The following is a 143071-nucleotide window of genomic DNA, read 5'->3' as shown; positions in this document are numbered from 1 at the left end:
GTGACAAATAGCTCTTGTCTCTGTCACTGTTTTAATAATAAAATCCATTTTTAGCATAGTCAAAAGATCTTTTTAATTTGATAAATATTAATATATGTAAATTAAAATTATTATTTCCACATTATAAAGGGCAAAATTTGCATACTTAATATAGTTTTATCCAATCAAATTAATACATATAAATTTTAATAGGAAGAAACTCACTTAAGACTCGCGGAGCACAAAATTTTACATTTAAGACCCAATATAACAAAAAAAACTCTCTACAAGTCTAAGGATTTTAAGTGAAAATATATTTTAACAGAAAAAGATGCACTTGTCCTTAGACAATTTGTTACCAATTACAAGACATTGTATTAAGAATTTTTGAATATTGTACTATACATTTATGGATATTTTGTTCTTTCATCACACGCAGCTTGTACATTTCAAGTTAAACCAATTGTACATTAAAAAATATTATGTTGAGAATTTATAAATATTGCGTTGAGCATTTATGAAAAAGGGAGGGCAAATACATGTTTTTTTATTAAAATATATTTCCACTTAAGGCCTTGAGCCTGCAGAGAATTTTCACATTGTAATGAGCTCTAAATTCAAATTTCTTTACTCTGCGGCCATAAGTGACATTCTTTAATATTAATGATACAAATTTATCATTAATTAAATAATTTATAAAAGATATACGTGTTTTGATTTACCTTAATATTTATGCATTTTTCAATCAATAAATTTTTATCTTAACAGGATATATAGAGACCCGTGATAACATTGACAAATAAACATTTTTACTTTGGATCAATTCAAATAAAAGCATGCATTAGTCCCAACAAAAAAAGCATTCAAATTATAATTTTTCTTTTTCCTTTCTTCCCCTCTCGAATTACTGTGCCTAGCACGTGGTCACGTGACTACTGTGTGACCGCAAATTGATTCAAGGAACATCACTCATCAGCCATCACATATGAAAAGGAAAAACACCAAAACATCATGCACACGGCAAACAATTCTCTCCTTTAACGTTTTGCAAAACATCTTTTGCAATGCGGGCTACGTGTTTGCAAAAATGTCAGAAACAGGGTATATATGCCATCACAAGACATCATTCATCACATATTGAATTCAATGGAGGAGTTAATTAGTTATTCTAAAGTATCCTAAGAATCAAACTTGGAGGCAGTAAAAGATCATAAGATAAGTGTCTGATGAAGAAAGGATTCCTACACATAGTAATTCCGGACAAGTTAAGGATCATTAAGGCTTTGCAACTAGTGTCTGATCTAAGTTATCCCAGAAAAACAAACATTACCTTCCGGATTAAGGAAAGGTTTCTGACAACTTAGCAGAGTATCACCGTTTGCCTGCTGTTTTCAGTTTTGTTCATATGTTGGCCTTGGGTGTACTATAAGAGTTAAGACAATGGAGGGTTGATTGAAGATTTAATCCTAATTGCTAAACTCATTCTCCATAATCCCTCCATTATTCTCCCTTATGTTTCATCTTTAATTCCCATGGCCGCCTTAACAGCTAGCTGTTTCTTAACCCCAGCTGATTCATATATAGTAGAAAATTGATCAGGTATTACACCCTAATCACTTTACTTGCATTTTTCCTTTCATTCTCGTTTTGCTATGTCTGCAATGAAAAAAAACTCATTATTGAGCATGTGAAAATGCTAACTTTTGTGGCTTTGCCTCATTTCTGCAGTATTTAACCGCTGGATATACAGAAACATGCACGTATCTCTAGTCCCAGGAGAACTAAAAAACCTGTGGGATAAAGGGGGCTTAGAAACACTTGTGCTTTTCAGCTTCATTTTGCAGCTTATTCTCACAGTCTATGGCAACCGAAGAAAGGATATTCCAGGTATCTGGATTAGATTAACTGTTTGGTCCTCCTATTTACTTTCTGCTTCCCTTGCAAGAATCATCCTAGGCAAGCTCACTGTAATACCTGAAAGTGACCCAGATGAAAGGAATATCAGAAGGGAACTCAAGGCGTTATACGCTCCATTACTTCTGGTGCAAATAGGAAACCCGGATGCCATAACTGCATACTCCATTGAAGATAATAGATTGGGAGTGAGACAACTTATTGGCCTTGTTTTTCAAGTTGCTATAGTGACATGGATTATTATCAAGAGCTGGACACATTCTTGGCTCTCGTATCTTTACTTGCCATTGTTTGTGTCTGGTCTAATCAAGTATGGGGAAGTCGTGTGGGCTTTGAAGTCAGCTATCAGTAAGAGATCTGGTATAATTACCGTTGAAGAAATTGACAGAGAAACAAGTATGCCTGCATTGTTTCGAATGCTTCCTCACAATATCCCCTACATAGAACTGATCTTAATGGCTTATTACCGCTTTTTCTCATTGAAGCCTCACCGTGAGAACTGGCTCTACCTGCCTCTATATGAGTCTCTTCCTCATATGTCCATTGAGGCTTATGAACCGGAGGAGATTTTCCAAATCACAGATGCTGAACTGAGTTTCATGTATGATGTGCTGTACACTAAAGCACCTATAATCTACACCAGAGAAGGTTGTATTCTTCGTGCTGTGAGTTCCTTCAACTTAGTTCTAACTTTGTGTGGATTCTGTATCAAATTCGAACATGATTTTAACCATCATTGGAAAGCCTGGTTTATAGTTGGGATGCTAGCAGGAGCTGTGCTTCTTGAGGCTTACCAGATTGCACAATTACCTTTCTCAGACTGGGCAATAATTCAAATGATAAAGTACCGAAACCTTCCACTTGTAACACCATGCTTGAGGATTCTAGGCCACCGAGCAGCCGGTTGGAAGAGATGGTCAAATACATTACCACAGTTCAACTTGCTGAGCTTCTGCCTCCATGAAAAGCAACTCAAATGCAGCAAGATTCTCAAGTTTCGTAGCTTTGACAAGGCGTTTAAAAAACACAGACACAGGACTCGTTTAAAGGTGCCCCAAGAATTGAAAGTTTTGATGGTTCAAGAAATGAAACTCATAGATGCAGAAAGAGGACAAAAGCCGTTCAACCAGAGAGGAGAATGGTCACTTGGGAGGCATGGCTGCCTCGGTGACTTCAAATGGAGTGTCAAAAGAGACTTTGACAAGAGCATCGCTATATGGCACATTGCAACAGATATCTGCTATTGCTCAGATGATCAATGCAAGTCAGCCACAGATTCCAAAAGCCAAATGGGAAAATTGTTGTCAAATTACATGATGTACCTTCTAGCAATGCGTCCTCAAATGCTATCCATGGCAACAGCAACCATAATATTTCGGCATGCCTATGACAAACTCAAGGACTTCATGCAGAAAGAGCAGCTTATAAAAGATGAAGGTGAAGTGTGCAGGATTCTGAGGATGGAAAGTCTTTATTCAGTCTCTGAAAGAAGCTCAGAAACAGTGGTTACTTTGAAATGGAATATGTTAAGGGATGCTCAGAGACTGGCTAGGAATCTGATGAAGAGGGAAAATAGATGGCATATTATATGCAGCGTGTGGGTGGAGATGTTGTGTTATGCTGCTGCTAATTGCTCTGCAGATGAACATTCTGAGCAAATAAGGAGAGGTGGGGGTCTGATTACTCATGTCTGGATTCTTTTGTTACACAAGACTGATAAATATCACATCAGTGACTAACATACTTTGATGGTTTGTGAAGTGCTAGCAGCCATATGCTCTAGAGTCTATCATTGTGTGTTCTAAAGATTTTTTGTGCTTCTGTTGCTCTGGTGCTTTCTCAGTCCTTGATTTGTACTCTTTCGATACTCTTGTGATGTGTTTTCGTCTCCTTCTTAATTTTACTGTTTCATAACACTGATGAAAGATAAGGATAGATTCTTCGTTTTTGAAACCAAATCTATCAGCACCAGAAATGTGATAGCAATAGGACTCATCATTTTTCAAATTTCAATCAATGCCTGTAAAAGTGGCTGGAAACGATCATACCATCATACCACTATTTAAAATAAATAAACTAAATGCAATTCTGTTGAACTATGTATTATGTGTGAATGAACTTTAACCAGTAAAATTTAATAAGAAGACTGATCTAACACACTCACAAACACTAGCACAGCTCTGAACAGAGGGAGAGAGCAGAGATAAACCAGAAACAGGGAGGGAGAAGTGAAGAAGATGAAGACAAAACAATGGGGGAGCAAGAGGGGGAGGCAGAATGCAGATACAGGGAGAAACTCTCACAATACTCAAACATAATTTTCATTCATCAAGTCTGCCTTACAAGAGCAAATCCTGGTTTATCTAAACTAAATTTTCCTATCTATTGAGAAAATCTTAATCATTCATCCACACAAAGCTGAGGTTCAAATTTCCCTCGTTACAAAAGTACTAAAAAAACACCAAAAAAAAAAAAAAAAAAACTACAACCGGTGGATTTCTCACAAGCCAAAGCAAAATACAATAATAATAATAATAATAACAACAACAAACTACTATTTTAAGGTTGTTCAAAATATGTTATTCTTATATTTCATCAAAGACTTTTTGAACTTTTTAAGTCTATACAAATGACACCATTGTTATCAATTTGTTTATTGCTTCACTGGTAGAGGGATTGCATTTTTGAAATGTTTATTTATGGATTTACATTAATTAATAAGCTTAAACAAATTAATTTTTATAATCTTGTGTATACCTGATTATATCTCTATTGAAATGTAAAAATGTTTGGGTGAAGAAGGAGTGCGATGGTTAACTAAGTTATTTAATAAGATTTTACAATCCAAAAGAATGTCGAACGATTGGAGGAGAAACACCTTAATTCCTATTTATAAAAATAAATGAGATATTTAGAATTGTGCTAACTATAGAGAGATTAAACTTATGAGTTGTACTATTAAATTATAGGAAAGAGTGATTGAGCATAGGTTGAGATTGAAAATTGATATTTCTGAGAATCAATTCAGTTTCATGCCAGGGAGGGCGACTATAGAAGTGATTTATCTACTAAGGGGATTAATGAAAAAATATCAATGCAAAGATAAAAATTTATATATGGTTTTCATTAATTTAGAAAAAGCTTATGATCATGTATCGAGAAAAGTACTTTAGAAGACATTGAAAAAGAAGGGTGTCCGGGTTGCCTATATTCAAACTATACAAGACATGTATGAGGGGGTAACAACTAATATAAGAATACTTGCTAGCAAAACAAAAGATTTTCTTATAAAGATTGGACTGCATCAAGGATAATCTTTGAGTCCTTATTTGTTTGATCTAGTCTTAGATGTTTTAACTGAACATATTCAAGAGAAATTCCCAAATGTATACTTTTTAGGGATGATATAGTTCTTATTACAGAGACAAGAGAAAAGATTAATTGTAAACTTGAGTTATGGAAGAAGACATTCGAGTCAAAAGGTTTCTACTTGAGTATGACTAAAATAGAATATTTACATTGTAATTTTGACAAGGGGTTAATGAGTAGTAACTTGAAAATGAAATTAGATGATCAAACCATACCTCAAGTGAAAAAGTTTAAATATTTGGGAGCAATTATTCAACAAATGAGGAAATTGATAGAAATATTGCACATAGGATACAAGCGGGGTGCTTTAATTGAAAAAAAAGCTAAAGGAGTTATTGGCGATTGTAAGGTACATGATAAACTTAAAGGAAAATTTTATCAAATTTTTATAAGACTGGAAATTTTATATAGTAGTGAATGTTGGGCTTTAATGGGATAGCAACAACATAAAATTGGAGTAATAAAGATGAGAATGTTGAAATAGATGCGTGAATATACAAGTAAAGAAAAAATTCAAAATGAGTGAATATAGGAAAAAGGGGGCATGGTACCTATTAAGAAAAAAATAATAGAAAATCGTTTGAGGCGGTTCAGATATGTTCAAAGAAGACCACAAGAGGCACCTGTGAAGAGTGAAACAGATGACTTTGAACCCTGTCAAAAAGAGTAGAGAAAGACCGAAGAAAATACTTTTAAAGGTTATTGAATATGACCTTTTAATTAATAATATTTCTAATAGCTTGATAAATAATATAGCACAATAATATCATATAATCCATGTAGTCAACCTTATCTAGTGGGATAAGGCTTGTTGTTGTTGTTGTTGTTGATCTTGTGTGGGCCATGATAGGTAAACCACACAAGTGAACCTACAACCCTGCAGCTGTTAGTTATTCCCTATCTTTTAATTAACTAAGTTTGAGATAATGAAATATAATTAATCAATTTATATATTATAGCAATTTTTAATCTGGTCTATATAAGTTAATTAGTCGATAACCACAAACACACGATAGTTTTTACTTACTCTATTATCTCTAAACTCTTTGTAAACTACAAAAGTTTAGTGGGTTGTATATTTGTCAATACTTGAGGTAGTTGAGTTATCTTAAGTGATCATGGATTCTTTAGAAACCATGGAGTATGATCCTCAAATATTTTGTGTATATTAATTTGTTTTTTTTTGTGAATTTCTTCTTTTTTTTACCTTCCTGACCTCATCACCATCGAAGTTCACCAAAAACAAGTTCTGAATGAACTTTCACCTTCTTTGTTGTGAGTTGTTGCCGCTGCAAGACCTTTGTTGTGGTCGATAATGACCGAGTTCGCCACTATCAATCGCTAAAAATTACCACCAAAGATTATGGTTTGCAACGCCACTCTCTTAGCCTCACAAGTTGCACAGTTGCATTTGGCTCGCGTCACCGAAAAATGTTGCAGATTCATCAAAGATGGCTACCAATAGAGAGAGCAGCAGGACCATCGAAGATGGCTGTTAGTATGTTGACGGCGATATCCATCCATTAGCGTCCATTCCCTCTTGCTTATAGTTTGGGGCTTAGAGAGGATATGGAACAAAGTCATAGGGATCTAGTTTCATAGTGCCTGATTTAAAAAGTTTTCATAATTTGCTTTTTATGCACCAGATTAAAACTACCTTATTGGCCCAAGATTTATGGAATTTACTTTGTGACCTACGGAAAATTCTAAAAATTAAAATTTAGTCCCTTAACTTCCAAAATTTCCAATTTACCCTATAATACCTTTTAAAATTTCATTAAAGTTCCAGATTTGTTCTCTAATTCTTAAAAGACCCAAAGGACTTTTCAAAATTATTTTTTATTTTGTCCTAAAGTCATAAAACTTGTAATTTTGTGACACTTAAGATCTTGTAGCATTAGTAATTGACAAACCTCATGAGTGTGACATTATTAATGTAATTTGATAGTTGGCTTTAAGAATAGGCAAATAACACTTTTTAATGTATTAGATATTTGTTATACCCCATAAATATGAAAATATTTAATATATATTTTTTGTATGGACTTTTATATGAGCTAAATCTATATGGTGTGAGAGCCTTCTTGGTGTATGATGATAGTTGTATGATTGAAATTCTCTTATTGGGAACTATATACTATAATTATGTTATGCACACATACTTATTATTTCCCATATTTTATTTTACGACTTTAGTTTTTGTGTTTTTTAAGCAACTATCTTTGTTAAGACCCTTTATGGTACATGGTAATAGTTGCATAACTGAAATTCACTTGTTACAAATTTTGTACTATAATTATGTTATGCACGCATAATTATCATTTTTCATATTTTGTTTTGTGATTTTAGTTTTTTCATTTTTTTAGCAACTATCTTTGGTTAAAACCCCTTATGAGACTTCTTGCTGCATGATAATAGTTGCATAACTAAAATTCACTTGTTGAAAATTCTGTACTATAGTTATGTTATGCTTGCATAATTATTATTTTTCATATTTTATTTTGCAATTTTAATCTTTGTTTTGAGCTACTATTTTTTATAAAGACTCATCATGGGACTCATTATGATAATTTGTGAAAGTCCTTAAGAATGTATCTTACCAGTTTGAGAATGAATTGCTTCTAAAAGAATCCAAACCAGAGGATCTCTCTTTAGAATCCAATGCTTCTAACAAGGCCTATAATAAATATTGGTATAAGTCCAACCAGATCTCCTTGGCAGTGATTGAATTCACTATTAAAGAAAGGAATTAGGGACAACATTTTTTAGAGATATATTATGTGATGCTTGATAGCACTCAATCATAATGGGATATTTGGTATTAAAAGAGGTGTGTCTTGAACTTGTATAGAGTTGATCTTAAAGTATTTCTTAGTTTATAGAACTATTACAACCTAATTATGAATTCTTGACATCTTCTTACTTCACGTAAGAAAGAGGAGAGATCGAAGGATCACACAATATTAATAGTGGCCCATAATAACTTCTAATCTAAGGGGTGAAATGTTTTAAGTTTGTAACAACTTTAGAAGCTAAGGCTAATTTAAGTGGAGTTTCCAGACTATTGTCCTTTTTATTTGGAATTTCCACTGCCATCCACATGCTGAGGGCATTTACGAATATTAGTGAAATATTTCTATGATATTGCACGAGTCATTCCCACTTAGTGATTATGTGCTCACCTATAGTGGATCAAATCATGGTAGTACATTATTTAAAATTATATTTTAAGATATTATGTTAACAATGAATTTTAGCCCATAGATGTGTCATTGTTAATGCAATTTATGTTTAAAAATTTTGAATTTATTTCTAAATACCATATTGTTAAGGGATGATGTTGGTAAATCAAAGATTACCATTGTTGGTAATTAGGCATTTATTTTAGCAAATTTTGCAAATAAGGGTTTTAACGCTTTGATATTTCTTATACCCTATAGGTATAGTAACATTAAATACATTTTGTTACAATCTTTTTGATAAAGTCTTTAATTCATATTTGAATTGGATGTTTGATAATTTAGTGTCCAAAGTAATATAATGTAAATTATTTGCATTAAGCTAAAAATCATAAGTGAGATATTCAATTGTATGAGTTTAATCTCAAAATTTATTAAGGAATTCATTGTTTAGTGTCATATAAAATCAAGAAAGGTGCCAATTTTTTTACTTACTGTCTAGTTAATCAAATTTAAATCTTACTTTCAAATGAACAGTGAGAGTTATAGGCCTAGACCACTGGCTTACTTGTTAAGAACATCACCTTTACCTAAACATGTTTATTGATCAACTTTATTTGATGAGGATAAGGCTATTAGGAATCCACTTATTAAAATAAAACAACCTATAATATATACTAAGTAGTTGATTTTATTCAAGCATTCCCATATAATTGATATACCTGCAATACCTAATTGAAAGTAATCATTTATAATTATATCAAATGAATAGAGAATTAAGTAAAGGAATTGAAACACCTTAATAAGATGGTTTTATAAAATTTAATTAAGAACATTTAATATGCAACTATCTAAAATCATCTCTGAAAATAAGCAAGTCTCTAAATAATGATATTTAAAGTTTGATGAGGCTATTAGCTCCATATAATTTTACTTGAAATACTTAAAATTTTTGTATTTGTTAAATGTTTGAGAAGAGCACTCTTTTACCTCTTATGCTCCATGCTAATAGCTAGTTATTAGCTAGTGATTAAATTAGTGAGACAAAGTATCCATGGTTATACCACCTTGACATAAAAAAAATATTATGTTTGACATATTTTTTTCAAGGATTATTATCCATTTTAATATATATTGACATTATTGATTTGTCTCAGGTAACTTATTTTAATCGAGTATTTAGAAATATAATGCACGCTCCTAGTTTGACACTTGTTTAAGGGGTGTAAGGTTGCTTAAGTTTTCACATTCTCAAAATTAATATTGAGGAAGACCATTTTAAAATTTGCAGATAAAGAATTTCATACGCTTTCGCTATGAATGACTTTGAGGATGCTAAAATATGCATTGGTCTTTGATCAAAATTTTACTTCAAATACACCTTAGTAAATACTTGTGAAATCATTGCAAGAAATTTATTGAATAATCCTTTTGAAAAATTCTTTTACATCGAAAGGTACACGACATCTAATGTTAGTTGTTAAAAATTTGATCCTCTTTTAAATTTGTGATTATAAAGATTTAGAATATGCATCCTATTATTCCATAATACAGAGAGGAGCTATCTTGTAAAAATGACTGTATTATAGACACTTGTAGCTACCTCAATTTAAAATATGGAACATACATACATACATACATTGCTTGTTGTAGAGCCTTTCACTAGATTATATAGTTGAGGAAATTATTATTAGACATGTATTTTGTTGTTTCCTCCAACTATGAATGTGATATTTTATCTATCTTCAGCTTCTCTTAAAAACTTGTTGAAAAATATTATAGACACTTAGACTTATTTGGTTCACTTCTGTGATGAATGTATGTTTATGCATTTATGTGACTAAATGTTTACCCATGCGAGTTTTATTGATCCTTTTGAGATAGCCTTGGTTTAGTGGAAGTTTAAGTTGTGTCCTTTTAAGGACATTTGATGGTTTAAGGCCATTTTGCTATCATGCTCAATTTTTTGTTTCAAAAACAATATGATGCTTTATATCATTTGTTTCCCTATAAAATTTAATGATTCACATTTATGCATCTTGTATTACTTATTTTTTCTTAGGATTCAGTGATGTTATATTGTTTCTCTATTGAGTTTCAGTTTCGGTTCAGAGTTATTATGGTGCTTTATATCAGTTGTTTCCTATATAATTCAATGATTTGTGATAATACACCTTATGTTACTAGTTTCTTTATAGGATTCAATGACTTTGGGTAGTCTCTTTACCGAGGTATGGTTAGAAGACCCATTTTTATGTTTAGTTCAATTATATGCATTTATATCATTTGTATTCTCATAAGATTCAGTGATTGTATTGTGATACACTATACATGTTACTTGTTTCCTTATAGGAATTGGTGATTTATGTTGCTATCTTACTGAAATGTGTTTGAAATAAAAATTTTATGTTCTATTCAGATTATGAGATATTATATCACTTATTTTCTCATAGGATTTAGTGATTTTGTGAAAATTTATTTTTCTAAATTTTGTTTGTGGTTTATTTATACAACTTGCTTAATTAATGCAATCCAAGTGAGAGATTGTTAAAATATTTATTTATAAATTTACATTAATTAATAAGCCTAAAGAAATTGGTTTTTATAATTTTGTGTGAATCGTGATAGATAGACTATACAAATAAGTCCAACGGGCATATACTTAATTTACAAGCTTGTAGCCGTCAGTTATTTCCTATCTCTTAACTGACTGAGTAAGAGATAATAAAATATAATTTATTTATTTATTTATTTATTTATTAATTATCTATACTCGAGGTATCTTAAGCAATCATAGACTCTTCAAGTATGCAAACATCATTTTACTCAATCTTATTTATTACATGAATTGAGATATAAAGTTAACAAGATTGCTACCACGAGGGAACACCTATACCTATGCAATAAAAAAAATACTAATGTTTCATACAATGCTTGGTTCAATAAAAGAGAGAAAGTAGATTTTAATGTTTCTTTCAAAACTTAAGGCTATCATTTGGCTGTTAAGAAAAGATGAGAATACAATAGATTGCATAAAAATTAAAATAAAAATGAATTAAATCATTCTTTCTTGTTACGATAAACATGATAAAACTTAATATTATATATCACAAATGTAGGAATCATCACGCTTTTTACAAACCTCATAAACCGCGACTCCCGATTCCATAAATTAAATTACTCTTTATTCTTTTTACCAAAAAAAAATTACCACCGATCCTTATGAATACATTTTACCCATGTCTTTTACATATTTTAATCATTTTATTCTTACCTTTATTTTTGTAATATACTTTATTCCATAACTTTATAATAATCAACCAGGCCCATTAGTTTTTGGCAAAGTTGAAAAACATGAATTGAGTTAAATAAGTTGTCACAACCAACAATTGTTAATTTAGTTAGTAATTATTTGACCTATAACTTGCAAGATCATTGTCTCAAATTCTATTTCTAATATGAGGACCTTATTAATAGATAATTTATAATACATATTCAAGTGCTCTTGAAGTATGGATGTATGTTTTAATTTTGATAAGTTTTCAAAATTCAAATCATTTAAACTTTTTTTGTGTTAAAAAAATTAGTTGTCATGAAAAAATATGTTTAGGTTGGGCAAAACAAACAAATCAAATAAAATTGAGCTTCTTTAATCTAAATTATTTAACCCACTGATTAAATGAGCCAATCCATAAGTTACGGGTTAGTTAATAACTTTAACCCATACAGAGGTATACATACATATGCGCACTCGTGTATTAGCACACACACACACACACACATATATATATATATATATTTATATACTCTCTTCGCTTCAAATTATAAAGCACTTTTAAAAGAATTTTTTTATTTTAAAACATAAGACATTTTGAGTATATTAAAATTTCATTAATTATATCAATTTCAATATTACCCTTCTTCCTTCTATAATTAATTTTTATTTCAAAATATAAGACATTTTAAATAGATTAAATTTTCATTAAATATATTAATTTTAATATTACCTTTTTTCTTTCTATATTTAATCCTTATCTCTTTTTTTTAATATATTTAATTATGAATATTTTTAAAAGTTTATATTTTTTATTTTAAAAAGATAATGTTATTAAGTATATTTAATAAAATTTATTAATATATAAAATTTTATTTAAAAATATTTTATAATTTAAAGCAAAGAGAATATAAATTACACGTGAGCGAGGTTAACTTTGTTAAGCTATGATTTTCCAACGTTTTTTTTTTTTTGGGGGGGCAATTTTAGCTAACTCAACGACGTGGCGCCCCAAAATTCAAATTCCGCGCCCCAATAATTTCAGCGTAATTTAGCAAATGGCGCCCAGGGACCCTTAAGTAATTTCATGGGCACACCCGTCTTCAATTGTAAAAAGTCATGCTTTCCCGCTTATTTCTTCTTCCCTCATCCTCAAATCCCAATCTTTGTCTCCATGTCTGAATATCCTTGTTCCTGCAAGATTCTAGGGTTCTTGATCTTCTCATAATGCCAGATTTAGGAAACTTATCGCTCTCAGAAGCTCTTGAGCTCCCTCACTGCCCTAATCTGAATGTCCCTGCGGAGCCATCTGATCTCACCAGTTCACTGTTCACAGTCCCAGTTAAAACCCTTGGTAATTGTTACATTTCCAACCACACTCTTCTATTCCCGGTTCTTCTGCAGGACGAGGCCCAGAGTGGAAATGAATTCAGGGTTTCAAAGCGGAGCCGTAGTTATTTGGATCGGGGCAATAAGGCAGCCATTGACAAAGGTTCAGAAGATCACGTGAAAGATTGGTCTGAGAAGAAAATAGATTCCGGGTTTTGCAGACTCAGCTGCACTCTTCCGTTTCTTGTCGGTGCTCCGAAGATGGTATTGCTTGTTTTATTTAATTCTATTTTTCTTTGGCCTCTTCTCTTGTTTTGGTGCTGGGAAGAATATGGAATAAAAAAAATGTTGCATTGTGGAAATTGTCTTTTTAATGCGATACACTTTCTTGCTAATTAGTGCTGAAAAACTGAAGTTGATTGATGGAGACTCAAAAGTCTACGGTGTAGCATTAGGAAATCGCGTATTAAATTGCGAATTTACTACCTAATATCTTATTTGATGATCGATCTGGATAACCTGGCTGGCTAATACTCTTAATGAGCCATGCATCTATGAGCGGCATATGTAGCATGTTGGCATAATTGTATTTATGCACCTCAAAACGAAGCTTTAACTCAATTCCTTTCATGATTCCAGAAGTAGTCTAGTATATGTTATGTGCCATCAAATAGCTGCTTCACACTGATGTTTTTTTAGATGCATTTGGATTCAGGCTGAATGTTTTTATTGCCATTATTTTGTCTACCCCGGGAAGGAGGTTATATGTTCTGTCCGAGGCTGTGAAAGAGTTTACCATGTGGAATGTGCAAAAGAAGCTGGTGGAATCTCAAATCCCAAAAAATTCAAGTGCCCACATCATGTAAGATTTTGGTTAATTTAACATAATCTCTTTTGTTATAGGCAGCGATGTCCATTTCCATGATACACTGCTCTAATGGGAGACTATTATGGGCACATGAAGTCACTTTTTGGTACCTCTAAAATGCTTCACATTAGGACTGCGTTTCATGAGCAATTAGGAATTAAATGAACTCAGCCCAAGATCTATATGCATTAATTGGGAGTCTCAAGCAAGGGTAAATGTTATAAAAAAATTGTAAAACATAGATTTGTTTTATTATTTAAGTACTTGATGCGATGATTTATGGATGATTTTAATGTCATTATGGTTATTTTTAACGTGAATTAGGTTTTCTACGTAAATTAGTCATCAGCAATGATATTTTTTAAGTTTTTTTAGTTGCAGGCTAGATTTTCATATAGCTTGTCAAGCGCTAAATGCTTGCCATTTTGGCGCCCTCCGTGCTACGAGTGCATCACATGCTATTAATTATTAACTATGCCCACTCTTCTCCCTTAGTTTGTGGCGTCTGATGATCTTGAGTAAAATGGAGCCGTCTCATTCTTCAGGAATGCAGGCAATGAATGAGATCGCAAAGGAGCTTACTTGGAAAACCAATTCCTTATAAATGGCTTCCGAGTTATACACAATTATATGTGTATTTGGGTGGGTTGAGGGGTTGCGACATCGCAGGCGAATGCATCCAACTGCTAGAGTTGTAACTCATCATAACGATTCAATTAAATTTATCCACATCTATAAATTTTATATTGGAAATACTGTTCTTTTGTTGCTTTTTTGTTCTATTATGTGCTCATGTAATATCATTCAACGGACAGGCTTGCTTTATTTGCAAACAAAAATTACACTTGCGGTGTGAGCGGTGCACAATGGCGTTTCATGCTAAATGCGCACCGTGGCCAGATGCTGTAATGCTGTCAAAGGATCATCCTGGACGAGCTGTTTGTTGGAGGCATCCTACTGATTGGCGGTTGGATAGAAAGGTCAATTTTTTCTTTTCACCAGAACCTTTTTTTTCCACTTACTAGTTATTCCCTGATACATGCGCCCATGGCTCCATTGTATGGTTTTCGTGGTAGCTTTTTAGCACTCTATATTGCTTGAAGATATTTTCACAGTTATGGATGTCTTATTATTTTGAGAAATAATAGTGATTAAACACCTCGATTTGTTAGACTAATGATGTGTTTAAACTCAGAGATTGTCACTTCTGGTAAATACTTAATTACATGGGGGGTTGAGTGTAACCGTATTGGTTGACAGATTTTCGGCTATATCTCCCTAGGTTTTTTTCCCTTTCTAAGTTGTTTTTTTATTGGTATTTTCAATTTTCATTGATTAGGCTGGCTCACAGGGCTGTTGTATTTGTTGGATGAGCAGCATGAAGCTTCAACAAGTGACATGGAGGTCAGGTTTACGTATAATATAAATGCTGTTCTATATTTATATTTTGATCAATGTATTGACTTTTCCAGTGACGATGATATTCCAAGACATCTTTGGCATTTTGGAATGTCTAGTATCAGATGACAACAACTGCTATGTTTTAGAAAAGAAGGGATTATATCATTAACCTCCCACAAATTTTAGAGCCTTCGTTATATAATAAATTTTTGTTACCCGTGAATATTTGCCTCCTAGAAATCGATAGAATAAAAACGAAGACATTGGGTTTAATATGTTTGGCTAACTTGTTCATCCTGTCTTTATCCAGGAAGTGTTTTGCCGTTTGCCTCTTCCTTATGTCAATGAGGAGTTCAAGATTGATTTCACGTGGAAAGACATGGAGAGTAAACTTGAACCCCCTCCATATGTACACATAAGACGCAGTATCCTATATCTCTCCTTTTGTTAGTTTTGGTGAAGACAGTAACATAAGAGTATTAGTGAAGATTAAACAAGCTCGTCTCTGCATTCGGCTATAATGTTAGTAATTCGATAATTTGATTTTCGTTCTTAGGGGGATTATCAGGCGTTCCAACTACTCTGGTGTTATCATATTCGATGACATTTATGACCATCCTGTTATTTGTTAGCCTTAACGTTGATATCAGATATATACCTCGTCAAGAAGAAGCGCAGTGATTGTGTCAAAAAAAAGAAGAAGCGCAGTGATTCAGATGATGGCGCAGGGTGCACCAGTTGCACTTCTAATTCTACGTGTTCTGATGATTGCGTTTGCAGGTGAATGCAACTCGTCTTCTAGTATTATTTTTCTTTAGAAGTTACAGATATAGATCAACGAATGCATGCCTTCTAATTATGCTCGACAATTGCAATAGTGGTGATCCCGAAGCATGAAGAGTATGGATAACGACATTCTGTACTCTACTTGAGTTAATGACGTTTTATTAAGAAATATTGTTTGTCTGGACTGCAAGAATATATCTGCTATCTTGTTACTTAACAGTTCCTAAGCGGTTTCATCTACTTCTAGCTTTTCTGCTGGCGTTTATATTAAGAAACTAATTCATCCTTTTTCAGAGTTCAATGCATAAGCTGCTCTAAGGCTTGCCGCTGCTCAGAAAATTGCAATAATCGGCCATTTCGCAAGGAGAAAAAGATCAAGATTGTCAAGGTGAGAAATTTTCCGGATGTAGCATGTTAGGACTATATTGCTTCCTCTAATCTAATATTTGTATACTCGTGGTTTGCTTTCATATGTGCTTTCTTTTTCTTTCCCAGACTGAACTTTGTGGCTGGGGAGTAGAGGCCGCTGAAATCATCAATAAAGGCGAATTTATAATTGAATATATTGGAGAAGGTAGCTCATACTTTTGAAGAGCCAATATCGTGAAAAGTCTATGTTATCTCCACTTTTTGTTCCGTAATTTACATTCATTTTCTCATGGAAGGCTAAAAGTGCCAATTCTCTAAACGCTGCTGTTAAGCCATGTAATATACAAGCTTATATTATACTGTAGTTGGCTTGAATCTTTAAATATCTTTCCCTAACTCCGCTCTTTCTTCTGCAGTAATAGATGATGCTTTATGTGAAAAAAGGCTGTGGGACATGAAACATAAAGGTGAACAAAATTTTTATATGTGTGAGATCCGGAAAGATTTCACAATAGATGCAACTTTCAAAGGAAATACATCACGCTTCTTAAACCATAGTTGTGATCCCAACTGTGTTTTGGAGAAGTGGTAAATTTCGCAAACTTCCTCCCTTAATGTTTTTCTCTGTTCGGGGATTGTCTAACATGTAGGTTCTTTGATGTCAGAATTTAACTTCTGTTGGGAACTGGAATATTATAAAACCTTGTATATTTTTGGCCGAGTAACTTTCTCCTTCATTTAATCAAACAGTAAACATATCATGTGCATGTTTAACAACCATCTGATCTTGCTACCTTCGCTGTTTCTTAAAATATGTAACTATAACTTCAGTTTCAATGTCCATGCTCTGTTTCTCTCTAAATTCTTGTGGTTTATTCCAGGCAAGTTGATGGTGAAACACGCGTCGGTGTCTTTGCTGCTCGCTCAATCGAAGTCGGAGAACCGTTAACATACGATTACAGGTCCTTTTCTTGGGGAGTTTTTGCTGCTTGGTACTTAGTAATATACTTGAATAGCTGCAAGGACGTGCCTTATATCAATATTCCCATAACCAAAATTGGCAAGAATGAAAATTTACATTCTTCTCTGTATTTTTATAGTTGGATAAATGTGTATCTTCAGATAGAAAGTGGCCTTTACTGTCCGTCGTTTCATCCATAAAATTCGTATTCCGAGTTTTAGAGAGTCCTAAATTTAAGAGTAGGATCCATCACATCGCCTACTTTTGAAAGTAATTTCTGAATTCTGAATCTATGGAACATGTAAATTTTAACGTATGATTTTTCACTCCACAGCGCGATCTATTGCCAGTGAAGCCATAGTAATAATATATGATTTGGTCTTTTTTCTGCTGCATAGATTTGTGCAATTTGGACCAGAGGTAAAGTGCCACTGTGGTGCCCCAAACTGTCAAGGCTTTCTAGGGACCAAAAAGAAGATTGACAAGGTGAACCTTTGCTGTGGCTGGGGCTCAAAACGGAAGAGAACTTATATTACAATGGGGACCAAAAAGGGAACTTCACCTGCTTGCATTGCTATAATAACAGCCGTATGATTTGCCTCAACATTATTTGGTTTGTTAGTTCATGACCATTTGGTAAAACAAAGTCACAAAAGTCAGTTCATGAGCATTGACATCATTCACTGTTGTATTATATGTAGCCAAAGTGAAATTCCACTTTTTCCTTGGGGCAATGATGAGCCTTTCAAGCAGAAGATGACTATTTTTTGATATGATTGTGAGGAAGCTGTTACTCGGCATGAACTTCTGAGATATGTTGTATCATTGTTACTGTATTGGTTATTACTAAATAGTATCAGAAAATTTTGTTGATGGTATGCATTCAGGTTGATTTCTGTTTTAAAGAACAGCTTATTGCAGCCTTGGCCTTCCAAATAAGAATAAGATGTTGATGAATTTTTGTTCTGAGTATGTGAAAGAAGCAGCACGAATAATAAATAAGACAATGAAATTCATCAGCACATATCATTCATAAGGAAAGAGAAACTTGTGCGGGTTGATCTCAATATGCAATGCTCAATTTCTCACAATTTGTTATCACACTTATTTTGCTATTTTAACATTGCTACACATCATTTTATCAATGATTGTGTCACTTGAATATTCCGGCTAAATATTTTTATTTCAAGGAGACTGATCAGAATTCTGCTGGATAGCTGTTAAAGTGATCGTAATTCATGACCACTTATCTGTTGCGTGACTTCACTTCCATTTGAGGGTTAACAAAATCTAATATTGATATTTTGAAAACGTTTCTATGATATTTTACTTAAATGTAAAACTTATATAATAATGATAATAATAATTAAAAACTTGTCTAGTTTCGTGTGGATCAAAATAATCTGACGTGGCCACGACTTGATGATGGGCACTTTGAAGACTCATAATAGCAGACAAATGAAATAAAGATAAGAGATGGTGAAGAAGAAAAATAGGAGAATTATATTTATATTCAACCCGACACTCAAACGTATTATAAAGTTCATTGATAAATTTAATATAATAAATTAACAATATTCAAATTATGAATACTCAAGCTGCCAATACTCAATTTTAACAAATTTTATGATATTTTAAGACGCATGGAATCTAAATGTAATTCTATTAAAAAACACACACACAAACCCGCAGCAGAAGGCAGGGATGCAAAAAACATCCATGCAACGAGGTCTCATCATAACAAAATCACCCTTTTAATTTTTAATTTTGGTTTATATTTATCCAAAGAAAAAGAAAAGGGGTAAAAGGGGAAAAAAGAGGGGTTTAAAATAATGATAATGATAATGATAAGAATAGAAAAGTGTGTATCTGGAGGCATGCTTTAACGCCGCATGCTCGCTGCCCTAGAGAAAAAGGAGCCCTCACTTCTCAGTTGTTGGAATTTGGTATTGACTTTTGGGTCCTCATGTTCCCACCCTCCAACGTCTGCATTTATTTATATTTATTTTTTATCAATATTTTTATTAATCTTATCAACATTAATATAAAAAATATAAAAATATAAAATTTTAAATTTACTTTTATTTAATTTTAAATGACATAAATATAAAAGATAGGATTAATTTAAAAGTAGGTAATTATTTTATTAAAAAATAAAATTTAATTAAAAATATCTTAAATTTTTAAATAAAGTGACTAACTTTGAGTTATTTATTTATTTATATAATTACCTGACTGTGTTATATTTGAGCATTATAATCCAACTACAATTGTTGATATTAAAATAGGGGACAGCCAATGCCAACTAGTCTACTTCAAAGGCTATTAGGAATAACCCTCAATATAAAAAAAAAATACTATTTTCATCTTAAATTATAAAATATTTTTAATAAGACCTTAATGTCATAAAATATAAATATTTTAATAAAAATAAAATTTTATTAATGATATTGTTAAATATTAATTTTTTTTATATTCTCTCTTTAATATTTTTTATAAATAAAGTATTAAATAAAAATATTTTTAACAATTTGTATTTTTATTTTTTTAAAATAAAATTATAAAATATATTTAATAAATTTTATTAATATATATATAATTTTATTTAAAAACATATTATAATTTGAGATTGGGAGGGAGTTACTATAAACAGAGCCATTGTCTTCTTCTCACATTGACACCAAGTCCACAAAATCCCACGGACAATTATTTTCGAAGCAGTACTGGCAAAGTAAAGGCCTTTTTATAATACAAAAGGCAAATCATGAGGATGCTTCATATAAAAGCCTTTTTTATTTGGGGGCATATTTTATATACATACAAACATATATATATATATATATATATAGAAGGTTTTTGCTTATTTGTCCTTTTCTTGTACAAGGAAATAAGAAGCTCAGAAAGCTTTTTCATCATGTTAACATAGAGAGGAACCGACAAAGGGAACGGCCACTTTTGCTTTTTCCTTCACATTTTTATTTAAAAACAATTTAATTGAAGCATTTTGAAAAATTTTAAAACTTAAAAGCGTCTTATTTATAAATATTTTTTTATCTTATTTATAAATAATTCATTAAATTTTTAATTCAAATTTCTCATTTCATCCTCTATTAAATATTGGTAAGAGATAGTATATTATTAAAATGGTTTTATTTAACATGACTAAAGTTAAAAAATTATTAAATTTATAGGTGAAGTTAATGAATTTTAATTTTTTTTAAATTTTTTATAAAAAATGATAAAAATAATTTATAAATAAGATTAAAGAAATAAAAGTTTTTTTTTTTTTTTTTAAGATTGAAGGTGGATCATCCTCCTCCATCTTGGTGTTTGGGCTTTGGCGCTTGAGGAAGATGAAAAAGATGCTTTTAGGATGAGATTGAAAATGAGACGAGCCTCTATAAAATGCATAGGAAAATGATACTACGAACTTATTCAAAGTTACAACTATCTCAAAATCTATTCAGTAGTAATTTTAAAAAATAATAATTTTGATTTTTAAGGGAAAAAGATTATTATTAAAATTATATCATGACACCTAGAAAAATAAACAAAAAATAAGAGTGTTAAATCGCAAATCAAGTTCATTCACTTATTATTGATTAAAACCCAGAACCACGTGCAGACATACGATACATGAAATTAGATTTTTGTTTTTTTTCTACGTTACAAAGGGCAAGCTTCAAAGCTTGAGAATGAGTGAGTCCATAACCTCCCGTGCAAACAAATGAGTTGCAGCTCCGAGATAATAGGTCACAAGATCACTGGCCTATATTAATTATTTTTTAAAAAATGTTAAATAAAAGAAAAGGATTTAAGGAAGTGGAAGAGCAATATAGAGGAAGAGAGGAACCAATGACCTTCAAATCTAATGGAACCAAGTTATACCTGTGGCACTAAGTTCCAGCCTTTCAGGTTCGATCCCGTATCCATGCCTGCCCTTAAAATTTGAAAAAAAAAAAAAAAACAAAACAAACAAAGAGGAAAACAAAGTTGGAATTTGTGAAGAAACAGAGGGAAAGTGGTAGAGAGTAAATTTGTGAGTTCTCTTTGTGTTAATGTGAGATCTGATCTCAGCTCAGCTGTGTTGCTTCTGCTGAACCATTTCCTACTACGGCTTTCTACTTTCTCTGCCTTTTGTTTCAACCTCACACTTGCAATCTCTCCCCGTCTTCTGTTCAACACATCGCTATCTCTCTCTACAACTTTCTTGCGCCCTTCAATAACAGTCTTGCGCGGTGTGTGCTTTAATACTTATTAGCATTATTTCGTCCTGCTGTGTACCAGTTGAAATTTTCACAACTTGTTTAATGCACTCAATGTTTTGTACATGCCCCGCGTCAAGGTGAGCGGGTTTTTTTGGCTTATTTATATGCATTATTTTATTGAAGATAATTTTATTCAAAGCATCGTGTAATACTAGGTGTAAAGATTCAAATTGGTTCATCATTTTATAAAGTACAGTTCTTTTTCACCAAATCCAACATCCATTAGTAATTAAGGAGGTTTTATGGGAGCCAGAGTAAACATTGTTGCATTCCTATAACTCCAATTCAAAACATTTAATTAAGTCGGTAAATATTTCTTATCAGTTGCACCAATATTTGGTAATACTTTACAACTAATATTATAGTTGGAAAAGGAGGTTGCATGGTCCAAATTTTGTAGATAGGAAAGAATTGTGTTGGGAGAGCTTCAACTAATTAGGAAGTGTTTTGACTTGAATCTAAATTAAATTGGTAATATGAAATATCATATTGATTGTTTTTTTTTTTTTGAAGGAACAATTGGTGTCATTAAGTCATGGGAGATTTTCAACTCCATATTTTGTTATTCTTTTGTGGGAAGTATAAATAAAAATCAAGTTATCCAAACATAGTAGAGTTCTAAGATAATAATAGAAAACAAAAATAATGTTGATTTTATGAAAGCCAGTCAAAAGGGGAAAAACCATTGGCAGGTGTAAGAGCTGCCCTACTTTGTGTTGGCGTTATTGCTCTGCCTATTTCTTTCTCTATCTCTTTTTACTTCTCATGCATTAAAGATACAACACACACACGCACACATTCTGTCTCTTGTTATTCTTTATCATGTTCCTGTCTTCACTCCCAACCCCAAAAAATTTTAAAAAAAAAATAACAGAGGGAGAGAGAGAAACACAAAGCTCAACTAAACTCATTGAAATCTCAAGAATAACCATGTGATCTGTTTTTTTTTTTCAAACGAACACGTGCTCAAAATTATTAACTCTAACTTGTTGGGATGTTAAGTATAAGTTGATTTTTTTCAGTATAAAGAAAAGTCTAATGTAAAAAAGGAGTATGCAAGTCAAAGAAAAAAATCATAATGATATTTTGAATTAAGATATGATGTAATGGTCACTTATATGTGAAGTTTGATTTGATTCTGTTAAGGGACCCAATGTGAAGATGATTAAAAAAATGTAGATAATGTGAGTGAAACAAAGGCACAATGTTATGGACAATTTATTCGGAAGGGTGGGGATGAAGGAAAGAAGGAAGTAATGGAAGGAAACTAAAAGAGGAGACAAGAGAAAAAGGGAAAAGAGAGTCACATGTCTGTTTGGCTTTCAAACAAACTTTTCTCTTTCTGTTATTATCATTACCTTCCCATACGGGAAATCCGGGGTACCTTTCCTCCTTCCCCACTGCACCTCTCTATTTACCCCTTTGCCCTTCCTTTTCCACTTTCCCAAACACTTCCAATTAATTACGTTCTTACAAAAAATAATTGTTTATTCTGCCAAAAAATAACTATCTAAGTTTGCTCTGGAGGATTCAACATCATTAAAAAGCAGGATTCGAGAGTAAGAGCACAAAAATACTAGCTAATAAAAATAAGCTATTTTCTCCTTCAAATATTATAAAATATTTTTAACTACATTACACATTTTAATTAGTTAATGATTTTTAAAATTACACACCATTGCCATGCTTACTTTTAAGTATTTAATAAAACATTATTAATGATACCTCTAATTAAAATTATTTTTTAAAATTTATTAATTACACTTTAAAAAATTAAAAATGTCTTATATCTTTTAACATGTTGTTTTAAAAAATGCCTTATAATATTAAATAGAAGGAATATAAGATCAAGCTATTATAAAAATATAACTTATAGTTGAAAGAATGAATTGATAATTCAAAAAACAGTTGACAAAAAACAGTTTTGATCACACCTAATCTTTTACATTAACTTTAAAAATTTATAAAAATATAAAGTTGTGTTAAATAATTGTTCAGCCTGTGAATTTTTCTGTGATTAGTTTTCTATTAGTTTCAAAGTATACGTGTAAGTATAATTTTAAGCGTTTTATTGTCATCACTTTTGAGAAATTAACCGAAGAAAATGAAAGGAGTGAATACTTTTTTATGACAATTGATGATGGGGTAATCAATTGAAAATAATTACAGTTGAAAGCCTCGGCTTAAGAGCTTCTAGACTTTAAACTCATTTTTTTATATAATATTTTTATTTAATTTTTAAAAATGTTGTAATTTGATTTATGCGTTAACCTCAATAGTTAGTTAACAAAAAAATTACCTAATAAATTATAGAGAATGTCAAAGACTTATAATAAAAGATTTAAAAATTACATATAAGAAAAAAAAATAAAAATGATTAAGAAAATTTTATTGGTCATTTTTTATAAATTTTAAGATCATTTTTTATCATTTCTTAATTAATTAACATTTAAAGGTGACTTTTATTAATGGTATAGATTAAATTACATTGTTTTTAAACGTTAAAGGAAAATAATGCATGAAAATATGAGTTTAGGATCAAGATGCTCTTAATTTATAATTTACGAGCCAATTTGCTCTTTTTACCTCACTTTTAATAAATATTTCATTTATGTAAAGTATAAACTTAAGGTTTGATTAATCCTTTAATTCGTTACTTACACTTCCCACAATCAAGGCTGTTCACCATATTAGCACCCAACTTAGTGTTGAAAGAAACTAAGCCTGTTTAATCAACCAAAGCACACAACTTAATTTTGACAAGAGACCCTTAAAAACAAAAAACAAAAACAAACATCATTAAAACTCAAATTTAATTATCTAGAGTCAAATATCACTTTTTAAATTAAAGTAAAAGAAGCAAGGCTAGGTTTTTTTTTTTTAAGGAATCAATTTAAGCACACAACTCACACGCTCAGGCAATGTGTTGAAACTCAGATTGAACATCGAATCGGAAAGAGCAATGGTTCGTGGTTTTTATAGTCCAACCGGTTAGACTGGAGGTTGAACCGGCGACATAAAAATTAAATAAAAAATAAAATTTATATGCACAATTATATAAATAAAACATTAATTTGTCAACGGTGCTTGGAATCTCGACCCTAAAAGCTAGATGCTTGGATCATTGGAGCTAGAGGTAAAGGCATGTCAGTACAAGCTTGTGATCTCAAGGAAAATGTTGGAGTTAGAGGCATGCCATCATGTCATGATTCACAAGCTTTTAATCTTAATGCTAAATGTTGAATCTTTAGAGCTGGAAGCAGATATTGGAGGAGAAGTTAGAGATTGAGTTTGGGCCATGAAGGAGAAATTAGAGATTATAGAAGAGAATAAAAGAGAGAATTAGTAATTAGAGAAGAAAAATTGTGAATCTAAGCAACTCAATTTAAATATCTTTTTTTAAAATTTTTTGGCTTTGAACCGAGTTTGACCCGGGTCCGATTCCGGGGTCAAAGTCGGTTCTCTCAAAATCGGCCGGTTCAATTCAGGTCTACCCGAGTCAAACACCAGATTAGTTCAATTGATTTAATCAGATCGTTTTGTTCAGCGGGTGACGGTTGGACCGCCTAGTCCGATTCGATTTTGACAACATTACACCTAGGTGTCAAAATAGGATTTGAACCTTGAACTTTAAGCTTGTGGGAAGGTGACATTGTCACTTAAGCAACTTGCTGCTGGCGCAAAAAAAAAAAATCTATTCAAAATTGAATTATATAAAAGGATATTTCTTTATATTAAAAGATAATATAATTTTTATTACTAAACTTTTTTTAATTGTAAATTTAATTCTTAAACTTTCATTCAATACAATTAAATCCTCATAGCTTCATAAGTTAAAAGATTACAACCAATGATAATTGGGTGTAATGAAAGGAAATAGTTTCTTATGTAACGAATTAAATTTTAAATTTTTACCAAAAAAAAAGAATACACTTCAAATAAAATTATTTTTAATGGAAACATATCTGTAAATAATAAAAAATTATCATAAAAACAAAGTTGTAGTGAGTTAAAAAATTTAAAAGAATTGAATTATTCAGTATCATGAAACTAAAAAAAACTGAGTTATTTAATTTAAAATTTAGAGATTAAAGTGATAATAAAAAAAAGTTCGGGCCGAAGGTTATATTTTTATAAAAAATCCTACAATTCTTTTATTAAAGATAAAGAGGGGTATTCAGTGCAGCCGGGTCCAGCGGGCTCCGCCTACTGGTTTCACCATCCCTAGAGGCTAGGGATGAATCCCCAAAGGAATGTTAGAAAGAGAAGCACTTTTTTTTTTTTTTTTCCAATTATAATTCTCTTTCTAGGGTTTGGTGGTTGTCTCGATGAAATTTAACCTCGGCACTGCTGCGTGTTTCGTCGAGTAGAAAATACGTACGCCCTTCTTCAATTTCGAAGGGGTCTGGACATGGGAAAAAGAAAAGAGGCTCTTGTGTCCTAATGAGTATAAAAATCCAAACTTTTTTCTCACCAGGGGCATGAGTGGGATTATGGCAATTGACGAAGGATAGGCAGGGCAAGCAAGAACAAGAGGACAGACAGAGAGGTTGCTTGCGCAAATCTAGCTAATCTGCTCCTCTGGGGCAACCCAATATGCAGCAAAAGATTGGATTTTAATGGTGTGCTTAAGCCAAATTCAAAGCAACACCGAACCATCCACCGTACATACACGCACCACCAACTACTCATTCTTCCCTCCCTTCTTTCTTCTTCCTCACATTATGCTTCGTCTTCTTCCTCCATTCTCAGACCCACAGAAATACCCTCTTCCGACATCCTCAATTCCCTTCGATTTCTTTATCATAGGACTCGGCTACTCGTCCTAGAATAAAGAACACGTCCACCCCACTCCCCGTTTCTCTTTGACTCATGCTGTGAAATCTCGTGAGTGCTGTCGCATTCTTCTGTGGGTGATTGTGATGATGGTGATTATGTGTTCGTGGGATAGCAGTGTTAGTTTGCAGCGGCCGAAGCAGAGGTGAACACAGAGGTAGTTGAGAATGTCGAGGACAGTTATGGCTTATAGAGCTTGTGGGATCGAGGAATGGTGGGTCTTTGGCTTGAGAATGCTTGTGAGGAAAATGGGTTTCTCTAGCTCATGTGAACAAGAATGGCCTCATTCTGTTCCTAAAGTTCAATTAATGACCATGTCCTTTTTCTTCATCCTCTTCCTGTTGCTGTTCTTCCTCTGCTGCTTTAACTGTTGATTATGGTGCCGGTGATGGTGGTGATATTGGCTAGACGGCTCAATCTGGTGTTAGCTTAGTGATTAGATTTTTATTAAATCATTTTTAAACTTTTGCTTGATCTGTGGATATTCAAAAGCAAAATGTTGCTCTATCACAGGTTTGATTCCTTCTTCTGGTATCAATTTATCTGATGACGGTGATGAAGATGAAGGATGTGTTCTTGAATTTTAGTGAATTTAGTGACTTTGTGCACTATTTTTGACTGGGGAGAGCAAGAAATTATTGTTTTTGAGGCTTGGGTTTGTGCAGTAAATGAGGGTGCACCTAACCTAATCCTGTAGGATTTTGGGTCAGTGATGCTTTGAAGTTTGGCGGTCCCCAGTGCGCAGACCCTTCAACATCCTAACACTGTTTTATTACCGTTTGAAAATTTAATGTCAGTGTTTCCTTCTGTCTCTTCTACAAAATTTTTTTTTTTCTTGTTTTTTTCTTGGGAAACGTGGACGGCTTCATGATCTTAGCCATTGCTCAGATCTTAAAATCGCCAGAGGACCCATCATCCTCTTGTGCTTCCCTTTGATGCTAGCAATATTGTAATCTGAATTCCTTCTTTGAATCTCATTTCCTTCCTTACATTCAGAATCTCATGATCATTACAGCTTGAGAGGTTTGTGTTTAGTGATAACATTTCAAGCTTGAGAGTCTCATGATATTGATATAGTTTCAGTTACAAATGTTTTGTGCTGGGATGACGTGTTTAAATTTTAACTGTATATCTTAAGAATTAATTTGATAGTCGAATAATTTTTTTATGAAAAAAATAGTTGTAGAAGAGAATACAATGACTACATTTCTATTTTATATCATTTGTGATATGTGATTGGTGTCAAGGAGCGAGTGAACGAATTGACAATGTAGCAGCATGAGTAGGACCTTGTGCTGAGCAAAACGATAGAGATTTTTGTTCTTGTATGGCAAAGTGTTGCAGCAAGAAATACAATGCAGAGACAAAATATACGAACTTTCCTTGTTTTGGGATTATTATGTCGAGTTTGATCTTTCTAAGAGATGAAATTTCCTCACAGATATTACCGAACATGTTCATGGTCATGTTTATTAAAAAGATTTGTTTTGTCTTTTGGGTTGAAGAGAGATCCATGTCTCAAAGAACTCACTGGTAAAAGTACGTCCAGAAGTCATAAATGCGCACAAGAATTACTGTTTATTAATTTATTGTTATTTGGAAGTTTTTCACCCATCTACAACTGCAAGAATTGAGAATAATGAATGAGTTCTTTTGATTGCAAGCAAAGGAGGGGATAAGGTCCCATCAATTATAAATGTACTTTGTACCAACAATGAGCTCTTCCTATACTCCTCTTATTGTTTCTGCTAAAGCCTGTTATGCAGATTTATTTCTTCTGGCAAAAAATAAAAATAAAAAATCTTTCTATATATTATCTTTTGTATTTTGTCTTTATTTTTTCATGATATTTGTAAACGCAAGAATAATTTTATATATCAAAAAGTTGATTAGACTAACAATAACTGTCCTTTCAAGTTTCAACTCAGAAGCCAGTTTGGACTTCGATGCAGATGAGGTCACATGACTTCAAAGAAAATCAACCAAGTGTTCAAACATAGCGTCCTATATGGGAAGTGAAATTTATTGCGAATTTGTAACTAATTCAGCAACTAGAGCTCCCTAGTTGGTGTACATATATGTATAAAACCAGACTCGGATTTCTTACCATTGCCACCAAAGTGTTGGTTTTCTCAGGGATATGAATGAGGTTATACTTGAACTAACGAAACAATTCTGTTCTCTCGTTGATATGCCTTTTCTGATCAGTCTCTTGAATTCCTTTCCGTAAGGCCTTAACTATTACAGGAGTAAAACCCAAGGGCCATTTAACATGAATGGCCCAATAACTGAGCAAATCTAGTAACAGTGTAACAGCATGTCCATAAGAGTTATGTTACAACCGGAAACAGTCAAGACACGTGCAATCATGCATAAGTTGATAAAAACTAAATGGTAGAATGTCAAAACTTCTTAACCTGTGTTCTGCCTTCATCTAAATCAGCTAAAGAAGATACTGGGAGAGAAACAGCTAAAGAAAATTTAAACGCTCTGCAATTGTTAAAGCAGCAGAGGTGGAGCACGCTAAAGCCTATAACAATTTGCCTAAAGTCTGAAAGAATGAGCAAGGAATAAGTCCTACTTTTCGTTGCAACCTTTGATTTAAACTACCTCAGGATCAATTTGCTCAACCAAAAAAAAAAAAAAAAACTACCTCGGGATCAATGTCCACGCAGCTATTGGCAAATGCTGTTTTCATGCCCTTGACATTCACATTCAGGTACTTTCCTTCCAGTACAACAGAATCGGTAAGCCAATAAAATTCCATAGTACTAGGACAGAGTAAAATGAAATTTCCTTCCAGCATTAGTTTGTAGCCGAGATGTCATTAGATTAAACCACCCTAGCCAGCCCTAAATTTCTTAATTCACCTGATCATACATGTCAAAGCTGACAGACATACAATCAACTCATTGGGCAAATAGGAGCACGCTAAGATGAAGGATTGAACAAATTATCCCATATTGGTTTGCTGAAAGATGGGAAAGAAGCAGGAAGACCACCCAATTCAATTACTAGAAGGTCTAATGACCTGATGAAGCTGGGTCCAGCGAAGACACCAAGACTAAAACCAAGGCACAGCGGAGGGGAAAGACAGTTAAGAGACAGAATACATTTGTCCCATTCTCGATCACGGAAAACAGTTTATGAGAAACCTTCGGGATCTAAAACTTTGTGCCACACCAGTGCAATGTATCTGTCTTGAGAGAAATTATGGATCCTAATAAGGGGACTCAAAATACCATATTACAGAATATGTGCCTCCAATAAAACCACTTCAACCTATCAAGAGAGAAACAAGTCATCCCATCCTGTCCTACCTGAGGAATCTCTACGGGCCAAGCAAGACATATTGGTATAAGCAAGTCACCAATTTAGATACTCGGGCTTTGTGTAATGAAGTTGGCTGCAGCTACTCTATAACATCTGATATGCTTCGCAGTGAAGTCTTGATCATGCTATTCAAAGGATCTATCCAAATCTTTCAGAAAATGAAAGGGAGAAACTAACATCAATCTAAACTAGCCCAAACAAAGCAATTAACTGTGACCGCAAATATTCATCCTTTTACACCGTACAATGAAACAGATCCCCGCTATTACCAAGGGCCAGGACAAGCTTACTAGAGAAGAGAAAGAGAATAAGTGTCAGCCTACTTTCAGCAGTGTGCATTGTCCAATACAACGTCAAGAAACAAATTTAGTAGTATGATGATAGACTGTTGAACTTGTTCCCACAGACAAAACGGAAGTAAAAAAGATTCCTAAAACCTCTACTGGGACTGCATAAAAATTTTGCATGGATGGCTTCTATCATCCCCAAGAAGAGGACATAGCACTCGATGCTAAATTATCAACGTGAACTCGTAACGAAGTTTCGACATATGTTCAACCACACACATTACAAATGAAAATAAAATAATAGAATTAACAAGGAAACTGGATTGACAGGAGAACCATTTATCTTCCTACGGGAAAGTTAAGCTTAAAACAAAGCAACTGTTTGTTAACAGCAAGCGAAATATAAGATTCAATGTAGAGCTTTTAGCGATAGCTCAGTTGATTGTCACAATATCACGAGATACAACAAGCTAGCATTAAGATATTGATTCCTCATAAAATGATACAGAATCACTGGTCATATTGTGCCCAATATGAATAAAACTAAAATAAGATCATGATGGAAAAACAGGTACCTATAATTTTTGTATGGCACATTCCCATTAACAAACTACATTATAGCATGACATTCTCCAAGTACCATTTGTAGGTATCAACAAGCCCATCCTTGAGCGAAATTTTTGGCGTCCAGCCCAGTCCTGCAAGTTTCGAGCGATCCATCAGCTTCCTAGGAGTCCCATCAGGCTTCGTGGTATCCCAAACAAGATCACCCTCAAATCCCACCACTTCCTTCATCAACTCAGCTAACTCCTTGATAGTTACCTCCTTCCCACTCCCTACATTAACATGCTCCAATCCACTGTACTTGTCCATCAAAAACACAACAGCATCCGCCAGATCATCGACGTGCAAGAATTCCCTCAATGGACTTCCTGTTCCCCATACGACAACCTCTTTGGCACCTTTCACCTTAGCTTCATGAAACCTTCGCATCAAAGCAGGTAAAACATGCGAATTCTCGGGATGGAAATTGTCGTAGGGACCATACAAGTTCGTCGGCATACCCGAAATCGCATCCCAGTTATACTGAATCCTGTAAGCCTGGCACATTTTGATCCCAGCAATCTTAGCGATGGCGTACCATTCGTTCGTGGGCTCTAAGGGGCCAGTAAGCAAAGAATTTTCCGGGATCGGTTGTGGTGCGAATTTGGGGTAAATACAAGAGGATCCCAGAAACAAGAGTTTCTTCACGCCATTGCGATAAGCAGAATCAATCACATTCGTCTGGATTTGGAGATTGATGGCAATGAAATCGGCGGGGTAAGTGTTGTTGGCATGAATGCCACCGACTTTAGCCGCAGCAACAATAACAAATTGAGGCTTTTCGGAGGCAAAGAAAGCTTCAACGTCAGACTGGCGAGTGAGATCAAGCTCGCTATGGGAGCGTAGAACGAGATTAGTGAAGCCAAGTTGGGTTAGCTTGCGAACGATGGCTGAGCCGACGAGACCCCTGTGACCAGCAACGAACACCTTGGCAGATTTGTCGGGAAGGAATGATGCTGTTGCTGATGCAAACACAGAAAAGAAAAATCAAATAAGTATTAGGGGATTGCGAAACTAAATGAGAGTGATGGATGAAAAGAAAAGAGGCATGAAATTTTCTGGGCAACCAAACAAATAGGAGAGAGTGAACCATTGTCTTGGCCTCCCATCTCCGGTGAAGAAAAAGATCTGATGAAGCTTATAGTTTCAGTTGCCCAACGCTGACCTCAAAACTTAAACCCACCTCGATGCACATTTTAAGGCTTACAAATTGGGCCGCAAATGCTCGCCGACAGGCCCTCTACTCTGAAACGTTTACGAAAAGAAAATCTGGAATTTAATTATTATTTGGTAGAAATCAATGACGTTGATGTGAATATAAATATTATATTTTGTCCAAAAATATGTAAATACTACTACTACTAATATCAATATTAAATGTAAAATTTATGGCGAGAATCATGATGAGCGCATGTCATTCAGTCTGAATTAGGCCCCAATAATACTCGAGTATTATTGTTATTGTTCTTGTTCTTGTTGTTGTTATTATTATTATTATAAGACAAGAATTATAGTGGAATTCATTTACTATGTAGGTTATTCGTTCAAAAACAATAAAAATACCCAAAAAAACGTATACCAGCCTGATCCAGAAATCCACTGAGAGAGAGAGGATTTATGAAGTGGGAAGCTTCGTAAACTTGATGACAAAACAGGGTGTTTCGGGCCTCATAATGCGAAGGAAACTTCGTTTTCCATGACTGCAGAAAATGACAACTTTGTATGAATATATAAAAATATAATTCGTGTTGGGATGTTAATATAAATTTGATGTTGTAACTAGAGTTGGAATTTACAATCAAACCACGATCAAGGTAAGTCATGATATCAGTGTTTTATGAACAACATGGCGCTTTACTCTATCTTTTATATGTATATGTCAGTTTACAATTTTTTTGATATATCAAAAGGGTTTAAACCCTTAACCTCTAATCACATTCTAACCCACTTTTGTCATTTTTTTTATTAAAAAAAAGATTTATATGAATTGAATTCTGGTAACTTATCATGATTAAGATACACTTATAAGAACACTTATAAGAGTATTTATATATCGTCCACCAACAAAGTACTCACACTGATAATAAAATTTAAACCCACGGCCTTGTCATTTGAACTAGTTTCATGTGACTATTCTATTTTATATTTCGTGTAGGTGATATACCATAAAACTTGATATACTCTGTTGAAACTATCTATGACTCTACAAATACCCTATAATACTAACTAACAAGTACTTGTTTCAATTAATAAGGGTGCTGTATCTGCTTAATCAAAACTCTGGAGCTAGAGTCCTGTGAGTGTAGCAGCATTGGGTGGCAGAGTTTTTGTCCAGAAAGTCCAAACTCAGCTTAATCTGAATTGGTCAGTGTGTTGGTTCCGGACAGTGGATGTTTTCTACCAAAAATACCCTCACATACCCAAAAAAAAAAAACCCCCCATATTGTTTTAAATCCAAGGCCCGTGGATATTTCCTCGTCCGAGATTAGTCAACTTCACCCACCAAACAGCCCAACAATATTTCCCATAAGGCCCTATGTGTGAAGTCCAGCAAATGCAGCCCGTATCAGGAAGGATATTTGTCTATTTATCAATATAATTAGAAATGTGATATTCAGCCTTTTTTTTTAAGAAAAATATCATAATTTGTCATAGTCTTCTAAATCCTAACGCATATGCCTAAATATCTATATGTAAGATAAAATTTACAAAGAACCTACTTACCATTTAAAGAATGAGGTCATTTTTAAATTTAATAATAACACGTGGAGACATTAATGTATATGATAAAATCAAAAACACAAGTTATGAATACCTTATTTAAAATGTGAAGGCAATGTACATATGGCGGGGACAAATAAAAAAAGTGATGAAGATAGAGTGATTCATGATGATTTAATATTGTAATTGGTGGTCATGCATGCACATATGATCTAGGACGAGACAAGCATTGAGAGGGATCACCACTTGGAGGAGATATTGATGGTACATGTGAAAAGAATTACTATGTGGGTTCTTTTATGCTCTAATGATTGAAACTAGAGGTAAGAATGTGATCAAGAACATGCATGTGTATATGTATATATATAAATGTCAATCAAATTTGACAGCCATAAATTTGCATCATTATAATGCATGCCAGTGTTGTGTTGCGCCCATTGGAATCATAAAAGATGATAAATCACATCTAACCAAATTGTATTTCTTTTTATTTTTTAGGAAAGAATACAAAGAGAGAAGAAGTTCTGGTCCTTGAGAAATGTCATGATTTGAAGATCTTTGATTTTTCACATGATGCTTTTGCATTTCTATTTGTGAGTAAATTGGTTGAGTGAACCTATGAATGATTTCCTTGTTTTTTTTAAAAAAAAAAGAGTTTGAGACATGATGTTGATATAATTATGGGAGCTTGGACCAAGCTTTATTGTTGTTTTACTAGATTTACCGGTCGGAACTGAGTTATTACACTCAAGTTATCAATCAACACTGAATGATTGCATCTACTGTTAGCCATGGGTATAATCAATTGCCCCGTCCTCCTGAAACACTACATTTGTCCTCCTTTACAAGTCAAGATTGAAAGGTTGCCCCCACCGTTATCTATAAAGCATGTTATTAATTTTTGAGTTAAATAATAAATTGATCTTTGAGTTAAAAGTCCATGAACATACATTTAAGATTTTAAATTCGTTTTTAATTAAATATTTTTAACTTTTTAAAATAATATAATGTCACTCTCATTATTAATAAAAATTAATTTTGACCATTAATTAATAAAAATGATAGCAAATTACTTAAAAAGAATAAAAATCATAGAAAATGACAAAGTTTATATAATTTTTTATTTTATTTTTTGATTAACTAATGGTCATAATCAATTTTCATTAAAGATAAGGCCATAGGGGCAACATTGTATTGTTTCTAAAATTGAAGGGAGATATTGCATAAAAAATGAGTTTAGAATTTCAAATGCTCTTCGACTTATAGTTTAAAAGTCAATTCATCATTCATCTTTTAATTTTTTTCATAACAATTTTTTCCTTTATGCCTAGATTAAATATTGATGGGATAAAATATGTCATTAAAGCGCATGTATTTAACATGAGCAAACTTGAAAAGTTATCAGCTTTTTAGAAAGAATTAATAAGTTTTAATAATTTTTTTCTTTATTGTAATGAAATACATTGGAAATTATTTATAGTTAGGATCTAATCGGCTATTCCTTCTAGTAGCAGATATAATTATGCAGAAATTGGTTCAGGTCTAAATTCTGTCTCTTTTTAAATCCACTATCAGGAGTTGGAAAAAAATCATTGATTAAGCGTACCTCCATTCACAAATATAGCTTATCAAAATTTCTTCATCCCGGTTGGCTCTTTTCTATAATAAGTTGTTCTTTTATTTTTAATTTAACCACATCTTAGAAAAGGATGATACTTGATTTAATTACAAATATACCATATACTGATATACAGATCAGGGCATGAAAACGTAGTAAATTAAAAAAAAAGCTAACGGGAGGGAAGCACGAGTGGGGGAGCTTTTGGTGTTCCCAAGTAGGTTTTTGCTTTAATACACAGACGTTGTTTGTTGATTCAAGGAATAAAACGCTCTCCAATGAAGATTTTGATGATTAAAAAAGTATTTTTTACAGTATTGTTTATAAATTACTTTTTAAGATGAATTTTTGATCATTTCTTCAAGTCATCTTACATTAAAAAAGATGGATTATTACTCACCCTATATGCATTTTACCTTTTCACAATTTTCACTGGATAGAGAATAAAAAGTTACATAAAAGATAAAATATTTTAAAAAAAGATGCATTTAATACGGATAAAATAAAATTTGTTACTTTTTTCAACAACATCAATAATTTAACTATCTCTATTTAATTTTAATAAAATGATTACAAGTGACTTATAAATATTTTTTTTAATTTTTATTATATGACAATTTCAATCATTTCACGTATATTAAAAAAATTAATTTTTTCTTGATGCCATAAAAAATGAGAGGTAATTTTGTTTTTATCGTTGACTTTAAGTAACAATACAATTATATTAAATATCTTTATGCTAATAAAAAAGGATAAAATTAAAAAAAAGTAATTTAATTATTATAAAATATCATGTATTTTAATAAAAAATTACTTTTAAATAATGTCTTATAAATAATACCGAAGTGAGGAAGATTGAAGGAGCATCACTGAGAATAAAAGCACTGCAGAATATTGTGAATGCAAGGATGAGAATGGGGTAAGACATTAGCACCTATAACAAAATTCTCCCCAATCTCGTAAAGGTACTATATTTTATATATTTTTTATATTAATAACAACCGCTAATTTTAAGATAAAATTTGAAATTGATTGTAAAAATGAGAAAAAAAATCTAACAATTCAAATATTAAGATTGCTCTAAATAAATTAGGATTGTTAGGGTCAGGTTGACCATGAGTTGTTTCTTATATTTGAACTTGTTTGGGTTAATCCAAATTGATTGATTCCATACTCTTCTGATTTCATTTATAAGTTATTTTTAACATATTTTATTAGTATTAAAGAAAACTTTAAAATTCATTAACTCTGTTTTAAAACATAATAGATTTTTACCTTTGCTCATATTAAATATACATATTTTAGCAACATATTTTTTTCTTCAATATTTAATGGAGGGTAAAAGAAAAAATTTACGATAAAAATTTAATACGTAACTTATAAGTAGAATTAAAAAAATTTTATTTTTTTATTTTATAAATAAAATTAGAGGGAGTATGACTTGCTGCATATTATTGATTTTATCTGTGAGCCAACGCCACGGACTACAGCAAGCCATGCAAAAAAACATAGAGATCACAAGGGTATTTATGTCCTTTTACACACATGCACCCACACCTATGAATACATAAATTATGTCACGCTGAGAGGCAAGAGAAAAGAAATTTAGTGACAGCAATTTACTTAAAGCAGATAGCTCACGTTGTTTGTCTGTGGGAACAAAGTAGCATTAGGACAGCTGGCAATGCCTCCACAAATACTGAAATTAAATCACATTCCACTTGTGTGCCCAAATGGTCACGTCTCTAACTAATTTTTCTTTGCTTTATTATTCCTTTTCCCGACAAAGTAGTCAAATTTCTTCTCTTTTGAACTCGTCTTTGCATTATCTCATCACCCTTTTAGTCTTTCGTATCGTTCCTCTTTCATGGCTATGAGATTTTACGGTCGGATTCTCTCTCGTACTCATGTTTCGCTATTTAGCCCGTGTCCATGTTGTAATCGTAACATCTCTGAATTTGTATGTTTCGAAAAACGGTACGTAAGGTTTTAGGCGCGCGCAAACCTCTTGTGACTCAATGACTGATATATCAAATCTAACCAGCTGATGAAGCTGAAGTCGAATCCTTTCGGGCCATGGTGTGTTGTCAGAAATCTCAGAATATAAAATATGCAAGAGGCAATAAAATAAGTATTCAATGTGTTTTGGTATTATTTTCTTTATTTTTTCCTATTATTTCAAGTTTCATTTTTCTACGACACTAGTTGTTATAATTATTATAACCGTCGTTGTATCAGTAAAATTATGAATATAAAATAAGGATAAATTTATCGATATGAACGTAACTTTGCTAATTCTATTATTGGCCTGACCAAATAATGATGAGTCAATGAGTAAAATGACTAGTAATACACACACACACATATATTTTACTTATTTGCTCTAGCTTTTGTGTTTTCTTTTCCATTGAATCTTTATTTATTGTGAATTTAAGAATTTTAATTCAATGTTCTACTTGTTTTTTAATGTTTTGCTCATTTTTAATAACTACTATTATTTTAATAAGTCAGCATAAAAAGTAATATAATTTATATGCTTGTACGTTTTATATTTAATTCTTTATTATTATTATCATGATTCATGAAGCTTAAGGGATTTAGGAAAAAAATAAAGGGACAAATTTTTTTTTAAAAAGCTAAATGTACATTGATCAAAGGTTGTATTTTTTTTTAATAATAATAAAACTGAAGAAGAATGAAGTGCGCTATTTTTATTTTTTTCTGGAGAAAAAATTTTAATATAATAATTTAGGACTGTTTAAAATTATTTTTATTTTATTATTTTAAAATTAGGTTCTATAGAACATGTTCTAAGAATAAAAAAAAATAAAAATAGATATTTTTTTCATTCTTCCTTATTCTTCAGAACAATAATCACATAACACCTAAAAGTTATTTTGATTTTTCTGTCATGCAGAATAATATTTTATTTTTATTTTTAAAATACTTTTTAAAAATATATTACTAAACAAAATTTTTTATTATCTTATTTTAAATTTCAGAAAACTGTTTCTAAAACAAATTTTTAAACAAGCCCTTAGTAACCGAGACGGACCAAGGTGGCCTGGAAAAAGGACCATGATGATGAGAACGCAGAATTTCTCTACCATTACAGGGACCCTCTGTTGCTATTGTGCTTTCAGATGTAACAGTTGGCTCTTGGCTGATCAAATCTGACGATACAGTCTCAAACGATTTACAGAATAAAAATATGGAAAGGAAAAAGCTTCACTACAATACAATCCAATGCAATATAAATGACACCTCATACAAATCAATTCTTGAATAGACGGTAACGAAGTCCCTTAACAAAAGTTTTGAATTTTGTTGTGGTTGAAGTAAGCTGGGGAGAGAGAGTGTGAGAAAGGGAGAGGTTGTGTTTTATTTTTTCTTATTCTATTTATAAATTACATTTTAAAAAATTTATTTAATTTTTTTTTAAGTTAAGACACAACTTTTTAAATAATATTTAAAATATATTTTTAAAATTATCCTCCATAAAAATAAAAATAATATGACATTATTTTTTATATTTATTATGTAGAGATATATTTAAAATTTTATATATTTTTATTTTATATATTTTTTTATTTTAATATTGATGGGTTTAATAAAAATAATTTACAAAGATAACTAGCAGCGTGTTTAAAATCAGAGAGCAAGTCCAGGTAGTACGACCACAGTAACCACATTTCCCTCTCAATTTCTGGGCGCAACACATTCACTCCTACAAACTTCTGACAATTCGTATCATACCTATCTGATTCTCCCTTGCCTTTCTCTCTCTCCCAAGTTTTCTTTTTTCTTTTTAATTCATTTCTTTTGTGGAATTTGTTGTAAAGCTATATGGAAGGGAGTGATGGAAGGAAAAGGGAGAGAAAAAACACAGACCAGGCCAGGACCCCAAGGACAACGAGGGGACATAAGTATTTTTTTTTTTAAAAGGAGAAAACTCGGCTTTGTAACTTTGTTTGTGCATTATGAGGATTGCTTTTAGCATATTTCATGTTCCTTGGTGAAATACGATCATTACCACCATTGTTCCATAATTATGGCTTCTCCTTGGTTTTATCTTCTCTTCTTTTTCTCTTGTTCTGGACTCTGTTTCTCTTACGAGCCTCGCAACCACGAAGGTAAGGAATAAGGAGTGTAGACTCCTTACATTAACGAGTTTTACCTACGGTTAATTTTCTCAGTTTCTCTTATTGTGTGTATATTCATGCTGCAGTGGAAGCATTGATAAGCATAAGAGCATCTCTGAGTGATCCACATGGGGTATTAAGCAACTGGGATGAATACTCAGTAGACCCTTGTAGTTGGGCTATGATCACTTGCTCTTCTGATTCCCTTGTTGTAGGCTTGTGAGTTCTTCTTCTTCACTATGTTCTGCTCTTTGGAAGACTAATACATTTGGCGAGTTCATGGTTTTTCTTCTGGTTTTTGCAGTGGAGCTCCAAGTCAATCTCTTTCTGGAACCTTATCTTCTGCCATAGGAAATCTGACAAATCTTCGACAAGTGTGAGGGAACCTTGCCATTTTTCCTAGCTTCTGCTCCAGTTTTCTTTTTCTTATGCTTCTCTTTCTTTTGGGGTTTTGGGGATAGAGCATGGCTTTGAAACATTGTTGTCATCACGCCATTCTGTAACATATTTGACCTCTGATCTTTGTATTTTTGTATTTTAGTCTCTTTTCCATGCCTGTGAATAGTTTATACAGCCAAGACTCGTGGCTATCAAACCCCGAGAAAGTTGATCACAGCACTAATTGCAGACTGATTATTTGAACTTTGAACCCATCTCGTTAATTGTTTCCTTTGTCATTGAAATTTCTAATCTCAATTTGTTGATTGATTAATGTAGGTTACTGCAGAACAACAATGTATCCGGCCAAATCCCGCCGGAACTTGGTACCCTTTCTAAGCTACAGACTTTAGATCTTTCCAATAATCGATTCTCTGGTGTGATTCCCGGTTCTTTAAGTCACTTGGATAATCTTCAGTATTTGTGAGTAAACTCTCATCTTCTTTCTTATTGCCCCTAATTTGCCAAGAAAGTGTGGGAAAATGGTTTTGAAATTATCTTTGTAAGATTCGGAGGAAAGTCTAGTAACCAACAATTAACCGCTCTTTGCATTTTGGTTGCTGACTTATGAGACCATTTCTAGTACTGTTTATCATTCTAGTTTTTCATTACTTTGCTTGCATAGAGTTTAATGTTGTGTTCTTTTTCCATCCTGAGTAGGAGGCTGAACAACAACACCTTATCTGGGCCCTTTCCTGTGTCACTAGCCAGCATCCCTCAACTTGCTTTCCTGTGAGTATGAGTTTTCTCAGCTCCAAAGTATTTCTTTATCTGCTTTTGCAAGACTAATGTCTTGAAAAATGGAACAAAAGCTACTTAATGAGTCCTTATTTCTGCTGATATGGTAACTCTAAACATTCAGAGACTTGTCTTATAACAATCTCAGTGGACCCGTACCGAAGTTTCCAGCTAGATCACTCAAGTACGGGCTCTTCTTTCATTCTGTGTGTCTCTGTGTGTGTAGACGTATACTTTCTCTTGAACGTATCTTTTGTATCGATTCACGGTTACTTCTGTAGTGTTGTGGGGAACCCATTGATTTGTGGAAGAAGCTCTACTGAAGGTTGCTCAGGAACTACAACCCTCTTGCCTGTTTCATTTTCTCTTCCATCCTCACAAGGTAGCCTCCTTATAAACTGGCACGATCTTCAGACTCTACTTTAGTCATTTACAGACTGGTGAACTTTAAATTTGGTCCTCTATTGATCATTTTCAATTTAGTCCCTCAATGATTAGTGCCAAAGTTAACCAATCAACAGACTTTAACTATTGAATGGTAAATCTTACCCAAAGTATTGGGCAGTAAATAACGTGAAAGTAAGATTACTCTTATGCTTGATGCTAAATATCGGATTAAAAAATAAGATGAAACAGCAACGTTGTTAGTTTTTTGTTTAATGATGATTGAATGACTGAATTAAAAGAAATGATCTTGGGAGGATTAAACTAAAGTTCTACCACCTATGACCAATATAAGGATTTCCCTTTTACTTTTGCAACTTATAATTGGTTTCAAATTTGCAGGGAAGCACAAGTCCAAGAAAATAGCAATTGCACTTGGGATCAGCCTTAGCTTTGCTTTTCTCATACTGCTGTCTCTAGGGTTCTTCTGGCATATAAAGAAAAGACAGCACCGGGCGCTTCTGTATGTCAGTGGTAGGTAACAATGAAACAAATTCTTTAATCACACAATCAATGACTCTCAATTGTTTTTTTCCTTTCTTGTTTCGTGGTAGATTATCAAGAAGATGGGCTTGTTCACTTGGGGAATCTCAACATTTTCACTTTCAGAGAGCTTCAACATGCAACAGATAATTTCAGCTCCAAGAACATTCTTGGTGCTGGAGGTTTTGGCAATGTTTATAGGGGAAAGCTTGGAGATGGGACACTGGTTGCTGTGAAGAGGCTGAAAGATATCACTGGAAGTGCTGGGGAATCGCAGTTTCGAACTGAATTAGAGATGATCAGTTTGGCAGTTCACCGCAATTTACTTCGCTTAGTTGGATTTTGTGCTACTTCTAATGAGAAGCTTCTGGTTTATCCTTTCATGTCTAATGGAAGTGTGGCATCCAGACTTAGAGGTTGGTACTTCTCTTCCCTTGTGAATTGTGATCTTGTGATATCCGCTTTTGCTGTCAGATCTTTTTGAATGAAAGAATCACCTTGCTGTTAGTTCTAACTTACATCCTAAAATCCGTGATGTGCACCTTCCTGTTTTAGCCTTTCCGCGTTTCATGATTGAAGGACCTAGGTACTAGTTCTAATTTCCATTAAGAGACATGGGACAAAGTTGAATACTTCTTTTACATGTGTGTTTGAAGGTTAGTTTTGGATCCAAGCTCAACGTGCTGTAAATTTGTGAGGCTTGCTTTTTTAATATTAAACATTTAGAAATGGTTTGCTAAATTGAGGCATTCCAATGATTAATAAGTGGCATACTAGGCGTATGTTATAGATTTGATGTATTCTCCTCTTAGTGGAAACAAACAATAGTTGGAAACCAATTCGTCTTCTGATGTCTGAGGAGAAATTCTACATATAATTACCCAATCATGAATAGTATAATAGTATGTGAGATGTGAGTTCCGCTAAAAACTGTATTTGCCATGCTTTTTCTGTAATGGATTCCATTAACCAAATGTTACCTTCAATTTCTTGTGTGAATACATACTTTGGCTGTCAAGTTCAAACGCTCAACTTGTTTTCTGAGATCCTAAAGCATTTATTTATGATATAGGCAAACCTGCTCTAGATTGGAACACAAGAAAGAGGATAGCGATCGGAGCTGCCAGAGGTCTTCTGTATCTGCATGAGCAATGTGATCCAAAGATAATACATAGAGATGTTAAGGCTGCTAATGTGCTTCTGGATGAGTACTATGAAGCTGTTGTTGGTGATTTTGGCCTTGCAAAGCTCCTTGATCATGCTGACTCTCATGTTACTACTGCTGTTCGTGGCACGGTAGGCCACATTGCACCAGAGTACCTCTCCACCGGCCAATCATCTGAGAAAACTGATGTATATGGATTTGGCATTCTCTTATTGGAGCTCATAACTGGAATGACGGCTCTTGAGTTTGGAAAAACAGTGAATCAGAAAGGTGCAATGCTAGAGTGGGTAAGTTCTTCATTATGTCTTACATAGTAGTTTACTGTTCTCCCGCCCAAAAAAAAAGAAAGAAAGAAAGAAAGAAAATCAGCCTATGTAAGATGAGTAGGTCGAGCTAATCAAGGAGACATAATAGAGTTTGAACTTTTCAAAAGCTGTGCTTAACATCTATCTTTTCATGATTGAGTTATTCTATCTATTTTTTGTAGACGGTTTTGCCTTAGTTTTTTCCCCCAGGAATCATGAACTTGAATTCATCTATCTAGTCATGACTTATGAGAGTGAGCAAATATGTTGTGATGGGCTTTCTGGTCTCAATCTTACTTGTTAGAGAGCAGAGATCAATATTGTTTTTTTTTTTTTTGAGACAGGTGAAGAAAATACAGCAAGAAAAGAAGGTGGAAGTGTTGGTGGACAAGGAGTTAGGAAGAAACTATGACAGGATAGATGTGGGAGAGATGTTGCAAGTAGCTTTACTTTGCACTCAGAGTCTACCGGTCCACCGCCCCAAAATGTCAGAAGTGGTCAGAATGCTCGAAGGTGATGGCCTTGCCGACAAGTGGGCAGCTTCACAAAATCATGACAACCTCAACATGAACACCACCTTTCACAGCCACAGTAACAATAGTTCATCTTCTCGCCCAAGCACCACTCTTTCTTCAAAATTTGATGATGATGATGATGATGATGATGCTCATGATCGTCGTCCCAGCATGTTTGGCATGGGACTGGATGCTGATGATGATGATGAACACTCTTTGGATTCCTATGCCATGGAACTCTCTGGTCCTAGGTAAACAGATAATGGAGAGAAATTAGAGAAAGAACCAAAAGAAAGGGGGAAAAAAGAAGAAAAAGGAAGGAGGGAGGATTATTTTTTTTTTTTCCATAATCACAATTCTTTAATTAAAGCAAGGTACATCAGCTTCTTTTTCTTGGACATCATTATGTACATACTTATCATACTATTTTATGGTTTTGGGATTGTCTAATGATATAGAGTCTGGTCATATCTTAGTGTCTGACAAGTGTTGGACCCATGAAACTTCTCTTTTCAAGTGTTTTACTGGTTGTACAGTCGTACATCTCCATGAAGCAGGAGGGAAAGAATATCATGAGATTCTTTGCTCTCAAGAACATAATCATCATCATTATCAGAGGGTGTCTCTCTTGCAGTTCCAGGGTTTGGTATTGACTGGTTTGAGAGAAGAAAGCAATGGACTTTACTATGTCTGGACTCTGGTCTTGTGGGATGTTGTTGAAGTTGATGTTGAAAGCAAGGAGAGGATTGAAGAAGGTTGCTGTGAAAGAGGTCATTTTCTATCTGATGCTTTTGCAGGTCACGCGCACTGCTTTTTCCTCAGTGAGCTTCTTTTCACAGTTTACTTTTGTATGGTGATTTCTCACAACATTTTCTTTTTTAACCTCAAAATTGTCTTGTACTGTTTTGCTACGCTGCTATTATTGCCTTCTATTATCTGCAATCTGATATAATCCAAAATGCAAACCACGAAATCAGAAGTACAAGTGTAGCAAAAGCAAACTATTCGCACGATTGATTTGAAAATGTTGATTTAATGGAAACAAATTTGTAGAAAGGAAACAAAAGCAAATCTATAAAATAACAGTGAACCTGCAGATTGACAAGGATTCCTGAATCCTGACTCATCTCAACCTAAAGCAAGTTTGTCGCCAAGTGATCCAATAATTTCTTTCTCAAGCCGTCAGGACTCAGGAATTTGCACTTTCATATCCGCATACACACATATTGCTCTCAGAAGATGCAGCTCTCCTTATATATATATATATATATATATATATTCTCCATTTGAATGTTACGTGCCGCCGCCGTCGTCATTTGGCCGGAACGTTAAATGCCAAGTACCAACATTAACTTCTGAATTTGTCAACTTACGGGACTTGGGGTTTCATAGATAATGCTTGATCCTTTGATATTATATAAAAGTCATTTCTAATTACCTCGGAGGAATCAATGCAAGATAATTAAGAGATCGGGTGTGTCATTTGTAGTTAATTCAATAAAAACATGACATTTTATGACATTAAATATAAATTAATTCTGAGATTAATGATGATATAAAAGGTAAAATATAAGAAATTAAATGTACATTCTATTATAAAAATAAAATTAATTTAAAAATATTACATAAAATTTTATTTAAATTACTTGGAATACTTTAATTGAATAGGTCATAAATAATGTAATGCACACAGTCTATTTAAGTATTTATCAAATAGTTAAATATATTAATGTTATTTGAAAAAGGGAAAAAATTTAATTTACTCTTACTATTGGCCTATTTTTGAAAATATTCTCTCTCTCTTACACAACATAAATAATTGTGAAATGATAAAATTAAAAAAGTGAGTAATGATCCACAAAGTGATTTATTATAAAGATTATCGATTCTTTTCAAGGTGACTTGTATTAGATCAGGATAGTATTTTTGTAAATTTTATATTATATACTAATAATATATTATAGTTGCTAAAGTGTGTGACAAGGACAAGCTCAAAGAAAAAGTTCATCTCAAAATACTAGTCATTGGGTGGGAAAGTCTCTTGAATTTATAAATTTCACACCACTTGTAAAGTCTTTTGATGTGGGACTCGTGATAATGGCATTCTATCAAGAGCTGACGTCTTAACATCTTCACTCCACAGCACTTCACTCGACCTTTTGTTAGTCAGAATCCGACACCAGTCTCTCAATAAAAGTATCAATGTGATAAGTACAAGTCTAAAAGAAGAGCCTATTTAAAAGATTAGCCTTGTTTGGTGAGAGAACCTTAAATTTATAAATCCTATATCACTTGTGAGTTTCTTCAATGTGAGAGTTGTGACAAAGTGTAAATGATATATGTGTATATATATATATAGGGAGAGCAAAAAAACAGCATCAACAACATCAAACATATCACCTCTTTGGCAAAAAAAAAAAAAAAGAAAAAAACTGTCGATCATATCATCTCATTTTTCAAGGCCAAAAATCATTTCATTTTTCTATTTCTGATATCAAGCACAATATAATATTTGAAAGAGCTAAAGATAAAATGTTTGTTTGGGAAACCCTCAAAAGCACATTGAAATTATGTTTGAAATGAGTGTTTGTCAAATTTAATAAATAGTTGGATCTCTTAAATTTATTTTTATTAAATATAAATTGAAAATCAAATACACACAATATATGCATTTTTAACCTTAAAAAAGAAATAAATGTTAAAATATTATATTGTGTGGATATTCATAAACTTTCCTAACTCTTAACCTTTCATATCCCACATTCTATAACCTCTCCAATGAATGGCTTTAAGAATTTTTTTCTTGTTTAATACTCATAAATTTTAAAGGTTACATATTATATATTGATGTGAATTAAACTTATTATTCAAATAATTATAAATTTTGAGTGAGATTTAAGCCTATAAATAATGGTCATGTACTATACATTAGAGTCTGAAGATACCTATAAAAAATGAATATTATTATTCCTTTCTTTCCAATCTTATTTTATTTTACTAATTTTATTTTTTTCATTTTAGATCTCTCATATATTTTTTCTAGCTCCATAATAATAATAAAATTTTTAGAATGTAGATCTTAGAAAACTACATATAATGACACGTTGGCGGGTTTCAGAGTCCTTGATAGGTTGGTGGACCTGACTCTACAAATTTCCGAAAAATCGAAACTTTCACGGCGACAGCCATCTGCCGCCACCAATTCTGAGAAGCCAAGTACTATGTGAATTCTAAATTTCTAATGGCTACTCAGTCATCTTCCTCGCCTATCCTTTGCGCCTCTTTTAATCAGGATTATAGGTAAATTCCACTATTAATCAATTCCTTTCGTTTCTGTTGGTTTACTGGAAATTCTGTCCTGGGAAATTCGGTCTGTCTTTGAACATTTCTATGCTTATCCCGTTTTGAAGTTATTTTAACGATTAAAGGGGGGGCTCATGTTGTCCAACTTTTAAAGTTTAATTTTTTTAATCACTTTTCTCGAGTTATTGTGAGGAGAAGCATTTGAGTTCTCTCTCTTTGAATTATGTTGTTCTGGTTTGAGTTTTCAGTTGCTTTACCATTGGCACGAAGGATGGTTTCAGAATATTCGATACGAATACAGGAAGACTCTGTTATGAAAGAGGTAAGTTCGATCATGCGTTACCCTCTAGTATTCTCGTGATTTTATATATATGTTTTTTTGAGAATAATGGGGCCCAAACCAGTATCACAGCAAGAACAGCAATAAAATACAGTAAAGGCAATAAATAAGAGGGGAAAATGCTGAGGTTTTGATATTAATGAATTGAGAAAACCGAATCGGAGTTACAAAGACATTCTCTGATTCTAGCCAAAACCCTATCTCCCCTGAATGATCAAAATAGTACCAGCAACACAGATTACAAACATCAAAATAAGAGGTTCCACTCCTTCTAGCGTTTGAGAGGCTAGTCTCTCCTCAATTCTCCCACAAAAGACATACCCCCTCAACACAAGCAAAAGACTAATAAAACTCACAGCATGGCTTTCCCCACAGCCCATACTACCTAGAAGATCTTAATCATGGCAAAAGATCACAAGTTACTGTTCCTCACGGTTAGGGACCAAAGGATAAGCCTCTGGACCAGTCAACATAGTTCTACTAGAGTCATTCTTCCCCTTTGACTTCCTCTGATATGTCTTAGGAAAATAACAGGGCTTTGTCAGAGAACTAACAAGCTGTGGTCTAGTAAATGACCGTAATCTTTTACCAATTGATTGTGGATATTTCAATTATTTGGATTGATAACAAGCTAATTACAATAAGGAACAAAGCGGGTAACACCCCATAAATAGAAAGAGAAGGCTGCTGAAGAGCAGTCTATATAATGCAACAAATCGCTAAGCTTACAGAAACTAACACAAATGGCAAGAGGATGCATAAGACAGTGCTTTTGTGTGTGTGTGTGTGTGTTTTTTTTTTTTTTTTTTGCAATATCAAATGGTTGAGATCTTTAGCATTTTTGTCAATAACTGGTGTGGGTCTCAAGTTACACCGAGTCTGAAAAATGAAACATTTTGTTCATAGCTTATGAATAGTGCGGTTTGTTAGAATTTTTATGTTATGTATAAATTAGTTTTCAATTTCCTTTTTCTCGTTTTCATCATCATGTTTCTAAATTTTATTTGCCTCAGTCTCATTCCCTTTTTTATTTTTCCCTTAGTTCTTGGAGCTTTCAGTATTGTTGAAATGTTATTTAGCTCAAGTCTTCTTGCAATTGTTGGTGCTGGTGAACAGGTGTGAGCAATTTTTTTACATTTCTCAGCTGGCATTGGACTTTGTTAAGGCTGTCTCTTTTGGATTATTATCTGACTATTTATTTGACTCATACAGCCATCTTTGTCCCCACGCCGACTCTGTTTATTCAACACTAAGACAGGAACTGCTCTTAGAGATTTGAACTTTCTGACCTCAATACTTGCTGTTCGCATGAACAAAAAAATGTCAGTTAAAGATGTATATTTATTTTTTGTTTTATGAGTTCATCATTGATTAGTTTTGCTGCTGTTTTTTCTTGTTTAGAGACAAAGAACTGGTACCTTAGGGATATTTTAGGGCATCAATGCCATTGGTTTAAGACAAATGGTTAGGGCTTGTATGTTTTGTCATTTTTATAACTATTTTCTGTCAACATTTTTTGAGGGGCTTGCATTATCCTGTTTGCCTTGAAATTTCTTCTGTAAGAAAAGATCCATGAAGTAGGAATAAGTTAAGATGCCTTATGAGACTTAGTATTATCATTTGAAAGATGATTTTGTTGACTGCTCAGGAAATTTAAAGAATATTTCTTTTGGCCTATTTGCTTATTTGATAATTTATTGTTTCCTCTCTCTAGATGGTCAAACACACTTGTGAAATTTAAAATCAAAGTACTAGGCAACTGGACTTGTAATTTACATGCTAGATAATGCCTGTTTGATTCATGGAAGTTTCCTTGTTGACAATATTTTTAAGGAAATATCCAGAATCTGGTACTGTTGGCATAATTATTTTATCATTAAAATAACCTCCCTCTCTGATCTTATATGCAAATGTGTAATGCAGACTCATTGTCGTTTTACAAGACAAAGCATATATATATGACTTAAATAGTCTCACGATCTTGGACACTATTGTCTCTGTGCCAAATATTAAAGGTGAGGTTGGAACTGGTACATATCATCGTATTTTATTCAATGAGGAGAATTTGTGATAGTCATGAGATTTAAGATATGAGCAATTACATTTTCTATTTTTTGCTTACGTGAACAATAACATTTCCTGCATGAGTTTCTATATTCAGCATCTGCCGATCTGCTATTCTGATACATTTTTCTCCACAGGGCTATGTGCTTTTTCCCCTTGTTTAGAAGCTTGCTACTTGGCCCTTCCTGCTAGCACTACCAAGGGATCTGCATTGTTATATAATGTCATGGATCGTCACTTACACTGTGAGGTTATGAATTAAATTTTTCTTTCTTAATTGTGTAGTACAATTTTTTATTACTACAATAAGAGTCAGTTTTCTTAATCTTTGAGCTTATGTGTCTTGTAGCCACAAAATAATTATAATGTATATCTTACTTTGTGAAGTCTTTATCGTATTTCCATCACTGTATTTAATTGTGCAATATTAAATCAATTCTATTTCTTTAATATTTATCTGCTGCCTTCTTGAAATCAGTTTGGTTTTATTTAAAAAAAGAGCTTTGTTTCTGTTAAAATTTCAGATATTGATTTTTAGTCGGTCAAATGGTAGGGTGCCTCAAAATTCCTGCTTGATGCATGGGATTCCCTTGTTTCAGGGGCCAATAGAATGATAGAGGAGAGAAAAGAATTTGAAGTTCAGATCAATGAGTGTAATTTTTCATTATTTTATCCCTTGGTGATAGTACACAAGGATTTGGTTGCCTCCACTTGTCTTAGTACTACAAATGAAGTAATGTGCCTTTGTTTGTACTTTATTTTCTTTCAGATACATTATTATTGAACCTGTGTTGCAGATTGAGGCTCATCGTGCACCACTGGCTGCAATGGTCCTTTCTTCTAATGGAGTGTATATAGCTACAGCATCTGAGCAAGGAACCATGGTCAGAGTTCATTTGGTGTCAGATGCAACAAAGGTGGAGAATGAATCTCCTTGTGTTAAAATTATAGGAGGGTGTTTATTCTATTAGCTAGCATTTCCTGTATGTCAAATGAAGTTGCAAATTCTGTCACTTTCATGACCAAATTGTGCAGTCAGATAATTGTCCTTGAGTCCATCCCAAATATGTTGGTTCAACTATTACAATGCTCATCCACTTACTGGTTGGGATCCCTCTCAAGAAATGTCTTTTCCCGTCAACTTATCTATTGGGATGTATTCCAATACATTTCATGAGCTGAATAGTCTTCAGTCTCATTTTTCGTCTTTTACTAGGTTCAAAATACTGTTGATGCAAAGCAAAGAGAACTTTTAAGAACTTATAATACATTTGGATTTGATTTTGGTAAACGTCATGATATTCTTACTGATTTCTTGATCTATTTTAAATCTTCCTTTACAAAACTTTATTCCTTAATGAGAAGTTTCCAGCATTTGATAGACAATGAACCAAGCAGTTGTAGAATCTGACTATTGTCTCTGCAGTCATATAGCTTTCGAAGGGGAACATATCCGTCTACTATATTTTCTCTGTCATTTGGGCCATCAAAGCACCTTCCAGATATTCTTGCAGCTTCAAGTTCTTCTGGTTCCGTTCATCTTTTCACTCTTGGATTTTCTGCACATCAAAGGTCAGAATAGAAATTAAATATTTTTTGATCTTTTATTTCCTTCTGGATCTTTTTGTACAAGCCCCTAGGAAAGTGATTTTAGCTTTATTTATGACATGAATAAAACCCAACTTTGTTCTTTCATAAAGCTTGTTTCACCAAATCTTTGACACTCACAAGGAATCTAATGTTCTTTTGAACATTTTCTCTAAATTGGATTTGGAGGTATCTGATAGGTACCTGAGTAGGATGGAGAACCCTACCTCAAAAGCTAGCTATTGAAGTGGGAGAACCAACTCACTTATATACCCCATTTAGCCTCCCATACTACTCAGTGTGGGACTTAATATCCCATACTGCCAAGTCTCCATCAATTGGCCCCTCATGGAAAGTCGACATCCCGACGGTTACACTCCATAGCACTTAACTCGGTCTCCTTCTGGTCAGAACCCTCTGTAGGTAGCCCTTTTCGGAACTACCGACAATGAGGCTCTGATACCAATTGATAGGTGCCTAAGTAGGATGGGAACCCTACCTCAAAAGCTAGCTGTTGAAATGGGAGAACCAACCCACTTATATACCCCATTGAGCATCCCATACTACTCAATGTGGGACTTGGTATCCCATACTACCAAGTCTCCATCAGTATCTGATACATATTTGGTGCTTTCTGCAGAACCAGGAGATCAAGTGGTTTCCTTGGATCAATTATTCCTGGTGCAGTAACGGATGCTTTGGATCCTGCTGATCATCACATACTTCATAATGCTGTTCCTGCTGGGGTCAGAAGGTGAATTATTTTGTGGCTAAGTTGTTGGCTTATTAGAAATTCTTAAACTTGGGTTATTTAAATTTGGCAACTCCACATGTTGAAGTAGTGTATGCCTTAATTGACCATTATGGAAATATTTTAATATTTTAAATGATGGCATTGTCCTCATGGGGATCTTGCCCTTCGTGGTAGTTGATTCCTTAATGTTTTTATTTCCCGTTTTAATGATGGCCTCTCACCTTTTGCAAATTTTGCATGAATGGCCACCTTTTTTGTACCGTTAGTTTTAATTCAATATATTGATCATTGCCCAAAAAAATTGCTTTGTTGTAAGATGGTGTGAGAGTAAAGTAAAGAGTCGCAAAGAAAGAACTGGGGCGGAAGAATGAGCATGATAGGGGAAACTAAATTGTATATTCTTATTTTTATTATCTCGAAAGCTTACATTACATTCTGGAGGTGTTTATTAGTCTACATTTGGATGAGGGTTTCTTAGATTACAACTGTATGGATGAAAATGTGCTTATTTTTTAAATTATGGTTTTTGCTCTGCAGCTATGCAATAATTCGCAAGGTTGAAAATGTCACTGACACCTCAACATCTGGAGTTCTAGCTTGTAGGTGAGTGTTTCCTTCAGCTTCGTCGTCTTTAATTCAGCGAGTCCATGGTGATGAAGCTTTAAACTGATTGCTAGTAGCTGTAACCTAATAAGTCTCGTTTATTATAATAAGAACTAAAATACCATTGCAGGAACTTGGCATGCAGTTTATTAAAAGATATGCAGCACTTTTTTTTTTTCCTATGTATGAGAACACCGCATTAAGAATCTATGGAATACCCTTTCAGAATGCTCTGTTTACTTTTTGCCATGTCAAAAGTCCACTAATTTTCTGATATCTGTTTGCTAAAGTTGTCTCTGTCTTTGAAATTTTCCAGGGCCATTGTGTCTATAATAACTTACAACGGCTACTTCCAGGAATACAACGTAAGCATTGACGCTCAGAATGAATTGTCTTGGACTTTAGGACGTGAATTCAATCTATTGACAGTGACCTTGGATAAGGACAAGTCCTGAAGCTCATGACTGAACTGCTTATCCAGTTGAATGCTACAGCTACACTAAAACTTTAAGCTTCGTCGTCTCCAAACATGAATCTGTAGTGTGAAGGAAAATCTGAAGTACACGGGGAAATGTATGTAACTAGATGTGGACTCAGATCAAGTTTATTTATTGTCAAGAAACAATATATTTGATTATATGAATTTTCATGTTTTAGTGATTCTAACATCCCTCGAAGTTTCATGTTCAACAGCATTTAACGTCCACAACGTTTCAAGTCATTTGATCGACTTGGTTGACAGTTGTTCCCGCAGCTTACACGTTGGCCTCTTAAGATTAGGCTGTCCATCTACTTTCCAAGCCATGCAAACAAACTATCTAGTTCTTGTCTTGACAAACTTGGCTCTGGACGCCTTCTTCTCTATCTTTTCTCTCTTCTTACGGGTCTTTTCATCTTCAAATGATTCCTGACTCAAAAAATGCACGCGATTGAAGTAAATTTGATTTGGTGGTCTTAAAAGTGGAACTCAATTAAGGAAGAACACTTACCCCTGAACCTGATGACAGAAATCCTTTAATCAAGCCAAAGGATTGATATATTCCAAAAGCAGGTATCTACAAGATTCAATATACGAATACGTATGTTACTGACTACACCTCACCTTTCAATATGCTCATTACAGATAGTAGCTTCACTGAAATGCACTTGCAGTAGTTTTATCAAGTGATATATGGGTCCCAATTTGGTTGCTAGAAAAGATAGAAATGGAATCTATTTAAAAAAAAAATAAAGGCAAAAATACAATAATCAAAATGTGGAGGGAGAGAGAAATCAATTATATTTATAAGGAAGAAAAGTAATTTAATTCATAAAGTTGGGAGTTATAATTCATGATTTTTCATGATTTTGATGAGAGTGGTGACTCCCACACTTACAATATGTAGTATTTAGTTTTATTACGCTCACTGTGAGAAGGTAATTCAGCTCATTTTTGATTTAATTTTTTTAATTCATTTCATTCTCATGCTTTCTAACAACCAAACAAGCCCATAGCTCCTTAAAATTGGAGTGAATTGTGGATCACGGAAAAATGAAGATTTCCCCATCAGACATCAAACATCAAGTTATAATTCATATATCAAATAAACATGCTTAACCTTAAGTTGATTTCACTTTTATGGTGTCAAATGTATTCTTTCATTGAAGCTGTTACTTCTAGAAGTAAACGACATAGATTTGGGCCCTAAAAAATTTTTCAAAATTCAATAGTTTCCTAAGACCTCTGATTAATACCGCAAGACATAGAATCTGCACAGAACACAAGAATAATACAATTTTGGGACAGTGCTTTGGTGTCACCTTAGTTCAATGACTGGATTAGTAAATAAATCTGGCACTATTCTGTTAACCCCTCCCTTTAGTGATCCCGACCAACTTTAAGCTAGCTTCCCTCTGGTATACCGACTTTAGAATTGAATTTAGAATGTATTTATAATAGTTAAACCCTTATCTCACTACAACGTGACTATCAATTTCAGATGCAGCTATCTTCTACTTAACATAGACACGATGGTCATGTTTGATGAGGTTTGCAGTTAAAATTATAACGGCCCTACATTGCCATCAGGATGCTTAAAGTACCAATATAGCCGATCAATGGCTTATGAGCAAATTAAGGATCTTACCACAAGATATGTGTACCAGAATTTTCCAGAGATGATGGACATGACTTGCACAAAGCATGTAATATAGATCACATCATGTAAATAGCTGCAAAGGATTGATCAAAAGTAAGGCTCCAACATGAAACTAAGAGAGCAAAAATAAGAGGAATTCTCTAGGCCTATGATATCAACTGAATTTGAAAAGAAGATGGTAATCGGAACATTTATTACTTGAGGTTGAAACCTGATGACACAGACTCAGTGGTTGCAACAAAAGGACCATCAAACAATGAAGAACTAATAAAATACTGACAAGGTTATGAGTGGAAATCGTCATTGATGAGAGATGCTGACAATGTTATTCATCCAATGATCGGCACACAACTAATAAAATACTCAAAAAATCATAATAATATAAACAAGACAAAGACATACCCACAAACTCCACCAGTACTCATATCAAACCCACCATCTAAAAGCTCACCATCATCAGCATATGAAGGCTTTGCCATTTTAGCAAGTTGTTGATAGGGAATGAAATATGCTAGAGATGTCACAACCAGGCCAATCCAATGCTTCCAGGTGAAAGACGAATGGAAGACCAACATCCTTATCAAGACATAGATAGCCTACTTAAAAGCAAAGTAGAGAATGGAAGGAACGATTTAAGTCAGCAAATAAAAAAGGCTAGATTGTCAAGTATTAATATACTAGTACTCGTAACTAAATTTGGGGAGAAAGGAACTCGTTCGCGTTCATTTGAGATGCTCATAATTCTATACTAAGTATGAATCAACATGTCTAGGCCCCTTGTAAGACACGTTAAATTTATCACTCAGCTCGTCAATATGGGTTATTAAAACTCAGTAGGAAGCATATATCTCAGAAACCATACATACATTACCCCCAAAGGTCTTCAGTGGATAACAACCCCACGAAAGGGCTCAGAAGTTCACCACCTGTCTTCGAAAACACTGAATACAGAGCTGACAGTTGGCAGAATAAACTCGTAGAGTTATTTTCAGACATACATGCATACATGCTTTTTCCTTGGTGGAATCAAAATATGTTTTAGATAAATTATTGATAAAATAAAAGGATAAGCTTGGTAAGCTTCACAAATGAGTAGAGGGTGGTAAAAAAAGCCTGGAGAACACAAGTTTTTCGCAGTGTACACCACCCTTAACCTGAAGTTATACAAGCAAATTATCAGGATGCTCTTCTGGGTTGCGAAAGTAGTAATCAGGGGGGAAGGATAATTAAAGGAGAAAAAAAATCTTTGATCCAACAGAATACAGAAATATCACATCCAAGAAGAACCCTAGCAAGGGGCAAAAACAACTACCTACAGCGCAAGGGAATAAATTCCAATTTGTCGCCAAAAGGGAAAAAAAAATCCAATTTCCCCGCTCTACCGGATGGCTAAACATAGATACTGATTGAGAAAGAGGAAATGAGGCATGTGAAACCATCAGGAAGCATACATTGCAGGCAATAATGATGAAGCGAAGCCTAGCCATGTGGCGAGCGTTCTCTTCCTTGCGTTTCTTGGCCCCCTGATTCGCCATATCTGCCTCTGTATCAACGAAGCCCCGCCTGAATTTGAACAAACCACGAATCTCAGCTACCTCAACAATGGGGACTTCCCAGTCAGAGACGCAGGAGACCATGCTCCTTCTAAGTTCTAATTTAATCGATTGATGGCAAAGGAAAAAAAAAAAAAACGGATTTCATTTTGGGCCGACAGGACTAGACTAAGGTATTGGGCTTCACAGAAAACTAAGAAACTAGGGAACCAAGTTTACAATGGGCTTTTCGGCCATCGTCAACCTTATCGTGGCTTCAAGTTTTGTATTTTTTTTTGTTTTTTGTTTAAAGCAAACAGTAAGTTTAACTGACAGGGTTGGGTTGGGTATTCCAAAAGGCAGCAGGTACTCAAAATGAATCCAAATTTAAATTTTTATCAAAAGAAATAGTTTTCAATAAAAGAATGCTTATGAATCATTAAAAAAAATAAATTTAAATATGGTTAACTATCTTGGTTAAAGCTTGAAATTTATTGAATTTTTAAATAAAATTAATAAATTTAATTTTTTTAAATTTTGATGGAACATATTAAAAGTTACTTATATTAAACATGGTGGAAATTGGAAAAACAACTATATTCAAAATATTGCCAAAAGTATTAAATACTCATCATTAAAAATTAATCATTTCCAAATTTTCTCCAGTGAATAGAAAGGGAGAGAGTAACAAGTATCCAACTCGTCTTTTTAGAAACTAAATGATGATTCACATATAATGTGTGCTTAGATAGTCATATTAATCAATTTTTTTTCTAAAAAAATTGATTTTGACTTCAATTACTCAAACACCAGTTTTTTTGGCTAATCGATTTGTGGGGTGAAAATTAATTTTTTTCTGAAGCTGCCAATCCAAGTTTTTGCTGAAAAGTTTATAAAAAAACATAAAAAATAATTATAAAGAAAGGCTCATGAAAAAATTATAAAAAAGTACATAATTTAATAAAATCAAACTCTTTTCTCTTTTCTCTCTTCTCTCTCTTTTTTTAATAAAATTTAAATTTTATATCCTCAAATTTAATATTTAGTATTTAAAAATTAAATTATATAGTAATTTATATAGTTAAAATTAATCTTGATTAAATTATCCAAACATCTTTAATTTTGTTAAAATTAATTTTTAAAAAAAAGTATCCAAATAAATTATGTTATAACATAATTAATTATAATTAAAATTTACTACATAATTAATTATTTTTATAATTTATTATATTCAATTAAAATTCAAATGGCATTTAAACAACAAAACATTGAGACTAGTATTTTTTGAAAAAAAATGTAGGCAGGAAAAAAAAATGCATGTTCAAGTTTGCGCCAAATAATATATAAAGTAAAACTGAAAACAAGACGAGCATCACATGGGGACAAAATATTACTCGGGAATCTCCCCTAGTACGAAATTGCTTCTGTAGTAGATTACCACATTATATGCACATTTTTCCAAATAAAAAATCCGTTTGTTTAATCAAATTTCCTCCTCTTTATTTGTACAAAATGCCGGAAATAAATTAATTAAAAATTGAGTGATAAAATGCATTAACAAATAGAGTAAAATAATGATTGAGAAAATGTCCTATGTAATTTTTATATTTTTATTATTAAATTTTGTAATTCAAATATGATATTAAATTGTAATTAACATGATTTAGTTTGTAAAATATATGGTGATGATGCACTACTTTCGTCCCGAACTATAAAACTATTTTAGAAATATTTTATTATCTTAAAATACAAGACAATTTAATCAAAAGAAGATTTTATTAGTGATGTTTTTTCAATGATATAAGAAAAGAGAACTAAATTATTGTAATGTAATGATTAAGTATATGTGAATTTAAAATTATATTAAGTGAATGGAATTTATGAAAGTGATATTTTTTTAAAAAAAATAAGTTCATAAAAGGTCATTATTGAGTTTTATTATTATGCACAATTTCATCTCAAATTATCTTATTATTTATAATGAATGGAGTATTAATTTAAAAATATTATGATAAATACATAATATATCAAAAGTCTAGTTAATAAACACATTAATTTTTTTTATTGTGCATTGGTGTATATTTATTGAAGATAATTCTATTTAAGACATGATGAGATACTAAAATATGAATATTTATCCAAACAAAAATTTAAATACTGCTTCACCATGTTGAGAACATCTTTTCCTACACCCAAACCATTTTGATAACTTCTGGCAAAAAAAAAAAAACCATTTTGATAACAAACACATTAATTCGTTCATAGGAACAAACACGTTACTGTTTAATGCATCAATATTCAATGTAAATGTAATTCACTATAAACAAAATGCAGAATCTATAATAAATCTCACTATATATAAACTATAATTTTTACTATTACTCGTCTAAAAACATTCAAACTAAAAAAAAACACTGGAAAATACATATAGTTTTGGTCCTAAAATTAAGTCAATACATAATAAGAGTTTTGTAGAAAAATACCAAGCACTGCAAGAAATCAGTCTTGTCATCGTTAAACTCAAGTGGTGTTATAGAAGCATGAAATTTTAATCACATCATAACGCTTTAGGCTATGTTTGGTTTGAGGGGAGGGAAGGGGATGGAAGGGAGGGATTTTAAGATACCTTATTTGGTTTGATTAGAAAGGAGGGGAGGGGAGGGGTTTTTAATGATCCTTTGTTTGGTTTAGGAGGGGAGGAGAGGGGAGGTAATAATTAAATTACCATTATACCCTTGTACAATAATATATTTTTTTAACATTTTATCACACAAATCTATTTTACATATAAACTCAAATTATATAATTTTTTTTAAATTACCCTAATCTTGTTAATTTTTTTTTACTTCATCACCCCAAATAAGTAAATTAAATAATACTATTAAATAATCTTATTAGTAAATTAATCTAAATATTAAACAATATTTTGCGAAAAAATCAATGAAACTAATGATTATATACCCTCAATAATTGCACAAGACAATGCTAGTCCTTAATAATAATTGAGCAACAATCGTCATCATTAATAACAAAATATATTGGGCAATAGCATCTAATATATTGATCATGCTTAAGAACCATATTTTGACATCTAGCTAACAAAATATACAAAAATTATCAATAAAAGTCATCATTTAATTAGAACTATAAAACATCCTCATTATCACATCCTTCCGTACTGGTGCTGGACATTGAGTTGCTGCTCTAAGCCTATCATTATCAGCCATAAGAAACCAATATATGTCAGGTAATCTTGCAGCATCAATCCCACACTCTTCAAGCATTTTTCAAAATTCTTCACCTGACAATTGTGGCACCTTCTTGAAACTTTGTCCTATCATCACATTTTCTTGTTGAATTGCCTCAGCCACGGCTAACACCGCTCTTGTCAACTCATTTAGACTAGGCTCCTTCTCCTTAGACACCCTCTTTGTCTTCTTACTACATGCACTATTCATAGTGGGTGAGTGCTTTTAGTTAGGTGAGTTTTCTTGTCCTGGTGAGATTTCTTGTCCATCAAGCTCAACATTAATTGTGGCTCTATTTTGTGAAACAATATTATTAATGTCATTGACGGTTTCAGTGACTTCTTCCTGAGAACGATGCTTCTTTCTCCACTCACGGGCTGTCTCACTCTCATCTCCATTAGCTCTATCTACTCCATATAATATCATCATTTTTTCATAGTTTGGAAAAAGGAGTAGTTCTCCACAATGCTGCTTTAGGTTTAGCCTGAAACAAGTGAAATTACAAAAGCAATTCAATTGCAAATGCACACTTTTTCATTTTCAAATAATAATATAATCAATGCATATGTAAGAAATTTACCTCAATTAATGCATCCAAAACTTCAGGCTCAGCATCCCATACTTGAGTTATTGGATTCCAAGCAAACCCACTCAAACTTTTGAAAATATCATAAACATCTGAAAAGTTTCTCTTTAAAGTCTTCCATCGATTTTTCACCTTTTCCTTGTCAATTTGTTTACCGAATAAAGCACTCAAATATTTACATATATTATCATAAGCTGTAGTTGTAAAAGTGCCATTAACTTTGTGACCATCATTATATTCATTCATGAAAGCATCAACAAGGGCATCATCCATTAATCTTGTCCAGTTCACAATCTCCTTATTATTGTTTGGTGCCATCCTATCACATAACAATATAATCACATAATACCAATCCCAATATGAAAAGCTAATCAAATTTCAATAGCAAACTGAACCTCAATTAAAGTCAATATAAGTCAATGTAATAATACAACATATTTAAATGTCTATAATGATATAATGGAGTCTAACTTATTGAGAAAATCAAAATTCAATCATTAAGTTCATTCTCAAGAGTAGCCAGATGTTCCTGATAATCTGCCCACATCTGATTGGCTATATTTTCTCTAAGAAGTTCACCTCGAGCAGCCTCATTATTGTCCCCTCTTTGAGCACGGTTATTATCATTTGAATGGTTTTCTCTTGTAAGAACAGCATCAACTTCCTCTAAAAGATCTTTAATAGGGTCCATACTCACAAGGAAGTTATGAAGAATGCAACATACATATATTATCATGTTTTGTGCTTTAATTCCATATGTAGGTTCAGTTGCATTGGATAGAATGGAAAATCTTTTTTTCAAAACACCAAAAGCACGTTCAATGGCATTGCGTAATTTTGCATGTCGAAGGTTAAATAACTCTCTATAATTTAGGGGGGGATTCCGTTTTGAATATTCTTTCAAATGATAACGGACTCCTCGGTAAGGTGTTACAAGTCCTCTTGTTAACATGAATCCAGCATCGACAAGGTAATATTTACCTATCATAAAGGAAAATAATTACTATAATAATTTTACATTCACAAATAAAAACTTTATCAAATTGGTAAAATATTTACCTTCAGGAATTATAAGCTTATCTTCTCGTGTTAATGCATTTTTAATGATTCTTGAGTCAGATGCAGTACCTTCCCATCCAGGGAGCACATAAGTGAACTTTAGATCAAAGGTACATGTTGCTAAGACGTTCTGTGTCGGAAATTCCTTCCTACCACGGTATCTAGGAGCATCTAAAGAAGGCACCTTGACTCGTATATGTGTTCCATCAATAGCACCAACACAATCCTTAAAATATGGGAAGAATTTCTTATCTTTTTTAATTTCAGGAAGGATGGTTGAGCCATTAGGTTGAACAAGAAATTTTTCTTCTAAGTCAATGATAGCTGTCAAAACTTGATGAAAATGACGACTAATTGTCTCACCAGAACGCCTAAACTAAAAATTCACTTCATGATTTTTTGCATTGTACGTCAATATATATAGAGTTTTTGCAACCATTTCTTCCACACTTGACCATCACGTAGGTTGCAGGCCAGCCTCTCTTTCTAACATACCACATAATTCTAAAAAAGTTCTAGGAGTCATTCTAATGATATTTCGACTAGAGGGACAATCACTAATTCGGTTCATTATTTCATCACGTACCATTTCTCTCTTGCCACTCAAACTATAACTTATTTTTTTCGAACATATGTCACTTGCACATGCTTTTACAAGGACACAAGCAAGAAGAGCTGGTGTTCTTCGACGCAATTCAAACCAATGTTGCACCAGTAAAAGATTTTCAAATTTCTTGCTCATCTAACAAAGCAATCAAGAAGAATAATGGAAATCAATAAACAAGCCACAACATCATAAATAAGAGCAAAAGATTCAGTTTCATCAGCAAAAAACAATGATCATATATAGTACGAGCGGAAAACAAGATTTATGTGACTCTATAGATTCCAAACTTAGCAATCTCAAGACAAAAGCAAAAGAACTAGCAATATTCAATGCAATATCACATCTAAAACATAAATAGTAAAGACCCTTCTTAATTTGAAAGACACTAGAGTCTCACAGCTCTATCTAGTTAATAATATATGCGTCAAAATATAATATGACATTGGATTTCTTCAAGACCAAATTGAAGGGCGATGACCAGATAAAAGTAAAGCATTCAACTGGATCATCCCCAATTGACCCTCCACCCCTCCCCAGCCCAATACATGCTAAAACAAAGTTAAATAACCACACCTTCTAACATGCAAAGCTTGCAACTTTTGAGTTTCAAAGATCAGTATAATTTACAGCGTCTGGGAAATCGATTCTGGTGAAAAGAAAACAAAAAATATGATCACCGAGTTCGAAGAAAGATATCATCAATTGAAATTGGCTACAGTGAATGCCACCATAAACCAGGAATGCAAGTTCTTCGCTTTCATTCGATGATCAAAACATCAATTTTATAGCCCTAAATAGACAAAAAAAGCACGAAATTTTACAGGGAAAAATGAATGGGCATGGACCAAATTACCGTAGAAGGAAACCGAAAGGTAGAGATGATCACAATCTGTGATCAAAGAAGCCAAGAAGACAAATTTCCCTGTAAATCTCTATCTATCATTGCCCCATACCAGACCCAACTTTTACAAAACAACCAGAACAAAGATCAAAGCCACGCATCTGACGGGACAAAGAAAACAGAGCAATCACAAATCTCAGAACAGGGTCCGAATGGAAAGAAAAGAATGAAAAACGAAGAAGAAAACCAGGACGAAGCTCAAATCAAACATAAATCAAGCAGATCGATTCAAAGAAAAGATAGACCGAGCAAATGTGAGGAAGAATCTGACCTGGGAATGCATGGTGAGAGCTTCAAAGAGGACGACCTGATGGGACGACGCACGACGGGGCTTCGAGCACGGCAGACCAGAAGAACGGCGAGAGCTTCGACAGACCGAGAGCTCCGACAGACCGAGAAAAAGACCTGGAGGACGAGACAGACCGAGCTTGTGGAAGAAAAAGAAAGCCAGCGAGCTTCTGCGAGTCAAACATTTTTATTGGGTTTCAAGGGCAATATCGTAATTTTATAAAAATAAGGAGGGCAAATTAGTCAACAAATTTAACTCTACCTCCAAAAAACCCCAATTTGGAGGGAGCCAAAATGAGGGGAGGGGAGGGGAGCCAAAATTTTGGCTCCCCTCCCCTCCAAAAATTTTAAACCAAATGAAAGATATGGAACCCCTCCCCTCCATTTACCTCCAACCAAACAGGCCCTTAATAGGATTGCGCATGATTAAGCTAAAAACAGCTGATAATAATTTTACATTTCTATTCTAATCATGACTACAATTACAATATTAATTACATATAATTAAAAAATGGGGAAAGTTTAAGCGAGGGCCCTTGACCAAGCATAACAAAAAAGATAACATCTGAACTTTTAAAATTTCCTTGAATGATCTGTGTGAATTTTTGTTTGAATTTGTGATAAAAATAATAAAATTGCTCTCATTTAAATGAATAACAAAAACAACTTGTTCGTTCACATACTGTATGCTGTTTATTTAGTTAGGCATCTTGTTCGTTTTTCTACTTTGTCTGTTTATACTTTATAGTCATACTTTTATTTAATTTCATTCTCGGGCCATAAACAAGTGAAGTAGGTAAACAAACAACATTTCATAAGTAAATGAGCACCACACAATATGGAACAAATAAAGCGTCTTATCATAAAACCAACGTTTGGAATGAAATCGAGTGAAATTAAAGTTATAAACAAGTGAAGTAAGAAAATAAATAACATTTTATAAGTCGATGAATAACATATAATATGGAAATGAACAAATTGTTTATGTTGTTCATTTAAATGAGGGCAATTTTATCACTTTCATCACAAATTCAAATGAAAATTCATATGAATTTTTTAGTGAAATTTTAAAAATTCAAGAGCTCTCTTTTTTATTATATTTAATCAAGGGTCTCTCACTAAATTTTTTCCTAAAAAATAAGTTTAATATAATCAAAACATATTTTTTTCTACCTTTCCTGTGCTATCATTGTAACTTTAAAAAGATCAAAGATAGACTAACGGGATTTTTTTCGCTTAAAGATCTAATATATATATATATATATATATTTCGAGACTATAAAAGATAGGCTAAAATATATTTTTAGTCATCTAATTTAATTTTATATAAATTTTTAATTTAATCATTTAATGCTATAAATTATTTTTTTAATTATTTAATCCCAACATCATTAGTTTTAAATTATTTTTTATATCATTTATTGTTATTTTTAAAAAATTAAATTTAATATGTTAATATTTAAAAATATTTTGTTAATATTTTAAAATTTAATATAAAAATTTATTGGCATACAACTAACAGTATCAAGATTAAAAGATTAAAAATATATTTTATAAAATTAATGAATTAAAATAAAATGTTTTATAAAAATAAAGAATTAAATACATACTTAAATAAACGTGACATTAATATACGAAGCATTTGAGTGGATTAGAAGGCATCGTACAATGTCACCACCCACCAGATAAAAGAAGTTGTACCATATATTTTAATAAACTGGGTATATTATTTCAATATTTTCTTAAATTTGATTGAATTATCTTAAGAACATTTTTAAATCTTTAAAGAATATTAAAATGATGTAATTTATATTATAAATTCATATTATTATTTATTTTTCTAATAGGCACTTTTTAATAAAAGTTAAAGGGATTTAAAAGTCATACTCAGTTTGACCAAATTATTATTGCTGGCATTACTGTGAGTATATTTCTTATAAGACGATAGAACAGGATTTAACATTATTCCCTCCATATCAAATCTGGGTACCATAAAAAAGAAGCGATGGTGACCCGATCCTAAAACAATGAACAAAAATTCTGAATTGGTCCAAAAGTGTCAAACCAGTGATAGCCTGTCCTGTCTCTCCGTGAAAATAATAATAATAATAATAATAATAATAATAAAACAAGTAAAAAGCCGTTGACAATTCCTTCAATTCAGTCTTAGAGGTGGCTAGGTCAGCTGATTGCCTCTTGGTTCAAAGTGCATCCATGATTCCCAAAACTTGCGAGACTTCTGAGTCATACACGACACCCAAAAACCCCAAAACGCAGGCATGCTGGGATATTTTTAACCATTTTTAGCCAAATCTCTTTCTCTCTCTTCCCCCATTCTTTCGAGGCGTTCCTGAATCCTTGGTGAGTCTTGTTCTGGCGATGAACTAGAGATAGATATGCTATAGCACTTTTGTTGTTGTTATTATTACTACTACTAGTAGTAGTACTATTATTTATCAATCTCCTTCTACGGTATTGGCTCTTTATCCATGCACGAATGAATTCCCAGTTGTGGCGGAGGTATTTTTCTTCATTCCGGATCATTACGTTTTTTTTTTAAACTTTTCTTTTTGTTAATAATGATGTCTGTTCCCCCTGTCCTTCTTTTTTCTTGTTTTCTTCAATTTTTTCTTTTGATAAAAATTTCCCTCTTTTTGATATTTTCCTAATATCTCGGATTGTATTTGAGGTTCCCGAATATTTGGAATGAATTGACGGTACTCGGGCTTTTGTTTTCCTGGGTTCGATGAATTTGTGAATTAATTTTCTTCCTTTCCTTGTTTTTTCCCCTGGTCTCGCCCGATGTAGTCTAATAACATACAGCGAATGAATGCGGAAACATGGTTTCGTCGCGATCAATTCTGCGGGCTGTCTATGCGTCTCAATAGTTACATATTCTGATTCCTTCCATTTTTAGTTACAATGAAAAGCTTTTTTCCCGAATGCAGTCAAATCAATTATTAAGTTATTCCTTCCACGGATTCTTCATCCCTGACTTAATGTAATTGAGAGTTTGTTATAATACAGAATCTTTTTTATCTGTCTTTCGTTGCAGTGATTTTGAATAGTTCAGGGCGGACCACTCCTAACACTCTTGCTTTTGGGAGCTCGGAGTGGTAGGCTGCGACCTCCTTGTGGTAAATTGGTATCAAGGTGCGATTGAAGATGAGGACCGTAGCTCGATCTGTCCGCCAATTACGACAAGCTGTTCAGAGGCAAAAATGTGTTATGATCAATAGTAGAGCAGAAGCACCTTGTTATCTTAGAAAAGCATATCATAGTTCAGCTTATAGAGTTGTTAATCATGCTGAAACCAAGTTACTGGGATATAAAGCATGTACAACCTCAAGAGCTGTTTCAGCTGATGCCGTAAAACTCACAGATGGAGGTTATTCTCTAATCTCTATGATTATTTTGTTTTTTCCATTTTTTTAAGAAAAAAACTCTCATGTAGATCAAACCAAAGATACATACAAATATCCCGGGCACATTGTTAAATGGGGTTCACTTCTGATTTCTCACATACTATGTGTCCTTTTTCCTTTATGATGATCGCCTTGGTTTACAACTCTACATACTTTTTTGTATCTAAGAATGGATTTGAAACTTTTCTCTCGTTTCACGAGTATTGGAACTTGCTGTTTCAGTTACAGAAGTAAACAGAGGAGGACCTCTTGTTGAGTATGAACGAAGAATTGCTGCTGGTGAACTTGTAGATGGCGACACTTGCCAGGTAACTGTGTAGACATTATGAGGGCACTGCCTCACTTTTATTGTAAGTAATCTTTTCCTTTTCTTTGCCACCTACTCTCTGTGCTCTAAATGAGAATGTAAACAACTGGTGATATTTCCTTGGGAAGATAATAGCCTTAGTTCTGTTTGATTATTTATATGAAAATATATACACATATCTGGTTTTATTTATTGATAAGATGCTGATCGTATGTTATATGAAATCATCATGACATATACTTGGCCATGGCTCCACCTTGTCTTCATTATCTTCATTTAATTGTGTTTATGAACATTTTCTTTTGGCAGATAGTCACTCTGAGAGAACTTCAGAGACTCTTTGATGAGCTGGTTGAGTCTGTTGAAGCCTGCCAATTGGATCGCAATTCTGAAAAACCTGTAAGGTATACTTTCATTTATTCCTGTAACTATCTCATACCCTTTTGATACATCAGTTTGAATCTTGCAGTTTTTATCTTGTTCTGCTTTGCTTCATGTTTACACATCGGCATTCAAAATAACTTGCTTATGTAGGAGCGGGTGGTTATGGTCTCGTCTCTTGTTTCAACCGTCATATGCACCAGTTAAAGGTTTATACTTATACGGAGGAGTGGGGACTGGGAAAACTATGCTGATGGACCTGTTTTTTGATCAATTGTGAGTTTGATATCGGATTGTTCTCTTTGGATTAACCTGGTTTCATACATGTCACCAAATCCTCATATTTTTAATGTTGAACTAGATGGGAATAATATCGATCATTTCTGAGATTTTATGGAAGAGGGTTTCATGAAGATAAACCTTGTCTTAACCATTTTTTGCGGCTTACAACTTTTTCTTTCTCAGGCCTTTCAATTGGAGGAAAAAGAGGATTCATTTTCATGACTTTATGTTAAATGTACATAGCCGATTGCAAGTAAGTTTATAGAACCTTTACCTAAAATAAACTCGATACTGTTACATGTGGAACTGCTTTCTAAACGCAATAATAATTGATTCTGCTTTGATGTAAATAAGCCATAGCTGAATTGCATTTGAATTCTTTCTTACCAACCATGGGGGAAATCTCAATAATTTTCTACGCATCTTTTGCAATTAGAAGTGCTAAAGCCTACTTCTGGAAGCTTCCATCATTCATGAGTGGCATATATCTCATTTTGTTTTGGTTTCTCTTCTTTCAACCATTTTGAACAAAGATGTTAGCAAAAAATATTTTTAATGAGATCACCATAAAAATATTATCGAGCATAAAAGGCTTTCTGAGCATTATATAATAATAGCCTTAGTCATTTTCAGTATACTGTCAATTTCTGAATTCATGATCAACCAGAAGAAAAAAAGAGGGTTTATATCAAACATCTTATTTTGCATCCTTACAGAAGCACAAGGGTGTGTCAGATCCACTCGAAGTTGTTGCAGGAGAGATTTCCGAGGAGGCAATTTTATTATGTCTTGACGAATTTATGGTAATTTTTTTGCAGTTGATTCACATTGAGATTTTTTTCGGGGGTATTTTGATTCCTTAACTTGAGCTTTGTATATGATATTTTGCATAGGTAACAGATGTTGCAGATGCACTGATCCTAAATCGCTTGTTCAAACATTTGTTCAGCAAAGGCATTGTAAGTAATATAACCACATAGTAGCCTCTCTGAACAATAGGATTTTGTAGAATTTCTGCAAAATTAACTTCAATATTTAATATTTAATTTCTTTGTATGGACTTGGAGACAAGTTTAGATTCTAGTAGCCACTTCAAATCGTGCTCCAGATAACTTGTATGAGGGTGGATTGCAAAGGGATCTCTTCCTACCATTCATTGCCACATTAAAGGTATATATTAGTCTCCGCTTGGTTGAGTGAAGCGTCATATAGGCTATGTTCTTAAGCTTCACTATAATGTGATTATGCTTGTATATCAAAATAATTTCAGGATTTGGCCATGCTATTGGTGGTGTCAATTGAAATTTCTCCGTGTTTTAGCCTCTGTAAATGACCTTTACTCACACCAGCAGTTATAAAGAAGGCTATATCTTGGTCTATGTGAGAAAATATAGAGCATGAGCACATGCTTGTATATTTTATTATTTTTATTGCTACTCTAATGAAATTGCTTTGTATATATTAATATAGGAAAGATGTGCAACACACGAGATTGGTTCATCAACTGACTATCGCAAGATGACTTCGGTATGACAAAATTTTACATTTACAGGTATATCTTATACAGCTCTTTCTGGTGTTGATATCTAATTACTAGATGTTTTCCCCTGCAATTTTGACTGCAGGGTGAGCAAGGTTTTTATTTAGTTGGCCAAGAATTATCTGGCTTTCTTAGGCAAAGGTTTCAACAGTTAATTGGAGAACAAAAGGCTACTCCCCAAGAGGTGGAAGTTGTAATGGGAAGGACACTGCATGTATGTTCAATCTTTTTATTGCAGGGCAAACAACTGCTGTTATTTCCAGATTTTCTGAAACTATTTTCCCTTTAATCATCAGGTTCCACTGGGAGCCAATGGATGTGCCTATTTTACTTTTGAGGAACTTTGTGATAAACCTCTTGGAGCTGCTGACTATTTCGGATTATTCAGTAAGTCATCATTGGTTGAGTGGATTTTCATACACATGCGCGCGCGCATTGGTCAAAATATACACAGAATTGGGATGTCTCGTTTGTAGGGTATTGCAGATGAGAAATATAAAATTGACATGTCTTGGATTCGATAAAAGTTGGTTGATTTCATTTATGTAGAAATCCCATGTTTAGTTTCTCGGTTCATAAAGATATCCAAAAATCTTATGCTGGATATATAATTTTTTTCATAGAGAGATTTCATACTTTAGCATTGGAAGGCATCCCAATTTTTGGGCTTCAGAATAAGCCAGCAGCACATAGATTTGTCACCTTAATCGATGTAAGTTCCTTTCCCGTCTAACTTTTTCTTCTGGGTGTTGTGTTAATGAAATAGGGTAAACATATTTTGTTTTGACTGTTAATTTTGCTTAATAACCTATGCACTGCCTCCCCATCCATGTGTTCATTTTTCTGCCAACTAAGATAAGATCCTGGCCTTGCAAATCGTGGTTTACAGGTGATATACGACAATAGGGCCAGGTTGTTGTGTTCAGCTGATGGGAGCCCTCAAGAGCTTTTTGAAAGAATAGTAACAATATCTGAGGCTAAACAAATTGCTCCCAGGACCTCTTCAAGATCCAGGAAAAACGATGTGTCTGATCTCTGTGTAGACAATGAATTGGGATTTGCAAAAGACAGAACCATCAGTAGGTATGATATTTCTCTCGACATGATACTGTCTTTTATTGACTAGAGGACAAGATTTGGTATGGTTTTTTTGTCCCCAAAAGATGCAACCTTTCTCAATGTAATTCTTGCATGTTTGGAATGGATAAATGATACTTGTTGGAAACTATATCACCCAGAGAGACAGAACAGTAGTAGTTCATTTACTTTTCTGAGTGAGATCGAATTTATAGTTTCATATAATTGTAGCAGCTGCTGAATGTGTGCTATAAATAAGCAGATTAACAGAGATCAACAGTAGAGAATACTTAGAGCAGCATGCTGCCATGTTAGCAGAAAAGCAGCTCACACAAGGAGGCCTTGTTCAGCAGCATGCCCTTCAAGCATGAAAGAGAACAATTTTCTAAAGCTGGAAGGACTGCAAAACCTGTTGTTGTGGTTTGTATTGAGAGAGAGGATAAAATAATGTCTTATAGCATAAGGCAGGATTCAGAACTTAAAATAATTTAAAAAATGGGGAGCAGGTTTTGCTCGCTCCATGTATTTGATTAATCTAATAAAACACCCAGGATCCTGCATGCCTTTTTAAGCCGTTTTGCTCGTCTCTATAGATAGATTCCGCCTTTTTCTTATCATCATCTTCTGACGAGTTTCCATTTGACAAGAAAATTATGGCTATTGTATCCCACGATGGATTCCATCACAAGTATTGTTTAAATATGTTAAGCTCGATTATTAGGTAATGAAAGTGAAAACTTGACGTTTATAAAAATATAACAAAAACTAACAAATAGAAGACAGAATGTCGGGTCATTAACTGTGTCAATTAATTTGTTACTGTATGGTGAAACTTGAACACAGCTTCCAGCAATTCGAGGAACGGAACAAATAAACAAACGTAGTCATAAGTTCCTTACTAAAACAAAATTGAATTGTAAGTTCTTATTTTGATACCAGAACAAATTGTGTGTGTATCGGCTTCCTTTCTGATTCCCTCTTCCACAAAAAATCTATGTGGTGTTACTCTATTTGCTGTTAGGAACAAAAAATGCAAGTTCCTGGTGCAACAACTGTGTCTAGCAGATGCAGCACTTGGGAACTGCGCCATTTTGCTTTTTCAAAACTGGTTCATGTTCTGAACAAACTTGATGGAACCTAAAGACAAATAAAAGAACAGAGTAATGGAACAACAGCCAACAGTATCGAAATGTATGAATGCATTTAACAAGTCTCGCAATCAACAGATTCATGAACTCCAAAGTGGAATCATGGGATAGCATAAGAGGCGCAGGCACAAACAGTAAAATGGAATCCCCAAATGAACAGAACAGAACTCCAAAGTGGAATCATGGGATAGCATAAGTGCGCAGGCACAAACAGTAATATGGGATCCCCAAATGAACAGAACAGACTGACCGTGAAGGAGACTTGTAATGTATTCTAAGATGATTGAGCTGAAGTGCCAAAATAAAAAATGACCTTGAAAAAAAGTAAAAAAAAGGCCACAATTGGTATGGACGACCAACAAACTCTATGAAATGTGCAATCTAGTAGGCATATAAAAGATAAACTCAAACGTGAATTTTTTTGAGGTATCAAGAGCCTGTTTGGAATAAAATAGAAATGGGAAAGAAAATGGAAACGAAAAAGTTCACTTGAAAACAACAAAAGTCCAATCCCACCCCGCCACCCAAAAAACAAAAAACAAAAAAATCTCGCCTCATCTCAAATACCTTTTCAACAATTAAAAATACTTTTCCTCACCTTTTCCCTTTATCTCAAGTCCCGTTTCCATGATGCAGCCTGTATAGCGTTCTAATTTAGTAAGAATTGGTTAGACTTCTGAATAATAATTGCCAATTCAGTACTAAGGATGTTAGACTACTATCCCTTAAAGGAAGAAACATTTATAGTCGATTTTAACCAGTGGCCCCAATATATAATAAACCTAAAAGTCAAGTAGGAGAATCATGTGAAAAATCATGAAAATTCCCAGGGTTGTTTATTTATTGTCAGTATCAAGGGAAATCCATTTATTTTTAACTCACTATTTAAAATATTTGGAAAACAAGATATGAGGTTTGAGTTTCATATTCATAACAATATTGCACCAAGGCAATCGCCATAAATTTCTTCTCTTTTCGTATCATCAGGATCAGCCAACAATGAGAAGAACAAAACCACAGGTCCACAGCCATTTAAAGGTGTATGAAATGAATATCGCGTCCAATGAAGTTGACAGGTGTAAACAGAATAAGAATATCATTGCTGTTAGTTCATGCAGATTAAAAATTTATTCTGTCTAATGAATTGTACAAATGGTCGTTCCTTTCTCAACTTCTTAAGAAATAAGAACACAATTTTTAGTAGCATATATAAAATAATTTGTTCAGCTGTGTGGATAGATTACCTTTATATGATGAGGCATGATCTTGATATCAAACGGAACATGAAGCCATGCTTCAGGTGAGTAAAATAAAAAGTTCTCTGGCTTGCTAGTATAAACATCTGCATACTGATGAATGTGATAGGCAAAAGCAGATTCTCGACCTGAATCAGTAAGAAATGTTGCTCCGAAAGATCTGTTAAACATCATCCTCATTGCAGTCCGTGCTTTAAGCCTCTCATCATTAAGTTCTTTCAGAAGCGAATGGCAAGCCACAGTCCTGTGACTATTAGCCGTAGTTGCATGCAATTTACCGAGGAGCTCCTGTATTATATGAAACTTTGCCTGTAACCACCAACAAGAAACAGAATAATTCATAATTTTGACATCCTTAAGATGCAGTCGGGGCAAGTAACTTTACTGTTCATTCCAAAGGAGACATTATTGACCTTTCCCTAATAACAGAAACAAACACATGTATATTTTCAACAACAAGCCTTATCTCATTAGTTGGGGTTGACTACATAAATTATGTGACATTATTATGCTTTATCATTTATTAGGCTTTTAGAAATATTGTTGATTAAAAGATTTTGCTCAACAACATCCAAAAATATTTTCTTTAGTCTTCCTCTACCCTTCTTGACAGCACTCAAAGTTATCTATTACACACTCCACATAGGTGCCTCCCGTGATTTTCTTTGTATATGTCCGAATCACCTCAAATGATTTTCTATCATTTTTTCCTTTAATAGGTGTCATGCCTACTTTTTCCCGTATTCGCTCATTTCAAATTGTCTCTACGTGTATATCCACACATCTATCTTAACATTCTCATCTTTGCTACTCCAACTTTATGCTTTTGCTGTCCCGTTAAAGCCCAACATCACTAACAACAACAACAACAAGCCTTTATCCCACTAGGTGGGGTCGGCTACATGGATTGCAAGACGCCATTGTGCTCTATCATTTATTAAGCTTTTAGAAATATTATTAATTAAGAGATCACGTTCAACAACTTCCAAGAGTGTTCTCTTAGGCCTTCAAAGCCCAACATTCACTATCACATAAAATTGCTGGTTCTATAACAGTTTGATAAAACTTTCCTTTAAACTTATCAGGTACCTTACGATTGCAGATAATTCCTTTAACCTTTCTCTAATTAAACCACCCCACTTGTATCTTATGTGCAATATCTTCATCAATTTCCTCATTTTGTTGAATGATCTCTCCCAAATATATAAACTTTTCCACTTGAGGTATGGTCTAATCACCCAATTTCACTTTCAAATTACTACTCACTGACCCCTTATCAAAATTATAATATAACTATTCTGTTTTACTCTTACTTAGGCAGAAACCTTTTGACTCCGATATCTTCCTCCACAATTCAAGTTTACAATTAACATCTTCTCGTCTCTGCAATAAGAACTATATCATCCGCAAAAAACATGCATTTAGGAATTTTCTCTTGAATATGCTCAGTCAAAACATCTAAGACTAGATCAAACAAATAAGGACTCAAAAATGATCCTTGATGTAGTCCAATATTTATAAAAAAATCTTTTGTTTCGCCACCAAGCGTTTTTATACTAGTTGTGGCCCCCTCATGCATGTCTTGGATAGCTTGAATATAGACAACTCGGACATTCTTTTTTTTCAATACCTTCCAAAGTACTTCTCTTAGTACATGATCATAAGTTTTTTCCAAATCAATGAAATCATAAATAAATCTTTACCTTTACATCGATACTTTTCCATTAATTCCCTTAATAAATAAATCACTTCTGTAATCGCCCTCCCTAGCATGAAACTGAACTGATTCTCAAAAATTTCAATTTTCAATCTCAATCTATACTCAATCACTCTTTCCCATGATTTTATAGTATGACTCATAAGTTTAATCCCTCTGTAATTAGCACAATTCTAAATATCTCATTTATTTTTATAAATAGGAACTAAGGTGCTTCTCCTCCAAAAGTCCGGCATTTTATCGGATTGTAAGATCTCATTAAATAACTTAGTTAACCCCCACATTCCTTCTTCACCCAAGCATTTCCATATTTCAATAGGGATACAATCAGATCCATTAGCTCTACCATTTGCCATTTTTTTAAGAGTTTCTCTCACTTCTCAAGCTCGTATTCTTCAATAAAATGACAAATTTTGATCTCTTTTAGGAGTTATTAAATCTTCCAAGTTAATTGACGAATTCCCATCATCATTGAAAAGTTTAGAAAAGTATGTCTCCCATCTGTCTTTAATATCATTATTTGTGACCAAAACATTTCCCTCTTCATCCTTTGTACACCTTACTTGTTTCAAAATTTCTTAATTTTCTTTCCTTACTCTTAACAATCTTATAAATTTTTCATTATCCATTTTTTGTCCCAAGACCATTATAAAACTCTTCGAATGCTTTAGAACAAGCTTTAACTGAACAAATTAGCCAAGATGAACAAATTCTAAATGCAAAATGCAAGTCTGGTGAATCATTCAAACTAGATCCCATAATTAGCCAAAATGAAAGTGGAAAGATGATGAGTTTCATAAAGTTACAAGCACGCTTACTTAAAACACCAGAAAATAAAATAAAATCAGCACCTTTCAGTCAATATTGTGCATGTATGGAGTATAATAGGCTTAAAAACTCATTAACATACTGCTCCCACTCAGCCCTCAACTTAAAAAGGCATGTGATAAATAGCAGTCAATTCTCACTGAAAAGGTATGATATACCCTACTACTGGATGGCCATTTGAATTTTGGGATTAATAAACAGGTTTCAGGCTTCCTATACAAATGGATACATCCATATAATAATATATGCAAACTGGACAACAACAATAACAACAAAAACAAGCCATGCAGATTATATTTCTAACATTTACAACTTCCAACTATACCCAGAATGATTAGCTCCCTAGGTTCAAGGAATTGAACTTAATAAAGCTTATTTACTTCTACAAAAATTTACATTCTTGCAAAAATCCTCACAACTCAGGGCCATCCCACAATACATATAAGAGGCTTTTGGTATCAGAAAAGACAGTAAACCATGAACCAGTGGTTACAAACTTCTATTGTGTTGTTCATTAGTTAACTAACAAACTATAATTGACAAGTTTTGATCAGAGGACTAATTCAAAACCAAAGGCAACACAACATAGATCATCCTGGACACATGTTCAATAAAACACTTGGGTAAGGTTACATGAAATCCTTCAGCATGAAAGTATGAACTGCAAATTAATAAAGTCAAGGTGAACATAACAGGCGGCAGAAGTATACCTGCTCAAAACGGTAACTATCTTCATTTTGTATTTGTATTTCACTCTGCAGCATTGAACACACATTACATACAACATCTGATTCTAATGTTGACTATGACAAAAAACTCAACATATAAATGTTTGCTTCTGATCTACACAAGAAAGAATTAAATGCTAAACACACCTCAAGTTCATGGATGATTGCAGCTGTTCGCCAACCAGCCTTAGAAGGTCCTCTCAAGTCACTAAATAGGTGATCTCCAAAATATATCACCTGATAATGAGGACGGTTGTCAGCTTTCAAAGAGTATCATGACAGATCATTTCTGTCAAATTAGTGATATACTTTACTATCACAACTTCTTTGAGTTTAAGCAGCTAAGAATAAGTATTGCGAATGTCTTATATATCATCCAAAGAGAGCATACCTCTGGCCCACGCCACTTGGTTATTGAAGAAAATATTTGAGGCATCCATTATAGTAAACGTTATTAGGAAGAAATGCATCAACTTTGGTGAAAGTCAATGTATCATTCACCGTGTCATAACATCTGGCATGGAAGAACTTACTACATTCAAGGTCTTCATAAAAGAATTCAGGATGATATACTTAAGAGGGATAAGCAAGAAATCCTGAATGCACACAAAAAGAGGCTCGATGCTAGCTGAGCAAGAATTATTTAACAATGAGAACTTTTGAAAGACAAAAACCCAGGTGTACTTAAGTCCAGTGAGGAAGAGAGAATTTTCAACCCAGCCATATGATAGACAATCATTATCAGTTCCAGATTTGCCGTAGTTGTGCGTGAGTGCATGTGTGTGAGAGAGAGCGAGTGAGCATCAAAGTGGCATAGGCTTCGTATATCAGTTTTATTTTTCATAGCGATGGGAAACCAAAGCAAAATAGTAATTGATCCCTAATGCCCTTGTTAAACATATAAAAAAATGTGAGTACGAAAGAATTAGGGTATAATCATGAAAAATTGGCACCATGCAACTGTTTCACATAGTGCACACAAATGTAAATTGAATTAAAAGAAATAATCAAACAAGAGAATACAAACCGGAATGGATGCTCAGATGTATAAAATTGTGGTTTATTGGCCTTGGCAATTACAACATCAAACAGATCCCTCCAGGAGTCTCTACAATCCGTAGAATCCTAATAAAAAATAAAGAATCAACTGAGGAAATTATGGCCAGATACAGAAAAAAAAAACCAAAAAAATAATAATTTCAGCATGAATAATTATATTTAAAAACAAGTAGGAACTTTCAGCCGTGAAATTAATACAAAAGTAGACAAAACATCAAAACGCAAGTGTCAGTGATAACAATCAAGGCATTATATGCACTTCACATAACTCCATCACACAGCTGTTACTAGAATTTGTCAACAACAATGACAAGTCTTATCCAACCAAGTGAGATCAAATATATGGTTTGCAAGACGCCATTGTACTCTATCATTGACCAAGCTCAATGAGGTCAAATAATTCATTCTTTTAAGCATTCATTCAAGCAAAGTTTCATTGATATAGTGATGGCTGTAGAGAATTACAGAGGACATTCTCCATGATACAATAGACAGTAGGTGTATTCTGCAATATCATCTCAAGCAATTACCTCTAGCAAGAAGCGCATCCCTTCATCCACAAAGTTAAAAGGAGAATTAGTCAACAAGAAAAGATTCTTGCCCCTCTCCCTTAGCATCTTGAGGAGTTGAAATATCTTCCCCTGAAATATTTACCAACAAAGGAATGACAACAATTACAAACTCTTTACAAGAGGATATAACCTTTAAATTATAAAATACGACTGCAGCACCATGTTTATCTCAATGATGATAAAAAAATGAGTTTAACTTAATTATAAAAGTAGTTTCACAACTAACTCTTTTCTGACATTGTAGAACATCAACATTGAAATGTATTGAACATATTCATAGAAAGGAAAAAAGGAAGCTAAACGGTTTAATCTTACATTTTTAACCAAGTATCTATGTGGATTAGATAGAATGCCTTGATGAACCAAGCCACTATGGTGGACATGCTGAATGGCATGATTTACATCTTCATAAATGTACGAAGCATCAAATTCCAGCTTAGCATCAACAAAGTACTGCACCATATCTGCAATAAGGCACGCCTACAAAGTAAAGCAATCGTGTAAAGGGATCAGTCCTAAACAAAGAAATTTCATGGTAGAGAGAAACTTTGCCTCATCAAGTCAAAAGATGCCCAGAGTGGAGCAGAAGGATATGGGAAGGGAGTTCTAAATGTAAACTTCAAGCCTTAAAACTATAAAAGAAGTTTTGAGATTTCACATGCTTTGGAACATATTCCATCTTTGATGACAGAGGTATGGCTTAATCCTTAAAATATTCTTGAAGTCTGAGCTTGCTTAGCTATGAAAGCAGGTCTTACAGTTGGAAATTAACCTGAAGAAAACCAACATTTTTTATATCTTCATACCAACTATAAAAATGGCTAAAAGGAGCAAAACCTTAGAGACTGCTAGCTGTTAACAGCAAAATAAATGGTCTATCAAGATTTTTTTTTTTTAAAAAAAAAAGAGAAACCAGGGAGTTTTAATATGTTATACAAGTCCCATGAAACGGAACAAAAATTATCCAATTATTTCTGGCTAGTTCGTTTTTCACTTTATTTCTGAAATATGACTGAACCTACCAGTCTTTATACAATAAGTCCTCACTGCTGGAGCTATTCTATCACAAATATGGTAACTTAGAGCCATAACTAAGTAAAGATATAGCCACAGGACCGCTCTGGTTTGGCTGAATGTACAGAGCAGCATGCGGATGGCAGGGTGTTACTTGGCTTTATAACTCTCAGACATAATACATGAACAGATTCAGCGCTAGAATAAAAATCTTTGAATAATAAAATTACTAAACCTACTGTAAAAAAGAGGGGAAATGTCTTCAAAGTCGAGTTACTACTAAAGGTTCCCTTGCTATGTACCAGGTCATTATCAACTATCATTGTGCAACAAAATAGCAGAGAAACTAACCTCACTAAAGCAGAAGATATCCATTAAACCAACAAGTGAGCGGGCTTGTTCCCGACCAATATGTCGTGTGCCATATATATCTCGTATTTCTTGTCCGCTTAACTGTAAATTCATGGAAAGGATCAATTGTTATAATTGACAACAAACCGTGATGTGAGTAGCATGTCTACCAGAAGTAACCCAAGATTCCACAGTATAAGCATTTAAAATCTCCAATATGCAATATGCATCATATTCTTCACTATGCTATTCCATTAATTTATTTTATCCGGGGACGCAAATGACATTTTCATTTTTAAAAATAAAAAAGCTTTTTCCTCATCGTTTCATGACCCTCGTACATTCAATTCCATTCTACATACCAAATAAGCCCTAACTATGCATAGTCAGAACCTACCAAGCAAGGGACAACATTCATTATATCCAAATCAAAATATAGCACAAGGCTATAAGATAATGCCAAGTATATGTGTGCCTAATAAGATAGAGAATCAGCGTCGTACCCTGCGTCGACCAAAATAGCATGCGTCTGGCTCAATTGAACCAAAGAAATCCAGCTTCATAAGGCACCCCTTTGACTTGTCATAGTAAAGGCCTCTAATGGGGAAAGATGGATCATATTTGAATTCCATACAACTTTCAGGGTACCTGAGCTGAAAGAAAGCAATGAGAGGAGTAAGAAAAGACTAAGAAGTGGAAATGAAGAAAGAATCGGCATGCGCTAACCTCGTTAACCATGTGCTGCTTTGCGAGGTCATATATTAGAGTCTGTAAATCGGAGGAGTAATGTGCCAACGTATAGTCGTAATCGAACCCATAAACTTGCAATCTGTCCAATCTTAAGTTTTTGTTCACGTATATGCCTGCTGCAACGCAAGATAGAAACCAATCACTTTCTTGAACAATGTATTTCTTCCGAGGTCCAAGAAATATTTGACCAACCTTTAGGATTCATTTTTGGCATTTCTTTCAGCGTATCAGGAATTTTGCGAAAACTCTCTTTGGCAGCTTCAAAATCACGCCGAAGCATATATATCTCCTCATCGAGATCCAGATTGCCTGCTTCAGCTCTGACCACGCCATCTTCAGGGTTTATTAATACACTCTGTCCCAACGATGCAATCGTGCTGTAAAATTTCGAACGCTTCCCGAAAGACCTATACAATGAAATGTTTACTTCAGTGAATAGTGAATACTACTTTCCCCCCTGAAACGGAGAGATTAATCACTATGAATATTATACTCCAAAAAGAAGGAACCAAAGAAAGTAAAGAAAAATGAAGAGACCTTCTTGGAGAGTAGAAGGTGAGAAGTAGTAATCTGCGAGCAGGAAGAAAGGAAATACAGGAATCAGTATCGGTAAGCAGGCAAGGGAATTGCAAGCTACAGGAAAGAGAAGGAAGAGAAAGAACGATACGTGTAGGAAGAAATGGCGTGGACGAGCAAGTCTACGAAGAGAAGCCATTTGTAGAAAGATTGGGGTAAGGATTCAAAGAAGCGAGGAGAGCATGTTCATATACGTTGCGACATTTCTTCGTGGGTTTTGTTTCGCGACCATCGGCTATCTCCCAAGTTCGCACATGAATTCAGATTTTATTGGGGAACCAGAAAACATCAAAACAATAGGCCCTACCAAGGAAAAGCAATTACAGAAGACTTAGCCAACTTTCTAGCCCACCATTTCACTGAATTTTCTCTCGCTTTCTTGGCTAGATTTCTTGCAAGTGTATCGGTGTCTATTTTCTGTCAATCCAAGAGGGTTAGAATTTAAAATAGGAAGGAATGTTATAAACGGTGAGGCCCTCCGCGGACCGTACCGTGACGAAGTTTCGCAATTTACCGCGGCAAATGTGAGAAAAGGATATACATGCATATGGGAAAACTTAAATATAAAATAATTGCGTCACATTTTCTGTTAACTTTTAATATTAAAATCACTCACATTTATTATTTTTCTTACAAAATTAGTTACAAACTTTTCAGTTCATGAATCTTGGAATCTCTTCAAAAAATAAAATAAAAAATCTTGGAATCTGATTATTGTTGTTTTTAATTTATATTTATTTGATAAAATTGAAATAATTATAATTGACATCAATCGAAAGTTTAATAAATTCAAAATTATTTAGATGGTAGACCTAATGAGAAGTTATTGCAAATCTTTAATTACTAAAAAAGACATGAGTTTTATTATTAGTATTTTTTGTTATTTAAATCTCGATGCACTGAAAAAGTAATTTACAAATAATTTATAAATAGAACACTTTTCTAAACAAAATTTAAGTAAATTTATTTATATAGATTTACAATCACATATTCTAACTCATGAAAGTTAAAGTATACTTAGTTTTAAAATTTTACACAATATTTTATTTTGATCTCTTAATTTTATAAAGTATATTTTAATTTTTTAAATCTAACCTCATTAGTTTCATCACACAAAAAAATACATTAAATTTTTAAATAGTGATAAACATTCTTAGGTGTTAATATATAAGTTTTATTTTCTTAAAAATAATAATGATTGACAAAAAATAATTTGAAACTAGTGTTAGGTTTAAATAATATTAAAAGGATACTTTATTAAATTAAGTGATTAAATAAAACTTATATAAAATTAGAGCGCACAAAATATACCTTAACCAATGATAAATCATGATTCAAGATAAAGTGCGCATTTCACTTAAAAAAATATCTAAGAAGTCATAAATTCATAATCATATGTTAAGCAAATACATATTCAGAATATTCCGTTTCAACATATCAAATAAATGTATTTGAATGATTCCATTCAGATAGATATAAAACATTAAACAAAAGTGGCTGAGAATATAAATAAAATTTCTTGTATATCGATTACCCAAAAAAGAAAAATTCTTGCAAATCTATGGTATGAGTGTCTTGAGCATTTGTGATGTAGGGAAACTTTATGCTGAAGAGGAGAGAAGGAAATAAGCTTTAATGTTATGCTGGGCAAAAAAGAAAAGTAGAAGAAAGGGAAAAATGTTCGAGATAAAAATTAAATTGAACAAATATTTTTTTGTTAGCATCGATAAAATAATTTACAATTATATTTTTATTTAATCATTAATATATAATAAAAATTATATAAATAACATGTTAAAATATTAATTTTTTATAAGTTTAAAATATTAAATTTATTATATAGAAATATTTTTCTTCAAATAATAAGATTATCATTACTCAAATAAATTAACAAGTTTTCTTTTTTCTTATTTTCTCCCACTCAGCAAAATAGTCAGAGAAAATTGCATCTCTTCAATTTTATCCCCTCACATTCTCTCTCCTTTTTATTTTCTCCAGTGACCCACGCATGCCATAAGAATACGATGCCTTGAGCATTTCAGGATATTTGAAAATAATGATTTTAGCAAATTTCAAAATAACTTTTATAACCACGTTGTCAGGGACTGAAAACACTGAGCCAGTTAAGAACAGGTGGGAAACAGATAAAAACTAGTTTTTATTTTTTTTAAAATATTAATGGTGCAAAATTATATTATTTCTGTTTTTATTTGTCGGACAAGACTTATATACTTAATTTATATATTTAGCATATTCTTGTTTAATTAAATTAAAACATATGAACTTTAACATATTTATAATATTAATAACATAATTTTTTATAGAATAAATAATCTGTATAAAAAATACACATATCTGAATTTAATTAAAAATAAGTACCTTAAATATATATGGTTAAGTATATAAGTTTTTCTTTTATTTGTCTCTTGGTTGGTTTTTATTTAATGTCATATATATTTTGATAATGTATTAGTGATTTTAGTTAATAATGAAAGCTTGCATTGATTTGATCAGACAATTAATGTGATATATTTGATGTTTTTGGTTCATTACAATGAACAATAAATAGTTGTGTTATAATGTTAGCGTAATTAATTATAAATTTGAAATGTATAGTAAGGACGTGGTTAAATATTGTCTAAATTATTTTTATATATAATTTTTAAAATTTATTATTTTAATTGAGGCTGGTTTCTGATAATAAGAAAAGGACTTAGGCAATGTTAAAAAGCCCAATCCAAACAAGCACAAATCTGCCATCAGATGGTGACACATTGAGTCCGTGGGTGCTAAGTTTGAAGAGGATGGGGCAATGTTGGTAAATTGGCCCTGAAATGAAGAGGCAATTTGGTCTGAAAAATTGGCTTTATATGAAGCCCAGGAAAAAGGAGAATTAAAAGAATCTATAGCACCTTCGGCTTTGCCTTCGATGGAAGCCAGACTGCAACATTCTGATGGAGTTCTGGTTCACCTTTTGCACATGTCAAAATAAGGAATTCGTTTATTTCATTGCTTTTTTAACATAAAAGAAAGCAAAAGCACGAAAGTTAAAAACTAGGGACAGTCTCGGAATGGTGTGATTCCTCATTTGCCATTCTCGGTGCCGTTTGCTATCACAAGACCAGTCCAATAGGCCGTCGTTCCGCGTCTAAAAAAGGATGGATGTGTTTATGTAATCATTGTTCCTCGTATTGAGATAAGTTGAGTGAAGTTTATAAATACGAGGCTCTTCTTTTTGATGGATTAGTTTCTTAGAATAGACTTGTTCTCGTGATACTCACTAGCAACATTGCAAGATCGAATTTCATCAGATGAATGTGGCCATTCAGTGTTGGAGAGAGAAATGGATGTGATTATGTAATCGCTAGTCATGGTGCTACTAATAGAAGGTAATAAAACTTAGGAAGAATTAGAAGTATAATTACTAAGGTTTTTTATAAATTTATTAAATAAAAAAAGCATAGAAAAATTATATAATCTTAAACATTTAGTTAATAATAATTAAAATTACTTAATTTTTTAAAAAATAAATTAGTTAAAACTATCACGTGGGTTGAAGGGAGAGTATTTTACATTGATAGGGTCGTATTGGGCTGGAAAAAAAATTGAAACCCAATATGTCATGTCCAAGCCAAACTCACATGGTCCAACAGTAAAGGAAAACCACCCAAATCAGGTTGGCTCAACTGGACATTACAATGGATGTGAGTCAAGTCAAGAAAATGGGCAAAACTTGTTTAAATCCAAAAATAGCAAGGGTCAGGCTAGTAATTTGAGGTGCAAAATAGAATTTCAGGCCATGCCTTATTATTATTATTATTATTTTTTAAATTAAGTTAAAATAATGCAGAGTAAAACTAAAAAATATATCTAAAAGACTGAAATCTAGGATCAAATTATATTGATGATAATGATGATGGTGATGACAATCATCAAAATATTGCTGACTAGTCATTATTGGTGTTGATATTTTGATGATGTTACTATTTATTATGATATTGGATTTGGATGTTTAAACTTTACACATTTATTGTAGTATGGATTTATTTAAATTTATTTTTTTTAAATTTAATCTCACATGTAATAATTTTTTTAGGATAATAAATCTGTTTATTAGCTTCTTAAATTGGAAAGGAGAGAATAGATATTATGGCTGAGACCTGCAAGACCGAACTTTCAAAACAAAACCCTAAAATATAATCGGCAATATTAATAAGACAAATTTTTTTTTTTTCTTTGAAGCCATGACCCTTCAAGAACATACTTTTAGCTTGAGGGCCGGTACCTCTGGATGTGACAAAGAAGAAAATAAAAGATCTGACTACCACATGAGAAAAAAAAAAATGCAGCTTGTTATCTGCCTGTCAACGTTGAAATGAGCGTGTCGTGCTGGGGGACGATTTTGAGACTGCTCACACATTTCACGTCGCCAAATGCCGTGGTTGTATCTAAGCGTAGAACAAGAAGTGTCATACACTATCCATGCAATATTTGATTAACAATACAAAAAGATTACCAAATATTTGTTTGGATGTTAGATTGTTAATGCAATATATTATTAATTCATTACAATAAATTCAATCGATTCTGCCATCCTCCTCTAATATATCTATATAAATGGAAATCATCAATCACATTAAATATATGACAGATTGAGGATACGTGCCAATTGAATAAATCATTTAACACTTAAATTGAAATATCATGGCTAGAGAAAAAAAAATGCAAGACTTGGGAACTTAATTTTATATAAAATATATATTTAATGTATTTTTATTTAATCAAACCAAAATAAGTATATTTTAATGTGTCGATAATATTAATAATAAAAATTTATTCTAAAATATATAAATAATTCACATGCCTTAATTTATTTAAAAATATAAGATTAAGGAGTTAAGTTTTTCCTACTAAAATTCTACCAGTTGGCCAGATTGTTCAGCCACGTCAGCAAAAATACATAATTTTGCCTGGACAATGTGAAAAAAAAAAAAGAAAATCCTTAAAAAATAATTAAAAAAAAGGAAAGTAAAAACAAGGTGTTCTCCCAGAGGTAAATCCTCGTTTGAACAATCTTTGACTTTCCAAGTTTCTCTCACTATATATATAACCACGTCCTCACGCTTTGTGTAGCCGATTCAGAGAAAATAAATTTATCTGCGCCTTTCTTCCTCGCCGCCAATCAATCATCATCATCCCCTCTCCCCCTTAATCTCTGCTCCTCATCATTCTTCAATTCTATTCACGCCAGATTATAACTTTCTCGGTAAAACTTGACGAGAAAATCTTCTCTCTAACGCATCACAACACTAGAGAAAATGCCATCGCTGGATAATGATCAGCTTCTTCCTTCTTCGCCCGGAAAATCCAAATCCGAGAGAGCTCATCTCATGAATCGTCAAGTTTATCGATGTTTCTCTTCCACCAGCACCATGTTCCTTTGGGCTCTCTTCCTCATCGCATTGACCGTATCCTATTTGAGTTTCCAGAGTATAGGAAGTCCCTATTTGTCCGCTTCCTGGGGAGGGACCAAATGGGAGAAGCAGGTTCGGGACTCCGCTCGGATCAATCGCCGCGGCGGAATGGCCGTCTTGGTCACCGGCGCCGGCGGTTTCGTAGGCTCTCATGTTTCCCTCGCTCTCAAGAGAAGAGGAGACGGTGTCGTCGGTCTCGATAATTTCAATAACTACTACGAGACGTCTTTGAAGAAAGCTCGCAGGTCGCTTCTCATCACCAATGGCATATCCATCGTCGAAGGAGATTTGAACGATGCTAAGCTTCTGGCTAAGCTCTTCGACGTCGTCGTTTTCACGCACGTCATGCACTTGGCGGCTCAAGCCGGCGTTCGTTACGCCATGAAGAATCCTCTCTCGTACGTTCACAGCAACATCGCCGGGCTCATCGCGCTTCTTGAAGCGTGCAAATCGGCGAATCCTCAGCCGGCAGTCGTCTGGGCTTCCTCAAGCTCCGTGTACGGTCTCAATGAAAAGGTTCCATTCTCGGAGTCTCACAGGACCGACCAACCAGCCAGCCTCTACGCTGCCACGAAGAAGGCCGGCGAGGAAATCACCCATACTTACAACCACATTTACGGGTTATCCATAACCGGTTTGAGATTCTTCACTGTATACGGACCTTGGGGCAGACCCGACATGGCGTACTTCTCGTTCACCAAAAGCATCCTCCAAGGCAGACCGATCACGATCTATCGCGGAAAGAACCGGGCTGATTTAGCCCGAGATTTCACGTTCATTGACGACATCGTAAGAGGTTGTGTAGCATCGTTGGACACGTCGGGGAAGAGTACCGGTTCGGGTGGAAAGAAGGAGGACCCGCCCCGTTTCGTATCTTCAATCTGGGAAACACGTCGCCGGTGACGGTGCCGGTGCTGGTGAGAATTTTGGAGCGACATTTGAAGGTGAAGGCCAAGAGGAATATCGTGGACATGCCTGGAAACGGCGACGTTCCGTTCACGCACGCCAATATTAGTTTGGCCCAAGAGAACTTGGGTACAAGCCAACAACGGATTTGGAAACTGGGCTGAAGAAGTTTGTGAAGTGGTACCTTTCATATTATGGCTATGAAAAGTCTGTAAATTGAATTTGTTTTTCTTTTTAATTCTTTCTAGGCTTCTAGAATTTTCTTTTCCAGGTAAAAGTGGGGAAAGTGACAAATAGGGTCCAGAATTAAAGAAAGGAAGCCAGAGAAAAGGGCAGAGGAAGAAGAGATGTGGATTTTTATCTAAGGCAATGTTTGGAAAATATTAGTGAGGAAATGGAATAGATAAAGGTGGGGAGGGATTAGAGTGTAAAAACTTTAAACCTGTTGATAAATTTGCCATGTTTTTTTTATTGTATACAATACTTCATGCATTTTTATTCATTAGTAATCTTTTAAGTATTTGGCATAGACAAAAAGTTAATTAAAATTAGTTGATGTTCTTAAAATTATCACATTTTTTAAAATACCCTTAATTAAATGAAATAAATCACACACCCAATAGCGCCCATTCTTTCTATCTTTCTCTTCACCATAATTATTCAACAATATTCATTCCAGAGGCAGTATTTGAAAAAATTACTTCTTAAATTTTGAAAAGTTAACTATAGATTTAAAGGTAAAAACTTATAAAAGATAACTTATTTTTAGATAAAATTTTACAAACTTTTAAATCAGGCCCCAACAATTTTGAAAAACCCATTACAAAATTTTAGGATTGAAGTGAAGTTAATATTGACCGCGAAAAAGGCTGTGTTACTCCTTGTGTTTTACTTATTATTTGCTGAACATTCAATAACTTTACAAGATTGGTTTATTCTATAGCTTGGCAAATTACTTGTTATGTCAATTAAATTACTTGTTAGACAGGTAAGCAATATTTATTCATTAATTCTCTATCAGTTAAGTCTTATGCTTTTTTAAACATCTAACATGTAATCAATATCACTCAAGTTACTTGTTATTTGCGTAATATTATGTGTTAATTTTCTGTTATTACTTGTTAAATTTATTATACTTCTTATTCAATTTAATTGAAGATAATATCTTGGTCATTTTACTTTGCAATTTTATTTCAATTTAAATCTAAAATCTTGCAGTAATGTTTTGAATTATTTTGAGCCTGATATATTAATAAGTCACATTAATGATTTTTTTTTAATGAAATCTTCACATTTTTAAGAATGAGAGCAATTCATGGCCCACAAGCCCGGACAAACTATGCCATTTGAGCCCATGAGTTATATTGACCATCTAAGACCTAGCCGAGTTAAGTGAGATCCAGATGAACACTCCTTGACCCTTTGGGTGGGGATACTGTTCAATTTCTTTATTTAATTGATATACATATCTTCTCTCCTTTTATTTTCTAATTTTGTTTTTAACTCATATTTGTAAATATAATATAAAATCTCACTCAAGCCAAACGATTTCAATGTTCTCTTCATCACACACACATTGATTACCCAAGTATCCCCACATCGTATTAATATCTTTATTTGTATCTTTCTTTTCCATTTCTTATTAATTTTTAAATTTTAAATTCCCATTGCCCATTGATAATTGTCAAAATTTGACTTTTCCCTATCTTTATTTTAAGAACCCTTTCAACTGTTCCACCGAAACTTAAAAAAAAAAAGGTTAACTCATTAAATATATTTTAAAATAATTTTTTTAACTTTACCCTATTAAAAATATGAAAAGAGACACGGTATACAATAGGCTATAAAATTAAATTTATAACAGAAATAAAATTATAAAATAATAATAAATAAATCTTCATGTGTTTTATATTGGGTCATTGAGCAAATCATCTCTTAAACTTTGAGTCCGATAACATCATAGATCTTAAATTTATTTATATATAAATTATTATTTTAACTTTTAAAAATGGTACAATCTGATTTTTATTATTAACAAAAGTTAACTCTAATATTTTTTTTTGCCAAAAAGTTACTTTAATAATTAGTTGAACATAAAATGATAAAAAAAATTTCAAAATTACAAAAAAAGATCAATTTTTTAGGTTCTTGTTTGTAATTTTTAATCATTTATTGTAATTTTTTTGATAATTTTTGAGGCAATTTTTTATATTTTTTGTCAACTAATTGTTAAATTTAATTTAATTTTTATTAATGATAGAAGTTAGATTATACCATTTTTAAAAATTAAGGAAATAATTTACATGACAAATAAATTTAAGATCTATAATGTTACTAAATATAAATTTAAAAATAATTTACTCATTTATTTTTTTATATTTGGGATTAAAAAATTTATTTAAAAGATGCTCATATTATATGTGATTGACCTTATAAACTTTTGAATGTAACGATGAACGATGATAATGATCGCAGATAAGTTAAAAAAGGGCAATGGATGGGCCTATAAGGTCGTGGGCCTTTCTCCTCCGCAAGGCTGTTGTATGTAGCTCCTCTGATTTAGGAAGGAAATTTAAATTGTCCAAATTTAATGTTTTAATTTTTTTTATTTTTTATTTGTTAAAATAAAATATTTATAAAATCATAAAAATTTTAATATTTTTAATGAATCTCATCACCATTCTGGATAGTCTAGATTTGTATTACCAAATAAAAATTTATAAAAAAATTAATAAATCTAGACTATTCAAATTAATTTGTACAATCCAAATTTTCTCCCTAAATCAAAGAGAGATTGAAACAAGTGAGAGGGTGGGATGTATTTGATGGAAGAGTCTAGAGGGAAAGAGTGATAATATATGGAAGCATGTCACCTAACAAGGTCTTGGAAGAGAGAATGGATGAGAAAACCTTTTTTTCCCCTTTCTTTCATTTCAGTATTCAAGGTGTTTAACCTAAACTAATTTAGTTAGTAGCTTAAGAGTTATTTAAAGGTTATACATTTCATAGATAATTTAATCATGGCTGCATTCTAAGAAGTCAAACTCGACTTTTAGGTATTTGGATGGACTTGAAAACTCCCTAGTTGCTAATAGAAATATTAGCTTACTTTCACAACCGATACATCGTATAATCTTTTTAATGTATTGATGGAATATAATAGAACATTTTAGGATTGGTGTATTCTTTTCTATCTTGCAGTTTTGGATCTTGGGTCAAACTACAATTTTCATCCATTTTAGTTATCTTTAGTTATGTCATATAGAGCCAATCCCTTCTACGAAAAAAAAGATAAATTGAATTAACTATCTAACTAATTACTATTTGAAGCAAGCACATGATTATATATATATATATATAGGCACGTGGCCTCAGGCTTCAGCTTGGAAGGCGTCTCACTAACAAACCAAGCAGTCATGCGTGGGGAAACAATCCTGCGCGCTGCAGGTCTCACCACTTTCTCATTATTATGCTTTTCCACCTTATCTCCCTCCATCTCCACCCACAGAGTGAAAGCAACACTGCAAATTTAGATTATTTAATATTTAAATTTGATAAGATGTTAAGATTTGATCTAAACGGTTTAAATTTATAATATAGCAGAGGCGCTGTGAATACAGATATAGTAGAAAGAAATCAAGTCCATTTGAACCTTTGCTTCTTATTTAATTTCTGCTCTTATTCATTTACTTTCATTCCCACACGATTTCTCTTCTCATTGTAATCTTTAATTTTAATCCTCGCAGCGTATCGTGGAGCTCTCATCAGATCACTCTCGATCGATCGTATGGTTATCAATTTCGTTCATAAAACTAAAAACCTACCTATATATAATCCTGTCACAAACACGTCTACACGTTAATTAATTGTAAATATATAGCTTCTTCCCAGAAAAGTGAGACAAGACAGCATGCATGCATGCAATATGACTCACTTCCACATTTATCATTCATCCAACAATTACTTGATTATGTAGTAACAATAATTAAAGCACACTACTACAACATTCATTACATTCATGCTAACACATACAATCCAATTAACAACCAACATGGCTCACACATGCATGAAATGATCTTTTGAAAATCCATCCATATTCATGAATCCATCATCACTTATTCAAACCTCCATCACAAGCTTCCTTGTTAACTATATTAATCCTTCACTTTCCGTTTCCACCTCCATAGCCTCCGCCGTATCCACCACCTTCACCACCTCCTCCTCCTCCGTTCGACCTTGACCCGGCATGAGATCCGGCGTATGACCGGCCTCCGAACCTGCTCCAGACGACCCAGATCCTGATCCCGCACGAGATCCGGCGTGTGAGCCTGCCTCTGAACCTGCCCCGGACGATCCGCCACCAGACCCTGAACTTGAATATGAGCCCGAACTTGAGCTGGAGCTAGACCCAGACCCCGAACCCGAGCCAGACCCTGCACCAGCACCAGAGCCGCCGCCGCCGAGCCCTACACCGATGCCAGCACCCACGCCAATACCCACCCCACCGAGGTCCAACCCCAGATCCTTCCTCGCCACTCTGCTTTCACACACAACAGCAATATTGAACGCAGCGATCAAAGCTATAAGGGTTAGATTCCTTATAGCATCCATTGAAGGGGAAGCAATATGTAGCTTTTAATTAAAACGAAGTGGCTCTTTCTATATGCTATATATCGGAGGCTATGAGAGGATTTTAATTTGTAGAGGCACGTTCAGATGCATGCTATTTAGAGTCGAAGACTTGAGAATTAAAGGTTGTGCGGTTGGTAATTGAATAATAGTGAAGAAAGTATAGTGCTCTTAAGTGGCAAAATACGACTTGAGTTGATCTTTAGAAATTTATGTCTTCTATTCCAAATTGAGATGTCAATATTCCAATCTTTTTTTTGTCATGTAGCTAGTATGATGATCTCCCAGATTAACCATTAAAACCAGTGACGGACTCACAGAAAAACAAATCAACGGGGGCATAATTTATACTTGAAATAAATATTTATATTTTTATAAAAATAATTATATATATAATTATATTTTTTATATGAGTTAATAAAATTAAATATCTAAAACAATACATAAAGACATCATTAGAATAACATAAAAGACTCTCTTTATATATAGCATCATGTTTTTTTTAATTTTCATTAAATAAAATTTATATTCCCTCACTTAAAAATGTATGATGTTTTTAACTAAATGTCATCTTAATAAGCTGGTTAATTATTTTCAAACTAATACTATCTTTTTATATTTATCACTATTTAATAAGATATTTTACTTTAAAATAAATATAAAGTGATCTATTTATTAGGAACACTTTTTAAAAAACACATTAATTACATATCAAAACACTAAAAATATTCAATATTTTTTAACATCCAACACCTAAAAAAATGCATATTTGCAATGTTGGATTTGTTTAGATCACTTTGCTTAGATTTTTTTGTTGGGCAATGTTGGATTTGTTGTGTATCGTCATTCTGTTTTTGCATGTGTTCGGCTTCAGGCTTCAGCTTTGAAGGCGTCTCACTAATAAAACAAGCAGTCACGCGTGGGGAAACAATCCTGCAGGCTGCAGGTCTCACCACTTTCTCACTACTATGCTTCCACCTTATCTCCCTCCCTCCCATCTCCACCCACATAGTCAAAGAAACACTGCAAATTGAGATTATTTGATATTTAAATTTGATAAGACATGTTAAGATTTGATCTAAATGGTTTAAATTTTACAATACAACGGAGGCGTTGTGAATATATCAATATAGATATGTGGGAAAGAAATCAAGTCCATTTGAACCTTTCTATTTTATTTAATTTCTGCTCTTATTCATTTACTTTCACTCCCACACGATTTCTCTTTTTATTGTAATCTTTAATTTTAATCCTCGCAGCGTATCGTAGAGCTCTCATCAGATCACTCTCGATCGTATGGCTATCAATTTCATCCATAAAAATAAAAACCTACCTATATATAATCCTGTCACACACACATATACAAGTTAGTTAGTTGTAATGTATAGCTTCTTCCCAGAAAAGTGAGACAAGACAGCATGCATGCAATATGACTCATTCCCACATTTATCATTCATCCAACTATTACTTGATTATGTAGTAACAATAATTAAAGCACACATGACTAACACATACAATCCAATTAACAACCAACATGACTCACACATGCATGAAATGATCTTTTGAAAATCCATCCATATTCATCAATGCATCATCACTTATTCAAACATCCATCACAAGCTTTCCTTGTTAACTATATTAATCTTTCACTTTCCGTTTCCACCTCCATAGCCTCCGCCGTATCCACCACCTTCACCACCTCCTCCTCCTCCTCCGTTCGACCTTGACCCGGCATGAGATCCGGCGTATGACCCGGCCTCCGAACCTGCTCCAGACGACCCAGATCCTGATCCCGCACGAGATCCGGTGTGTGAGCCTGCCTCTGAACCTGCCCCGGACGTTCCGCCACCAGACCCTGAACTTGAATATGAGCCCGAACTTGAGCTGGAGCTAGACCCAGACCCCGAACCCGAGCCAGACCCTGCACCAGCACCAGAGCCGCCGCCGCCGAGCCCTATACCGATGCCAGCACCCACGCCAATACCCACCCCACCGAGGTCCAACCCCAGATCCTTCCTCGCCACTCTGCTTTCACACACAACAGCAATGTTGAACGCAACGATCAAAGCTGTAAGGGCTAGATTCCTTATAGCAGCCATTGATGGGGAAGCAACATGCAGCTTTTAACTAAAAGGATCGAAGTGGCACTTTCTATATGCTATGTATCAGAGGCTATGAGAGGATTTTAATTTGTAGAGAAGGACGTTCAGGTGCATGCTATTTATAGTCGAGACTTGAGAATTAAAGGTTGTGCGGTTGGTAATTGAATAATAGTGAAGAAAGTATAGTGCCCTTAAGTGGGAAAATACGCTTTGAGTTAATCTTTAGAGATTTATGTCTTCTGTTCCAAATTGAGATATAATTCCAATCATTTTTTTTGTCATGTAGCTAGTATGATGATCTCCCCGATTAACCCTTAAAACTGTTGTTTTTATTTGAAAAATTAGTGCGATTGAAGAGTAAGTTAGCTCACAATTGTTATGCAAACAATATAGTCTTTAACATTTTGAAGTATTTCGTCATAAGAAAGGATGAAGATGATGGAGCTATTGTATAGTTTATAATTATAATAATAATGATGCAAAATTGGAAGATACAAACTTGTAAAAGAAAATATTTGCTTTATTGAAAAAAATAGAGGTCGGCACGCGTCTAAAAGCAAGGAAATATGGAGGCACTAGCTAGTGGGCTACATGTGCGCGGTTATGTTTGTGCAGGGATTTGCTAAGTGGTATAAAGGTATTCACTCGATGAATATTTTATGTAGCATAATATAATAATTAATCAATTTAATCGAAACGAATGTCAAAAATTTTATCATGTGATAGTAAAAAAGTATAAAATTTTAAATTTTTAAAAGTGACAACATACATGAAAAGTATCCTGATTAACCATGAAAGTTTTTATTTTTTTTAAAAATATTTTGATAATTTTTAAATATTGATGAAAAGTAACAATTACAATTGAGACATTCATATTAAAATAAATCACTCACCAATTTTAAATCAATGTTAGATGAGAGAGAAATCCACAAGTTTTGGTAACTTAAAATGTCGGTGATTTATGTGATAAATATATAAAAGAATTTCTGTGGACGAAAGATGGTGAAAAATAGAAAGTGGAGAATTGGGATTTGTGGGAGAAATGGGATATGGTTTATAAGTGTACTAATAATTATTCTGATTAATGGAGTGGCGCCGCCTCACAGACGCAGTACTTTGTCGTCCCCATTTTAAACTCTTTAGTGGGATTATGATTGGCAGTGTCACTACCTCCAACATCACAAAATGCTTAGTACTAATCCTGTTTTAAATAAGATTGGTAGGAACCAACACAAGAAAAATGCAAGATCAAACATTCCAGAAAATGAAAAGCTAGCCAGATTTTGGTTTTATTGGCACACGTAAGGATTCAACATGAAAATAAGTAACATCGTTCTAAATTTATGATCTGTTCTCATAGTACCACGATTATTTATTTTGCAACTTTCAAGAATATAAATGATCACTTTTAGAAACAAAACATTTTTAAAACATTAAGTTCAATATTTCAAATGAAATCTAATTTTTCAATTCAACGGAAATTTAAAAATCAAGCCGGGATCCTTGCTCAGTGTATTTTTATTTGGGCCGAAACAATATGCATGCAATGTCAAAGCAAACTATGCTCTTCTGATTTCAATTGAGAATTTTGTCGGGCTAAGAAAGCAGGCCTCCAGATTGGGCAGATACAAACGACACAACACTTGGACTAAGATTTGGGTGGGGTGCGCCAGGCCCGTGCAGCAGTGCAACGCATGGGCGACGCGTGAAGATCCCAGCAGCAAGCAACTGTAGCGGACCCTCCCCGTAAAAAAAGTAATTTAATATCATGTGAGCCGATGGCCCACGTATCAGATATTAAACTGATAAGAACAGATACTACACTTGATCTTAGCCAAAAGGCCGAGAAAGGTATGCTTTGTGCCGTGGGTTTCCTCGGCTTTTATAGCTGCTCAACGCTCTGCTCGCGTGATGACTTCCCAGTGTGGGACTACTTGCTAGCCTTAAATAAAAGCTTTCCTTTCACAGCAAATAATATGAGAACGTGACTCTGAACAACACCTAGAGAGGAAGAGCCAGTTTAGGGAATGTTGATAAGCTCAGTTACTCTTTCCAACTCTGTGTGCTTCAAGGAGAGCTCCATTTATTCAACGTGGGCTTCCATTTTTCTACTACTTTCTTGTTGATGATGAGTTTTGGGTCTGAGTTTTCTCATAGGTTTAATATTCACACACTTAATCTGAAGCTTGGATTTTGCTAGCAACACTTTCAGTTTGGCCAATAGATAATTTGATATAATCCCATTAGGATTACATATATATATATATATATATATTACATTTTAATTGTTCTGAGCAGCCATTTACTTATGCCAGGCTGGTTGTATGTCCAAAATTTTGCAGGATTGCGTTGACTTTCGTCATAGTGCTTATTTCTCTTAGATTTTACGTTAGCTATCAAGCGATAACTGGTTAGTAGAAAAGAGGTTGGATTTACTCTTCCTTCTAGCCTTTGAAGGGAAGCCTGAGTGGTAAACAAAGATGACAAACCTTTGTAGCTTTCAGGATGGGCAAATGCCCCCACCACTCAATTGCAAAATGTGTGTTTAGCTTTCAATGTCTAATTTTCAATCCATTGGAATGGTGGCCTAAACCAAATCAATAATTTTGAACCCAGGTCCATCAGTGCACCCCCTCAAAGCTCTCATCTTTTTAACGAAATGCCCACGGAACAGAAATGAAAAAGAGAGCTCTAGTCTTCATCCATGGAGAAAAAAGAGAGCCAAAGTCTTGTAGTATGATTGTTTCAAACATGATAGAAAGTACTAGAATACAAAGTAGACTCGTAGAGTTAGGGTGGAACTAAAACCCTAAATCAAGGGTGCAGGACAATATTATTTAAAAATTAACAATTAAAAAAATAATATTTTAATTTTTTAAAATTAATTACGTTAGGTAAAAAATATAATAACATAAATAAAATTATATATATTTTTATTCGGGTAAAATACAGAGACTTCTTCCATCAAAAATATGTTAGGAATGTTAAATACGGATCTCCAATTTTTATTCATTAAATTTAAAAAGTTCAAAATATTAAAAAATATAAGGTGTAAGGTTATAAATTTCCTGTTCCGGAACATGGCTCTGCCACGAGTAGAGTGGTGCTGTGCCGAGTTCGAGTGAGACCGGTAAGTATTAATAGAGAAAATGAACAAGTTAGTTTACGAATTTCCTTCCCTTGGTTTTTTATCATATATTCAGAGTTCTGAAAACTAAGATCCTTATTCAGAATTAAATGATTACGTAGGTGCTGATTAATCATTATACCATGGAAAATTCCAATGGGATCCTTTTTCAGTGATCTGAGGAATCTACGTAATACACCTATAGAATAATTTGTGGACCAAATATGGAGATAGAATGGGAGGGGAAATTGTAGAAGTCGAAGACCAAACCTCAGCTTCCAATACAAATACCATACCAGAAACAGCAACAATGTGAGTACTACTAGATATTAGAAGGCTACCAGAACATTGTTGGGGTTATAAGCACACCTAAAAAATGAACTATAAAAAATTGAACCAAGAATTTATAGAAAATAATGACCATACTAGACATAATTTAGTACCGCGCATAGATCGTGAGTTAATCGATGTTTATTGGTAATACTAAATTTAATCTTTATTTGGGCCTTAACACTGCGGAAATCATGTCAAAAGTGAGTTCAAAAGAAGTCCAACTTAAACGGAGCCATACAGCCCAACGGATGATATGAAAATACACCATTTGAGCCCATCAAAACCTAAGTATCACAACTCAGCTTTGAAAGGAACAAAAAAATTCCAGCCCGATAAAATAACACAGTATAAATCTTGAACTTGGGCTTGGTGGGTGCGCCAGGCCCGTGCAGCAGTGCAACGCATGGGCGACGCGCGAAGATCCCAGTAGCAAGCTACTGTAGCGGACCCTCCCCCTAAAAAAGTAATTTAATATCATGTGGGCCGATGGCCCACGTATCAGATATTAAACTGATAAGAACAGATACTACACTTGATCTTAGCCAAAAGGCCGAGAAAGGTATGCTTATTCCCCAACTCTCCTTAGCTTTTATAGCCGCTCATTGCTCGCTCACTGGTTGGCTCTCCGATGTGGGGCTATTTTCAAGTCTTACACAGCGCTAAGTGTAGAACCTGTGAACACTTAACAACAGCAAAATGAATCCAAGATTTGTGCAGGGCCAGGGAAATACTTCGCTTAACTAAACTTTATCCTATATCCCTTGAATTTTATTCATATTGCTTACCTCTTTTAGATTTTTAAGGCAGAAAGAAAGTTGGGTTTCCTCTTTCTTTAAATATTTGACAGAAGTGATGACCTCCTGTAAGTTCTAAACTGACACAATCACTTTCCACGTCAGTACTTCTGCATGTAGAACATGATTGCCGAGCTGTCGTATATCTGAGATCAATCTGAAAGCTTGATGATGCATCCAAAGAAGCTGTAAACTCTCAAACTAAACCACTTGGTTATATTGTGAAGTTGGATCTGCGGCTTTTTAAGGCGCCCCAATAGCATGTAAAAACAAGTTTGGGGGCGGCATAATAAACGGATCATGTGAAAAAGTTCCTGAATTTTCCCAGCAAATTGGGCTTATGCCTCTCAAGAAAAATAAGATCCACGAGCTATTGATTGAAACTTTGACAGTCCTGCTATACATACATGTCTCTGTCTTCACACGCGCACGCACAGTTCGGGGAATGCTCACAGTTTTGAATCTATTAGAAGAGTAAATATTATGAATTGGCGGACTCTTGCAGGGTTGAATAGATGAACAACTTGTACAGTTCTGAGAGAAGCAAGCCTATTGTTTTCGGCAGATCGCTAGATCTTAATCAGTAAGATAGTGAAAGCTTGCCTTTCGATTCAGAACTTTTGGGTTGGATTTATCATGATGATCTGAAAATGTAGTTACTGATGATGGATTGTACAGGGAAATAGTGATGTTAGTTTTTCCGAATTTATACCAAAGTCCATCACTTTCCATCCTATCTGGACAAGTCTGCACCAACTTCTTCCTCTTGCTTTCTGACAGTACTGTTGTTATGATGTCATGTCAAAAGCTAACATGAATGGGTGGATATGAGCATTACAGACCTTGAGGAAAAAACCAACATTATTCTTAATATATGTGTATATAGATAATATTTTTTGTTAGATCTTTTATATTATATAGAAACACATAAGTATGTACATGGTCACGCTGTGGTCCTAATTTGAGATGCCAGAATTAAAGCGAAGGTATATTCAGCATAGCAAGGAAGAAAAAGTGCGACTTTATTCTATTTTCTTTTCTGTTCAATTAGCTAATAATATAAAAGGGCAAAAAAATTGTTAAGAGATGTTTCCAGTACTGAAAATGTAAAAAAGTGAGATAATAATATCGTTTTGCTTATATTTTAGGTCTAATATAGTTTTATAGAATCCGTTTCCTCATGACGTTTTTTCCTTCTTCTGTCCAATTCCACCTAGTAAAATGGTCAAGGTCCAATCTAATCTAATTTGTTGAAATTTTTTTGAAGAAATAAGAATGTTTAAAAGAAAAAAATGAAAATAACTTTAGGAATTAAAACCATGGCAAAAAATTTATTTGACATGAAAGAGTTTATTTTGATACAGTATTCAATTAAATTTGGATGTAATTTAATACTAATATCATATGCTTATAAAAAGAATTCAGATGTCTCCAACATTCCATGCATATAAAAAATCTAAAAATGTTAAAGAGATATTAATACTGATAAAATATAAAAATAAATTTTATTATCTGGCGTAGCTAACCATTTTTCTGCGTCGACGAAGAAGTATTTCACACTTCGTCGAGTTCGCCGTCGGACGCTGGCGCCTTTGTCGGCCCTGCGGGGTTGTTCTCGGGCAAGTTTTGAAGAAGGTTCGAACCCTAGGGCTTTATATATTCCCAAAATCCAGTGAGATTGTTTTGTTCAATCTGGCTTTGAATTTATTCCCCGCGTCTTCTATTCCCTGCGTTGTTGTCAACCCTGTGTCGGACGCCGTCGTACTGTTGCTTACTCTGTTTTAAATTTTTCATTTTAATTGGGTTTTGAATCTGGTCGTATAATCGTTTGAATATTGACGCCTTTGAATAAAGATTGAGTTTACTTTTTTTTTTAAAAAAAAAAAAACTTCTATTTCTAGTTCTTGCTTCAATGGTGTGTGATCGGGTGTTATACTGCTGCCCTCTTCATTTGATGACTAGCGACTTATGCTTTGGCTTGTTTTGTTGGGCAATGTTGGATATGTTGTGTATCGTCATTCTGTTTATTAATCTCTTTACATTATCATCTATTTAGAAAATTCTCAAGGTATTCGTGATGAATGATCTGGAATGACTTGGCTCGAGTTGCTTGAGTTTAAAGTGTCATTCTTCAGTTGCTTGGAGGAGTTGCCTGAATCAATTGGTTTAGTAAGGCGTCTTCGTCAAAGTATATGGACCAAAAATTAAAAGGGTATGATATCAACTATTCATACATCAAAGATTTCAGTGGGGGCAGATAATACAGGTCCGCCTATGTCCCTTTGGTGCCCCTTCTTGTGAGGGTTTACCCTTGGAATTCATTGCTAATATTTTTGGGCGGGCTGGGTGGTTTTCTCAAGATTTTAAGATGCTTAATGCCGGAATTTTAGAACTTTATCCTAGACGCTTGTAGCAGAGCCCAATATTTCAATTTCCACATATTTGGTGAGGCACTATACAAGCAATACCTATGAATTCAATAGGACTCACATGCATCATAGGGCTGTTTAAAACTGTTTTTATTTTATTATTTTAAAAACTGATGTTTTGTAAAACATGTTTTGAGGATAAAAAAATAATAAAAATAGGTGTTTTTTTTCACTTTCTCTTATTTTTCAGAACAATAATTGTAGAACATTTAAAAATTGTTTTCATTTTTTTGTTCTCCAAAATAATATTTTGTTCTTTTGTTCTACAAAACACTTTTTGAAAACATATTACTGAATAGATTTTTTTGTTCTTTTGTTTTGAAAAATAGAAAACTGTTCTCAGAACAGATTTCCAAACAGGCCCATAGTATTTTTCATTGTGCTAGGATTCCAAACTTAGGCAATTAAGATACAACTCATAGAAATGCTTGAAATTCCAATTCTTCCCTATGTTGAATGTTTTCCTAGTAATGCCACTTTGGATGCTTGCAAGCATGCTCTTAGAAACAGGGTTTTCATTATTATTGTATTTGTTAGTTGTTGGTTTAGCCTACTTAATTAGGGAGCGCAAAGCCATAACTCCACAGCATTAGGGGCTTCAATTCCTCCTCTCCTACATTCACCAGAAAGGGAATTTGTTTTGATTGTAATGTTTCCTTAGCAGTGCCACTTGCTATGCCTATGCTTGCAAGCTTTCTGTCGCGAATGGTGGAATGGGGTTCTTGTCATTTTGGTATACGTTAGTTGATGGTTTATCCTCCTTATTTAGTGAGCACAACCACAGCATTGGGGGTTTGAATCCCTCATCACCTGCAATTGCCCGAAAAGGGAAGTTGCCAAAGTTTTCCTTGTTGTGCCACTTGCTATGCTTACAACTTTGCTCTCAGAAATGGTGTCGTCTTGTATTTACTAACGCAAATTTGGGTGTCCATTTTGGGGTTTGTTAGATTTTGGATGTGTCCATTTTAAGGGTGCCAATTTCCAAAACGGATTCCCAAACATATGCTTGGTTTTCAGTTTCTTTTACCTGATCGGTGAGCACGTGGTTAATAACTACAGTGTCTGTGGTTTAAATCCTTCTGCATCCATAACTGTCCAAAAAGGGAATTTACCATTTTTCTTGCATGTAAGTAAATTATACCCATGTAGCCAATCCCACCTTGTGGAATAAGGCTTCTTGTTGTAAATATATTATGCATATGGTCCAAGTGACAAACTGTAGTTCTATTACTCATGCAATTCATCATATTTCGACTTTTTACAAAAAGCAATTGTACGTCTGGAGAAAAGAAGGTTCATCCAAGATCTTCCAGATATGTTCATTTTATTAGAGATATGAATAAAATTATGAGCCTTAACTTTGCAGCTTAAAATTTTGGGTTGAAGTCTTCTTTGACTACATCTAATATCCATAATTCCGTTATCTTTATTTGAAGCATGATAATTTCTGGATTGGAATTACCTAGTCATCCTTGATTTGCCCCTACATCAGTACATTCGGTGAAAATATGAAGGCAATGACAATTCATATTGTGCATTTCATAATATTCTCCTGATACATTGCTTTCCTGATAAAGTTTATTTCTTGAATTCTCAGTTCTGTTTGCCATTTATGACAGTATTCATCACTTAATAACAGCAAGAGATAGAAAATTGTGAACATATGTTTTCTCCATTTGCTTTCTCTTTAAAAGTAGGCTAGAATATTAGCTTTCACTTATGTTGCAAATCATATGGTTCCATATCCCCTGCCATCGGAGCAGTGGGTATTTTTATTGCAGGTGTCTTTGGTGTGTAAGATATCAATGTTTGCTTGACTACAAGTTCTCATTCTGACAAATGGCAGCCAGAGGCAATATTCCAGCAGCATTTGAGAGGCGTTCTGTCCAAGCTCCTGGGATGATGCGGCATGGTCCATATCCTGGTGTAAGCTCTTCTGCTGGCCATCCTTCACTAGAGCCGCTGCCTCCTCAAATGTTGGGGGATAAAATTGCATCTCAGGAAGCAGAAATAAAGCAACTTGTGGGGGACAACCGCAGGTTGGCAAGTACTCATGTGACCTTGAGAGAGGACCTTGTTGCTGCTCAGCAGCAAGTGCAAAAACTGAAGGCACACATTAGGAGCATTCAAACTGAAAGTGACATCCAGATCAGAGTTTTACTGGATAAGATTGCAAAAATGGAAAGAGACATTAGAGCTGGTGAGAATGTAAAGAAAGAACTCAAACTCGCCCATCTTGAAGCACAGAGCTTGGTAGCTGCCAGACAAGAATTGAACAGCCAAGTTGAAAGAGCTACTCAGGAGCTAAAGAAAGTCCGTGGTGATGTCAAAAGTTTGCCAGATCTGCAGGATGAACTGGACGGCTTATTGCAAGAACACCAGAGGTTACGGTAAGTCTTTTGCCTGATATAGCCTCATAGGTTTGCTCCTTTTGCTTGTAGATCAGAACTGATACTAGACTCATGGATAAGTTTTCCTCCTTTTATTGTAACAATGCCGATGCAAGGTCAGTTTGTTGGATAAAATTGTGCGAAGGGAAAAGAATGCTGTTCATTGGATTATCTAAACATGATGAGACCAGAATGCATTCATGATGTGTTATCTTCAAATTGGGTATTTTGAATAGCATAATGACTGTCTCCTATTGTTATGTTCTGCTATATTAACTTGCAGTCTTGCACTCTGTGTATCAAACTTCTGCACCGTTAGTGTGTGATGGAGTGGCATTGATCTCTCTGTCAGACCATGTTTTCAAGTCATATGGTGTTCATCATTGATGGCTGTCTTTATATGCCACATAATCTTTCAACATTTGCCTTAGCATTACATCCTGTTTTATATTTTCATTGTTGCTGTTTGTTGCTCTTCATTGTCTTTCTCTTTTTACCTTGTTTGTTAATCCTTTGAATCTGGTTGGGCAAAGTGCGACTTTTGAATATGAGAAGAGCAAAAACGTTGAGCTAGTGGAGCAATTGAAAGCAACAGAAAAGAATCTGATAGTAATGGCAAGAGAAGTTGAATTTTTACGAGCTGAGATTCAGAATGTTGAAAAAAGAACACGGGGTAACTTTCTTGCTCCTGTATGCTGATGCTTTAATAGCTGATATTTGCATGCATTTTTCAATCGTTGATGCATTAACGCTACGTTGACATAGCACCAAATCTGTATGGTGCTGCTGCCGCCGCCATACCGAGCACCTTTGTTGATGGCTATGGGAGAGCACAAGCAGGAGAGACAGCGATGGCGTATGGGGGCGAGGGTGCCAATGGCACCACGGCTGTGACCAGTGCTGCTTGGGCAGGACCATATGATTCCTTAGTTTCTAGAAAGTGATGTTTGTAAGGAAGAAAAGAGGAGCAATCAGATATAATTCTTGATTCAAGCTGCTGCCAGTATAAGCCATGAATTTTGATGGTTCTAATGTCTATAGCAAACGCTAATCTGATGGCTCTATTGTAACCCCTTTCTATATAATATCATTGAATTTTGTATAGTGTTGAATCAAATTTGTAATAGCCACTTGTACACATGTGAAAGATGTTGAACATCTTCTAAATAAAAGCGAATGAGAGGAGAAATTTTCTTTGGACATTCTCTTTGATGTAAATAGTAAATACACGCTGAAATTAATGGAAGGAGGAATGGCAAAGCACGATTAGCTAGAGGTTTCGGAAGGTACCCCAGAACTCTGATTGTATTATGGGCCCATGTGCCGCACAACGGCCCAGATACTGTCCATTTTCAGTTTTTATGAGCCCACCCCTTTCTTGTAGGATCCATCATAATTGAGCTTGGCCTAAAAGCTTAGGTGTTCGGCCCATTTGATCTACCTGTCTTCTTCTGTCATGCGATATACTCCACCCAATAAGCCAGTACCAGCGGTGTGTTCGATCATGTGCATGCTTGTTTGACGACAATTTAGATACTCTATCTTAATTTTTAAAATATTTTTTTAAAAAGATATACATATCAATAAAATTTATTAAATATATTTTATAATTTTATTTTTTAAAATAAAAATATAAATTTTAAAAAAGTTATTTATTTAATGTTTTATTTATAAAAGAATATTAAAAGCAAAAAATATAATGTGAAGGCTAATATTTAAAAATATTATTTATTAAATTTTATTTTTATTAAAATGTCTTATAATTTAAAATGTCAAATTTTTTTAAAAAATATTTTATAATTTAAAATGAATGAAGTATAGTTTTTAGGGAGCGTTTGGATCGGGGCCTCCCCTCCCCTCATTTGGTCCTCCCCTCCCCTCCTCTCCAAAGCCTTCCCTTTAAATTAAGGGGAACTCTCCTCTCCTCTCCCTCCCTTTTTCTTCCCTCCTCTTCTCTCATCTCTCATTTTTTTCTCTTGAATTAAATAGACCCTTAAAAATTTATTTTATGGTGCAGAAGCATTATTTGGACAGAGGCAAACTAATTATTTTTTTTGTACCATTTTTCTGTATTAAAAAGAAAAAAGAAATATTATAACGTAATCAAAATTTAGATAATCTAAGCTTGTCTAGTGGTCAACACACGCACAGGCACAGCCATTTGTCAGCTATGGCTTTAACCTAGCAGTTAACCGCAACCAAAAGCCATCAATCAATTTCAATAACCCAAAAAGAAATGGACTAAAAAAGGAAAAAGAGAAGGAATTATATTAGAGCTATACTGTTACAGAGTAAAATATAAAAATAATTATAATTAAATCCACACAAAAAAATTAATTACCATAAAATTTATTAATAATTAAATTAAATTACATTACTAATTTAAACTTGCAATAATTAAATTTTTTTATGTGAGATTTTAATATAATTTTTTAAAATATATTCATGATTTGTATTATTTTTTTTTCATTTGATTGTCAAAACATGGGGAAATAAATGGAAAAAGACGTTCTCTCCTTGTTCTGTAAGGCTCTCTGTTTCCGATTCTGAAATCTGCATTCTCCTTTTCAACTTGGTTCTTGCCAATGCCGAGAAATTCGATTTCCCAATTCTCTTCAACATGTTTAGGGTGAGTAACAATTTGATCCTGCTAATAAATTTCTCGACACTCATTCTGTCAATCCCCATAATATTAGAAGCCAAATCGCTAGGAAAGGATAGCGACTGCGAGAAATGGTTGCAGAAAGCGATCCTCATATTCGGCATTTGCATCATGGTATTGTCCACGATAGGTATGATCGGCGTTTGCTGCAGCTCCACCGCCTGCCTCTGCATCTATCTGTTCCTCATGAATTTGATCATCATCGCGCTGTTCGCCTTCAACATCTTCTTGTACGTGATTACGAACAAAGGGGTTGGGGAAGCCGTGTCTGGATTAGGTTTCGAGGAATATAGGCTTGGGGATTACTCACACTGGTTGCAGAGGAGAGTGGAGAACGTCGATAACTGGAATAACATCAAGAGCTGCTTGCAGCGAGTTCAACTCTGCGCTAAATTTTACTCCGATCATCAAAACGACACTGTACAACCCTTCTATCAATCGCATTTATCTTCAGTTCAGGTAGTACTCTCAACTATTCCGTATTTTCTCTTCCTTTAATTTTGATCTACTTTCTCATCGAATTATCCCAGCTTACGTGTTTGTGTGGTGGGATATTACATTCCTGTGCATACTTCTAAGACGCACACACACACACATATATGCATTGGTTTTTGCCTGAATAATAAAACGCTTGTATTATTGATAAAGAAAACAAAATACGAACCACAAAAGATTACACAAGATAACAGCAGCATGCAAAATGTAAAACAGACTTCCTACAGATTAACGGAAACAGAAAGAGCAATGCATATATATATAACGATCTTGTATGTTGCGACAGCATTTAATCATGAGAACACAATAACCAATACATTTGAATCCAATTCAATTATGCATAGCATGATGTTATATGTTGTGACACTGTTATTCTTCTCATGTTCAAAAGTTTAGATCCTTTGAAGTTACGTTGTTATGATGGTAATTTTTTCATAGAGTTTAGAGAGTTGAAAAGGGCCGGAAGAAGAAGAAGAATTAGGCTCTAACCGCACTTTCACAATTTCACTCTGATCATGTCTCTCTCTGCTGAACCTTACAAGAACTTTGCAGTGAAGAAACTTTTTGAGAATATTTACGCCATTCTTTAAATTTGTGGAGGTTCAGAAGCTCTACGCATGCACCTGCCTTCTGAACTGGAAAGCATTCTTCTTCTTCTTCTTTAAGAACTGACATTTAAACTTTAAAGCATGTATAAACCATTTCACTTATAAAAAGTGATCTAATATTTATAACATATAGTACTCATTATCATTGTACTGGGAAGTACAATTATATGCATGTATGCGCTGTTTTGAAACTTGTTCAAGTTTGTGATTAGCATACGTGGTGGTGTTTTGATTTATGCAGTCAGGGTGTTGTAAGCCTTCAAGGGTGTGTGGGTTCGAATACGAGTCGGCGATAGTGTGGAAGAAGCCAGAAAACGGGACGACGTCGTCTTCGGATCCAGATTGTAATGCATGGGACAACAATCCAAGTATCTTGTGCTTCAATTGCGATGCGTGTAAAGCAGGAGTGCTGGATAACATCAGGAACAGTTGGCTTAATGTGTGTGTTGTTAACTTCACTGTCATCCTTTTGCTGTGGATATCTATTCCATTGGATGCTGTGCTTACAGAAACGACCGAAGGGATGAACTCAACTGTCGTTATCTTCTAAGTTATTATCGTTATTAGGATTTCAGTTCTGTTATGTGTGCGTTAATTAGTTGGCTTCTCATATTTTGTAAGAAATCATAATTAAAAAACTTTCACTTGTACTCAAATTTAGTTTAAACTTTAAACTATAATCATAAATATCAGATGGTCTCAAAAAATGAGAAAACTTAAGAGAAATCAAATATAAAAAATTAAGATACAAAGGGAAGTCCAATATTCAATCTTTATTAAGAGATGCTAGCAGCTATAATTATTCAAACTTGCACTGGGATAATGAGAGATCATCGAGGAGACTGGATCTTGGGTAGGTTTGCAACAGATGTTGGGAAATGGTTTCTCTATTGAAGCAGAACTTGAAGGAATCAAAAGCTAGACTTCAATTATATAAGGAACGGAATTTGTGTAGGATTAAGGTTCACAGAGATTCACTGGAAGGGATTAAATTGATCAGGCAGGACTGCGAACCATGTCACCCGTTAATGCCACTTGGTAGTCAGATAAAGAATTTACTTCATCAGCTAGATGAGGTAGAAATCACTTTCACTGGCCGAGAGCTTTAGTAAGATGTGCGGATGCACTTGCTAAGAACGCTCATGGCTTGAAGTTCCTTGGTGCTGTCAAGGAATTTTCTAGGAAGAGAAGAGCCTTTGCTCCACTCCCTAAGTTTTTTTAACTGACTCTGTCACAAGCTTTGGCTTGCCTTTTCACTTCCAAAAAAAAAAAAAAAAAAATTTTAACGTCAGAAAGTCACCTGTTAACAAAAAGTCAGTTTCAACATATTTTATAAAAAGTAAAAAAAATATATCTATGTTAAACAAACATATTTTTAATAATATATTTTCTTTGGTCAATATTTAATTTAAAAATGATATAGGATAATCCAACGATAGCTCATAATAGTTCGAAATTCTACAGTATATTATTTTACAAAAAACAATACTAATTAAAATAGCCTCATAATTTAAAAAAATTAATTCACAAATTCAAATCAAGGATGAAAAATATAAATGATTTAATTATTTAAATAGACTTTTAAAAACTTAAATAACTAATGACTCAGTTCTAGTTAATCTAGGATTCCAAATGAATAAACCATATCTTAATAAATATATTTTACTCTTATTTAAATTAAAACAAAAAAAAACTAATTTTTCTAAACTTAAATTTAAAATAAAATAAAATAAACTAATATTTTAAAGTTAAGAAAATACTAATAATTAAATTAATTGGACTAATATTTAAGCTCAATATGATAAAAGTTTTTTTTTTGAGTCTTTTAAAACTTTACTTACCTCTACAACTCTTTAATCATTTAAAATTTTTTAAATTAATAAATTTATAACTTTTTTTCACGTTCTTGGCTTTGGATTTAGTTATTACTTTTTCCAATGCCCTGTCAAATGTACTAAATATTATATTTTGACTCGTCTTTGGGTTCGTATCAATTAAGGTTAAAAAAGTTTATGATAAATTAATATATTATTATATATTATACTCATAGAATATAAAAAAGTAACTGGTGAAGCAACGAGTCAAGCCACGTTTGATGACTCATAGGAATTTCCGTCACGCCTCGCTTTCTTTGATTGTATTTCATTTGGATGAATGAGCTTCGTGGTTCCGCCTCCACTTCTTGACTTGACTCCGAGCTCGCCGTTCTATTACGTACCTTCTACTTAACAATGCCCTTTCCAGATCAATGCTCGTCTTTTTTTTTTTTTTAATTTGGGGACCCGAAGATCAATGGCTTGTCTCAATTCTCATTTTCACTCTTAAAAAAAAAATAATCTACATATAATACGACTTTTCATCAATTTTATAGTTTGTGAATATTGATGTTTTTCTTTGCAAAGAAAGAGAATATTGATTGTTTTCATTTCTTTGAGCCATCTAATTAGTCTATCACCCACTTTAAATATATATATATATATATATGCGCCAATATTGCATGAAATTTTCATTTATAGTATAATTAATAATTGGTTTAAATAATAAATTTATCTTTAAATTATAAGTTTAGAAACATATGAGACTTTAAACTTATTCATAATGTAATATTTTTTTTAACATTTTAAAACGATATAATATTACTTCTTAATAAAAAATAACTTTGATCTGATAAAAATTCACATAAAAAAACTTATAAAATTTACAAATTATTTTTTTATATAAAAAATGAGTTTAAAATTTTGAATACCTCTAATAATCTAAGAGCAAGTTTGCCCAAAAACCATTAGCATTTTTTGGCCAACCAATAATAATTAGTTTTTTGCTGCTTAAAAATATGTCTCGTGCCTTTTCTTTAAGAAAAGAGTTCTTAAAAAGGACGGTACCTTTTCAAAAGATTCATGACGGTTGCAGTAGGTCACCGATTCATATTTTTTCCCATTTGTCCAATAATTTACTCCCAATTAAACTTAATCTGGCTTATGACTTTCAATTTCAAGAAGCAAATATATCACCATTATTTCTTTCCTTTTTCTCTTAAACTTCAACTGCCACAAATTTCTCATCCAACTTATTTTGGCCCAAAAATTCTCATCTACCTTGATAAAACATTTTTTATTTTAATTTTTTACAAGAAAGTATCTAAATCTAAAGTGCGAACTGTATAAATGATTGTCATCGTATATGACACGCAAGAGAAAGTCTTCAAAGACAATTTAGAATTGTAAAAAGAAAAAAAAAAGGTTATCCACTCTCCACAACAAAAAAAACTTATGCACTTTCTTCACATAAAAAGTAATTAATATATTATTATATCACCGATAAATTCAGGTTACTAGGTCTATATTAACTTATTAAGTTACCGTGCTGATTATCAAAATTTGAAGGTTAGAAATTCACCTATTAACAAAGCAAATTTCTTAAGATCTTGTATATTTCACTTTTTATATATAAATAAACTCAACTTTTTATTATAGATTTCACTTTTTATATATAAAGTAAAGCTCGTGTATAAATTATCACATGCATTTCTTTCCACAAAAAAGTATAATTACATACAATATTATTTGTTAATAAAACTTTTATATCAGCAACCATTTTTTTTTAGCCGGCATATCTTTAAAGGTACTTTTAAAAAGCTATTTATCGTGCCTTTTTTTGGGGGGGGGGGGGGGGGGTCAATATCGCATTACCGGTTAGACTACTTTCGAATCTTTGTAGTACATCATAATACAAAAATTAGTTTGCTCATGAGACATTGAACAACAGTTTCCGTACATATCATAACAAAACAGATCATGCTACCATTAGGGTACTCAAAAAACTCTTTATAAAATTAAATAATTAAAATAAAATCTCATGTAATGTGAAAAGATTAAAAGAATGTTTATGCTTAATAAGTAAAATAGTTTCTGGAATTCGATATGATTTTTTTTTAAGAGATTGAAGGTCCTTTTTGAAGATAATGCATTTAATAAAAATAATTTAAAATTTTAAAAAAACACATTATGAATAAAATAACAAAATCTCATTAATTTTGAAAACAAAAAGTCAAAAGTTATATGCAAAATATCATTATATTTTTTGGCAAAACTTAGTTCAGTTAATAAGAATTTGATTCATATCTCACAAGATTATATATTTAAATTCTATTGTCAGAGTGGGGACATTATTATAGGTCATTTGCTAATAATTCTAGCCTAGAGATATGTTCAAGTCCCAACTCACGTAAATTATCATACTTGAAGCTAGATTTTAATCCCAACACCCAATCACACGAGAATAACATAAATAAACTCAATAAATTATAAAGTTAGACAAACAAAATTAAACTAATTCAAAAACGAATGATGATGCATTTCACGTTCAGCTTAACTCTTGTAATTGCTATATTTTATAAGTAAAGCTAAGCTTGAAAACAATGATTTTTTATTTAAATGGAAACCAAGTTTTCAATAACTCAATATTAATTTGCTTATTAGCTAATATTTTGGTACACTTATATAATGAATTATATATATATATATATACATATATTCTCAAAAAATTCTTTTGAATCTGGCTCATTTTTGTCAAAAATTAAGTGGGCTAAATAAGGTGAAGGAGGGTCTACAAGTGCTAATGGTATCTTTCTTTGGAAACAGCATAGTGCAAACACATTATTTGTGTAACTTTGCTCATTCTCGTTCTTGACTCATTTGTTAAACCATATCTTTGCTCCACAATATTCACTAATGTATAAAGCGCATCCTTCATCCAAGTACACCATATAAACAAAAAGAAAATTATAACTTCACATAACGTTCAATAGAATTTTTTTTTTTTAAAAAACCTAGAATATAAGATTTGTTGATCGACCAAATGTGTACCTATATGATCATAATGTTATACATTTAATTGATCTTGTTTGATAGTAGCTTCATAAATTAAATTTTAAAATAAAGTCACCTATCCATATTTAATCCGTGAGCTTATTTTCTTTCAAATACCCTACCCAGTTGTAAAAACATTGTAGGAGTTATGTGACCCATATCAAGTAATACAAAGATTAAAAAAAACATCATAGAAACATAAAAGAGAAAGAGAAATGGATAAAGATATCAATAGTTTTTTGTCGTTAAATGATGAAATTATGAAAATAATTAAAAAAAGCCATGTTTATTGAATTCTAGACCACTGGAAGAAGTATCCATCAAAAGAAAATTCATGAGGGCAGAACACAAAGAACATTTCATTTCCAAACTTTTGTACATAAACCTCCTCAATTTATTATGAAGACCATTATTTTTCAAAAAGAATTGAAGGAAGAAGAATCGCAGGCATGAAATGAGGACAAGTTTTTTTTTTTTTTTTAAGAACATTATAAAGATATGGAAAATTACAAAGACAAGGAAAAATGGGGAGGGAAGCTCAAATGATGTTGGACCAATATCATGTTTGGAAATTGAAACGACAATGTTGAAAATTTATTGTAGAAAGAACAATGAAAATTATACACTTGGAAAATAAAAGAAATTGTAGTAACCAATATTATTTTTAAAAATGACAAGGGCACAAATGAACATTTACCGCAAAAGAAAGAGTGCAAAACAATGCAATTTACAAATTGTAGAGATTTATCCTACCGCGTTACACCTTAAATAAAATTTATTAAATATATTAAAATAATGCTTGCAAAAAAAAAAATCTATTAAAATAATGGAAGTAAAAATATTTAGACAATAATAAATTCATAAAAACGCATCACATTCAGTTGAGGCCATCGCGAAAACGCGCTTAACGCGTGAAGATCAGACCTTCGATTGCCTTCTTCGCAGGTTCGTTTTGTAACGTCTTTCTCAAATTTTCACCTACTTGAGACACTATAAAACAAGGAAGCACCACACCACCAATTCCACAGGGCCTCATAAACCCTCTTCTAAATTTCTTTCCAATTTCTTCGTCTCCGTTCCGCACACTCTCTCTCTTCTCTGTTTAGGTCAATCCGTGTGCTCAGATTTGCCTTCTTCACTCAATAATGGGTCGTGTAAGCAACAATCTGATCGGGATCCTCAATTTCCTAACCCTCCTCCTCTCTATCCCTATTCTCATTGCTGGCATCTGGCTCAGCCGCCAAGCCAACACCGACTGCGAGCGATGGCTAGAGAAGCCGGTCATTGCGCTCGGCGTCTTCCTCCTCCTGGTCTCTATTGCTGGCTTCATCGGTGCCTGCTGTCGCGTGTCCTGGCTCCTCTGGCTCTACCTAGTCGTCATGTTCTGCCTCATCGTTCTGGTCTTCGCCTTCACTATTTTCGCCTTTGTTGTCACCAACAAAGGCGCAGGTCAAGCCTTGTCCAATAGAGGCTATAAGGAGTATAGGCTCGGCGATTACTCTAACTGGTTGCAGAAGCGTGTGAACAACACCAAAACCTGGAGCAAAATTCAGAGCTGTCTTCAATCTGGCAAACTCTGCTCCAAATTTAAAGACCAATTTCTCCAAGACAATGTCCAGAAGTTCTATACCGAGAACTTATCGGCGCTTCAGGTACCGCGATCATTGAATTTTTCTTTGTTTTGATTTGGGTTTACATCAAATTTGAGCATGCATGCCTTTGTTCTTAGATTTCTCTTCACTGCAAAGGGGATTTTTTGCAGAGCAGTACAGTTGTGTTGCTTATGCTCATTATCAGATCTGGATTTGTAGTTTATAACCATACAAGCGTTCTTTCCTTTCCCCCTATGATAGAAATATGGATTATACAGCATTGATTTGTCAAGACGCCAATTCAATTACATTTTCCCCTCTTAATGATCTGCATGTTTGAGTAAAATTTGAATTTCCACTCGAACACGGCTCGTATTTGTGTTTTCTGGGCATGAATTCGAGTTTGACTCGCAATATAGCCATGGCTGATATTTGCTTTTAAATATTTCCCAACAATTAGAGATAGAAATATAAAAATAAAACGCTTTTAGATGCAGGAGAAAGGCTCCTCTTTACCTCAAAAAAAAAAAAAGGAAAAGGAAAAGGCGGGGGATCCTCTCTACTTTTGAGAGACGAAGTTCTCTTGAAAAAGCCCCCTCTTCGAAATAACTGAACATATGTCAGATCACATCTGGGAAAATGTGTTTGAGTTTAATGTTGTATGCTTTTCCAACGCACTCAAGGTTCCTCTCGGAAAGAAGATGGGCTTTTGCATCGAGTTGGTTTTAGTCCGAAAAGGGCTGGATTATTCTATTATATTTAATCGTGCTTATTTTCTAAAGCCTTTTCTAGCCATTATTTTACAGTTCATTCTTGCCAGGGTGGCTGGCCAAGAACTTTAGCTTCTTTCTTGTGAGCTAGCATCGTGTTTTGTCCACCCATCCAGCCATAGAAAATTTCCTGTTCCGTGCTGCATTATTGCGTGATTACTTTTTTCTGTGTTTTTTTTTTGTCTCATTCGTGGATAAAGATGTCTAATTGACTTGGTCAATTATTTTAATTCATTTTTCAAATTCGATTATGTTGATCCTTATTCTGGACCTAAATGATATAGACTCGTGTGTGACTTATCTTAATAAGAATTATCGCTTAGCTGCTGCTTAATATGCTTTTCCTTTCCTCCTCATTGGCCATAAATAAAACAAAATCATATGGCCTTTTCCTCACGAAACTCGCAACACAAATTGATTTTTTTTGGGGGGGGGGGGCCAACGATGGATTGTAGCTGAGTCTGAAACAGTTTTATGAATTGTCACATCAACACTTAAATGTAGTGGAGCCCTAAACCATACAGGTGGGTCACTGTTGGCAGGAAAGTATCTCATGATTAATTCAATATTTAACATCATTATATGCGTGTTGGTTTTTTTCTCTGCCTTCATCTGCTTACCCAACTCTGTTCATGACTTCTTGTAAATGTGCTTTGAAAAATTCGCTGCAGGAATTAATATCAATTTACGAGAGAGAATTACAGCATAAGATATCTTAATTAGCACTTGTGATTAAATATATGACCTTCAAGTATTTGAAATATTGAGTACTATGAATCTGACTTGTCAGCCTTTTTTATATTGATTGTTCTGTGCAGTCTGGGTGCTGTAAGCCAGCGGACGAATGTAACTTCACGTACGTGAACCCGACTGAATGGACCAACACAGCAAATTCAACCTCTGCCAATCCTGACTGTGCTCTTTGGAAGAATGACCCAACTGTTCTGTGCTTCAATTGCCAATCTTGCAAAGCTGGGTTTCTTCAAAACATGAAGACTGATTGGAAGAAAGTGGCTATTGTGAACATCGTCTTTCTCATATTTCTCATCATTGTCTACTCCATCGGATGCTGCGCTTTCAGGAATAACAGGCAAGATAATTGGAAGTGATACTAGAGGCTGTTACTATTAGAATGCAGATGATATGCTAGCTTTAGTTCATTCGGTTTGTTGCTTGCTGGATTTTTTAGTGTTTGACATATCAGATATCTTATGCCCGGTGTAAATTCATCCATACTGCTGTTTTTGCATATTATTTTGTTAATTATTTGTGATGTTTATATGTATTTCATTCTCGTGCTGTAATCTTTTTTTTTTTTTTAATAAAAAGGAGGACGATGACGACTTATATTCAATTTCTTGAACTAAAGTCTCATTAAAAAAATCGTAAATAAGTGCAAAAATATATAATCAAATAAATATCTTTGTGATTTGAGGTTAATTTAAATATATGTTTTTCAATGAAATTGTAATTTATTGAAGTTTTTTTTTTGAACTTTTTTTGAATCTTGTATCATCATGGACATAATATAATCAATAGAGAAGTCACATTACATTAGAATTGGTTTTGTCAAGGGCATGTATGCCTAACCATTGATTTTGGCCACAGAAATTAAGTGTTTGAGTTTAAAATAGACATTTGGCTTTCTTTGTCTATTTCAACCAAACATGAGCGAAGGTGATCAGTGGATTAGCCAAATTTGGAGTAAGTGTTTTTCTAAGGGAAAGATTTGTAGCAGGTTATATACTTCTTCAAAGCATTATTACAAAGCATCTTTTCAATTTTACCTATATTTGAATAATAAATTTTAAATTCACATTAAATTTTATTTATAATTGATAATTTTAGATTGAGGCAGTATTAAAAAAATTTCAATATCTCATGGAGTCGCTTATAATAAGTATTATTTATCCGTTTGAGAATGTACTTTATAATAAAAATAAGAGTAAATATGGTATTTACACATCTAATTTGCAAGTACTTAAATTAAAATTCCGTGCACATGGTCTCAACTTGCTTGTGTTGACAATTTAAGACGCCATGAATTCAAACGTTTGTATTATTTATTTTATTTATAAATTTTTTTAACATATTTTATTGATATAAAAAATTAAAATTATTAATTTTTTTCTCAAAATTTGATAAACTTTTTAACTTTGTTCTTATTGAATATATTAATATACTGCATACTTTAACAAGGTGATTTCTTTTACCAATATTTAATAGAAGGTAAAAAAAAATTATAAAAAATATTTAATGATATAATTTATAAATAAAAAAAAAATTAGCAGGGAGCCTGTTAAAAAGAAGAAAGTAAAAAGGTAGGTTGCGTAGCAGAGGCGTCTGGTTTGCGTATAGTATGAGAAAGAAATGACAGAAAGAAGTTAAAAGCATCAAGCGCTTCCACATTTCGCTCTCACACGTTTTCGGTTTTCAAATCCCATTTCTCGCCGGAAAGCCATGCCATTACGGAGCAGGAGTCCGGTTTTCGTGCTCAGCAGCCGTGCTCATCATAAAAAAAGATTTGAGTTATACAGATTTTAATTTAGATAGTTTAAATTTTTTAATTTTAATTTTAATTTTAATTTTATAAAAATAAAATTTATAAATTTTTTTGATAAATATATTCATCATCAATCTAAACAATACTGATTAAATTTGGATGGTTTAATTTAATGCTATAATTTTTATAAATTAACTATATGGATAGTACTAATTTAATTTGAGACACTAAGTGGTTTAATTTAATATTATAATTTTCATAAACTGACTATCTAAATGTACTTTGGATAAGACAGATTTAATATTAAATTTTTTAATAAGTTTTATTTTAATAAATATAAAATAAAAATAAAAACTTTAAATCTACACCTTGTAACTAGTTAATTTATGAAAATTATAGCATTAAATTAAACCATCCAAATTTAATTAGTACTATCCAGATTGATGATGAATATATCGGATTGATAATGAATATAATTATTAATAAAATTTATAAATTTTATTTTTTATTAAAATTAAAAAAAATTAAAAAATCTGAATCTTCAGATTAAAATTTAAAAGGCTCAAATCTTTTCTTATGATGAGCACGGCGGTACTCGACAGCGAAATAGGACTCTATGGAGCAGCTATATTTTTTTTGAGTTAAAGGCAAGCCAATGCCTGAGTTACAAAAGCAAAGAGAAACTAAGCATTCCTCTTATCCAACAACAAGATGTCTAAGCAACTTAAAGGACAGTTCTAAAATAAAACAGTGTTTGCTCCAACAGTGTAAGCAGTCTTGGTTAAATAATCAGCACAACTTAAATTGTCTCTGGATGCTTGTTTTATGACAAGGTCCTAATTGCTGTAAATAAAATCACGAATTGCCGTTACTTCATTAAATGAAGAATCAGAATGATAATCCCTAAAAAGCATGTTGATGACTTCTAACGAATCAGAGAACAGTTTGATTTTTTGAAATTTTTGTTGGTTACAAACCTCTAATCCTGTTCTTATAGCAAGAAGTTCAGCAACTGATATGGTTGCTCTTCCTAATTCACGTCTGAAGCCCAGAATCCAATCACCTTGTTCATTCCGGAACACTCCCCCACAAGTGACATGTCCTTGTTGGTTAATGGAAGCATCCACATCCACAAGAACATAGCCTTTAGGTGGAGGGGTCCATCTATCTGCGTCATCTAAAAACCTTGGAATATTGCATGTTTAAACTTGTTGATACTTGAATCCTCCACCAGCAAGTAAAGACCCTGATGTATAACCTCATTAGACTTGAATTGGGTTCCTTCAAAGAGTCTTTTGCATCAAGTCTTCCATAAGAGCCAGCACATATTACAAAAAACCTTATCCAAGGCCATCTTTTAAATTTGCTTTTTCCTGGGTTATGAGTAGTATTCCATTTGAGCCAATCTTGCAAATCAACAAAGAAAAAAAGCAGTAAAATCATTAGGATTATAATTCTTTCCCACACTCTTTTAGAAATCTCACAGTCTCGAAGGATGTGTATGATGGATTCCTCTCTATGGCACTCAAATGGACACTCATTGTTTATGGTTAGACCACATAAAGCTCTGAGTGAATTTGTAAGTAATCTCTCAAGAGTAACTTGCCAGAAGAAAAACTTGATTCTTTTAGAAACAGCCATTTCCATATCTTCTTCCATAAAAGTTCTGGAGACCCATGATCAATAGTTTGGAGAAAATCATACGCTGATTTGAGACAGTGAAAGAACCATCAGTAGTAGATCTCCAACTTAGTTAATCAGCCTTAAAGCCACTTGGTGGTTTTAACCTCTTTATCTTCTTAATCACACATGACGGTATGACATTAATCCAATTAATGATATTCCATTGCCCAGTAGATAGCACATGCTGGCTGACCACATCTGACTGATTAATTGTGTTATAGGTTTGATCAACATAATAAATAAGTGGTTGATCAAGGCATGACTATTTGTCCCACCAAAAGTTGGTAATATGTCCGCCTCTTATCTTTTTCCCCACACCTTTCATAAAATCTTCCCAAGTGTGAGTGATTGCTTGCCAACCACTGAGGAACACTGTTTACAAGTGACTTCAGGATATAAGTTATATTCGCATTTGCATTTCTTCCTTATGCATTGAACCCATAGAGCATCTGGTTTAGTTATCAAATTCCAACAAAGCTTCATAATAAAAGCAATATTTTGATATTTGAGATCCTTAATCCCTAGACCTCCCAACTCTTTCTCGCATTTCATTGTATCCCAAGAAATCAAGTGTAATTTCCTTTTATCTACCCTCTTGACTCCATAAAAAGCCTCTGCAAATTTTTTCAATTTCTTTAAGAATGCCTATGGTAATAACATTGTCTGCATTAAATACGTGGGCATAACTGATAAAACAGCTTTGATGAGCATTGACCTCCCTGCTATTTTAGGTAATTAGTTTTCCAAGTAGATAATCTTTTCTTGACTTTCATGACAAGAGGATTGAAATCATTTTGGAAGCACAAGAATGGATAAGTGGAACTCCCAGATACTTGCCCAAGTCTGCGGTAAGACCAATGCCAATGATATGACTAAGCTGAGTTGCTCTATTATGGTTGACATTCTTAAAGCCAAAATTTTTGATTTGGCAAGATTAACTTTATGGCCTGAGACACTGCAAAAAGTACTTATAGTTTCCTTAATGATCTCTATCTGCTCTAAAGAAGCTTTTGCAACTCAACGAATCTACTTCACTCGTGCCCAATACCCATTGGGCACTTCACTCAGGGTTTTCCCTTCCGAGTTTTACCCTTCGGGTTTTCCCTGCGGGGCTAGTTACACTCCGGTCCAGAAACGCAAAGCTCTTTACTTCTCGTTACCGAGGAAAAAAGAATAAGTCATCTGCAAAGAAGAGGTGGGAAATAAAAGGGCCTTCGGAAGTAATCCTCAAAGGTTTCCATTTTCCTTCAGCGCATTGTGCCTTTATTAAATGCCTAAGTCTTTCCATACACAACGCGAAGATGTAAGGGCTAAATGAATCACCTTGTCTAAGACCTCTGGAAGGAAAGAATTCTTGAGTTGTATCACCATTCCACATTACTTTCATGGAAGCTGAATTTATGCAATGCATGATGATCGCCACGAAATTGCTATCAAAACCAAGACTGTGAAGAGTATCTTCAATAAAACCCCAGTCTAACCTGTCATACACTTTTTCCATATCAATTTTAATAGCCACATAGCTTCTGCCTGTACGCTTGTTTTTCAGGGTATGAATTGCTTCTCGTGCAATAATCACGTTATCACTCCCTTACCTCCCCTCTAAACAACTGCATTGTTCCATTCCAATAAGAGAATTGAGAAGAGGTCGGATCCTGTTAGCAATGATCTTAGTGATAATCTTGAAACTTACATTGCATAAAGAGATAGGTCTCAATTCCTTTAAAGAGGTAGGGTGATCAACTTTAGGAAGGAGAACTGTATTACTTTGGTTCAAGCTTTTCACTTTCACAGGGTCGTGGAACACTTCTTTTACCAATTTACAGATTTTTCCACCAATAATATTCCAATGAGATTGGAAGAAATGGGCTTGCAATCCATCTGGTCCCGGTGCTTTGAATGCCCCTATAGAGAATGCTGCATTTTTAATTTCCACACAATCTACTTCCTTAGATAAATGGAGTAAATTATTAGTCTCAATAGCTGGAAAACAAGAAGGCCAATTATAGTGAGGGAGAACTTCGAGATCCTTTGTATAGAGATCTTTAAAGAAATTGCTTGCCATAGTCTTCAATATCTGAGGGTCATCAACCCATTCATCATTATCATCTTTGAGTGCTTCAATCCTCTTCTTTTTCCTCAAGATAGCAGAAGCATGGAAATATTTTGTATTTTTATCACCCCATTTAAGCCATTCACATGTGGAGTTACACGCACCACTGAAAAACGTTGACCTTTTGATGTCTTAACCCCCTAAAGAAATTATTGTATTTGACTCTGGATACAACTATAAGTTAATGGATCACATGTACTGGTAAAGTGAATGGAAGGTGAGATGATCTTTGCCTTATTTTTAGCTCGTAGGGTTTCTGGAAGGATCATTTGCGGGGAAAACCATACCATATTAGGTTAGTAACTACAATTCCCATTCACTTATGAATTATTATTATTTGCAAAGCACACAAATTTTTTTAATTCTAAAAAAGCTACTGCACAATTTAATTCCCAGAAAACAATGATAATAAATCGGATGCTATCTAATGAATTTTTTTTTTTACAATAAATTGTTTTTCATAGTTCTTTAAAAATTAAATTGTGTGGTGATTTTTTATTGTAGAAAAAATAAAAAAATGATAATAAAATTCCTTTGAAATATATAAATTATAATTTAATCTCTCGAAGTGCCATAATTCCTTTGAAGTCTCAAAAGACTTTTTTATCATTAATAAATTTATATAAATTATGAAATAATCCTTGTTGAAAATGTATAATTCATAAGTTTTGTTTAAATATTCACAACTTTTATTTTTCTATTCGCAATAATGCAATAGCAAATAAGAAATTTAACATGCGAAGTTATAATTTACTATTGTATTATTGCAAATATAAAAAGAAAAGTTATGAATATTTAAATAAAACTCATGAATTATTTATTTTTAACAAGATAATTTAGTAATTTATATAAATTCATTAATAACAGAAATGTCATTTGAGACTTTAAAAAAATTATAGCATTTTGAGAAATTAAATTATAATCTATATATTTTAGGGAGATTTTATTGTCATTTTTAAAAAAAAATTGTATGCTTTGCAAATAAAAATGCTTTTAGCATGACAACTAGAGGAAATGAGAAGAAAAAAATGAATAAAAGAAGAAAGATTTACAATCCTTGGTTGCTCAGCCACACGTTGATTGTATTTCTGGAGCATTACGACTATGGCAAATGGTTTCAATAAACTACTTGTGCCATTTGAATGATATATGCATTCAGTGTGAGACTTGCTGAGAGTTCTTGCCATATTGATCTAGAAGTTTCTCAACTCTATCCAGAGAGTAGATATTATGCCATATTCATAATTTCTAAATTTTTGAAATCAATTATATAAATTGACTTGAGTTAAAATATAATCAAATACATGTCTGCCCAACAAATATTTTCTTTAATCTAATTTCCTCTTTTTTTAACACGTTAATTTATCATCATCATTATTATACTTTATAAGATCTAAGCTCCAATAATTATTCTGTTCAGGTCTCATTTGACACAGTATAACCAAGAACAATGTCGCACCCGAAAAAATGCGACGCGGACGACGCGCGAGCGGAGGTCCCGACCTTCCCGGCGGGAAACGGATCGAACGAGGAGCCGCCACCAAGATTTTGAGGGAAATCTCGAGAAACCAATTAAAAGGAGGATAAGGTTGGTCTGCAAAATCAGAGAATAGGTTCGGGAGTCGATTGAGTGTGGGGAAGGTGTTAAGCACCCCACAACACCCGTTCGGCAGAACGGTTACCTAAAGTTTGCTGTGCTCTATTAATATGGTTTTTTAATTATTTTAATTATCCCTTTTATATTCATGTGTTTGATAAAAATGATAAGAATTAGGTGAGAAATATTTATTTATTTATGAGGGAGGACGGACTTGACTCATAATCTAACTCTGAGGCCTACATACCCTGTGATGAGGATCAAAGTTCACGTAGTTTGGACTTAAAAGTTTGTTAGTGAAAATATTTTTTTGAAGAGAAATTAATTAGAAATAATTCACCATTTTGCAAATAAAATAATTTCTGAAATTTTGATATGGGTGTTTTAAATTGCAAAAAGTCATTTAATTTTAATTATGTTCTCAATTTTTGAATTTTTGGAATAAAGAAAGAAAAGGGTTTAAAATTATTTTTCTTTGTTTTATGATTGAGAATTTTAACTGCTATACCTGCAGAGTCTTATTGGTTTATATGGTAATGCAGTTGTTCTAAATATCTATGGAGATTCTGAAATCTCACACGATAAAAGAATTTAACAATTTAATTTATTTATTTTTAAATGCTAGTAATAATTTATTCAAGCATGTATGTACATGTTTTAAATGTTCTTAATCATCATACCTGCAAAGCCTTATTGACTTATACGATAATATGATTATCCTAAATATCTGCGGAGGTTTCAAAATCTCGCACGATAAAGGAATTAAATTTATTTGAATACATCTTTTTAGTTTAATTAATTTAATATATAATTTATATATATTTTAAAAACTTAATCGTAATATCTGCATAATCTTATTAACTCATACGATAATACGATGATCTTAGAAGCCTACAGAGATTCAAAAATCTCACATGACCACAAGATATGATTGGTAAATATAATTATAATTTAAATTCATTAATTTAATTAATTAAAAATTATAAAAAAAATTTTATTTTATTTGCAAAAATTTGTGTATGTATTTACCATACAAATTGTGAATTACGATATCTGCGAGGATTTATTATCCTACACGATAAGGCAATTAATTTAATTATTTATGAAAATTTTTAAAATCTCACGTGAGACTTAAATATTTATTATAAAAAGAACATTAATTTTAATAATGGGTCTTTGGAACCCATATTAATATATATAAGATTGATCCTCATACCTGCGAAATCTTATTGATGTACATGATAGAGGATCATTCTAAGTGCCTATAGAGATTCTTAAAATCTCACACGACAAATAGGTAATTAAGATATTTGCATTTGCAAACAGTGCATAATATTATAGTTGGCTAAACGATTCATGCGATGAAAGCAATGGAAAGAATAGAGAAATAAATTATTTTGATAGTTCACTATTCTTTTAACCTAGGGATATATTTTAAAAAATTCATATTTGGCATAAACTTTAGCAAGATCATAACCATGATAGATACGGCTTCAAACCACAATCACCTAACAAATTATCAACGATATTCTCACAGGCTTCTTCTTCTTTTTTTATTTTGTCAAACACCTCTCAAGTATGTTCTAAAATTCTAAAACAAATATTTGATTCATGAATTTTTAATGCCTAAATATATATATGGATCAGTCCACACTCTTAGCATCTATCAATATATACATGTTCATCAATGAATCAAATCCAGATTAAGGGAGATGACACGATATAAATATCACCTGATTTAATTGCCAATGACCACGTCCTCAAGTTGCAGCAGCCTTAAGGCTCCACCTTGTAAAAGCTCGAGGTTTTTGTCTCTGTGCCTCCAAGAACATTATAAGTAGAAAACGAAGCTTGTGCCAATCATATAGATGTCACCTCGACATAGATTCACCGTTCCAGTATCACCATCATATGCCCAGGTCAGCTTTCCACTCCCTGTCTGAACATAGAAGAATGTGTCTGCATGAAGAAGAACAGGAAGGAAGAGAGGATTGGGTTCCAGTGTAAAGAACTGAAAACGAAAGGGTGGTCTGTTTCCATCTTTGACGTCAATGGCAGACTCTTCTCCATATTCGGTGCATGTGAGTCTTCTCTCCTTAGATTTTCTGATCACAAGACCCTCTTCCTTCGTGACATTCTCAGAACTCGAAGCCTTGCCATGCAAGGGAAGCGTGAGTAACCACAAGACCCCGAGAAATGAAAAAAATGGAGAATCCAGTCGAGCTCTTCAATGCTTCCTTTGTTAAATGAATTCACCGTGCTTCTTTTTCAGAAAATCTCTCAGTCAAAAGCCAACGTTCAGACTCTCATTCTTAGTTTTCTCTCTACTTCTCAGTGCTACATTTGTGCCTATGCTCCTCTTCTCTTTTTTTCAGTGCCTCTCCACCTCTCGGCTCCTGCTACAAGCTTCAACTCCTCCTTCCTCATTCGGTAAAAGAACTCGAGTGCATCAGAATGAAGCATATGGCGGCAGAGAGTGAGAGTTTGAAGGATGTGCTGTTTCTTTGTCTTTCTCCTAGATTTCTTCTCTTTCCTGCTATCATGGTCATCCAAGTCAGAGTGAGAATGCTTCTCATGCTTCCTGTGAGCTCTTCTACTGGACTTCTTATACCCATTATCACTATTATAATCCGAGTCAAAGCCAGATCGTTTTTATGCTTTGCAGCTTTCAACTCCGTCTCTCTCTCTCTCTATTTTTTCATGCACTTTCTCACTCAGTCTTCCTCTTCTTTTTTTTCCTTCCTTCATTTTGTTTTCTGCGTCTGCTGTGTTCTACTTCTCCTTCACCAGTGTATTCTCTTTATTTCTGCCTCCGTCTCTTTCTCGTTCATTCTTGCCTCCCATGCTCTGTTTTTCCTTTAGTTTTTTTCTCTTTCCTCATGCTCTCTTTTGAACGCTGTCCATGCTCTGTTTTTTTCCTCATTTTTCTGTCTCTCGGATTCTTTCTTCTCCATCCTTGTTTTTACTTTTCTCAGTCTCCATTTTCTGTGTTTCTGTCTCCTTGGTCTTTCTTTTTTTGTTTCACCTCCTCGGTCTCCCTTTTTTTCTCCTTCTCCTCCAGTTTTCCTCTCGTCCCTTTCACCATGTCTTTTTTTCTTCCTTTTGTCCCTCTCCCTTCTCCTTTATCTTTTGTGCTCTCGTTCTCCTTTCTGCATTTCGTTTGTGCTCTATTTTTCTAGCGTCTTTCTGTGCTCGTTTCAGCTGGCGTGTAGGTGCTGCATTTCTGCTCTGTTTCTTCTCACTTTTCCCTGCTATAACGTCTACTTTCTTTGCTATTCCATCTGCTGTCTTTGTGCACGTCTGGCTCTGTTTCTTTTGTTCTGCATTTGCTGTGCTTGTGTCTGCTCTCTGCTCTCTTTTTTTGGCTCATGCATCTCTGGCTCTTTTTCTTTGCGTGTGTGTGCTGTTTCTGCGTTTTGTCTTTGTTTTTGCTGTTTCCTTCTTTTTCCATTGCATGGCCGAAAGTGTGTGTGTGTACGCTGCATGTATCTGCTTTTTTTAGCCATTCTTTAATGCCTTTTCTTATTAATTAGATTGAGGGAGGGAAAGAAAAGTATAATTTTAAAATACATATTTTTAAATAAAAAATAAAAGATTTAAAAAGAGAAATTTAAAAATAGTTGAATCTCAAAAAATTGATTCTCAATATTTTTAAATGGTTGGGATAATTTGAGAGAGATTTTAAAAAAATTTAACCAATATTTTTTTTGAAAATATAGTCTTAAAAAAAGATTAAATTTTATTTTTATATTTTTTGATTATTTATTATTAAATTTAAAAAAGTTTGGACAAAATACGGTGTTCACAAACAACATAAAGAAAAAAAGAAAAAAACCAAAGCCCAAAAAAAATTACAAAGCTTATCACGAAACCACTGAGACAAACAACTCATTCAAAGATAAAGTCGATCTAAACAAATAAAACATAAACTAAAACAAAAAAAAAAACAAAATGGGGTAAAATTAGTTGCAAAAAAAAAAAAAAAGGACCAGAGCAACTAATGACGTTCCCATCTCAAGGCAGAAATAATGTTTGGTCCAATCAGAATTAAAAGTCCAAAGTTAGGCCCAAATAATACATTAATTAAATAGACCCAATAATAATCTTTTCTTTTGTAAAATATAATCTTTTGTTACTGTTTATTCTAAAGTAAAACCAACAGTAACATGTTAAAAAAATCAATAAGGCTGAGTTGTTCCTGTACATCGTACAGGGGCATGCTCTAGTTTTATCTACAGGAAAAAATAAAGAGCAAAACAACCAAATAAAATGATGACAACTCATTGTTAATGTTATTTTTACTGTAGAACAAACGGTGACCTGTATTATAACTGGTAAAAGATATAAGATTTGAGAAAGCCGCATGGGAGGTTGTTCATGGGCCGAACTTGATAATGATTCATGGGCCCTTCATTTTCTCGTTTTGGTTATTATAAGATGGAATATTTCAGGCTTCATTTCATCAAAACCCAAAAACAAAAAAAGAAACAAAAAATCTAGAGAAAGAGATGGGAAGCCGAAGCACTAAGGCGGGACATGAGATTTTTCTTTTCTTTTCTTTTTTTTTTTAATGTATTATACAAATTCTGCATTCGGTTCTTGTAACGAATGCGACATCGGAGAACCTCTATTTTTCAACTAATAAGATAGGGAAATGAGAAGTTAAATAATAGGCATGGATAATACAGACATCGAGAATGAAAATATAAAAAATGGTTAAAATAATTATAATAAAAATTTTGAAATAAAAATTAAATTATAATAAAAGATTTAATTCAAATTTAAATTCGGATTCCGATCAATGAATGCTTGTAAAAAACAAAAATGATTTGTAGAAATTGCTTATAAACCGGTGTTATGAAAACGAAATTGAACTAGAAAATCAAGACAAGACTCGATCCATAAACTGGGCAGAATTAATCAAACCGTGAGATATATTTGTTACCGAATTTTGCAAGTGGAGTTCCTGCTACTATTTACCAGTCAAAGCGTACGTATATAACATGCCAATTACGTGATTCGTGTTCGATGATCAGGATTGAAAATGCCTCCTCTTGTCATTTAAAGAGACAGAGAGAGAGGAACAAAAAATGGTTGAGGTGAAGATTAGGTGACAGCAAGAATGACAATGATGATCATGAATGAAACCATTGCTTGCAAAGCACAACTACAACTATTTCGTTGTTTTCGTGTTGAAATATTTGATAAAACCAGGATAGAGAACAAATGAGGATGAAAGATTTATTGTTAGCATTAAATTCCAATGCAAGTGTCGGAGATTGAACACCACATGAAGGACCTAACATGCATTCTTCATTTAATCATGGTCGTGACTTCCTCTTACTGCTCGGGTTTTACTATGATTCAGGTACACGTGTCATCCTTCTACATGATTCTCGAAGGCCCATTCCTTTGATTTTTTCGTGGGCCTCTCTCTACTCTCTCCCCATTAAACCTTGATGTAGTTATTCGTTGGCCGTTGCTTTTATTTCCTTTTTCTCAAAACCATTGTGCACTTTATCAATGGAGATTAGATGTAGCCACTCAAAATGTTGCAAATCAAGATTCCATTTTTCATTGAGCAAAATAATTATATTTAATATTTGACCGTGTTTAAAAAAAATTAATTGATATTTGTACTAAAAAAGAACACTTATCAATGTGATATCACTGTTATTTTTTTTTATATACTTGTTTTCTGAAAAAGGTACTCCCTCCAACAGTCTTTATAAGATCTTACCTTTGGATCTTTAATACAGAACTTTCTTTAAAAAATTTATGAAACCTTTATGACTTGATTTCAAAAATGTTCTTGTCTCTTTGACTCTTGGTTTAAATACTGCATTTAATTTACTTTTGGAAGGTTATGATTTTTTTTTTGACATTTTACTATTTTTAAAAATGAAAGGACTATAAGGACTGTTAAATAAGCTTGAGTCTTCTACAAGGAGAAAATTATCGCTGTGAATAAGATAGCTTTACGCTCATAATTTGACTTTACTCAACCTTTAGCTGGTATAAGTATAACTATATATAAATAGAATACAAATAAATTTTGAGTTTCATTCTGACACTCATCATTATCTTTATTTAAAAACTAACCACCAAAGTTATAATTTATAACATCGGCATTCGCTGACAAAAAAAAAAACATTGACATTCATTTAAATGAATATATAATATTAAACTTATAGCAATATGCAATCGTCATGAACACTACCGTAGCTTCTGTGCAGTATGAAAAAAAAAATTTGAATTTCAATATATAATACAATATACCTTGAGAATGAAAGTGAAAAAGGACAAAAACGTAAAGTGAAAAAAATCCAATTATCGATATGAAAAATTTGTTGGTGGAAAAATTATAAATATATTTATAAATGTTTTTTGAATTTAAAAACATAACAAAATTCAATTTACCTGAAATTTATCCCTTAAAAAAAAGAAAGTAAAGAAAAAACATGGTGGACCACATATGATTGGAATATACATGATTATATTTAAACAAGGAAATTGTAGTAGCTTTCAGTATAATAATATGCTACCGCTTTTCGGGTAATCGAATTATTTATTGTTTTATTTATTTATGACATTATTGTTTCAAATAATGAACTCTTTTTTTTTGTGAGCAAAACAAATGCCATTTTATTAATGTCGGAAAAAAGTATTACACTTACTAATAGACTAAGAACGAACAGAAAAAGGCCTAGAATACAATCAAAACAGAAAGGGAAATAAAAAACCTAGAATACAACCTATCAAACAAAACAAAAACAGAAACAAACACAAAACAAAGAAACCTGCAAAAAAGATAACAAACAATAGCCAATGCCAGATCTATCAGATAAACCAGAAGCCAAAGCCTTGGGATCCTTCAGCAGAACAGCAAACAAAGAGGATGGTGGCATGCCTCTCATAGAAAAAGCTGCAAAGCATCTGGCAGCATTATTGCCCTTATCAGACACTAAGGATAGAGAGAATTTACTGTTGGAATCCCACAACAACCAAGACTTCTTCAACATTAGGTGAGCAATACATCACTTAATCGAAGATTGCATGTATAGCTGTCTATTGGGAGATGAAAATGAAACATTCTACTTGCCAAATCTTAATGGGATGTGAAGCCCTCTAAAACTCGCTGACGAAGAATTAATTTTAATATAGAGAAAATCACATATAAGAATTGTGGAGATAATTATTCATAAATAATGACTAATATAAAATGAGTTATTGTTAAAATTAGAACATGTATGGACTTGTTTTTTTTCCAATGATAACTTGTTATTGGTCATTATTTACGAGTAACTTTATTCACAGGTTTTTGGATGTGATTTTTCTTTTAATATTCTCCTTTAGGTTCTCAATATAAGATGAAGTGTGAAAGGTTTTTTTTGAGTAATATAATTTTTGGTTATTCAAATTTATCTCAGTTATTGATTTGATCTTTTAAGATTAATTTTTATCAATTTAATCCCTTAACCTCACCTTGATTATTAATTTAGTCCTCATTATTCAAAAAGGAAATAATACTGTTAAAATTTGCTTAAACAAACAACAGAATATTGATGAAGATTATAAAAATTAACAAAAAGTGTAATTATTTAGTTAGAAAAAATATGCTTTAAAATTTAAAAAATAAGAGAACAAAACACAGTGTAAGAAATTATATTGATAAAATTAAATTAACTCGAGGGTCAATTTATTCTCATTTAATTACATATATATGGCAATTCATCAATATACTTTATATGTTAGATTATTTTTAAAGTCAATTTATGTTTTAAAACTTAAAAGACTCAAATGATAATTTAAAAAAAAATATAAAGAATCAAATTGATATAAGTTAAATTTGAGAAACTAAATCAATAACTAAAACAAATGTAGAAGGTTAAAAGTTTTACTATCCAAGTTTTTTTTTTTGCTCTTAATGTAAGATAAAGTTAGAATAATTAATACTTTTTTAATTTTTACCCAAAGTTATTATACTCGTGAGTTTAAACAAACTCAAAGGACAAATATAAACTCATTGTGTAAATTCGTATCATAAAATCATAAGAATTTATCTATATTATAAATAAATATTAAAATATATGATTGTATAATTAAATTAAAGTATGATGTATAACGCAAATTTACTTAAACATAATTCAAATCATAATAATATATATTATAATGGTTTGTGGGCCAAACTATATTTCATTATTCTCTTCTATTTTTCTATTTTTAGTTTAATTTTAATAAAAATGGCTCCACCTCATTAGTTTTATATCATGCTAAAAATTTGCATATATTTGTTCTAATTCAATTTGGCAATGAGCAAAGCTTAATTATAAAATAAATTATAACTCAAAGAGATGTGCATCTATTAACTAACATTTTTCACAGAGTTGTTTAATCAAATAATTGTATTCATGTTAGCTTTGTGGGAAGAGTCAGAATTTCCATCATTTGTTCTTCGTAGTTTAAAATAATTGGTTATTTTATATAAATTAGATTAGATAATGTCATACTTGGTTTACAAAATTGTTTAATGAAATAATTGTATTCATGCAGCTCCGTCTTTGAAGTTTTGCCGGGGATTTTTCCATCAACATCAATGATGAAATTACAACTAGCGCGTGTGCGATTTTGACTCCAATTGAAGTGAGTTCGTATGATTCACCGACACTTCCACTCCAGTTTAATGAGAATAGAGTCTGCAAGTGAGTGAACTAGATTTCTTGTGGTAAGAGCGTGAACTTGCTAAGTCAACCAACTTGACTTGTGATTTTGACAACAGTGTTTTAACCCCTTGTTTATTTGCTGTGATCATTTAAATTTATCTTGGACCACAATTTATCATTTTTTATAATTTTAAAGTTATAATTAATATTTTTAATAAGCACAAAATAGATTAATTTTGTTTTATATTAAAGACCGGCCGAAAGAGTATAAATTTCAGTCCACTTTATTCGCGTTGGCATACTCATGAACTCGAATTATTCCTTTTTTTTTAAAAAAAAAAAATCTTTCAATGAAAGTTTGGTTTCATTTATTGATGTTCTTATATAATGAAACGGTTAGTTAGCAGTTGGCTCAATGATGAGTCCATCTCCAACGCAACGCTCTTAAACTTGTTAGTAAATCTCAATAATCACAATAGAATTAAGCCAATTCATTTTCGATTTTCAAACGTGATTAAGGAATTTTACTATTTATTCGGGTTTGAAATCTTAAATACTATAAAATATTAGACTTGCCACATGAGGATGTAGTTTTAGATGACATAGGTGGTATAGTGTGTGGGAAGATATTCATGGTTCAAATATATATATATATATATATATTGGAAACATTTATCTTGCAACATCATGTGACGATCGCTATTGGTTAGGTTTAATTTGAAAAAGATTGATGCAGCGATATTAATGATGTTAAAATCATAGATAAGGTTCTCGCCAAGAAAGAAAAGTCATTGTAAAATTAGTCAATATTTAGTACAAGGAATTCAATGAAAAGCTCGTGGATTGCATTAATTTGTCAATTCAAATATAATTATCGCATAAATTTGTTGTTGGGAAAATTACAGTTAGTTCTTCTTAACCCAATTTAATTTCAGTTAAAGCTCCTAAGGTTTTAAAATTTTACTGCACATGTGGGAGGGTTGAAATAAAATTAAAGAACTGATTGAAATGATTATTATAGCATGAACAACTCGTATTAAAAAAATAAATAACTAATGAAAGTCAAATTTGCAACTCTTATTAATAGTGTGATATCACTGTAAATTTGCAACTTTCATTCTATTTACATCAATTGTTCATTTTTCATATATCAAATATTCATTTTCATTACACGAGTTGTTCATGTACAAAGCTTTACTTGTTTATATTCATAATAATGTTACAATATTAATAAGATTTACAAATTTTACCTATGTCAATTATTCATTTTTTTATATGTGATGATTTATTCATTTTTTATACATTAGTTATTTATTTTACTAGAAATAGTAAAGTTATTTCAGTTAACTCTTTAATTTTATTTTAGTTCCCTCACGTGTTCTTCTTTTTAAAATATGTCTTTTTTTAATAGGAACCTCTTCCATGTCCTTGCTTTAATTGAATCAACAAAATCCCTTAGCATATATTAGTGAATCATGGTACAAGCTTCCCAAGAAAATTTCCTGCCACGCGCATGGTTTCCACTGCAATTTAGCCCTAAAAGCTATGTCTAATCAGGATCAACAATACACTCAAATTTAACCCAATCAAATAGTTATATAAAAAAAATACATGAGAGATGAATCTTATTATAACTGAAAAAGTCGACAAAGAAGATGGAAGAGGATTGATCAATGAATATAGTACCAAATTATTATTATTGTTATTATGAATAAAAAACTTTCGGTAGAGTGGTTGGGACCATTCACGAGAGAAGTGACGCGCGTTGAATTTAATGGCCGACTCGTTCACTTAAGCAAGTAATGTGTCTAACTATGAATCTTTTTAATTTTTTTCATCTTGTTTAGCTTCCGCTCCAATTTCAGCCAGACAGAACAACTAGCTACTTTTATAGGAGAAGTATTTAGGTGAACCAAATGTACTATATTATTTATAGTCAGTTGAATTAAAATGTTTTAAGTAATTTAAATAAAATCTTTTTATGATATTTTTTAAATTAATTTTATTTTCATAACAAAATACACTTTGATTTTTTATTTTCTCTCTCTTCACTATCATTATATTAGAATAATTTTATTAAATGTCATCCCAAGTGTCATATTTTTATTAGACATACTATAAATGATGATGTGGTGTACTCAATTTATCTTAGTATTTCTCAATTTTATAGATGCATATGATTTTTTGTTTAAGTATAACAGATAATAAAATACATTAATATATTAATAATTATAAATTTATATTAATGATGAGCAAAACTAATTATGGATGGTCGTTTATCATCAATTATTGTTTAGCTAATCACTCGCGTATGTCTCTCTTAGACCACATATTTTGTTAATTGTTCTATTATTTAGCAATGTTTATTCTATGCTTTGAATGTTTCTATACTTTTGTCTTGGTTGTTTCACTGTAAAAGTTCAAAAAATTTTCAATATCAAAGTTTCTATTTTCCGCATGTAGATGAAGCTCACCAATAATACCTAAATTATTGTGCGTGCGTGTTAGGATAGGCGTGTGTAAAATTGATCCACACACACACACACACATACATACATACATACATACATACATATATACATATATATATATATATATAAGGCAATGCGTTATCATTTCAATGAGAAGAACATTTTTGGTACTAAGACATGTTTTGTAACTTAAAAGCGTTTATATTATTGTTATTGTATATTCAATATTTACTAACCATTTAATTAACCGGACTAATTATCCGTTATTTGCAATAATTAGGATGAGTCTCGTACGCAGGCCAGAGAGTTTGAAGAATATGTATAATTATTTGTAAATTATGAATAATAAGGTTATTATATATATTATAATTTCTTGTAAGTATGAATGAACGGTGTTGAAGAAGATGATGCGGAACAAGGCGATGAGGTTTTGGATGGACATAGATGTTTTTCTGTACAAGTTTCACATTTATTATTAAAGCACGGAGTTTCGTTCTCATTCTTCGTTGTGGTCCTTTACATATTTGCCTCTACTAAAGAGACGTGCATCGGTGCATGCTTCTTAATTGGTAAAAGGTACCCTGCACTTGTGATTTTTTTCTCAGTATATTTTGTTTTGGATGAAAATATCAAATATATTTAAAAAAGGTCAAAAGATGATTTACAATAATATAAGTCTGGGGGCAAAAGCAACATTCACCAGACCAGCAAATATAACAGCAGAGCCCCCACATCATTTGGATTTAGTACTAATCATCCTTCTCATTGCCATTTGCCACTAACAAGTCACATTGCCTTTTCAATTTCACTTCACGTTTCCTTTCTCACTGAGAGTTGTCTTTCTTTGTGCTTTCGCTTTGGATTGAAGAAAGAGGCAAATCTACTGTCATCCACGCGCAAAACAATAAAAGGAAAGCTTCGTTGCACTATCATACTCCCACTTCCCTCCTTGTCTTCTTCGTTAACCTCTCCCTTCCAATTTTAACCCATCAAAAATGATTCAACAAAATTGATTAGAATGTGAGTAATTAAAATAAGATAAAGGTGCAAACTTGATCACAAACTATTTTTCTAAGAGCATCTGGTAGCCTATACTATCAGATGATGCAAAATAAATTATCAACTTTTAAAAATAAAGCATCTAGTAACTCGTCGTTAACTTTAGCTAACAGATGTTATGTGAGGTTTATAATAACACGTGGCACGACACGTTAGCATGAACTATTTTTCAACAAGCGTTTGGTAGCCTCTACTATAAAAAAAGGACCATCCAGCATCTTTCCTTCAGTTTTAACCAAATACTATTTATTTTCATACTTATGAGGCTCATAAAGCATTAATCTCTCCATCTTCTTACCTTCGTTCTCAATTTCAACTTGAGAAGAAGATGTTCAAAGAGCTTTTATTGAAAGATATTCATGAAGACGACGCTAACAAAGTAGAAAAAATAATTCATGACTAAATTAAGCTAGAATCAAGCTTTTCTAATGCGTAGTAAAATCAAGCTTTTACTTCATTGGTATTATTCTTGTGAATTTTTTCAGATAAAAACTCATTAAACCTCTTCTTCTGGAGCTTATATTAAGAATAAAGGCAAGAAGATTGAAGAGATTAATGCTTTGTGGGCTTCATAAATATAAAAATAAACGGTGTTTGGTCAAAATTGAGAAAAAGGTGTTGGATGGTCCATTTTTTTATAATAGAGGCTACCAAATGCTCCTCAAAAAATAGTTCGTGGCTAAATTTATACATTTACTATACTGACGTGTCGTGCCTCGTGTCATTGTGAGCTCCACATAAATATCTGTTAGCTAAAGTTAACGGTGGGCTACTGGATGCTTCATTTTTAAAAGTTTGTAATTTATTTTACACTATATAATAGTTTAGGCTACCCGATGCTCTTGAAAAAATAATTTGTGACTAAATTTACTACTTTACCTAATTAAAATATGTGATTGCATTCCCCAACAACAGTTTTATGATTCATATTATTAATATTTTTTTTATAACATATAGGTTTTTTTTATTATAGACAACAAACATAGAAGCACCTCTTTCAATGAAATTTCGAATGCTTTCGATAAACCCAACCCATAGATATACTATAATATTAACTGCACCATAGCTCATGGAATCTGTTGAAATGATAGATACATATAACTGTTATCTGCTAACTATACTATCATACATCCACATTTTAAACATATAACATTCGCGAGACAAGTTGGTTGGAGGAAGGCTTGTAATTAATGTATATGCAAAGTGTATATACCTTCACGTTCATGTATCCCTAAAAGATGATCTTTTCTGTATCATCTAGCTTTTTTTTTTTTAATTTCATTGCCATGATATTTTAGGAAATCAGGATATTTTTATTTAACACACTTGCATATATCAAAACTCTGAGCTCGAGGCTTTAAGGTAAGTTGATAGGATTTCCTAAACTATAATTGAGTTCAAACTATTTTGATATATTAGGTTGGTAATTGAACTTTTATTTTTCATTTCTTACCATTTAGTTTATCGAACATTTAACCCAACGGGAAGCATGTCTATGCTATATATATATATATATATATATTATGATATCTTGCTCAAGAAATATGTATTCCAATAGGCTTTAGTTATGTCAAGCACATATATAAGTTTGTTATGTATAAATATGAAAAATTAATAAATTCGTCATATACATAAACTTTAAGTCATACAATATTTAAAAAAAAAATTAAAGTCATGCATGGATTAAATCATACATTATACTACGTTCTATTAATTAAATAATAAATAAAAATAATGATAAGGGAATTATCTAAATAAAATTAAAGTTTGTGGGACTTTATTCTGAAAATATAAATGTGATAAAGGTAATTAATTTGGGCATAACAAAGTGTAAGGGGCCATGGATGTTTTTTATTATAAAATATAAAATTTATAGTAAATTCTAATACGTTGAACAAAAAAAAAACAAACAAAATAGTGGAGGCACAGCACAACTGATTCATTAAAATTTTATATAATGCATAGGCAGGCCAAAGAGTTATATTTTTATTAATAAAAAAGCACTGAGGCTAGTATTTTTTTTTTTTTTTGCCGATAATTTGAAATAGACTCATTTGAGGATAGTCCGGTTGGCAAAAATAGGATATACTGGAGGTTAATGGATCAAACGTTTTTCTTTTTATGCAGAAAAGTAAGGAAAAAAACAAAAAACTAACAAATGAAAAATAAATAGTGGGAAAATTGAAATTTTTTTAATGACAAAGCCACAGTAAACCATGCAAGAGACAACAATTAAGTCATGTTAAAGCTTAAAAGACTCCTAGAACCAAGAGGTGGATCGACCAAAGAATCATAAAGTCTAAATTTTCATTCAAAGCTTGATGAGCAAGCTGGTTTGTATAATTGTTCGCTTTTCCAAAAGTGTGATTGAAAGTTATTATCTAGTCTTTCATAATAAAGTTCCTAATCCTGTTGATAGATTATGAGAGATGATGGTTTTGGCTAAAATCATGTTGGATAAGCAAAAGGGCTGTTAAGGGTGGCTTTGGTGAATTTTCTATCCTAACAAATTAGAATAAGGCCTTCAAGGATGGCTAAAAGCTCTATAGCTATGCTTGGATAGTAATCAAGATGCTTAGATAAATCCTTAATTTAATTTTCTTGATCATTATGGATGAGCCCTCCACAAGCGATTGTCTAGTGTATGAAGTTTCATGGTAAATGAATTTGATTTAATTTATTATTTTAAACTCGAGATTCTTATTCTAAAAGTGGCTTTTTTATGAGTGATTTATGAAATTTCTCTAAAATCAATGGTATCATTGGATTTGAGTCTTCAATTGGATGTTTTTGAATTGTTGGAGACAATTGGGACACTTTGAACTTGTGTTCTCTCCAAGTTGCAATTTTTGATCATTTAGGTGATCTTCTAATACAAGACTTAATTATTGATAAGGCTTAGTTTTTATGCTTGGGATGTGAATGCAATTTGAACTTACAATGTTTGGCGAAATTGTTTGATTTGGATTTATTTCCTATTTTTTGATATTATTCATCATACAATTTAATTTAAAAATGATGAAGAATATAATTGGCAGTATAATGTAACACTGTCAAAAATGACAAAGTAATGATTGACAACATAATGATATTGGAATTGTTATTGTTATAACGAATAATGACACGATTATTGATGTGATGGTGATGGATTTGACTTTGGTATGATGGAATTAGAATGAATATTACTTGACTGTGACTTACTAGTATGAGATTTTGTCATGTCAAAATGTCATGCATAGTTTGTATATACCATGAGGTATATTGCCCTTCATCTAACTACACTTGGCCAAGGGCAATGGTGGTGTCTCATTCATCCTCCTACTAATCATGACTGTGATCATGTCATAGGATGTAAGTTGTGATCATGCTTGTTATTAAGGAATCGTGATCATGCATGATGAGGATGGTAGGTGTGATCATGCTACCAAATGTGAATAAGTGGTTGTGAGCATATCCAAGGTTATGATATACCTAGTTTGATTCGAGACACTTTAAGAGATTTGTGATAGTGCGAACATAATGGTGTATATTTCACATGTATGCATTCATAGTTTTGAGTACTTGAGTTAATATGATTGAATAATATTGAAATGTTGTTATTATTTGTTTTGCAGTGCTTTGGAAGCCCATGATTATTGGGATTGTTGTCTCACCTCTTTTTTTTTAATTATTTTAGGTATAGATGCCAACTCTAGCAAAGGAATGGGATTGTCTATTGAGATTCCTTATATCAATAGTGGTTTCTAAGCACACCCAATACTAGACATACTTAGTTGTATGGTAAACAATGCTAAGTGTAGGATTTTAATTTTAATTTTGATTAATGATAAGGTAATCTATGATTGTGAAAAAGAAAACCCTAAACAATTAATTATTTATTTGATACTCACTAGAATGATATAGCTTGGGCTAACTCACATACAGAGAGTTGCATAGAATTGTATTTGTAAATGAGAATGTAATGTTGGGCCATTTATACTTGTATGCCTATTATCGTGAGTTGAGTTTTCAAACAAACTTAAAATAAGATAACAAAATATATAAATCTCATGAAATATGATTTTATAATTATGCCATTATCTCCGGTGAGTTCGTAAATTGGAAAAGATATATTAAAAGCTTTTAACCGTGTGGGTTGTTATATTGTATTTTAAATTTCCATGAGAAGGTTTTTATCAAAATGATCATTGATTATATATTCATTATTTACTAAATTTTTGAAATAATTTATTATTATTTCTTTTGCTTGTTTTATACAATAAAATGAATTTCATGAGGTTTTTACTAAATTAATTTTATTTAAAGATAATCAATCATAATAAAAATTAGCGTGTTACAGATGGAAATGTCTTTAATATAAAAGTATTAAATTTTAAAATAAATTGCTTTACATCTTTCTTTTTAAATATTTCAAAATAAGTGAGTACAAAGTCTCAACCAAGAGTTTTTTTGTGTTCAGTCCTTCCTTTTGGAATTTTAAAAAATTCAATCTTAAAAAAAATTGAAATAAAATTTAACTAGCTAGACAAGCGCCTCCATTTAAGGCGCTATTTGCCAAGTGTGTGTGTTGTTTTTTTTTTTCTTTGTTGTTTTACAATTTGCTAAGTTTTAAGTTTGGAGTCTTTGTGTTTTGTAAGGATATTAAAGCTTTTAATTCTTTAAATTTACTTCACTTATTAATTTCATGCCTAAGATTTAATCTCTATTGATAAACTTCCTAAAATTTTATAACTATATTCAGTTATCTCCTATGGTGTTATTTCTTCTTTAAATTATAACGATCGTTTGGGAAGGATTATAAAATTTTATTTATAGACTTGATGGATATAGATTAAATATTTGAGATCAAATTAATAATTAAGGTAAATTTAAATGATATAAAGTCTCATTATCTCGGATTTATATACCTATATTTAGATTTTTTTTTTACCATATACTATGGGAGGTTATAATATTTGAAAATTCACTGATTTCTAGCGCGACATCTTCTTCGGAAAACGATAAAGATCACAAACATTGTTTTTTTAAAAAAAAAAACCAATTTTTTTAACACGAAAGTGGAATAGGAACATAAACAGTCTAAATAAATATAGTTATCACAGAGATGAAAGCAGTGTTTATAATAAAGAAAAACGAAAACAAAAAAAGAAACTCAACCTGATCAAATAGAAGCTGAAGAAAATATGAAATAAACAAAATATGTAAGCCATGTCACTTTCTTTTTGGTTTTATTTGAACACAGCAGTTTTAAATATTCATTATTAATTAGAGGGTTCCAAAAATGCTACATATCAATATCAAATTAACAAATACTAGTACCTGATTACAACCACTTTATTTATTAGTATATATTAGTCTATTTATATTTTTTCTATTAGATTTCCAACGTAGAGAAACCAAATCTGCTTACCATGTCAATGCCTCCGTCACTTATGACTCTGATTTTTTAGTCCTCCTTCTCTTCTTAATTAATTTAAATTGTCCTTCGCTTCCCCTTTCTCATTGATTGCCCAGGAACGTAATTATCAGACTTTTTATTAATAATTAATAATTTGATTATATGATGTGCTTATTTTTTTTTGTACAGTTAATTGAAAAGGAAGGGACAGGAAATGATGTAACTCACTTGCATGACATGTCGTATTATTTTCTCTGTTTTTTTTTTAATTTGTGGTGGTTGAATTTTTCTATAATAAAATATTTCTTGGTGAAATTTTTTTGGATAAGTTGAATTTCAGAGAGTGATCATTAGAATCAGAACATTTTACAATTCAAAAAGTTTTTGCAGATACATTTATAAATTACTTGCTAACAAAGTTCATACACAGGCAATTTGGTCATGCTTATGGGATATGGGCCAACTGCTTTAATCAAAAAACCTTTTGTGGGCTCCTATCCTATAATATTTAACTGTAGAAAGTATAATTAGCTTGCAGACTAATACTCTACAGAAACATAAATTAAAAGTGCAATCAATATATAATTTTTATTAGCAAGTAAATTTTTCCCACAAAACTATACCTTTAATACTTTAACTTCACACACAATATTTCATTTTAGTTCATTAAACATATAAAATATTTTCCACCATCTAATTCTAACACTGTTGATAATTGAAAAGCCAATAAAACAGTTCCATGATACCGACTTGTTCATGTTGTAGTTGTGTTTGGATAAGACCCAAATTAAGGTTTGAGTGGTTCAAATCTTAGTTTAGGTATTAAAAGTTTATTGAAAATCCTAAAAAAATATTTGGGAAAAAAACATATTCACTCCGTTAAAAATGTAAAGTATTTTTAACTAAAATTTATTTCTCAATAAAATAATTTCTACTTTTAAATTAACTCTATCTTTTTATACGTACCCTTATTTCTACAATAAATATAAAGTTATTATCAATAGAGACACTTTAAAAAATGTGATAATTACATCTCAAAAGATTAAAAATGTTTTATTTTTAATATTCAATTGCTCAAAAAATGTCTTATATTTTTTAATGGAGGGAGTACTTACTGGAGTTTTTAGTCGAAACATAATTTGTGTTCTAGTTATTGGTTTTTAACTCCAGTTTGCAATTTTTAGTTTATTCTATCTTTAGCTTTACAACTTTTAATCAATATTAATTTCAAGACTTGAACCAACCCGAATTGATTGGACTATCACTTGAATACAAAAGTAACTTTGTTTAATTCATTAGGAATTGGACCGTTTTAGGTTGCTTTGAACTATACGGTTTTGACAGAATTGAAGACTGAAGTTTACCAAAAATTTGGAACGGTTGGACACTTTGAACTGTTTTTTCTTTTCACTCTCATTTTAAAAATAATTTTTTATGAAATTTAAAAATATCCATATCAACTCTTTTTGGGTTGTTTTAGTAAAATTTTGAGTGCACAATTTATTTATTGACATTATATAAATTAAATTGCAGAGAAAATAGAAAAAAAAATTATGTATAAGTTTTGTTGAGCAAGCTTATTTATTAATAAGTCCTGCAATATTTATAAACTTTAGATAGATTTCTTAGAATTTGAGTGTAATTTAAAATTTAGATGCAAAAATAATATTACCTTTACTTATTAAGTTATTATTGAATATATGAAATTACATTTATAAAAATGTTGAGATGATAAATTATAAATTACTAATAAAATAATTGTTACATGACCAATTTAACTATTATATATATGAAATTATAATCGTAAAATATTAAAGTAATAGTTATAAATTATTGATAAATAATTATAAATAATTAATATTAAGCTTTGCTAATAATGCATGATCGATTTAATTATTAAATATGTAAAATTATAATTATAAGACATTGAAATAATACTTATAAACTATTAAAAAGGTAGTTGTATAAAATTAGTATTAAACCTGTAACTCATAATTAACTTAATTATTAGATATGTAAAATTATAGTTATAAAAAGTTAAAACAATAGTTGTAAATTGTTGATAAAATCATTATAAATTATTTAATTTATGTAATATATTTTTGATAGAATCATTATTATTTTTGTACTCTAATTTTAAATTATACTTGAGTTTTAAGATTTGAATGTGATTTTTTAGTGAAATTTGTTTGTAAATAAATATTCTCCATCGGACTTACACGTAGTTTTTCTAATTAGAAATTTATTTGTTTTAAAAGGCAAATAAAGCAAATAAAAAAATATACATATAAAAAAAAAGGAAACATTAAAACTTAACATGTTATTTTTAATATTTTATTTACTTATTTGTGCATGTATCAATATTATTTTATCATTATATTGCCGATTCAATTACCGATATAAACCAGTGAAACAATAAAAACTATTATAATCTGCTGACATTTTTAGTTGGTCGTGTTAATTTGTTTAAAAAAAACATTGCTTTTAATCCAAACAACCTAATAATATTCAGCTGCGAAACGAAATTTTAAGAAGAAATCACATCAAAATAAGTTTGGGTAGGGTTGTAAAATCCCAAAGGGCAAGAAAGGAGCAGAGCGTGTTGAAGCCAATTCCCAGTTGGCTTCCTATTTGGTGACCATTGACTCATCCTCCTCCATTCCCTCTACCCTCCTTCTTCACTCCACCTCTCTTCCAACTATATTTGCCTTCAATGCTTCCCCCCCGGCCTCTGTAATATATATACGCATAGACACGCACATAGTCATCCTACAATGACTTCCCCACAATAATACTCTGTGTTCTGCTTCTCATACTCACGCCTAACTCTTCAATGGCTATTTCTGCTCCTTTCTCTACTTGGCCTTGGAACAATCTGGGCGCCTTCAAGGTATTCAATCTCTCGTTCATCTCTTGCTTCTTCTTCTTCTTCTTCCTCCTCCTCCTCCTCCTCTTCTGCTCTGTTTTTTGATATCTGTCATGGCGTTTCTCACTCTGGTGTTACTTGCAGTATCTGCTATACGGGCCTTTGGTGACCAAAATCCTGCACGAGAGATTCTATGAGCGAAGCTACCATTTCAGCTGGTGCTTCTACCTCCTCCTTCTCTACGTTCTCAGAGGTTTAACTTATTTGTTCTGGAATTCTTACACCAACATGCTCTTTCTCACTCGAAACCGTCGGATTCTTCAGCAAGGGGTTGATTTCAAGCAGATTGACGCAGAATGGGACTGGTGATCATCTTTCAAACAATCCTCAATCCTGTTCTCTCTTTCGATCGTCTTTTGATGTTTCTGGTGTATGTTTTTCAATCAGGGATAATTTCTTGATCCTTCAAACTTTGATCGGTGCCTTGGCCTGCTGTTGCTTCCCGCTTCTTCATGATCTGCCGCTCTGGAACGCGAAGGGTCTTCTTGTTGCTCTGGTTCTTCATGTGGGAATCTCAGAGCCGCTCTATTACTGGGTTCATAGGAAGTTCCATGAGGGCTATCTCTTCGATCATTATCATTCGCTTCATCACTCAGCTTCGGTGCCACAGTCGATCACAGGTAATGAATAAACGACCACCACAAATACTGATTTCCATAACCGTCCAAACCTTTCTGGCTCCAGATTCAGAAGATTCTGGATATTTCAGAATTGCTAGAGTTTGTTGCTTCCACTAAGTGAGATTTTATTCAATAATTTATTAATTAATTAATTAATGGCGTTTACGAGTATTACGCACTTACTTATTTTTTAATATGTTTATATTTTTTGTAAATATTATACTACATACTTTTAAAAAGAATTTTCTATCTTAAAATATAAAATACTTTAAATAGATTAAAATTTCATTAAATGTATTAATTTTAATATTATCTTTTCTCTCTTTATAATTAATTTACATACTTTCTCTTTTCAATATATTAAATGATGAGTATTTTTAAAATTTTTTATTTTTATTTTAAAAAAATAAAGTTATTAAGTATATTAATAAAATTTATTGATATATAAAATTTTACCTAAAAATATTTTATAATTTGATACGGTGGGCGTATATATGAGGAACATGAATCTAAGTTCTCATAAAAAAGGAAAAGAGTTGATAAATTGATACTTCAAGAAAAGAATTAGCGGTTGAACTTTTTTTCCTTTACCTTTTTGTTTATGTACTAGTAAATTGGAAAGGTCTTGTTATATTTCAATAAATAAAGAATTAATCAATATATTTTGGGTAGCTAGCATTAATCAACATATAAATATCATCAATATTCAATATATGATATGAATAGCGGAATTCATTTCTTAAATTTCATGTGATACATGGGAAACATGTCGAATTTAATAAAAAAAATTGTTGAGAAACAAAATTAAAAGACTTCATTTCTAGAAATAGAAATTGTGCGTCAGAATTAGAAGAGGGTGTAAATATAAAATATACCCTTTTGAAGTTTATTTTAAATTGCGGTGAAAAGAAACAAGAGAAAAAGATATGTCTCTTGTCCAGGTGTCCCTCACGTCGTGGTTCACATAAAAAAATATAAGAAAAAGAAAAAAAAATTAAAGAAAGTCACGTGGAGATGTAAAGGTTTGTCGTTTCTGTTCAACTTCAAGGGGTGATTTCATTATTATACCCTTAAATATGGCTGTAGTCTGCGGAGATCAAACCCGCTGCTCTGTGCACAAGGCTGAAAATAATTTGAAAGTTTAATGAGACATTGAGGCTGTGCGTTTTGTCAATTTTTGATTGATCATGACGTGGAGTTTGATGTTACAGCTGGGAATGCGACGCCATTGGAGCATCTAATTTTAACAGCAATAATCGGAATTCCGATCGCCGGGGCTTGCTTGTTAGGATTAGGATCTGGAGTATTGATATACGCATACGTGTTGGGTGTTGATTTCCTCAGATCCATGGGCCATAGCAACGTCGAAATTATCCCCCACCGGCTGTTCGACGTGTTTCCTTTTCTAAGATATGTGATCTACACGCCCACGTAAGTTAACTTTAAGGCCCTCTATCTCCGTCTCTGACACCATATATTTAATTATCTGAACCGACATGGGAAGTAAAACGGA

At 32.9% G+C, this 143071-nt stretch overlaps 14 protein-coding genes, 2 non-coding genes and 2 pseudogenes across 23 annotated transcripts in view; 10 read left to right on the top strand and 8 right to left on the bottom strand.

The window, feature by feature from the left end:
* The first annotated feature begins 1733 nt into the window (after positions 1-1733).
* On the top strand, positions 1734-3632 carry LOC129319709 (uncharacterized). The gene has a single exon (XM_054964791.1). The coding sequence runs from the start codon at positions 1734-1736 to the stop codon at positions 3630-3632; it is 1899 nt and encodes a 632-aa protein (XP_054820766.1).
* A 9222-nt stretch (positions 3633-12854) lies between these two features.
* LOC129320540 (histone-lysine N-methyltransferase ASHR3) lies at positions 12855-18302 on the top strand. Its single transcript, XM_054966046.1, has 12 exons — positions 12855-13308; positions 13760-13906; positions 14728-14892; positions 15290-15316; positions 15624-15738; positions 15964-16093; positions 16394-16487; positions 16595-16673; positions 16885-17056; positions 17350-17430; positions 17828-18017; positions 18131-18302. The coding sequence occupies exons 1-12, from the start codon at positions 12943-12945 to the stop codon at positions 18137-18139; spliced, it is 1575 nt and encodes a 524-aa protein (XP_054822021.1). The 5' UTR covers positions 12855-12942; the 3' UTR covers positions 18140-18302.
* A 12254-nt stretch (positions 18303-30556) lies between these two features.
* On the bottom strand, positions 30557-32003 carry LOC129320781 (putative GDP-L-fucose synthase 2). 2 transcript variants are annotated; one of them, XM_054966378.1, is made up of 2 exons: positions 31847-32003; positions 30557-31718 (listed from the first exon to the last, which is right to left on the bottom strand). In XM_054966378.1, exons 1-2 carry the CDS (start codon positions 31863-31865, stop codon positions 30769-30771), a joined length of 969 nt encoding a protein of 322 aa, XP_054822353.1. In that variant the 5' UTR covers positions 31866-32003; the 3' UTR covers positions 30557-30768. The 2 variants fall into 2 exon arrangements, with proteins under 2 accessions (XP_054822353.1, XP_054822354.1); XM_054966379.1 differs by having other exon boundaries at positions 30557-31712; positions 31847-31999.
* Positions 32004-38780: 6777 nt separating this feature from the next.
* LOC129320875 (probable LRR receptor-like serine/threonine-protein kinase At2g23950) lies at positions 38781-44236 on the top strand. 2 transcript variants are annotated; one of them, XM_054966532.1, is made up of 12 exons: positions 38781-39228; positions 39324-39456; positions 39542-39613; positions 39955-40098; positions 40336-40407; positions 40538-40597; positions 40695-40795; positions 41200-41331; positions 41412-41756; positions 42413-42792; positions 43155-43576; positions 43862-44236. In XM_054966532.1, the coding sequence occupies exons 1-12, from the start codon at positions 39147-39149 to the stop codon at positions 43875-43877; spliced, it is 1959 nt and encodes a 652-aa protein (XP_054822507.1). In that variant the 5' UTR covers positions 38781-39146; the 3' UTR covers positions 43878-44236. The 2 variants fall into 2 exon arrangements, 1 of the variants encoding a protein (XP_054822507.1); XR_008595845.1 differs by having other exon boundaries at positions 38782-39228; positions 43155-43699.
* A 2225-nt stretch (positions 44237-46461) lies between these two features.
* LOC129320158 (autophagy-related protein 18b) lies at positions 46462-52642 on the top strand. The gene is made up of 11 exons (XM_054965391.1): positions 46462-46625; positions 46877-46950; positions 48011-48084; positions 48181-48290; positions 48892-48983; positions 49170-49282; positions 49830-49949; positions 50459-50604; positions 51260-51373; positions 51911-51976; positions 52293-52642. The coding sequence occupies exons 1-11, from the start codon at positions 46567-46569 to the stop codon at positions 52429-52431; spliced, it is 1107 nt and encodes a 368-aa protein (XP_054821366.1). The 5' UTR covers positions 46462-46566; the 3' UTR covers positions 52432-52642.
* LOC129320159 (uncharacterized) lies at positions 52549-55757 on the bottom strand. 2 transcript variants are annotated; one of them, XR_008595681.1, is made up of 6 exons: positions 55566-55757; positions 54517-54710; positions 54103-54187; positions 52966-53031; positions 52696-52883; positions 52549-52662 (listed from the first exon to the last, which is right to left on the bottom strand). XR_008595681.1 is itself a non-coding variant. In XM_054965392.1 (5 exons), the coding sequence occupies exons 1-5, from the start codon at positions 55749-55751 to the stop codon at positions 52791-52793; spliced, it is 624 nt and encodes a 207-aa protein (XP_054821367.1). In that variant the 5' UTR covers positions 55752-55757; the 3' UTR covers positions 52549-52790. The 2 variants fall into 2 exon arrangements, 1 of the variants encoding a protein (XP_054821367.1); XM_054965392.1 differs by having other exon boundaries at positions 52549-52883.
* A 4213-nt stretch (positions 55758-59970) lies between these two features.
* Positions 59971-62759, bottom strand: LOC129319708 (protein ALP1-like). Its single transcript, XM_054964790.1, has 5 exons — positions 62725-62759; positions 62319-62505; positions 61126-61281; positions 60540-60915; positions 59971-60461 (listed from the first exon to the last, which is right to left on the bottom strand). The coding sequence occupies exons 1-5, from the start codon at positions 62757-62759 to the stop codon at positions 59971-59973; spliced, it is 1245 nt and encodes a 414-aa protein (XP_054820765.1).
* A 1781-nt stretch (positions 62760-64540) lies between these two features.
* On the top strand, positions 64541-69918 carry LOC129320046 (uncharacterized). Of its 2 annotated transcripts, none has more exons than XM_054965189.1 (15): positions 64541-64696; positions 65391-65723; positions 65983-66068; positions 66377-66471; positions 66602-66724; positions 66914-66983; positions 67447-67533; positions 67624-67689; positions 67808-67900; positions 68201-68257; positions 68356-68484; positions 68567-68657; positions 68894-68982; positions 69160-69353; positions 69610-69918. In XM_054965189.1, the coding sequence occupies exons 2-15, from the start codon at positions 65501-65503 to the stop codon at positions 69716-69718; spliced, it is 1512 nt and encodes a 503-aa protein (XP_054821164.1). In that variant the 5' UTR covers positions 64541-64696; positions 65391-65500; the 3' UTR covers positions 69719-69918. The 2 variants fall into 2 exon arrangements, with proteins under 2 accessions (XP_054821164.1, XP_054821163.1); XM_054965188.1 differs by having other exon boundaries at positions 64587-64855.
* Positions 69919-70134: 216 nt separating this feature from the next.
* Positions 70135-79457, bottom strand: LOC129320047 (uncharacterized). The gene is given in 14 exon segments (XM_054965190.1): positions 70135-70484; positions 71740-72060; positions 75007-75051; positions 75172-75261; positions 75416-75441; positions 75444-75538; positions 76052-76149; positions 76614-76724; positions 76971-77135; positions 78021-78122; positions 78524-78673; positions 78747-78883; positions 78963-79177; positions 79308-79457. Coding segments are annotated over 13 exon segments (1455 nt in total). The 5' UTR covers positions 79051-79177; positions 79308-79457; the 3' UTR covers positions 70135-70457.
* Positions 79458-84579: 5122 nt separating this feature from the next.
* On the top strand, positions 84580-86228 carry LOC129320769 (UDP-glucuronate 4-epimerase 1-like; annotated as a pseudogene).
* A 3379-nt stretch (positions 86229-89607) lies between these two features.
* On the bottom strand, positions 89608-90524 carry LOC129320770 (glycine-rich cell wall structural protein 2-like; annotated as a pseudogene).
* Positions 90525-91774: 1250 nt separating this feature from the next.
* LOC129320851 (glycine-rich cell wall structural protein 2-like) lies at positions 91775-92559 on the bottom strand. Its single transcript, XM_054966505.1, has one exon. It carries the CDS (start codon positions 92452-92454, stop codon positions 92002-92004), a length of 453 nt encoding a protein of 150 aa, XP_054822480.1. The 5' UTR covers positions 92455-92559; the 3' UTR covers positions 91775-92001.
* Positions 92560-94116: 1557 nt separating this feature from the next.
* On the bottom strand, positions 94117-94312 carry LOC129321115 (U2 spliceosomal RNA). The gene has a single exon (XR_008595911.1). It is a non-coding gene; the product is annotated as a U2 spliceosomal RNA (small nuclear RNA).
* A 1973-nt stretch (positions 94313-96285) lies between these two features.
* LOC129321157 (U2 spliceosomal RNA) lies at positions 96286-96480 on the bottom strand. Its single transcript, XR_008595945.1, has one exon. It is a non-coding gene; the product is annotated as a U2 spliceosomal RNA (small nuclear RNA).
* Positions 96481-98201: 1721 nt separating this feature from the next.
* Positions 98202-102732, top strand: LOC129319359 (protein FLX-like 4). Of its 4 annotated transcripts, none has more exons than XM_054964406.1 (4): positions 98202-98346; positions 100987-101530; positions 102064-102203; positions 102296-102732. In XM_054964406.1, exons 2-4 carry the CDS (start codon positions 101040-101042, stop codon positions 102472-102474), a joined length of 810 nt encoding a protein of 269 aa, XP_054820381.1. In that variant the 5' UTR covers positions 98202-98346; positions 100987-101039; the 3' UTR covers positions 102475-102732. The 4 variants fall into 4 exon arrangements, with proteins under 4 accessions (XP_054820381.1, XP_054820380.1, XP_054820379.1 ...); XM_054964405.1 differs by having other exon boundaries at positions 100922-101530; XM_054964404.1 differs by having other exon boundaries at positions 100904-101530.
* A 1305-nt stretch (positions 102733-104037) lies between these two features.
* Positions 104038-105880, top strand: LOC129319468 (tetraspanin-8-like). The gene is made up of 2 exons (XM_054964542.1): positions 104038-104651; positions 105537-105880. The coding sequence occupies exons 1-2, from the start codon at positions 104151-104153 to the stop codon at positions 105843-105845; spliced, it is 810 nt and encodes a 269-aa protein (XP_054820517.1). The 5' UTR covers positions 104038-104150; the 3' UTR covers positions 105846-105880.
* Positions 105881-111173: 5293 nt separating this feature from the next.
* LOC129319193 (tetraspanin-8-like) lies at positions 111174-113879 on the top strand. Its single transcript, XM_054964186.1, has 2 exons — positions 111174-111815; positions 113344-113879. The coding sequence occupies exons 1-2, from the start codon at positions 111309-111311 to the stop codon at positions 113632-113634; spliced, it is 798 nt and encodes a 265-aa protein (XP_054820161.1). The 5' UTR covers positions 111174-111308; the 3' UTR covers positions 113635-113879.
* Positions 113880-140622: 26743 nt separating this feature from the next.
* LOC129320714 (very-long-chain aldehyde decarbonylase GL1-1-like) overlaps positions 140623-143071 on the top strand; it is a 7134-nt gene continuing 4685 nt past the window's right edge. The window contains exons 1-4 of the mRNA XM_054966275.1: positions 140623-140902; positions 141023-141243; positions 141326-141558; positions 142770-142989. Of these exons, the coding sequence (XP_054822250.1) occupies positions 140846-140902; positions 141023-141243; positions 141326-141558; positions 142770-142989 (731 nt within the window). The 5' untranslated portion in view covers positions 140623-140845. The remainder of the gene's footprint in view (positions 140903-141022; positions 141244-141325; positions 141559-142769; positions 142990-143071) is intronic.

Source organism: Prosopis cineraria, unplaced genomic scaffold, assembly GCF_029017545.1.
Source record: "Prosopis cineraria cultivar Desert tree isolate PC_DT_omini unplaced genomic scaffold, ASM2901754v1 PC9, whole genome shotgun sequence".
In the NCBI taxonomy this organism is placed as follows: Eukaryota; Viridiplantae; Streptophyta; class Magnoliopsida; order Fabales; family Fabaceae; genus Prosopis; species Prosopis cineraria.
Note: the sequence above shows the minus strand (reverse complement) of the source record. Positions and strands in the feature narration are given on the sequence as shown.

Bases quoted from the DNA above. Each gene is read 5' to 3' on its own strand.
- LOC129320158 (XM_054965391.1), top strand. From the start codon at position 46,567: ATGGCTACTCAGTCATCTTCCTCGCCTATCCTTTGCGCCTCTTTTAAT. The intron at 50,605-51,259 runs GTCAGAATAGAA...TGCTTTCTGCAG, and splicing joins GGATTTTCTGCACATCAAAG to AACCAGGAGATCAAGTGGTT. The intron at 51,374-51,910 runs GTGAATTATTTT...TTTGCTCTGCAG, and splicing joins GTTCCTGCTGGGGTCAGAAG to CTATGCAATAATTCGCAAGG.
- LOC129319359 (XM_054964403.1), top strand. From the start codon at position 98,926: ATGATATCAACTATTCATACATCAAAGATTTCAGTGGGGGCAGATAAT. The intron at 101,531-102,063 runs GTAAGTCTTTTG...GGTTGGGCAAAG, and splicing joins CAAGAACACCAGAGGTTACG to TGCGACTTTTGAATATGAGA. The intron at 102,204-102,295 runs GTAACTTTCTTG...ACGTTGACATAG, and splicing joins TGTTGAAAAAAGAACACGGG to CACCAAATCTGTATGGTGCT.
- LOC129320046 (XM_054965189.1), top strand. From the start codon at position 65,501: ATGAGGACCGTAGCTCGATCTGTCCGCCAATTACGACAAGCTGTTCAG. The intron at 67,901-68,200 runs GTATATATTAGT...ATATTAATATAG, and splicing joins CATTCATTGCCACATTAAAG to GAAAGATGTGCAACACACGA. The intron at 68,983-69,159 runs GTAAGTTCCTTT...CGTGGTTTACAG, and splicing joins GATTTGTCACCTTAATCGAT to GTGATATACGACAATAGGGC.
- LOC129320159 (XM_054965392.1), bottom strand. From the start codon at position 55,751: ATGGTCTCCTGCGTCTCTGACTGGGAAGTCCCCATTGTTGAGGTAGCT. The intron at 54,188-54,516 runs GTATGTCTTTGT...AATCCTTTGCAG, and splicing joins AGTACTGGTGGAGTTTGTGG to CTATTTACATGATGTGATCT. The intron at 52,884-52,965 runs GTAAGTGTTCTT...TTTTTGAGTCAG, and splicing joins TTCTGTCATCAGGTTCAGGG to GAATCATTTGAAGATGAAAA.
- LOC129319468 (XM_054964542.1), top strand. From the start codon at position 104,151: ATGTTTAGGGTGAGTAACAATTTGATCCTGCTAATAAATTTCTCGACA. The intron at 104,652-105,536 runs GTAGTACTCTCA...TGATTTATGCAG, and splicing joins CGCATTTATCTTCAGTTCAG to TCAGGGTGTTGTAAGCCTTC.
- LOC129320851 (XM_054966505.1), bottom strand. From the start codon at position 92,454: ATGGCTGCTATAAGGAATCTAGCCCTTACAGCTTTGATCGTTGCGTTC.
- LOC129319709 (XM_054964791.1), top strand. From the start codon at position 1,734: ATGCACGTATCTCTAGTCCCAGGAGAACTAAAAAACCTGTGGGATAAA.
- LOC129320875 (XM_054966532.1), top strand. From the start codon at position 39,147: ATGGCTTCTCCTTGGTTTTATCTTCTCTTCTTTTTCTCTTGTTCTGGA. The intron at 39,614-39,954 runs GTGAGGGAACCT...TGATTAATGTAG, and splicing joins CTGACAAATCTTCGACAAGT to GTTACTGCAGAACAACAATG. The intron at 41,757-42,412 runs GTTGGTACTTCT...TTTATGATATAG, and splicing joins TGTGGCATCCAGACTTAGAG to GCAAACCTGCTCTAGATTGG.
- LOC129319193 (XM_054964186.1), top strand. From the start codon at position 111,309: ATGGGTCGTGTAAGCAACAATCTGATCGGGATCCTCAATTTCCTAACC. The intron at 111,816-113,343 runs GTACCGCGATCA...TGTTCTGTGCAG, and splicing joins AGAACTTATCGGCGCTTCAG to TCTGGGTGCTGTAAGCCAGC.
- LOC129320540 (XM_054966046.1), top strand. From the start codon at position 12,943: ATGCCAGATTTAGGAAACTTATCGCTCTCAGAAGCTCTTGAGCTCCCT. The intron at 16,674-16,884 runs GTAGCTCATACT...TTTCTTCTGCAG, and splicing joins AATTGAATATATTGGAGAAG to TAATAGATGATGCTTTATGT. The intron at 17,057-17,349 runs GTAAATTTCGCA...GGTTTATTCCAG, and splicing joins AACTGTGTTTTGGAGAAGTG to GCAAGTTGATGGTGAAACAC.
- LOC129319708 (XM_054964790.1), bottom strand. From the start codon at position 62,759: ATGCGCAATCCTATTAAGGGCCTGTTTGGTTGGAG. The intron at 61,282-62,318 runs GTCAGATTCTTC...TTGCTTTGTTAG, and splicing joins CTCTCACCATGCATTCCCAG to ATGAGCAAGAAATTTGAAAA. The intron at 60,462-60,539 runs GTAAATATTTTA...CCTTTATGATAG, and splicing joins TAAGCTTATAATTCCTGAAG to GTAAATATTACCTTGTCGAT.